Source organism: Motacilla alba, chromosome 1, assembly GCF_015832195.1.
Source record: "Motacilla alba alba isolate MOTALB_02 chromosome 1, Motacilla_alba_V1.0_pri, whole genome shotgun sequence".
Lineage (NCBI taxonomy): Eukaryota > Metazoa > Chordata > Aves > Passeriformes > Motacillidae > Motacilla > Motacilla alba.
In genome coordinates, this window is record NC_052016.1 from 28213274 (window position 1) to 28356192 (window position 142919).

The following is a 142919-nucleotide window of genomic DNA, read 5'->3' on the forward strand; positions in this document are numbered from 1 at the left end:
TCATTCCAGTGCTATCTTCTTCCTTGCTGGCTTTTCTCTGCAAATCAGAAATCCCTTCTGCATGACAGAGACATACTCCTCCACCTACTGATGACTCTTCCCATGTTGCAGCCTTACCATTTCCTTTTTGGGGTTATTTTTCCTGCATGGGCATGTCCAACTGTTTCTTTGTGTTCCTCAGCTTTTGTCTTCCAAGTCTGTAATCCATGGGAATGGTCACTTCTACCATGTCCTTAACTCTGCCTTTCTTCCCTCTGCATGCTGGTAGTGTTGTAGAGTCTCAGTTCCATTTTCAGCTGTCTTCAAGGCAGAGGGTGTACTGTCTGCAAGTCAGGCTGGCCACTGAAAGCAAGCCCTTTCTTTGCCTGAAACAACTTTTTGTAGAAGTCCAGAGTCACTTCCTTCTGATAAAGTGATATGTATGCCTGGGAAAATGATTTCTGGGTAAGAGCAAGGTGTGGCTCAGTGATATAACTGCCCTGGCTGGTCATGTGCTAGGAACCCCGAGCAGCAGGAAAGCTTAAACGCTGCTGTTTCCTGCAGGGCCTGGTAAGTCTAATGCAAAACAGTCACTCAAAATAGCAATTGTCACTTGAAAAATATGACTCATTTTATCACTCTTGGATGTTTTAACTGTTATACCATTTGTAGAGCTCTAATGACTCAGTGTGAAGATTTGCCTGAACAGCTTGTGAAAGGCAGGTCAGTGCTAGAATTAGCCTGAATCCACAGCAGCTCTTCTAGGGAGGTAGCCCTCAGTGAAAGGGGCCCCTGAGCACTGACAGCTGTATTCCAACATAGGGTGAAAAGCACCAAGAAGAGACTTTCAGTACTAACCTGACCAGCCACTGAAAACAGAAGCCTTTTTGTCTGGCTTTTGTTTTGAAATGGCCAATAAGAACAGATCAGCACTGGTACCATTGTCTATAATAAATGTGTCTTCACATGCAGTGGAAAACTGTGGTGTGTTGTAAACAATCACAACACTAAGTAAAGCATAATTGATCACACAAGTGCCACAAAGGATACATTTGCCAAAGCATGGTTTAAAGATTGGGATCTGTATAATAGAGCTAGCACACTTAAGATGCAGTGAAAAGGAGCTATGAGCATTTTCTGGGATGAAATATAGGATGGATTGTCATAAATGGATTGTCATAAAAAGACTTAATAACTCTCTACTGTTATTGCATTTTCTTCCTCACAGTAAAACCTTATCTGCTGCTTGTCAGAAAGTCCCTCACACTGATAAACTGGTATTTTGTATTCTGAGTCTCTAAAAAATAAATTACATGCTTCATCTCAAATGCTGACTTAGTTGTTGTTGAGCACTGAAAGATCTTGCTATATGCCATGGGTCTTACTCATTGCTATATTCTTCAAGCTTTATGTTGGGGCCACTCTGCTAAAATTAGGAACAGCAAATTCAGGTGTTTAGAGACATAGTATGTTGGCAAAGCACAAAAATCTGGGTGCTGCAGGAAATATTATAGCTTTCTAGAAGATACATTGTCTGGTCATATTTTTTCCATTTCTTTTTTTCTTCCACCACTGAACAGAACAACTTTTTCTCACAAATGAAAGCGTTGCTCCTCCTAGCCAAACCTTATGCTGGTAAAGGTCAAGTTAAACTGCTTTGAAACTCTGGGTATTAGTACAACTCTTTGTGGTGCAGATAAAAAGGAAGCTTTTTTCCAGACTTAGATGGTTTTAAAAGGTACAACACAAAAATGTCTGTCCACCAGACAGAGAGAAATGATCCAGCCTAAATTCTGAGGCTTCAGGCATAAAGGTTATTGCATATATAAAAGAGAGAGGTGGTGAACATCTGAAAAAACACAGGTGAGGTAGGAAAGCCCATCCTTACTCAGAATGTTTAGCCTGACCCCAAAAACTAGTTAAGAGATCAATATAAGAAGAATACTTGTATTTGTGAGCAGGTTCTGTGTTTTATTTTCTGCTGTTTGTTTGAGTCATTCTAGGCACAAAAGTTACTACTTGGCTTCTTCACCACTTCCTCCTCCCCCTGATTAGAGCAATCAGTGGGACACTGAGTTTTGATTAGCGGCTTTTAGCAGAAGGGTGACAAGCACCATGGTGTTCACCTTCCCTCTATATGTAGCCGTACTAGCAAATTCAGTCTGTCCAGCCTTCTGCAGTCTCCTACAGGAGACAAGCACCCTAGAGGCTGCCATTTCTCTGACAGGAAGTGGGACCAGCTTCCTGCTTCTCATCTCCTGACACCCACACTGAATCAGTGTCAGTGGTGGCTGCTCACAGGTGGCACTCTACAGAGACACACCAAGTCAGCTCCACCCAGCTTAGCAGATGCTCAGATGGACTGACCACATCCGTTATGTTCCAGTCATGTTGTCAAACTTCCAATTATTTGGAGGGAAACGTCATCAGAGAGGACTACACTGTGCACTTCAGAGATGAGGATTAACTAGTAGCAACAAATGGAATAAAACTAAGCGAAGGCATGTTTTGTATATTTAAGCCAAGATAGTATGGAAGAGCTTTTTAAAGGAAGCTCTTCCATTCTATCCACATGAATTTGTTACCTATTTATCAATCCTGTTCACAACTGAGAGGAAACTGAACTGGTTTTCAGTTGTTTATTTTCTCTAACACAGTTACCTGAAATTCCTTTTTTTGATAAGAGTTCTCACAAACCCAAACATATTAACAGGTATGTCCTTATTCAAACAAAAGTCAGCAGACTGGACTTCTTATAGAAAAAACCCTCCAAACCTGCCACACCTTGCCATACCTAGAGTATAATTGTCTGTCCCAGGAAAAGTCTTTTCAGAACAGTAGTTTTTACTCTTTGTTGTCAATATTATATAGCTGAAGATGATGAAAATCTTCAAAAATGTTTTACTTGAGTTTACAGGCACTCTACAGAAGGCTGTGGTAAAATGGCTGCTGGACAACTTACTACAAAATTAACGAGCGATACTTTTAAGATCAGTTTTCATTGTTTTTCCTGTTGTTAGACAGCATTTGATAAACTCAGCAGAAATCCTTCCTGCCATCATACCAGGAACTTGAGCACCTCCTGTAACAAAGGAAATGATGTTCAACAGATGCTGTCAGACCTTTTGAAACCTTCTGCACCATTTTTTGGCACTAGTTTCCAGGAAAATTTCACAAACAGCCTGTCCCTTTTGGTCTGACTACTGGCTTGTATTCTTTCCCATATGGATTCTATAAAAGGAGGCAAAATCCTCATGGACAAGCCATGCTGAAGAAGGATAGGGAGAACTCTCTAAAACCTTAGAAGAGCCCCCCTACCAAGATACAAGAAGAAACTTCTGCCCTAGTTTTAGGGGGAAGGGATGGGAAGGGATGGGAAACTTTTTGTCTAGGGGATGGCTACACTTCACAGTTTAATTCTTTGTGTTATTATTGAATAACACTAAGGTGTCATTTGAAGGTGTCATTGTCATCCTTTGAAAACCACAGAAACAGAAAAATATTTTTGAATTAACAATTGCAATTAGTGCATTATCCAGACAAATATTATTAGAAATAATTATTCTGTTCTTCTGACCTTAAAATATTCACCTCTGTTGATTTTTACAACAGGATGCATGTATCTCAGCTACTTCTGGGATGGAGTACTGAAATACAGCCAATCCTTACTACTAAGACCAGGAATAAAAAAGAACAGAGTAAAACTAGGCAGTTAGTGAAAGACTAGCATTATTCAAATCATTACTTACTCTCAACCCTGTTCATTCCAGTCTTGCGTGGGAATAATTGTGAAATGGTAGGGCTGTTACTAGGAGGCTGAAAGACAGACATATCCAGCAACACCAAGCCCTGGAGCAATAGCTAAGTATTAGCCTGTACATGAGAAAGCCCTGCTAATGGCATTTGCTCAATAAAAAAATACATCAAAAGGAGGAAATGGCAGATGAAAATAACATTTGCTATCTCCAAGCCTTCTGTGGAAAGTCCCTACGTATGAGCAATATTCATGCAGAAAAGCCAGTGCTCATATCCTCTGTTTACTTTAATCTCATGGGTACTGATTAACTTTTCCTGAGCTTTTTTTCATGCCTTTGCCAGGTATCATCCAACCATTTCCTAAAACATGAATCCACCCACAAGCAAAGGGAAAGCAATGAGGCTCTAAGAAGTAGGCCAGGGTTTTCACAGGCATGTTGTTCTGCTGCTGGTGCCAGCCCCGGGAGAGGCCAGCGTGCGCACAGGCCTGTGCGCATGCACATGCAGCTGCCTTGTGAGGGTACACTGCAGCATTGACATCCCCACATGGGCACGCGGCCAGTGTGGCAGCACAGCATCAACCAACTCCTTCTTTTTCTAATTAACATTTGTCAGACTTGGAGAGAAGCCCAGGATGCAAAATTTGGATGCAAAATTCAAAGAGCACAGAAGCTGGAAATGTTCACACACAGCTCTTCATTTATGCCTAGGTTTTTTTATAGGTCATGCATAGATGACTTACTTGCTCTTACTGTAACTTACAATTGGCAATACTAATCATTTTTTTGTATGCCACAGTGAAGAGTAGAGCTGTACTCAAAAGAAGTGGCAAAGTTTAATAGTAGGTGGACATAAAGGTTTTCCCTTTCAAGAAAAAAATTTCCCTGAAGTTCCCCCTTTGGGTGGGCAAAGAGGGAAGGCCTTTAATGCCATCAGCAGACAGGAGTGAGAATATTTTGACCAGATCTGGGAGTTGTTTATGACAGTGGTTTCTCAAACTCACGTGAGCTCATCCAGCTTCCTGCACAGCATTTAGCAATGCAAGTTCAAACAATTAACCTGACTCAGTGCTGAAACAATGATTTCTCAGCATATGCTTGAAAGCCACTTTTAAACTCATGTGATTTCAGTGTTAAGTCCCCAACTCTACAGAAGGTTCTCTGTGAGAAAAATGGATTACAAGGTAAAAAAATAGCCCTTTGCACTTTTTATCAGCACAGCAATTCATGCTATCTGCTGACATTAGAAGAGAATGGGGAGTGAGGTATTATATTTATTAAAGTAAAAAGATAATGCATATAATCACTCTGAGGTATCCTAAATGGCCTATAAACAGCACCTCTAATAGAGTACCTAGCACTAAGACTATTTCTAGTTCCCAGCAGGGCACTTACATCCTAGCCTAGAGAAAAGAAAGGGAAATAAGACATTGGGTCATGTTATGTGGTTCAGAGGTATCTCAGAGCTGAAGAAACTCTAAAAAGTAATTTGCTGCAAGAGTTCCTTTCCTGGAACTTTAAGGAGTACATGCAAGAGAGTGAGCTGGCTACTGATGAGCCCTCCTCCACAACATGGTTCCAAACCCCAAGTGGTCAGCCCATACCAGGGCCACATACAAAATTGAACTACTGCAGTCCTCATGTCAAGGACAAAACCCATGACCTCTCTAACCAAAGTGAACAAATGAAGCTCCTTCTTTCTCTCCCTGCACGATTTCTGGGTCTGTCTACAACCACCTTCTACTTGGCTTCTAGGTAAAATCTGAAAATGCCTCCATACTGATGTTCCAGAGAACTGAAAATTTTAAGAGACCTTGGAAGAGGACAAAAGTTAACTCTTGCAAACAGTCCTTTCCTAAATCCTCTCCAGATGAAGATAGACTCTTTTTATAGAACAGCTTTGTGTGCATCCTACTAACTTAGGGATATCTTTGTTTTATTCCATTCTGACACTGCATTAGATAATGAGTAGTGCAGGACGTAATGTGAACCAGGTGATTTAATTTTAATGTGGCTTCCACTTCCTGCACTGATTCAGCTGTGGACTAATTACACAGATCTTTGCTTCTTTAGAAGGGCCTTTCAGGCTGCTTGTGACAGGCCTCACAAGCAGCTTGTGACAAGCAGCTCTCCTCTGCTTTTAAGGAAGATGGTGTGGCCACTTGCGGATCAGTAAGGCTGCTTTCAAAGCAGGGTCAAGTGCTTTTACTATCTCAAGGGGCAAATGCCACTGTTTGCCAGATGACAATTAAAGGTCATGTATCACTGATACCAGTGACAACAATAGAAGTGTTCTACTTAAATGACAGCAATTTCAGACAGTACCATTAAAAATAATGTAGACCAATTCCAGATAATTAGCACACTATTTTAGAATTAATTTGGCACAAAGGAGGCTTTTCTTCCAAAGATTTTTGTCACATTAGAGGGTTTTTTGTCATGCTTGTCTTAACAGATTCATTTCTGCTAGAATAAGAGGCTTAGTTCATATGGAAAGGTTTTTGATTAATCATGTTTGTTGTATTAGCATGAAGGAGGAGTTTTTTTGAGGAAAGCGTTTACATAAACAACATTTATACAACACAACATTGCAATCCAAAAGCGTCAGTGAGCTGCACTGGAGGCAATGCAAAAGGGAGTTGCTTAATCTTAAGTTGAAGTAAAGCCACTGTTAAAGTAAATATGCAGTAGCAACAGCACCTAACAAAGGGAACATGAATAATAACTTTTCTAATTTCAGCTGAATGTGGGAGGATATAGGTAGGCAGCAAAAGGAGCTGGAAACCAATTTCCAGTGTGATTCATAGAGATTTTCAGCAGTGGTTTGCACAGGTAAATTGTAATAGTCGACATTTACAGATATCTTTTCACTTATTAAAATCCAGTCAGTTTAGGGCTTTTTCTTTTTTGGCAAATGAAATATTGAAGCACAACAAACTTATACTGGCTCATAGTACTGACTGTGTCATATATCTTGACTTTTAGACACAGAACTAGTCCACCGATTCTGCAAGATACTGCTCACATTTAAGTGAGAGAAATTATTTGTCAGATGAATGGAATAGCCTGCAGAAGTTCGGTGGATTTTAATGTCACTGGAATTGTACTAATATCGTTTATGGCTCATGAACAACCAGAACCAAAAGGATGTACTAGTACATTAATAAGGTTATTTCTTTTCTCCATACTCCTTCATTACCACTAACATCTAGAATCACTCTCTACCTACACATTTACTAAGACAAAGCAAGCTCCCTGTTGCCATTACATTCCCAACCCCTTCCTCCTACATTTTTCTTCTTGTTCTATATTACTCAACTAGATTTGGCAACATTTTTCCTTCACAGAAATCAAAAGTGGGTGTTCTGACACAAGAACAGAAAACAAGAATAATCCAAATCTGGTCCACAGAGCTCTTCTAAATACTACAAATGAAAGCACAATTTGACCCAATGCTAATATAACATGATTCTGAAAGGGTGATGGCACATGGAAAAAAATTAGAAAGCCAAGAGTAATTTCCAAACAATACTTTTCACCTTCTTTGGTCTTATACAGATTTTGATATTAATGCTAATGTTAGAGGAGTCTTGCAGCTGATACCAGTTTTAACCTAGCCGATTAGAAAGGGTAATACTGTATTATTTCAGTATCATTGAAATAATTAAATACTTAATTAATTAAATACTTTCTCTATATGTATGTAAGTGGCAATGACAGACATTTGACCTTCCTTTCAAGTCCTTTGCAAGCAGCTCCTTTCAGCACTGCAGAGTATCAAGATTACAGGCTGTCAGCATCATTCTATAGACTTTCACACTACATAACATTCTACAAAGAAATAGACACATCTCACTATCAAGACTTTATTAATATATTTGGAAGAGATATGCAGTAAATCTTCACAGCACAAAACTAAACATGGCTCCCTCTTGAGTCTAAAGTGTGCACGTTACTTCTTAAAAAAGTGCATCTTTTAACAAGCATCAAAAGGAACAGGAAAAAAGAACATTCTACTACCGCAACATAAACAAAACCTCCGAACTCAGAAAAAAGCAAATGTAGAAAACTACATTTTGGGCAAACCAAGTCAGCTCCAACCAATTTTAATAGGCACCTACTATGGATTCTGGAATCACTGTTGCATGCATATCTCTAGTCATACTGGATTTCTCTTTCAGCTTTGACTGCAGCAATGTGTGTTCCATCACACCAATCTGTATGTCCATCTGAATGGTTTCTTGCCTCAATTTTGTTAAGGCCTGTTTAATTTTCACTAGAGGAGCTGTCCAAAAAAAGATAAAACAGTACAACTCTGTCAGCCACGTAACACAAAAGCATTGTTTGTTGTAATTTACTCCTTAAAATGGAAGAGCTGAATGAACAAAAGGGTGTTCTACTCTAAAGACATGATTGCACTGATACATCATTTTTAATATGAAAAACACTTTAAAGACAGAAATAGGCAATGACAATTTTGCTGTCTTCTTGACATCTAAGAGCTTCATAAAAATGTGCATCAACATTAAGACTGGTTTTTCAATGATGTGTTTTGTACAGCTGAAAGCCTTATCCCCCATAGCTGACTTGAGGTTTGGTAGAGAACTGAAGATACTTTCAGCAGGGTGTGAAAATCTTACCTGTGAAGAGCTATTAAAATGTTTTTGTGCCTTACATTTTGTTTCTAGCCCCTCCCTTCCCATTAATATGATGCTGCTGCATCATCTCACTCCTTGCAATTGCTCTTATTCTTATTTTAAGGAAGTACATATCATGAAACTCTCACCAAGAAAAAGGATGTGTTGTCTGAAGCAAAAATGTACTTACCACCATCAGTCATACTGCTTCCTTTCTCTTCTGTTTCCTGTTTTACTTTCTCTAATGCTTCTGTAATCTTAAGAGATTTTTTTCTTAATTAAACCAGATGACTATCAAATTTTAAAAAGTCTCTGCTGAATAACTGCTTTTTTAAAAAAATTAACTAATCCATCTTACTTGTTACATAAAGAGGAACGATTTTTCAAACATTCAGAAATTTTTAATTTAATTAAATTAATGTTGTGAAAAATTACAGAAAAAGGGTAACAGTTTGACCAAACACCATGGTGATACTGAAAATCTGTGCATTCCCAATAAAAAATAAGTGTGTCAGTGCGACGCTGGATGGATGAACAAAGGAAGCAGTATCCCTACAGATCAAGAATAATCAAATAACCATGTCCACTGCCCTTCTGGAAGCATCAGGACTTTGGCATGTTACACTGGAAACCTGAGAAACAGCACTGCAGCATAAGAAGGTGCAGCAGTCCAGCCTAATGGCACTGGCACAGGTACAGGCATTTGAAGAACAAAAGTGCATTTCAGCACTGTCTAGCAACTAGTTTGTCTTTGCAGACAATGAAAAAAAGCAAATATATGATTCTAAAGTATAGCCAAGGTAATAATTCAGAATTCTTGTCGATAATGTGAAAATAGCCCTTCACTAAGGCTTCAATAAGCCTTTTCAGCAACAAAAAGGAATAATTGCTGCACTGCTACTGCATGCATGCAGTGGTAATGGTGTTGCCAGGTGGGCTGAGGTCTTGATTGCATGCCCGAAAACAGATCAGTACTAACATCCAATGTGTCTGGTTTACCTCAGACATGTGCCACTGCACCTATGTAGTTTGAAGGATGCCAGGAATAACATATTCACCATTACTTATCAGTCAATCAGCTCCCAAAGCACATGCTGTATATCTGAAGTCATCACAAAATACTTTCTCAAACTTACTTCCTTGAGAGTGAAATAGAAAGCAGATCTAATTCTGCAGAATTTATACACTCAGAAATCTTTGCTAGAAAACTCACATTAAACTGCTGTATTACCTACTGCAGCTGCACTTGCTGTCAATGTAGGTCCCTTCCAACTCAACTGTTCTATCTGTTCTGAAACATCGCAAATTTGTTGTACAATTTCTAACACATTCTTATTGTATGACCTATTTTATGCAACTATTCCTGAGGCTTCATTGTCTAATAAGTAAAGCTGGTTTCTAAAACCCAAACTGAGCCATTTAAAAAATTTGTGAATTGGATAAAGAGTTGAAGTATTTGGAAATTAGACTGTAATTCTAAATGAAATGCCATGAAACACTCAACATGGTGAGGCAGTTAGGAGACAGATATTTATTTAAATTTGTCAGAGCACCAATATAAAGGAAAAAAGAAAATCCACAACAGAAAACCAGATTTAGGTAATAAGATAATTTGATGTAAGGAAAAAAATTACTACTTAGTCAAATATTGTTTTCAAATGCCTGGAAGATAAAAATTTCAAACTGTTAATTTTAACTAAAAAGAGTTAAGCTTTCCTTCTTCCAAAGAATGTATGGGCATGATTTATTAATCCCCCATAATTCTAGGACACAGGCTATAAAATACAGAACATATACCTTCATTTACAAACTGAGCTCACATTTCATGAGTTAAAAATCAATGGCAGCCTGGATTTAAAATTTAGGGACTGGACTAGATCACCTCCCCCAAACAAAAAATTAACATGAGAACAAATCAGAGAGAACTGGTTTCATTAAACTGCAACCACTAAATGCTAACTCTCTGAAGACTGTTTTAAAGTAAGATGTGTTTTACCTCAGAAAGCACTCTAATCCTTTCAGTTACTCCTCCACTTCCCTCTTGGTACTTCTCTTTAGCCTGGAAAAAAACATGTCTTGGTTGTAATGACAGAGTTGAAGAGATGTATGCAGATAGTTCAGAGAAAACTTCAGTACTTGCTCTCCTATGTTTCAATTCCAGAAACTCTCCCACAAAGCCCCAGTGAGGTTTACAAAGGAGCACAGTCTTGAAACAACAGCCCCTGCAATGACTATCATTCAAAAATGTAAAGCAGTAAATAGTCCAAATACACACTTGATAGGAACTATGCTTTCTAATAATTTACATGAGGAAATAAACATTAAGAAAATCTGCCATAATGCAGAAAGGATTGAATACTGAAATCCAGAATAAAACTTCATCAACAGTAAATTACTATCTTGAAGATACTTTAACAACAAGGCAAACAGAAGGTGCAGAAGTCAAATTCTGTTAGCATTACTGTCAGCATGGCCACAACCAGGAGGGCTTGCCAAAAGGCAGACTATACCGCCTCCTAAATAGGGGATCAAAAAGCTTCTCAGACAGCACTCTATTGGCATAAAAACTAAATGAAGCAAAGAAGTAATCAGAGTGCTTTGTGCATGTGAGCAGCAGCACCCAATCTACGGGATGAATGTTGGACTGAGACTGTAGTTATTCCACTCCTGACAGATGTGTGAACTTCACAGGGAAAGCAGAACTAGCAATTTACTAGCTGCTCAAGCTGCTATACATAATACTCAGGCAAAACCATCTATTTTCCCCTGCAGAACAGTTGAATAAAAATTGCTGGTTTAGCTTAGGAAGAATATAATTTGACAGCCAATCAATATTTCCCCTGCTTTATATCCAACAGCAGAATTCATAGATAGCTCACTCCATGTCATCTTTGCCTCACTTAACAGCAAGTTAATACAGGACAAGGCAACAACAGAAGATAAGCAATACCTCACTCAGCAAGGCTTGTGCTGAACGGTATTCTTGAACCAAGTGCTCCAACTGATTGTTGATGTACTTTTCCCTGCTATTGATCTTTTCCAGTGTTCTGCTGATTTCATTATGGAGTTTGTCAAGGTAACCCTAGAAAATCACATTCTGTGGGTTGACAGTATACAGACAGTATGCAAAGCGTATCAAAATGATGCTGTAGTTAAGAAAGGCTTTGGAAGCCTACAGACAGAGAGAAAAATAGTACAGAAATACTGTGTTTAGCCAACAAAAAATTATTCCTAATGTGTTCTGGTTAGCCAACTTCCAAAACACATATTTCAGTCTTTACTACTTCATCACTCTCCCCATCTCAGTTAAATACAAATGTCAATGTCAGTAAGTTACTCTAGCAACAGTATTTGAGAGTATTTGGGGGGTTTTAACAGCACCTTCAGATTGTATTATTCTATTTTGTCCTTTGTAGTCAGGAAATGCACTTACGGTAGGTAATGCATTCATTACTGGACCCTGATAGCCCTGTTAATCCTCACACATACAACTCTTTCCCAGAAGGTATTTTGCCACCAGCACTGTCCTTAATGATCTTTGTCATATCTTTCCCTGTTTAATTTTACAGCAATAGCACAAATAAAATGAAGGAAAAAAAGGTCAATTTAGTCCTTAATGCATATCAAATAGAAAATAAAAATGCTGACAGATTAGTAAAATATTCTGTACATACAAGACATACCTTAGTTTCTTTCAAAGAAGAATCAATTCCATCCTTATTCTGATGCATTTGATCTACATGAATCCTCCAATCCTAAAAAAGGCATCACAAATTAAAACACAGGTAAGTACAATTTTTATCCTTCCCTGGTTACTAAACAACAGTGCATATGCGAAGCAGGGTCAGTTCTCTTTTACACTATTGCCATGTATCATCCTGCCAGTGTCATGTTCATAGCCAGGGGCACTGGCTCAATGTGACACAATTTATAAATCTCCTAAATGTCACATGTGACACTCAGATCCATAAACAAACACTGACATCTTTACCAACACCATAGTAGCTATGCTTTTTAGAGTCTGATCTTCATGGAACTGTTTCTGCTAGAAACCACTCTGGGCACAAATACTAAAAATATTGATTGTAGCTGCACTAGTTCAGCTTATTCTTAGACAAAATGACTGCTTTTGATGCCCAACACCTACCAATTCTGGACTACCTGTACTTTCCTTTCTATTTCAGTCATTACCAGGAGAAGAATGGGAAGAAAAAGAGGCAGAAATACCAAAACTTGGTTATGGTAACAGGATACAATTAGAAGGGGGAAAATTATTTCCCGCTTCAATATCATAGGAAACATACATGGACTCCGGGGTGGGGGCTGAGAAAAGGTGCTGTGAATTGGCCCTGCACACCAGGTAATGAGTCACTAGAGAAAATGTGCTTACGTTGTGTTTCATGTTTGCAGGAGACTCGTGATCTCTTGTTGTTCTGGTGACAGTTGCTCACAATTTGCCAAACTTTGGAGTTTAAATAAAAATAACAGGCACACAACCCACCCCCACCTCTGTCCAGGACTATACAGTAAGTTCTAGTTTCTAGAGCCATTGATTAAACCATTAATACTCTCCTGGTACTACGTTTACATGCACAGCTTAGGAAACAAAATATGTTTTCTGGCACAATGGAAAAAGGCCAAACACTTCTCTCTAATTATTTCTGTAAGAAGCTAGAAGAAGAAGAATCCTCTTTTTATGTTCATTTTGACATATTCCTTAAGGCAAAGAGATGGCATATTAAGCGGGAAGCTAGTAAACCTCAGATTCTACAGTAGCTTTAATTTTTTCATCTATGTCTTTATTAAGTTTTAATTCCTCACTGTGAGACTCAAGCATTATGTTTTCTGCAACAGATGGGCTTGCTGAGGACCACAGCAGAGTGGTTCAAGCCAGGCAATTCTTCACACAGAAAAATGCAGTATGGTGTAAGATAAACAAGCAGCTCAGCAGACAGTTGAAGGTTTCTCCTATTTTTGGCAAGGTAGTTATCTTCCATTGTATTCATGTATATGTATTGTATTGCTGTATCAGTGCTGCAGATTGCTCCAACACTCCAACTACCTGGGTCACTGCAAATGAACAATTTCAATACTGCACTGATCTATGTGTGCTACACAAGCTCCTGGAAAGAATGCTTATGGCAATGCCAGGAGCAGGCCCTAGGTTTGAACCTGCCAAAGATGGATACCTACTTCTAAGCTGCTCATTCTACAGTCCTTGAAACAGACTATGGAGAGAAGTACACAGTTCTAAGACATGATGAATTTTACCCTAAGACAGTTACCAGGATATGGTGAGCAAAAGCAGTTGAAAAAGTGATCACTTCTTTTCACTAAACATTAGGAGAGTTCAGGGTGACTAGACCAGGATACAGATCTACTTGAATGTCATGTAAAGTTCACCAAGAGGAATTCCAAACAATCAGCCTTTCATGTGGTTAAAAAATGGAAGAGTTGAAAGGTAAAATCATCAGCTGTCCTCCAAGAAGATGTTTTAATAGTTGTTAAACTGAGGATAAAATTTTTTAGAAGTGTGAATACATTGGAAGTGTCAGAGGACTGGAAAAAAATCCCCACTGAATAATTATATAGAAATAAGATGCCTTGTAAGCAGCAGGAAAAAAAATAATATTGAAAAAACACCTTACTGAAAATTATTGCTTCTAGGGCCAAAGCAAGTGACAAAGGTTCAAAGTAGCACTGGAGAGCCCATTACTCACAGGTTTTTGCAGGACAGAAGACAACAACTGCAAACAGAAAGTAAACAGCATCGACTGAAATAACATTTTAATCACAATGTGTACACAAGCAAATCCATTCTTCCGTACCTTATTGTCAGTCCTGACTGTGACTTTCAGCTGTGGAAGCACACGTTCCACTTCCAGATTCCACTCTGCTGCATCTGTTGTGGACTGCAAAATCTCTTCTTGCTTTGCAGTGTCATTCATGTTCTGTGTAGAAATCCCAGTTTATACACAAAATATCATTGTTATGCAATGAAATCTCTATAATGGTTTGCAGTGCTAATATCAGAAAAATATTTATATCCAGAATGATCTAGACTACAGATGAAACAGATTTCTTTAATGGCTTTCTTTGAGTTCATAAAGATTTGGAAGTAAAGTATATCTTCTCATAATACTTAAAACTGAAGACAATTAAATGTATATATTAAGAAATTATAATATATCTCAGAAATGGTGTATGTATGTGGGATTAAATATATTCATGAAACCAATACCATGTTTCTCTAGATGTCTCTGCAAAAACTTTCTTGCAAATGTTCCCAGCAGCCCTTCAGTGATATCAGTTTAGAAACTGGCTGCACATTGTTCTTTCAAAATAATATTAATATATAATATCTGACTCATTTCAGATGGTTTTTATTTTTTTCAAGTAAAGACTATACAAGGATTTTTAGATTTAAATCCAACAGACACAAATTGCTGCTACAGATGTAAAAATCTCTCATGAGAGGACTAATGGATAACAACTTACTGATCTGTACGTTTGTGCCTTTAAAACATTCAGGTCAATATAATTTTCTTCATGGTCTGACTCTTCTTCCTTAAGACAAGTTTCAAAGCAAGACTTCAGTAACTATTGCACAATCTTTCTCCATAATTTTATTTTGCAGGAGAACAAACCAAGGAGTATTAAGTTCCATATTTCTGAACAAAACAAGACATGGAGAATTTATGATATGGAGCTTATGAAGAGATATAATACCTTGGACAAGCTGGAAGATCAAAGCTACCCCACATTTCCTTCACAGCACCACAGTATTACAAAAATAAACCAACTAACCAACAAAACCCAAACCCTAAACCTAAAGCCTCTGATATCAAATGGCCCATTATCAATAGTTGTATGGTAATTGTATTTTTTTATGTATTTCTTAAAGCTCTACCTTAAAAATAAAGCTCCATCAAAACAAAAGCCAAACCGCAACCAGACCTCAACACAGTTTTCAAGATGTTGTTTGCACTAAGTATTTGAAGTTACAGAATGATGCCACATCTTAAGTGGCATCATTGTGTGCAGAATAACACAACTGAAATTGAGGCAATTGCTTTTTTCTTGCCCATGAGACCACACGCTCTATTCACCTACTCTATAATATAGTCTCAAAATCCCCTTTTTCTGTGACTATGATCAGCTGAGAGCCCATCACCCGTAAGTAACTATACTTTTTCTGTGCATTAAACTTCATTTATCTATACTGTATTTCATCTGCCATTTTATCACCCAGACACTTCACCCCTATACACGTTGTCCCCCTCCTGTCTTTTCCACCAAAGTGAAATTTGATCATCCACCTCCTTTCTACACAAATGACAAAAGCTGCAATAACACAGGTCTTAGACTCACTGAAAACCTTGGAGCTTATTTCTCTTTCCTCTACTTTACCCAGTTTTTAACTAACAAGGACCACTATTTTCTTCTGGCACATCTGACCCCGAGTCCCCTGAATACCTGCAAGAAATTAAGACTAATTAAGACTACCTTTTGCTAAATGGACAATACATATTTGTGCAGCATTTAGAAGAACACACCACCAGAACAAGAAGACTGGTTATCAGAAGTGAAAAACCAAACTGTGCAGATTTTCTTGCACACCCAACCTCACTGACTACTGCTGGCCACCTAATACAGGCTATCCCTGATTTACAGAACTAGGCTTGTCTCTTCTGTCAGCCTCATCATTTTTATTCAGAAGAATCAAAACCAAAGAACAATCAGTGAACCTCATCATTAACATTTAATTACTGGAAATACTGCTAAATTCAATTATGGATAGAGATAATATCAATATACTGGCAGCAATAATGAACCGGGGAAAAAATTACCTTGGCATGTCATTAATCCCTGTAGAACTACTAGGGGCTCTAAAAAGTGAGTATCCTTTTGGTATAAACTGCCTGGTAATGTAATACCTAGTAAAGGAATAACACCTCAATGGTTTTATTAACACACATACATTCCAAAGGGCTAAAAGAACACATTAGTTAGGAAAATCATGGCCTAGGACAATACCTGGGAACAAATCCAGAGGTTTTTTGAAGCATTTCAACTGTGCTTTAGTCAACTGTTTCATCCCCACTTCCCAATTTAAGCCACTGAGGCCTCAACAAGATACAGAAAAGAGCAGACAGCTGACTGTTTTCCTATTTTAACTCTTTAGTTTAACATCAAGAGTAGATTTATCAGTAGAAAAGAAACAATTCTGAATCCCTGTGTTTTTAATGCATAGTTAGATTCCACTGCACATAAGAACATACACTCTGTCTTGAAGAGTTAATCTTATCTGAAAAGCAACAAAAAGGCCTACAGAGAATCTGACAATGCAGGAATAGAGCTGCAGGAAAAAAAAAAACTTGAACAGCTAATTGAAAAGACTTCTTAAAGAAAGCCAAACAAAATGAACAGTGAATAAAAATTTCCTCATAGTTGACCAATACTAATATAATCAAAACCAAACAAATAAACCTACTGCAACATCCTCTTCCAATTTACTAAGTGTTAATTCTGCATCATCTTCTGTTATTTCTTCTTCTTCTGGCTCTTCTGCTAGGTATGCTGGCCTGAAATTAATTCAAAGAACAGCAGAGCTTTCAAATGCAATAAATTGTAAATGCCTCTGCAAACAAAACATTTCATGAGAAAAATGGATAATATGGAACATACCTAGACAGTGATTAGTGTTTCACAACTTAAATAAATATATACTCTGCCTTGAAAGTCTAGTTTATCTTGGACCATCTAAAAGTAAAGGCAGTACAGTACAGTCAACTACAAAGTCATCTAGGAGGTAAATTTTGGTGTTTTTCTCTATTGGTCTAAGCTCTTAAAATTCAAGGGCAAGTCACCATAGGCTTGTTTGCAGCCTACAGTAGAATTTGTGTACTAAAGAGAAGTAACAGTAAAATATTTCCAAGGTAGAAATTACTTTGCTATATCCATTTCAAAACCCATTGGAAGAAAAGAATAAAATAAAGAACACTTTTAAAGACATTTTCATATATTTGAGATTATCTGTCATCTAATTTGTCCTAAGATTTCCTTTAGATTAAATAAAATTACTCTAGTCTACATGTAACATGATTATACTGTGCGTAACTCCAGGAATTTACTACTGATTGATAGAACCTAAAAGGACATTACATGTTTCAACTCAAATATCAGATTAACAAGGAGTTATGTGTAGGGAAATAACAACAACAACAAAAAAAGTAATCGGTTAAACCTTAATTAGCTAAGTCTATAATGGTCCAAACTCAGCCTTGCAGGTAACAGGTCAGTTGTGTGAAATTGCATTAGGAATTAATTGGTCATCCTGCTTCAAGTTGAATTTTCCATCTCATAAAACGTCAAGTAAAATGGTTTTAGTCAATCCTATCTTTTATCTTACCACTACAACTTACATCTGTTTGCTGGAAAACAATGCATAAGGGAGGATGCTTAGAAGTGTACTGCACCTTTTCCAGCTAAACCCAGTGTGTTTCAAGGCTTCTTCAGCTAAACAATCAAGAACATAGCACACTTGTTCTCCGCAGCCTGCCTTTAATTTTGAGGGAGGGAAATCCACAGGCCTTCCCTAAAATAAAGAGACAAGCTGTTTACTAATGGCCTAACAACCCGAATTTCCTGAAAGGGAGATAAGTTTTGTACACTAAAACCAAAGTGTCCCTTGTGTATGAGATTTTATTAATGACAATTTACATTCTTCTCCTGTGCAGCTCCACTGAGGCAGCAGAAGGAAAAGCAGACGAAGCCAAGGAACAGATGCAATGTAGAAATCTTTAAGCATATGGTAAGAGCATACTCCCAGGTAGCAGAAGAGGCAGAAGCCACAAGGGATCTGGATGGTCAAGTCACACAAGTGACAAGGCAAGGTAAGAACAGCTACAGAGAAACTCAAGTATTGAGACTTAACTAGCAACTTTTCAACAGAGTCCTGTTTAGTTCAGATTTTACTTATAAAATATTTTAATTTATTACTGTCATCCAGGATAAACATAGTAGTTTGATATAGTTTAATAGTTTAGTCCTTTAGAGAACAGTGTCCTTAACATCATTCACAGCTACACCAGAGTATAAACTTCCATAAGATAATACTTCTTGCCAGTTGATATAGACTCCTGACCTTTGGAGTTTGGCTTTTTTCCTTCCTTTTTTTTTTAATTTAAAAAAATCTCAGTAGTTCCTGGCAGTTTGTACAACCTTTTACTCCTAAAAAAATAAATAAAAGTAAATAAGAATAAAAAAAAGAAGAAACACAAACACTAATCTAAACCACTCCGTACACTATAAATTAAGTCATTGACTTTGGCTGGAGCAGGATCACAAACTTTGTAAACCTTCCAGATGAAATCTCTGAAAATTATGCTACTACAAATGAGCAACATAAGCAGCACTACAAAAAGTAAGCCTGGTTTAATCAATTTACAGACTGCAGAACAAAACTAACTGGAATAATTTATAAGACCATTTCTGTAGTGCTAAAAAAAATAGCAAGTAGGTACAGCCTATGTAAACTTCCTATTAACTAAGTAACATAGTACAAACTTACAGCTAGAAAAAGTCTGTCCAGTCCTAAGGACCAGACCCAGCAGGAGAACAGTGTGTGACTGCTGTTATTTCTGAATGGAATGCAGGCATCTGCAACACACTTGGGAAGAGAGCCCGAGTGACACTCACAAAGGACCGCAGCTCTGAGAGCACATTTGAAATCACTGCATTGGGGTCATCGTACTCCTGCGGCTGCTCGAAGGGATGTCCCGCTTTGCTGATCAGCCAAGCGGCAAGCGTGCAGAACATGAAGAACTGCTCACCGGGATTGGTGGGCAGCGCAAAGTAGTGCCTGTTTAAAAAGGGGCAAACGGTACATATTGTGAGTTTCTGGAGCTCTTACAACACTATAGGTAAGCACAGGCTACAGAGCAGTTTCTCTACCTAGTTTTCTCAATGAGCAATCCATCTGACCAAAAATGGGGATGCCTAATTTCACACATAACCACAGCAGACCAAGTTTTCTACATCCAGCTTGCTTATTTGCAGCTTTGAGTAAGTTATTAGTCAACACCAGACTTGGCTGCCAAGTTCCCCAAACCACCTCCCCTTCACACTTTCCTCAAGAAATGCAAGAGGATGGTATTCCTACATCTGCAAATTCAGCTCAGATCAGGAGCACGTTTTGAAGTGATCCTTTCACATGTCCTTACCTACTGTGCTTTGGGTTGCTTTGGAGAGCAATGAAAACTGGATCTGACTTGGATCACACCAAATTCAAATATGTGGTCCTAACAAGAATTCAGTCCATAAAACCAGACCACCCCCCAAAGTATAAATTACATGCACACTGGATACTGGGAACTTCTGGAAATGCTTCCCTTTACCAACATAGCTACTCACTAAGGTAACAAAGGTCTGCTGTCCTGCTCCAAACATTCCAGTGGTTCAACAGCAGGATAGAACTAATTTACAGCCACTGTGCTCATACTTGAGCCTCCTTCCCAAAAAGGAGATAACTTGGACTCCCTTACCAAACTGTTGCTTATAAGAAGCTTAATTCTGTGACACTCTGCAGTGGAGCCTGGCTGAAAGTGACAGATGGTTTTAAAAGTTATTTGGGGAGGTGGATATTGGGAGCACATTGGCCCTGTTTCCCAGGCTTCCTGTCTCCACAATAATTTTAAAGAAAGACATAAAAAACCACTACATATGAAACAAAAATGTCCTGGATACGGAACCCTAGCTTTACCAAAAATGGGTCCAAGACCCTCTTTGTAAAGGGTTAAAGGGTAAAAAATATACACACGCCATGAATAGATATCCTGAATTCAAGATATTTAGAGTTATTTTGAACAATCTGGAATTTAGGCAGAGCTATTTTCTGCGGAAGAGGTAGAATTTAGGATAATTACTTTTTGCACAGGTAGCCTGGCATGCAGATACCTAGTACTTGCCGGGAGCAGGGAAGGTCAAGGGACTATTTACTTATCGCATCTCAGCCTTTCGCGGGGCCTCGCGTTCTGAAAGCTTCTAGCTCACACGGGAAGCTTTGCTACCGGCTGGTTTTCCCAGGCATCCTGCCATGCAGACCCCTCGCTAGGCTCTGACGGCCCGGAGGGATTCCTTTCCACCGCCCCCGCCCGCGGCCACGCCAGCGCCCTCAGGCCGAGAAGGAGGAGCGGGTCAGAAGCACCTGGATAGAGGCCGCATGTTGTGGCGCCGCAGCGCTTCCTCCTCGTAGTTCAGCAGTTTCAGCTTGTCCAGCAGGTCCTCCATGAGCACGAACATGTGAAAAGCCGCGCCGGGGCCGCGCTCCGCCGGCGCCTCCTCGCTCCGCTCCCGCTCACCGCGCCGGCCCGGAGCGCCCTCTTCCGCCATCTTGACTCGTAACCACAGCGACAGGGGCGGGCTCGGGGCGGTGCCGGCGAGGCCCCACAGCCAACCCGCGCGGAGCGGAGTTTCCACCTTTCAGCTCTTGAGGTACTTGACGGAGTTGTTCGGCTTTTAAACTTTTCTCCCTTCCCAGAGACAAACTTCGGAACGCCTCGCTCCGGACAGGTGCGGAGCGGGCAGCGGCGGTAGCTCACGGGCTGAGGTGCGGTGCTCTGCAGCCGGTGGTGCGGAAAAGTGAGTCTGGGCAGCCAAGAGCTGTAGCATTAGCCGCGGGTGCCGGCTGGACGTCCCCTGGGGCAGGGAGGGGAAGGCAGCCGGTGGGAAAGCTCCGTCTCCCGGGAATGTGCTTGGCACTGGTGAAGCACCTCGAGTGCTGTGTCCAGCTCTGGACACCTCACTACCGACAGACTTTGAGGCGCTGGAGCGTGTCCAGAGAAGGGCGACGGAGCCCGTGAAGGGTGTGCAGTTCCCATGAGGAGCCGCTCCCGAAAGACCTTACCAGTCTTTACAACTTTCTAAAAGGAAGTTGTAACCAGGTGGGGATCGGTCTATTCTCCCAGTTAACTAGTAACAGGATAAGAGAACATACCCTCAAGCTGTGCCAGGAGACGTTTATATTGGATATTGGAAGGAATTTCCCCACTGAAAGGGTTTTCAAGCATTGCAGTGTGCTGCCCAGGTACATCACCGTCTCTGAAAGTGTTCAAGAAACGGCTGGATGTGTCACTTAATGCCATAATCTAGTTGAGAAGTTCATCAGTCAGAGGTTGGACTCGATGATCTCAGAGGTCTTTTCCAACCGAATTGACTCTGTTGAATGCAAGACGCACCTCTCCTGTCTACTCCTAGCACCACCAAAGTCTTTGAGGGGACACACCCCTTCTTGACACTTCTTCCTTCATGTTGTTTGGGGTTTTTTGTAAGCCCTCTTCCCGAAAATACTTGAGTCGTTTTGTTCTGCTGGAAACCAGATGGCACAGACAAGTCTTGAATTGTCCAGGGAGAATAAGTCACAGTTAAAATATTCTTAGAAAATAATTGCCCAACCCTGCAGGCAGCCCTAGGCACCTACCTGTTGTTCCAGGTGACCAGCTTTTTGAGAAGAGTGTCATGATTACTTTTATCTTACGTTCTTTTTCTCCTGAGCCCGCAGGGATCTGACCTCGCTCCCGGTGCCAGGTTCCTGCCCTCTGCCCCTAAGAGAATTGGTGCTGTCGCTGCCTCCCCAGGCGCGTTAGGAGAGGCATCGTGACTGCTGTAAGCCTCTTACTGCTCACTCATTTCCTCTGTTACAGCTTGCAGGAACTTTGGGTTTGCCAGGCAAAAGAAATGGTTAAGAGAAAAAGATTTTAAGCCCGAAGGTGGGAAAATCTTCGCGTGTGTCGAATTGTAGAGCTCACTGTAAAAACAGCTGCTTCCCTTAAAGGGACAGCACGAACTTGTAGGTTAGTTACTTGAGCCCTGAGCCATGCGGGTGGGTCAGAGTGCAAGTGGAGAGAAGCAAAGATCAACAGGGAGAGAGATTGTGGACATTTTCTTCCGTTCACAATATTTCTCAACAACTGAAGTATGGAGTTAGCATTTAAGTTGTAAGAGTTTCATTGTGGGGAGGCCAAGAATGACCTCTCTGTTTTACTGTGGGAAATTCTCTGAAGTGTGAGGACATTCTAGAAAGCTGGTATCATCGTGGCAGGAGATTTTAGCAGTATGTGATTAACATGTCTTTTTGAGAATTTTACATGTTTGATTTTCTTGTTTGCTTGTAGATAAAAATTAAAATCTTCTGGTATTTCCCAGTCCTCGTGTGTGTATGCTTGAAATACGTTGTTGTTAAGTTGCATTGAAAAGGAATAAATCAGATTCATTTGTACTAAGAATTTTTTTTTTTGAAAGGAGGATATTTCAATATGCATACCTGCTCTCAAAGAGGTCGCAAAGTACACTGAGCAGCCACCAATCCTGAAGGCTGTTTGCTGCAGGAGTGCTCTCATAAGGTTTCAGCTTGACTGCAGAGCTCAAAAATGGGGAAATATTTGGCTACAGTTTGGTCACTGATTAACAGAAGAAAGAGAAAGCATGTGTTCTTTTCCTGTAGTGGCCAAAGCAAATGCAGCATTCCCCCTACCATTGTTTGAGCTGTTCAGTATATCTTTGGAGATGCATTTTAGTACCTTGCCTTGCTCTCAGTAACCTTAGCTGAGCTGCTTTCCAGTTGAGCCTGTGGTGATTCTGTATCACAGGCTCAAATAATTCTGAAAACTAGAATTTGTAACTAACATGACTACAGTGAACTTAATTCTACTTGTGCACTGTCTGTATACAGTATTTCATATTGATATTTCACTACAAAGCCTTAGGGCATGACTTCTTGGTTGTGCTGCTTACAGCTGTTACAAACAGATGTTGTTTGTTTGTTGCATGTTTGTTCAGTACTTTGCAGTGTGACTCTAATTGTCAGCATACGCACACTTTATTCCTGTAAGACCCCAGAACTTCCTGAAAAGACTGGCCAGAACCTACACTCCTCAGATTTTTCTACAGACCAGCATACATTTTTCTCTAGTGAGAAGATCCAAAGCTATGGTTTGTGCTGAACGTGAAAATTTTCAGCTAAGTAGTTGTAGCTGTTGTATTTTGGAGCAGGATTATGGGGCACAGCTAGAAGGTGGGAGGCAGTGTGCACTGTCCATGCAGGCCCCAAAGGCATCACAGAGGTATCACTGGAACCATGTTACTCTCAGAGCATCACTGCCAGTGAAAGGTGACATGCCAATTAAACATGGCAGATCCCTCACTAAGGGAAATACAGCATTGATTGCAGTTTCTGAAATTCAAACATCAAGCACAATGTATTTTGTTGATCAAGTTGAAAGTGATAGGTAAATAAGCAAAAAATCCAATAAACCATGATGTGCCCCACTTGTCAGTGCAAGGGGTAACGAAGGTAGATACTGGTAATTGTTGCTGGCATAGAACAAAATTATATATCAAACGTTTATTTTACCATTGCATCTAGTTCTGCCTCAGATTTAATGTTGTGGTGCCTCTGTTCTTTTTTTTTTTTTGTTTTGTTCTGTTTTTTTTCTCATAAAAGAATAGTGAGAATACATAAAACAAGCACACTACCTTTTCAAAAGAAATAATACTCAAATACTCAAAAATCTTTAGGATTTAAGATTAGATTTTAAGGTTCTTTAAGATTTAAGTTTCAGATTTTTCCACCACAAATATAGTCTCAGACACCAGTCAAAATTATTCATAATACTAAAAGGTCTGGCTAGCAAGCCTGGCTAAACCAGTTAGAAATGGTACCTATAGCTGCCTTTTGGGGAGAAAAAAAAAAGGACTAGGGAAAATCCATTAAAGTGTTTTCAAGTTACTTGATTCATGAGGTAATTTCTCAACTGGGGTATGCTGTATTTTAGGATAAGACTGCATTCTTCCTTCACTCAGGTAATAGTTACAGTAAGGTTATTCTTTTTCTGTTATGCATGAGAGGTTCCAGTTCATTGCTGTCTGACAAAACAGAAGATATGATGAGTCTCCTCCTCCTTTGCATTCCTACCCTAGATTTCCATGCACATGTTTTTGAAAGTGTAAAAAGTGTGAGAAGTTCTATATATCTGCAGTATTTGCAAATGCAATCAGATTTCCCACCCCAGAAAGTCAAATGTTGCAGTAATCAGAAAAATATTTTAAAAAGTAAAGAAAATCAGGCTTGACAAGGGACATCTTACATACTTTTGCAAATTTGACTTGACCAGTTTTCCTTGGTGTCCTGTTCAGGAATGAGGAAGATTAATATTCCCTAGCCCTGCAACAACACTGATAGTAAACACTTTCTCTTTATTTAAAATAAAGCATCAATCTGCAAGGGGCTACAAGGTAATGAGTGGGCCTCCACTATTATGTATAGGATCACATAATGAATTACTTTAATGTCAAAGATCTGGACCAAGTCTGTTGCAAACAAAAAACATGATACAAAGGCCTATAGTCCTTAGCAAGCTGTAGAAACGAAATTATATATGGACATGTCTTTTATATGCATTTAAACAGGTTTTATCCTCTGCTTTTATTTTGCCAGTTTGACCTGAGTCTACGAACCAATGAGGAAATGAAAGGACAGAACATACCAGCTGCCATGATCTGTTTATTTCACATCTGTGCTACACTTTGGGGTAGGTTGCAGCTGAAAAATAATAAAGAAGACTATTATTTTTAATTTTTATTAAGAAGAGTTACTGAATTCAAACACTGTTTATTAATGGTAAAGAATCAATTTTGGGTAATGTAAAACACTTCTGAAGCTGAGACTGCTTGTCAGGTGGCTGCATGGATGGCTGTGGCCATTGAGCCCCCAGACTGTTACCTGCCAATGTTTTGCCCCACTGGCTCAGCAGGCAGTGCTTTGCAGTTCAGACTGAAAATGCTTTGCAACAAATTGGCTGACTTTGCATTGAAAAGACTAAGGAAAAGTCATTTGGATTGTTCTGCCAGATGAGCTGGAGATGGCATCAGAATGTCTGAGAAGGCAGCTGCCCCTGGGCACTTACTGCCAGCCTAACAGGTTGTCTGACCTTGGCCAAGAAGTCAACGTGATGATGCTAAGTCAATGCAGTCAGTTTTTTAAAAGATTAATTTTAAATTGCTCTTGTATGCTAGCAAGGCCTAATTTAAATGTTGACAGAGATGAGATGCTACCACTTGTGTCATTTTGTGGAATGCACACCTTAATTATCTCAAGGGGCTGAAACAGAGCTTCCTCATCCTGTCTGTGGTGGCAAAGCTGTTTCAAGAAGTTCTGTCCTTCCTATCAGTTGCAGAGCCATGTCTTTTTTCCCTGTGATAGTACAACTGCTTGGTACTGTGTGAGGGTGGTTGGTAACATGGGGCATTGCAGCGTGGCACTGTGAATGTTTGAACATGTAAGAAGCTGCAGCTCAAAAGGCTTTTAAAGTCTAAAGTGGAAAAAATGTGGTTCAAGGTGTGGAAACACATTTGAAGCTCAGGTGGTAAGGTGGCAGGGTGCTGATTTGAGTATGTAGGTGCTTACTTGGGATTCCTACGTAAACTGATTAGAAGTTCAAAGAGCAGAGCTCTGTGTTATAATCCTGATTAAACTGGACGGACACCCTTGCTGTCCCAAGAGACTTATGTGACAGAAAAATCATGCAAGAGACGTTGGCACACCTGCAAGAGGGATAAAGAGGTGCAGAAATATACTTGTAGACTGGATTAAACTAACTTACTCATTTGTACTTCTGGGCTTTAGGTTTTACAGAACAGGAAGAAGTAACAGGGCTGTTTTCCAAGGATTGTATCCTCCCTTGTCGTTTCCCACCTGGGCATGATGAAGTAATTCACTGGAGCAAAGAGAACAGAAATGTGCACAGTTACTACCAGCAGAAGGATCAACTGGAAAAACAAGATCCATATTACAGATTCAGAACACACCTTTTCCATGAGAACATCCCTAGTGGTAATGCCTCCTTGAAACTTAGTAGCCTGACCATGACTGACGAGGGCTCTTATACCTGCTATGTGGGAACAGCACAACATGGAACAGAAGTGGAAGTGCAGCTACACGTTAAAGGTCAGTAAGGCTCCAAAAACCCTTGGATCACACCACTGCAAATGGAATGGCACCAATAGATTTCCTTGTGTTGTTTCTCCCATGGAATCAAAACCCTCCAACCCATCAGAGCACCTTTTGGGCCTGATGGTGTTACGCAGCAGTTTTTTTCCTCTGGTGAAATATTGCAACATGGATTGGGAAAATTTTAGTGCAGTACTTGTTTTCATAACCTACTGCACTCTGATTTCTAAGGGCTAATTACGTGGTACACATAATGTGGCTTCTCAGAGCAGTACAAATCTTGGCCTTGTAAGTAGCTGTGCTTTCTTCTGAAATCAAACACAGATGAAGTTTTGTTCTCAGCTATATTTATTCTCCCCAATGGTATTTCAAAAGAGTAATCACTTCAAGTTAAAAACCATTTTGTAAGTAGTAAGATTTATTTTTTAAATTATTTTTCATCTACAGCTCCTTCTTCTTATGCACTGGAATACCAAAAGACAAACACAGAAAGGAGACTGAAGTGCTATGCTTTTCTCACTTATCCAGCACCGACTATATCTTGGGTACAGGGTAATATATCCATCCAAGAGACAGATCGGGAGGAAACTAGGAATGGAGTTCTTTATTCTTTGAGAAGTGACAAGGACATTGTAAATGTGACAGATACTTACTACTGTCATATTCATTTGGATCATGAGGTGTGGTCCGCTGAATGGAAGATGCAAGGTAGGAATGAAATCTCTATCAGCATTGTTACTGAATTTCACAGCTGGCTTAAAAGTCAAACTAAAGACAGTCTTTCTGCAGTGGGGCAACATGGTTATGGGACAGTGCAAAAGGATATACCTTTCTCGTTGAAATTGCATTTGTTAGGATTACAAGGCAGCATTACGAGTTGCTTCCAAGAAGTACGAATGAGAGAAGCTAGCTCACCCTTCTGTAAGTTACCTTTACTCTTAACATTTTCTATAACAGTTTCACAATTTAAGAGGTGCCTAATAAACAAACTTTTCCCTCTATCAATAAAAGAATTCTGCCCATAGGACAAAATACATGGAAACCTTAGAGAATATGTGGGTTCTGTGAGGGAGGTGAAAGTTTGCCTGCTGCTCTAGCTGCATATGATGTGTTTGATCCTTTCATTGTACTTCTCTTCACATTGCATCTTTAAGTACGATCTGAGTGCTGGGGTGCATGGGAATGGAGAGCAGCAGTTTGCATTTTAGTGAACAGCAGCTCATTTTTTTAGTTAAGGAAAAGCAGGACTATGAAATTTCAACTCTGCTTTGTCTTCCTCCTGAATTTCATTGGAAATTCAGTTCAAGTAGATAACTGGTGGTATTCAGCCTTTCCTGTTTCTCAGGAAATATTTTTAATTGAAGGAAGAGCAATGCAAGAGCAGTTCTCTTGTGAGATGTGCGTGGATGCTTCCATCATCCTGATTACCCCCTAAAGTGTATCCAGACACTCTCAGTTCCTAACCAACTGCATGAGCTCTAGAACAAGAGTGCAGTTTTAAATTTACATGGAATAGCTTACAATATGGAAGGTTTCAAGTATGGCATCGTAGTAGCTTCCAAATGCACTGTGTCTCTTTTGTTATCTGTGCCTGATCCACAAGAGAAAAAGGTACATTCCATTACACACATACTTACATTTCCCTGCATCCATCTAACCCCTCAGTAGAATATTTTGAGAACAAAATGCTCTCCTTTTGTTTCTATAATAGCAGTGTGGGGTACAATTCTGTTTTTTTTGTCTTCATGATTTTTCAGTCCCACACCTTTGTTCATTAAACTCCTGCCACCCCCCCCACCCCTCCCCCCCAGAAATCAACTGTAACTATACCATGTAAAAATAATCTATTATCTTCCTTTCCAGCTGACTGCCAGCCACCACTGCTGTCAAATCCCTGCTGTCAGATCTATAGTTGCGCCATGATGTTAATTTGTCTTGTATTAGTATTTTATATATTAGGTGTTAATTCCACTTACCTGCCTTCTCCTTCCCTTTCCTGTTTTTTTAAAGCTATTTATTAATTGCTAAATGTTCAACACGGACAAGTAAAGTACTTGAGTTCACCATAACTGAAAGTTATTTCTAACTGGATACAATCTTTTTATTCTTTTAGTTAAATCGTGTTGTGTTTTATCCTTTTGCTTCAGATGTGCAGGTATCTGATCAGTTCTGTTTTCTCTCTGCTCCCAGCATGTGGAATTTCCTGCTATTTTACACAGTAACCTAGACTAGACTAAATTACTTCTATTCATGAGCCCCTCAATTAGAGGAAAAAAAGTAATATTTTTTAAAAAAGGATATTCATAAATATTGTCAATACCAATTAGATTTTTTTAGTGTGAGATACATGTATTTTTAAAATCTTCAGATGCTTCTAGAAACATATTGTGATATTTGAATGCAATATCAAAGTAGTGAAATATGTTTTTGTATTTGTTCATGGTAGTATCAAACCTAAGAAAAAAATCACAATATGTCTAAATAACCTTCACAGTATTTTCCAAAAAAAATGCAGAGAGCTCTTTATCTGTTTCAGACTACCTGCCTAAGGTGGAAGGAGAGAGCACCGTAATTCCTTGTGAACACGGCCATGACTCTGCAAGCACTGACAGTTTCACCGTTGTCTGGACATTACACAGAAATGCAGTGACCTCAGTCCTGGCCTCCTTCAATGGCACATCTCACTCTCACCAGCCTCGAGTCCAGGTTAACGAAAGTGACTTTTCACTGAGGTTGGATCATCTTACTGCAGGTGACAGTGGAGAATATCTGTGTAATATATCAACACCTCTCTACACAAAACTTGCCGTGACAACTTTGCACATTGGTAAGTTGCCACTCCTTCCATTTCAGAGGATGAGGACCAGTTAGGACAACGCACAGCCAAAGAGTCAACCAGAAATCTCAAAAATAATCATTACATAAAAAGAATCAATATGACAAGAATGGCTTAAAAACTAGTCATGGAAACAGCTCTAGAGTTCAGAATATACCCCTAGAGGAGGGACGTTGCCTCCACTGGAAGATGCTTTTTTCTGTGAATGTCTTCAGCCTTCACTACATGAATTGGGTGAGAATGTAATGGGACGGCTGTTTGCCAGCTCTCAGTACATTGATGCAACATGCACTTACTTTTGTGTAATTTGATGTGATTGGTACACATCAAATTGGTTGGGTTAAAGAGAGACATATTTTATTTTTGTTGGCTCAGTGGAAAAAAAAAGTTACCAAAGATGTGTTTATTTAAAGACTGGAAGTTTAATTTTTTCATTCAGCAGCTTATTGTGGCAAAGGTTACAAAATCAGTGTCTGCCTTCAGTTGCCACCAACTGCTCTCATAGCTGAGGACACAGCAGGCTCTCAGAATTCTGTCCTAAATGTTCTGCTGACAGCAAACATAGTTTTAAATGCAGCAGAAAGATAATGGGAAGCTCAGAGCTTGTGGTATAAGTTCAGCCTGCAGAAGAAAGCTTGTTGAGAACACACAGTTGTTATTTTCAAAGCTTTAATTCTATGCAGCAGGTCTTTTTTGGGCCTGGGGATATATATGTTTAAATGCATGCCTGTGTTTTTATGAGCTATAGTAAATTCCCAGCTGTGAAATCTTACTTACAGTTATTTCATTGTCAGTAGCACATACAATGGTAGCGCACAAACATTTCACACAATTACATACACTCACCAAAAACATTGAGAACTAATAGAGGGCACCTCTTCTAAACAAAGAAGAAAACTTGAAACAAACCAGTAAGACATGAAAAATAGAGACAACATAATAGAAAAGGGGGTAGAATAAGTGATATAACTACAGATGAGCACCTTTGTGGCTTTCAGCACAGCCTGAAAGCAGGTAAGTGGCTGGAGACAGTAGGGAATAAGCTATCCATGTTGGATAGCAGCCATAGCACAGCAGCTGCTGAGCCATCAGAAGGGTTTCAAAGAGCCACTGGAAAGAAGGCTTTTGAGGGAAAAAAATAGATTTACAATCATCTCTCCTGCATAAGGAAGGGTTGTAGCTTAAAGCTGGTCTTCCGAAGGAATTTACAAGATGTAAACTTAAGTCTGCCGGTGGTTACAGAGTCAAGCTAAAGGCAATGACTAGATTAAATGCTCTGTTTTAGCAGTTCTTATTTTTAAGCTGTTTTCCAGACATCCATAGGAAGTTTCCAGAGGAATGTAGATTTTTTCAAGTTCTTTGGACAAGACACAGCAGGGGGAAGACAACCCGAGGTAGAAGAGCCATACAGTTCTTCTGTCAGTTTGGTGCTGTGCAGAGGTTTCTTCTAGGTGGACTTTGATCTTCTGTGGAATCCATGGTTATCATTCGTCGCAGGATTTCTTGTGTCCACCTGGATTGCATGGTTGCACTATGAAGCTGGGCAATGTTTCAAATTAAAGTTGCAAAGATTTTGCAGCAGGAATCATGAAATTTATGATCCAGGTTGGGTAACATTTACAGAGCTGCTCAGGTGTAAATCAGTAGTGCTAATGGCACTGAACACTGTACCTGGAGACAGTGCCCAGTGCGCTGGGTAGTTGATTTGTTTTAAATGTGACTCGTATTAAGAAGTTTTCAAATCCTATCCCATGAGCACACATGGAATTTGCTATCAGCACAATTAAGTGAAATAATCTGCTTTCAGCTATTCACACTTAAATCAGTAAAGTATCACTTCAAAGTCTTACAGTATGAGTCAAGTAACTTGAACATTGTTGTCCTTGTCTCAGTTTCCGTTTAATGTTTCTTTCTCCCTAAATCATATGCTTTAGATTATAAATAAGAAAAAATCATAGCTTTGATATATTTATTGAACAATAAGTGCTTCTTTTTTGTACTTGTGTTTTTAAAGAAAATTCTGGTAACACTGGGAAAATTGTGCTAGGAGTGCTTGGTGCAGTCATGATAGCAGTGGCAATAGCAGCGGTACTTTGCTATCTCAAGGTATGTACAATTACAGTACTTATTTTTTAAGATACTGTTGATACCAAGCCCCTCAAGATTTGCATAAGGGTTTGAGCCAAACTTTGGAACTTTAAAAAAATTGGTAATCAGTAGCTGTAGCTAGACAGTTGTGATTAAACAACTGCAATGTTAGCATTGTTTGCTAGGCTGATCTTCTGTTTTAAGAAAAAGGGAAGACAATCCCAATGTAAATGGGCTGTCTGGACAAGGGGCCCCAGGAGTGAAGTCCAAAGAGCTGAGCAGTAAGTGGGGAAAGGTAATTCTGACAGTGGGAGATTGAAACCCCCAACTCAACTTGAAAGGAAGTACCTAAATCCAGACCTTGAATGTTTGTCTGAAGATTTTGTCACAGTCTGAATTTGGTAAACTTCAGGAGACATTTTATGGGTACCATGAGGTACAGCAAAAACACATGAGAAAGAAAACTCTGAAATTATTATGCCTCAGTCTTTCTTCATTTTTCTCTCTACATAGAGATTCAGTTGCATGCTGCTTCTTAAACAGTTGTAACATGCTTTAGAGATGATAATATACTTTGAGATGAAGTTGTCTAAACAATTTAAGTAAGATTAAGTTATCTTGGGACCTGTTGGGCTGTCAAACATATCATAATCAGAAGTGGAACAGTTGACAGGTTAATTCAGCTCTGGTTACATTGATCGAGGACTAGATGGAAAAACTAGGCATGTTTCTGCACTGTTGTGTGGATGCTTATTTTACTCAGATAAAACTAAAATGGAAAATGCTGACTTATCTTTATGGCGAGTGTGTCTTGTTCTTGTTCCCCCACTAGGGGATTAATTTTACAAATCAGTAGTTCTTATAAGTATTTTTATTTTGTCTAGAAAAAAAGGAAGAGAGGAATCATATGGACACCTTGACATACAGGAAGAATATAGCTCTCTGCACACAGATACTACTGACACTGGTGATGAAAAGAACAAAGAGTTCCTCCATCTTCCCCTTTGAGTTACAGTAAGAGCCACATGGAAATGTGATTTTCTGAGCAATGGTAATGGACAAATGGGGAGGAAAAAAAGTCAATGGACACTTGTATGTGAAAAGTCATGGAGCAGGGCACCTCACCCCCCACATGAGCTTATCTGTTGCTTTTTAACTGGTAAGTTAACTCAAACCAGAGTTTGACAGAGCTGTCATGTAGTGAGTTATTTTGGCACCACAGGATTACTATCTGGAAAGACAAACTAGAATTCTAACTGACAGGCACCTGCCTTTACAAACTATATAAGCTACATCAAACTTTCACAAAGCAGAAATATTCTACACATTTTCCTGGAAATTTCTGGAGTTTCTCCTCAGAGCAGGGATGCCTGCTTTGCAGTTATTCCTCTGGAGGCTGAGTATTTCTTTTGCTAGTTTTAATATAGGTACCTTGATGTCATGCACTGTTTTATGTAATCTACTGGTAGTTCTTTTGTTTTATACTGTGTCAGAATTAACTTGGGTTAAGACCTTTCATGTGTTGCCTCCTGTCTGTTCAATAAATCACTCATTTTATAAATAGACCTGATCTGCCATCCTTAGAATTTGCAGGCCAGAGTGATTTCTTAAATTTAAGCTGTTGCCAAAAATCTGAGGCTAAGGCAGGGCTTGTGTGAAGCTCCCACTTGTCCTGTGACAAGTCAGCATGCAAAATTGGATTTCCTAAAGGGACAAAGAAGTTTCCAGAGAAGAAATCCCTAAATTTTGAGGTTTGTTTTGTTTTTTTTTTCTTTCAGGGTGAGGGAAAGAGAGCTTACTGGTTTTCATTTAATTTAGTATTTTATTTTAAAGTAAAGACCATGTCTGCTGTCGACAGCAGAAAGTCCGAACCCAGCAGAGTGCACTGGGCTGGCAGTGGTGGAGGGAGTGGAGAAGTGCCTGAGTGGGAACAGCTGTGGGGAACAAAACAGTGGCACACTGAGGTGTGAGAAGCTGAATGCTGCCAAACACAGCCTAGCACAGCGGTCTGGGAAATGGGCCGTGTGACATGGACGATCCAGCTTTTGGGGGTTTATCCATCATTGTTCTCCACTGTCTTGGACTCAGGGATAGGAAATGTTAGCTGTGGGAACCTCCCCCACCTGCTTTTGTCCTGGGGCCACATGTTGTGGGGGAATGCTTGCCACCTTGTCTTAGTCTGGAAAAACACGTGGGGCCAGCAGCACTGGAATGGCTGTCATCTTGTCCTTGTCCCAGGGGACCACATGGACATGACCTATGGGTAGTGTCTGCCATCTTGTCTTTGTCCCAGTAGCCACATGGAACTAAGCTAAGGTGGTGAACACCTTTGTGTGGGTAAGGCATCTCTTCTTGTATACTTTTGTTATTAACATTATTGCTCTTTGCTTTCAGTAAATTATCTCAACCCACAGTCTCTGCTTTTGTCTCTCTCTTACCAGAAGCAGGGGGTGGTGGGGAAGGAAGGAAGAGTGGCTTATTTGGAGTTTAATTTTCTGGCTGGTGTTAAACCACTATGGATCAGTTCCCTGTTTAAAGGCAAGAAAGACTGAAGAGACTTCTTTATTTCTGAGCCACAGGGAGGTGTCCCTTGACACCATCTTCTGTGCCCGTCCTGCAGCTGGCAAAGAGAAGTCCCTTGACTGGTGGTAGTAGAAGCTTATAAATTGACTGTTCATATGGAAATCTTTACTTTCTCTTCTCCAAAACTCAGGGTCCTACAGGCAGGACAAATGGAAGCTGGATTTTCCCAGCTTTAAGGGCTGTCCTTTCCACAGGTTTAATCTGTGCTGCTGTCCTAGTTCCAGCCAGGACAGAGTTATTTTTTTGCAATAGCCATGAAGGGACATGACCAGAACCCTAATGTTATTTGATGCCACCCCACTTCATTGGGGGTGGGGGTGGGGAGAGGGACTGTCTGTGCGGTAAAAGGGGTTCCTTCAAGGAGGAGTCCACAGTAAGCATTTCTGCATGTGCATCGCCCTCTCTTTTGTATACTTTTTTTTTTATTAATGTTGTTGCTGTTACTATTAATTTTCTTAGCTCATTGCTGTTACCATGAAATTTTTCTTAGCCAGTGGTTTTTTACCTTTTGGGCTTTCAACTCCCAACTCCATTCCAGGAGTGGGAAGGGAAGGGGGAGCAAGAGAGTGGCAGTGTAGTTTGAGAGAGTGAAGGGAGAAGTACTGTTGATAAACCAGGACAGCTGCTTTAACAATCTGCATATGAAATACATGAGGCTGTGCAGCATGACTGGATTGCCCTTAGTTTTGATTTTGTCAGAGATCTGCCAATTAGGATTTGTTCCAACATAATGAAGTCGGCTGTTGGCGAGATGTAATTTTCTATTGATCACTAAGGCTTGGCAAAATAAAGGCAAAATAAAAACACAAATAAATGAATGAAATATGCTATACAGTCTATTTGGATTTTCGCTTGATGTTTATTTCTGTAAGTGCTTATTTTTTCCTACATCTGCTTTCAGTTGTGCCTGATTATGTCAAGTATTTTCTCATATTTGTCAGCTTGAACTTTTTTATTCCTCTTCATGAACCTGAAAGGCAATTGAGATAGAATGCAACTGTTAAAAATAGAAATGTCAAGAGGTTTTAGTGTAAGTTCACAAATAAGTGACAAAAGCTGCCCTAATGCTTCTGTTCCCTGCTATTACCAGTTTGTATCTGAAATAGACTAGCAGCATTCTAGCCAACATTTGCCATCTTATTCCAGCTAACAGTGCAGGTATCCTGTCCTTGTTCTAGATTATATAGATCCTTTTGATGGTAGAGGACTTCTACAACCCTTTTTTAATTGACGGTAGTGCTCTGAATGACACACACTCCCCAGAGTATCCAGGAAATGGGTACTGGTAGCAGTAGACAAGGTATTTCTAATGCTGCAGGATTAAAGTAGTCTTTACAGTGCCCTTCTCTCCCCAAAGGAGATGTTGTGATTTTTGGGACAGCAGTCTCCACCTGAATGTGTTTCCTGGCAGCTCCTGCAGTTGCTGCGTGCACCACTGAGCTCATCTTTTGACAACACTCTGCTCCATTGCCAGAGCTGCAGTTGGTGTTGGCAAACAGCATCTGACTAGTAAAAACAGGCATCCACTTTTCTGTGACTTCTAGATTTTTGAAGCAGAAAGAGGGTACCAATAAGGTACAGGAAATAAACAGCAACCTTAACAGTATTTAAAAAAAAATAAATTATTCTCATGGTGTACCTGTTTCAGTGTTTGTGTGATGCCATGGCTTTGTGAATCTTTAAATGAGTTTATATTGGTTTTGATTTTTTTGTAGGGGTAGAGTAATTTAGAAAAATCTGTGGAAATTTTTTATTCTTAAAAGCTGCAAATCTTTTGAGGTTCCATTGCAGTACTGATTCCATTGTACATAAATGTGTGATAAACCAGATATTCAGGTAGTTTTAATGTGTCTTTGCTCTGGATGGTGGAGCAGCAGTCATTTATATCAGTCAAGGTGATTTCATTAGGCCAATACAAGAGCAGAAATTAAGAGTGTAAAGAGGCTTTCTCCCTTTCTTAGCTTGGGAGCTATCAACTCCATGAAACATACATAATGTTAAGCATGGAAGTTTGTTAAACTTGCAAATGAAGTAGATTTAGCAATGATCTAGCTCCTCTTTCTATCATTCCTTAAAATAACAACCTCACAGTTTTTTGCTCTGTTTGCCACAAGGCTACCATAGATAAATATGCTTTCAGTTCCAGACTAAGTTCTTAAGTGCCTTCTAGTTTCATCAACATTATTCTGCTACCATTCAGTTCAAGTGCAAAACACCACAAATATATTTCTAATCACTAATCACTAATATTTTCTTATCATCCAGGTCTTCCAATCAATACAAATTCATTTAAAGAGCAAGGTTAAAACATCTGCTAATGTGGTAATATCCAGGCTCTACTGCATACATAGAAATCTACGTCAATAGGGAGAGAAAAAGGTGGAGTCTTTTAATATCCCTTGCAAAAAGAAACCCCAAAACACAAGACAAACCGACCAAATCACCAGTTCTGCTTCTGCTGCTGAGAACAGAGGTCAAATGACAACAAAAATACAGAGAATATATTTTGTCTAAGGGTCAGATTGCTGTCCTACAGGGTTACCTTAATATTAAAATAAAGGGCAGAGTCAAACAAAACAAATGTAGAAACCCAAGAATTTATCCTAGTCTACACTACTTTCAGAGATGTAACAGATACAGAGGACCCACTATTGTGTGTTAAACGCTCACGTCTACCCATACAGTATGACCATACCTTTTTCATGCCAATGTCTCTTGACTTGCTCCTCAGCTTATTAACTTGAGATTCAGCTATTTCAGCCCTTTCTTCAGCATCATCCAGATCATGTTGCTGTTTTCTGTACTTTGAGAGGTACAGATTGGCTTGAGCTTCCTGTTGAGAAAAAAAGAGTGCAGCTGATTTCCTCCTGTCCACATGAAGCAAAGCTTTTAATTTCAAGTGGGATGGAAAGTGCTCAGCATGAGCAGGTAACAGCTGTTTGGGCACCACTTGCCTCCTGCAGAACTGAGATTGTTGTTCTACATGGTTGATATTTCTAGTGGCATTTTCCATGTTAAGTGAACTGAGAGGCTCTCAACGTGTCTTCCGAGGGGCTAGGAGGGGCTGAGGGGCTGTTTTTTCCCTTCCTTCCCTTCTCTTGCAAATTATACTGCAGTCTTAGGATGAAATGGAATACTTTTTCTTAAATATAATCAACACATATGCTATATATTTTACTTTATATATAACACAAATACAGTTTTATATGCAGGGCTTATATAGATATGAAAATAACTATTTATGGACACAAAATGTGTATTTGTACCAGAAGTTTCTATGGATAAAACATTGTAGGTTTAGAACAATACATCTCTCAAAGGTAAAAAGGCCCAGATTGTTACTTACAGCCTCCTCTGCTTGGTGCTTGTAACTCTTTACTTTTAATTGTAGCTTGTCAATCAGATCCTGCATCCTGGCAAGATTCTTTTTATCTTCTTCTGACTGTATCAAAACACCATGAAATGGGTTGATAGAGTAAAAAGGCTTAAAGCATCTGCCACAATACAATAATAATGGATGCCATACATATTTTAGAAACTTATAGCTCAAAGCACAAACTAGCCATGTCCTGTGTACACATGAGAAAAATTTTTACACCATCATTGAAGATGTGTGTGTGGAGGGTGAAAACTGAGACTACCCTTCCCATGTATAGATGTGTAAATATACATGTATATAAAGATAGCTATATATGTGCACACACTTTTAGAGGTGTGCAGATACACACAGGCAGAGTTCCTTGCTCGGGGGTGAGTAGCATGCTTGTCATTATAAAGCGTGTCATTATGTATTGAAGCAGATACAGGTGAGTCTAGAACTGTGTAATTTGCATAATTTGAGGTTTGATTCACAGGCATTTCTGGTAAAAAAAGCCAAGTTTAAGCTGTCATGCTCCATAAGCAGAGAGACCAGCTAATTCTGCCCACAATCTGTATTCAAAAAAAACAACCTTCAGCTTCTCATACAAAAGTCAAACAACAGGTAGGAGGTTAAATAATCTCCTAAGGCAGATGGATGGGTTTATCTTCTTAATGCTGTTCAAAGAAAAAGGATAAGTGCTCTGTGCTGCAGGCATTTTTTGAAGGCCAAGCAGCATGAGCAGCTGTTAGCAAACCTGCAGGAGGCTCAAGACTAGACCTGCTGCTCAATAATAGAGCCCTGGGACTCAGCAACCCTACGCTGAGCAGGGCATTAGAATCACCTGAGTCCTTCTGGCTCCTTTTAGCAACAGTAGCACAGCTGAGAGGGAGCTGGGCTCTTTCTTCCCTTGCATTGTAAACAATCTACATCGAAGCCTGTTCCATATTAATACTGTGCTAAAAATGTCCAAATCCCAGCAACAGAAGCTTTCTAACATAAGTTACAGCAAATCAGGCAAGAGGATGATGATCACTTGCACAGGTTGCCCAGAGAAGCTGTGGATGCTCCATGCCTGGAAGTGTTCAAGGCCAGGTTGGATGGGGCTCTGAGCAGCCTGGTCTAGTGGAAGGTGTCCCTGCACATGGCAGGAGTGTTGGAATGAGATGATCTCCAAAGTCCCTTCCAACCCAAAGCATTCTGTGATGGAAGCTGTAGGGAGATGTTCCTTCTGTGCCTAAAGCTTCCAGCAATCAGAAAGCTGTGATTAAGGCCATCCATCCTCCTTCACTGTAACCCTGAGGCTATTTATGATGTGTCTTGCTAGCTGCCTGGTGGTTACTGCATACCTGGTAAGTCAGCTCCTTTATGCGTCTCTCAAACTTGCGGGCTCCTTTTTGGGCATCCGAATTGCGACGGAGTTCAGTCTCAAGTTCATTCTCCAACTCACGAACCTGCAAAAAAGGAAAAACCCTTGTCATTATGCTACATATATGTAAAGCAGTACATAATTTGGTTCACAGTTCTATCTCCATAGAATCAAATTTCAGGAAGAGATCGAAATGTCACCTTTCCACTCTGTTTTTTCATAAAAGTATTCCAGCTGCACCATCAGTTAGAGGTGCAGACATGTGCAAAGGCCAAAAAAGTTTAACCAAACCAAACATTGGGAGACGCTTTTGCTGGTTTTAGGTGCTGGGGCTTTCAATTATTTTTTAATCAAGGGCCTTGTTCATCTGCTGGTCAGCAGCTCATAGCTGGATAATGAAGGGGAAACATGCCTCCAAGAACTGCTCACCTGCATTTTGTGAAACAGAGGAAAGTGTCCATACTACCCCTTCTTGGCCTCTGTGAACTCAGCAGGCAGCACTAGGCTACCAATCTGGTGCCAATTCTATAAGCAGAAGGCAGTGGTCTGAAGTTAGATCACAAACTTACCCTGGATTCCAGTTTTTGGATCTGCTTCTTGCCACCTTTCAGAGCTATTTGTTCTGCTTCATCCAGTCGCTTCTGGAGGTCTTTAATGGTTTGCTCCATGTTCTTCTTCATTCTCTCTAAATGAGCACTAGTATCCTGCTCCTTTTTGAGCTCCTCAGCCATCATTGCTGCCTGAAAAACAACCACATTTTACAGGAAATCCTGTGTGCTGTCGGATTATGATTTAGAATAAATGGTGGAAGATCAGTCCTGAACTATTCTTTATTTGGATTATTCACTGTAGCCAAAGCTCCACAGAATACCTTCTGTGTGCATACCTTGCCTGGACAGAGAAAATGGAAGGACAGAAAAACCTTGGAGGCCCTTTTCCCCCTCTCTGTTTTAATGCCTTTATTTAAGATTCCACCTCTCCCTTTTTCTTGTTTTCTTTATCCCTGTGCTTTACCATTAGGGTTCTCATTTACAATGCCCACAAGTAAGCCTGTGACATTCACTACACTACAGTGTCCTTAGATGCTGTGGTATGAAAAGAAGTGAGCAAGGAACCAGCCTACTTACATCTGTGATTGCTTTCTTGGCTTTTTCTTCTGCATTCCGGCACTCCTGGAGTGATTCTTCCACTTCATTTTGCATCTGGGAAATGTCACCCTCCAGCTTCTTCTTTTGATTGATCAGACTTGTGTTCTTTTGTTAAGTTTTCCCCAAATGGAAGAAAAGTGATGATTAGAGACAATTTCTCTAAATACCATAGCATACCAAAGCTTCCTGATTTTTGCCACTTCTGGATTACTCAGAGCAATATTTGGGAATGGAGACACAGTTATGTGGTAAGGGCTGCCTTGACTAGCATAGGTAGCTTCAAACTGAAGATTTTGATTCAGATAAAATAATAAGCAATAGGCTGAAATAGAAGAATTAATAAGGCCGTTCATTTTGGTAAATTAATAATCCTTAATCAGCCAGTGAGGTGAATAAAACAATGTCACCAATGGGCTTGGAGAAAAAACACTGCAAAATATTGCCAGCCTGTAGCACATTTTCATTTCTTTGTGACCATTATTTGGTGATGAGAAGTTTTGGGTTTTAGTAAAAAGGCTGTCAAGTCAGGGCATGCCCCTCCATGGCATCCTAGAAACAGCAGTGTCCACCTGTACAACACCAAAGGCTGATCTCTCTCTCAAAGGAGACCTGCAGGCACAGAGGGCACTTTGCTGCAGGTGAGTTCCTGTGGTTTCCTGCCCTGCATCATCGCCCTATTGTGAGAGCCCAGCCCTGGGATTTTCACTGCTGAGTAACATCACAAAAGCACTCCCTGCACTGTTCTCCACAGAAATGCCTCCTGTCCAGGATATGGCTTAACTAAAGCTGGAAACTGGTTTTACTGCAGGGAAGAATGAAAGAAATCAAATTTACTCTTTTTATCAGTGTTTTTTCTGGAAGCTGTTTAAAGCAGTTGGATGAATCATCTGTTCCAGCTAACTCGGAGTCAGGTGGCACATCCCCAGAGTGACTTAACTCCTCTGCCCCATTTTCTCTCTGGAGAGATGCCAGAGGGTGTGTCTGATTTGTGGTGGCCATGGACAAACAGTGTCAGTGATCAACAGAGAAGGCTCAGGTTAACCAGTGAGGAAGAGGGCACAGAAAAAGCCAACCTGACTGTGAAGCAGGTTCACACGTTCAGTGGCTTCCAGCAGTTCATGCTCTGCCAGCTTCCTTGCCCGTTCAGTCTGGTCCAGCAAAGCCCTCAGCTCATCCAGCTCTGACTGAAGAAGATTATTTCTCCTGTCAGAGACCGCCAGCTGCTCCTTCAGATCTTCGTTCACGTGTCCTGAGTCATCCAGCTGCACCTGAAGCTCCTAAAATAAAGCAACACAACCCCATTTTAAGCCTCTGTCCTTATATCAGAGAAATGCAGATTGCAGCAGCTACCTGGGATCAACCTCAAGAATTTCAGTCCTTTAAAATTTATTATATTTTTATTTTATTTCCAAACTGTAAGCAGAATAGCTTTTGTGGTATGTGGTGCAATGGAGGAAAAAAATCTGTGTTCTGAAATCTCTAAAAGCTGGTGGTTTTGGAAGAGATTACAAGAGAAGAGGTGCCTTGGCAAGAAACACTTTTTTTTTTTAAGCTATTACAAATGTTGACACAACAAAAGTTGAATATGCACACAGTCCCTGTACTCCAAACAACCCACTTGCTCTCTGCTTCTTTTAAAAGCCTTGCAAGCTCACAAGAAAATCACAGGTTTTCAGTTCCTCATGCTGTAGTTATCTGCCCCTGCAAGAGGCTGCAGCCAGCAAGGGTTTTATGACTGGATCTTGTCTAGCTTGTATGCATGTCTGAGAAGAAATCCACCTTTCATTATTCTCTTACACCAGACATGATCACCAAGGCTTTCCCTTCACATTGTTGAGAGTTGCTCCTCTCTTAATCACCACTACTGGTTTGGTCTGTGTTAAGGGAACCCAGCCCATCAGTACTGCTGGGTGCTTGGGGGGCAGCAGTACCTTTATTTGTGTCTGCAAGACTCGTGCTGACTTGGTTGCTTCTGCGGCATGCCTGTTAGCATGGCTGAGCTGGATTTCCATCTCATTGAGGTCCCCTTCCATCTTCTTCTTAAGCCGGATGGCCTCGTTTCTGCTGCGGGCTTCAGAATCCAGGGTGGACTGCAGTGAGTCTATGGCACGTTGCTGGTTTCTCCTGAAAAGGACATAAAGGATGAATGGAATGATTTTCCTCTCTGTTCAGAGACACAGAAGTACTTGCAGCAATACTTCACTTTTTGAAGTGTCTCCCCTCCAGAAACAGTGTATTTCTGACTAGTGACATAGGTAGTAGCAATCATACGTAGCATGCATGGTTTGCAGTGCCTCACTGCTGGTGTGCTTCACACCCTCAGCTAATTCCTGATCTGTAAGCACCTCTAACATCCTTCTTCTGCTTCCTTTGGCAGTACTGGAGCAAGGAGTGCTCTCAGAGCTCTTGCAAACACAAGCAAGTATGGATTTGAACCTGACAAGAAGCACTTCCAGCCCAACAGTCACTTAGTGAAATATTTACTGAATAATTTCCTGGAATGATTTACATCTCAGCCTTTTGCTGAAGGCATTAGAGGAGGGGATTATTCAAACTGAAGGTAGGTTGCTATGTTCTAAGCTCTAGGTGCTCTTTATAGTAAATGGCATGTGTAAGCTACAATTTAATGTGTCTTAAAATAGATGTAGAAAAACTTTTCTTGTGCTAATTATAAGGGGAATGATTTATTCATACAAATCTGTGTTACGGACATCCACATTTAGAAATTATTAAACCCACTCAGTTGACAGCCTGGTCCCCCTGGGAAATGCAGTTTAATGTCAATTTAAAGACAAAGCAGATACGAACAGCCTAATTTTCTTGATTCTGTACCAGAGAAATCCTACAATGAAAGTTTTGCTCTCTTACAACCAGAAAGTTACTCAAAGCACAGAATATGACACACATGGAAACATTTATTTCACTGCTGGCCAAGTTCTGCCAAAAGTGTAGGAGTTCTGGGAAATCACCAAGTCAACAAGATAAAACTTGAGAGCTTTATTGCTTCAGCAAGATATTGAACTGTGCCCAAGACTCCCAGGAATCAACACAGAATGTCTGCTGAAGACTCATTGTGAAGCTGAAGTAAAATGCACTGATTATCACAGCTTGTCCTGAGATCTCTAACAGACATCTGCAAGACACCAGAAGATGAAAGGGCCAAAATATTCTTGGTTTTGAAGCAACTAACATATCAATCCCTCTGGGTATGCTGGCCAGGGTGGGCCTTGGACTTCCCATTCCCTACCCTTTAGCCTATCAATAACCAATAATATGATTCTTGAGTTAATGACATTACAACACTGACTAATTCAAGGCTGAAGTTTGCTGAATAACTGCATAGACACATAGGCTAGCATGACCTCCTTTTAAGGGTATAACTCTTTAGACTTGCTTTTCTGCTGAGTGGGAGGGGAGAGACAAAAGACACCATCCTCCTCTCACCTAATTGCTTTTCACTTTTTCCTATTTATCCATCTTACCTGCAAGTTCCTCTCCTGTTCCATTCACACTTTCTGCATGTCTGCAATTCTCACTGCTTACCCAAATGGTGGACACATAACAGCCAGCTTCTCACGTCCTCCCACACTCAGTGTAGCTGTAATTGCATAAATTAACTAAATGCCTTCAGATGACATGGGTCTGAGCACCACTGAGGCAAGTACTGCTGATTTTGCCCGGGGGTCCCCTTGGGAGGCAGCCATCCCACACAGGATTAGGAGATGGCAGCTCTCTAAACTTACTTACCTCCATACTGTCAACATACAGAGTTAGTGGCCCTGGTCTGCTGTGAATTGATTATGCCAGCCAGTTTTTTTACAGCTGCAGTGTGTTATGCATGATGGGTTTAATGGTACACTGTCAGAGACTGATCTGACAGGAATATTTGAACTGAGCAGGGGAAATATGGCAGGTCTAGCCTCTGGCAGATAGTCAGGGCTGTCTTGGTTTCTGGTACGGACAGTATCTGCCTATGCTGGCATAACTACCTGTGGCGCGTTTAACTGGCTTGGGTCCTGAGAGTAGTTCCAGTCTTTTCAGACTTTTCCCTTAAGAAACATGCTGCTTCCTGCACAGTACCTTATATTTTCCATTTCTTCCTCCTTTTCTGTCAGTTTCCTTTCAAACTCTGCTTTAACCTGAGAAAGTTCAAGCTGAAAACGAAGAGTCTTACTTTCTTCATGTTCCAAAGCTCCCTGAAATAGAAAACACCAAGAGCTTGCAAACCACGAATTGATTTTTTTTTTTCTCCCAAACTACAAACAGCTGCACAAACACGATGCCTTCACATTTCTCTTCCTGTTTCCTCCTCCTCTCTCTAGGCAAGGGCACAAGTAGCTTACATGGCAAAACAATGCATTTATTTGCCTTCTAATGCAACCTGACAGCTGGAAAACTGAGCAGCAAGCTCCTCAGAGAATAAATTTAAACAGTCCACAGCTCACAAAAAAACACCTAAACAACACCCCAACAGCTTCAGCCCTGCCTGCATGGTTTTGACATCAACAGATGTTCCCTGGTCCACACCTCTGTGCAGATACCCTCTGGAAATTCACAGGCTTGTAAGGGACAGGGATAAGCTAAAACAAGATTGTTGTTGGGAGAGTGAAGGTGTCTACACATCCATCCCCTCCCGCTCACAAAAATCTGTCCAAATCAAAGTGTTGGAAACTTCCCAGTTACATAATCTTATTAGGCAAGACGACTTCAAGGAAAAAATAACAGACATCAGCTCTGTATGACAAAATGCAAAAACTCTCTGTTTGTTCTTTCTAATTAACATGAAGACAAGTCTGTGAAACAGGAGTGATTTGTTCCTGTCTTTATTCCCACATTTCTCTCATATATAGAAGTGAAGAACTAAGCAGTCATTAGCAGCCCATAAGGAAATAACAAGGCTTCTGACTTCAGGTCTCACATAAGCCAGTCTCAGTGTCATTCTGTCTCCCTGCTGCTCTCACTGAACAGGAATGAAAGCACAGAGCTGAACATTATATTTTGGGAGGTGTTCTCTGAAGGGTGGAACTGCACAAGCTTAGCTCATCTTCCATCAAGAGAATGAGGAAAGAGAATGAGGATTGTGAAAACAAAGCTGTACAAAATCCCCGCTGATCTCCAGCCAACATGCAGCAGGTCAGTCAAATACACACATCATGACCACAGGAGCCACAACATATTAGTGGGAAAGGCATGTGGAAATTATTTGTCATCAGCAGTGACTGCCAAGGGCTCAAATTCACAAGAAAGGGAGAAAATCTGCATTAACCCATTTCTTTCACATTTAGAGTAAGATACATCATCACTTTTGTTAGTTCTTAGTACCACTGAGTTTTAGAAAGCCATTCCACACAGTCCAGGAAAGTAAACTGTGCCCCTTAGATCCCTCAAGAACCGATATATTCTTCCCAGCAAGGGAAGCTTTTTGACAGAGTAAATTATCATTCTCCACATCTCAGAGCTGTGGAAGGAAGACATGCTCTGGGAAAGTAGGGCAGAGGAAAATGATGGAAAGTCCTGCTAAAGACACCCTCTTCCTTTTCCCTTGAGCTTTATTTCCTTACCTCTGCTTCTTCCAGAGCCAGCTGAACTTCTGACTTCTCTTGCTCAACCTGCTTCTTGATTTTTTCTATTTCATGGAGGCTCTTGTTTCCTTCACTAATCTGATTGGTCAGATCAGAAATCTCCTCTGAAACAAAAGAGAAGGATGGATGGATTTAGCAAACAGAGAGTTTGGACCATCCTGCAATTTATGGAGTGTGAATAGAGGACCTATGCCTCAAACTGCTACCTCAAGGGGTCCTCTGTACAAGAGCCCTGCCTTACTTTCACTTACAGCAAGATTTTTTACCTGAACAACTTGAAGGCACAGCTTTTCTTGTGAATGCTTTTTGAAGTGGCTATAGCGATTTCATCTTTATCTGTGATCTGTAGGTTAGGAACACCATGCTCTGCTGTTTAGGCTTCACCCACTGCATCTCTGTCATCTTTCTTGTTCCTCCCTTGAGACTGCCCCCTCTGTCAGTGAGTTTCATTGACAGGGGGGCAAAGGGAAGCCTTCTCTGCTCTGGCCATACCAGTCTTCATGTGCAAAACATTCACTGTCAGCATCAGTTTCTCAAATGACATTGGAAAGCTCATCTCAGAATGAGATAAACATCTTTCCCCACAACTGCTGCAGGGCACATGCATCCCTCCAGCCATCTGCTGATGTGGTTCTTGCACTGGCTGCAGGACCTGAATGAAGCCTACCTTGGAGGTTCTTGTTTTCCCTTTTCAAAGTCTCCAGGTGGTCCAGTGTCTCCTCATAGGCATTCTTCAGCTTGAAGAGCTCAGTGCTGAGGCCACGGGCCTCCTTCTGGGAAGCCTCCAGCTCTGCCTGTGACTCCTCGTACTTCTGCTTCCAGTCACTGATGATCTTGTCAAAACCACGCTGCTTCTTGTCCAGCGAGGCAGCTGCTGAGTTGGCCTTCTCCAGGTCTATCATCATGTCTTCCAGCTCATTCTGCAGCCTGTGCTTTGTCTTTTCCAGAGAGGAGCACTTGGCATTGGCTGCCTCAATTGCTTCCTCAGCTTCTTGCAGGCGAGCAGCGAGCTTCTTCCTACCAGGTGGAAAGACACAGTGAAATGACACAGTGTCACTGCGGCCGTGTTATCCAGAAAAACTGACACCAAAGCAGTAACTCAGTAAATCAGTTCTGAAAAGGAAAACAGGGAGGGGGTGAGGATGAGGATGGGGTGAGAGGAAGAGGGACAGAGAGGGAAGTTTAACCTCTAGAGAGAAGGGGCTGTGATGGAAAAAAATGGCTTAAATTATGAATGCTGGTATGTGGCAAAACATTTTGTTGTGTGTCTGTGAATATTTGAAATTGAACTTCTGAACTCTCAGGCACCAGCTAGCTACTTACTAGCTGTAACCAGTATGGGCTGGTTGTAAATTTTTTATAAGACCTGCTCTAAATGACAGTGTCATTTTCCTCCAATTAAGAAATATGAGACAATCACCAGTTAGGAGGCTGGTCATGCCCTGGGCTTTTGTTTGTAGACTATTTAGACTGGGAAAACAGGCAAGAAGAGGTGCTGGAAAGAAAGGATGGCCTAGAAAGAGGATCATGGAGATACTATGTTAAGAAAATATGCTGAAAGTGTGGTAAGATCCTGCAGATCAGAGATGTGCAGAGGTAGAAGTTGGAGATGTTCAGAGACCTTGCCCAGCAACCTGAGTCTGGTAACTGGGAGCAGCTGTACAGTGTGAACCAACATGACTTTCTGCCCTACTTTCCCAGGGCAGCCGCCATCTCCCAGTGGGAAAGGGAAGTCAAGACCAAGGAAACATAGTACTGGGCTGGGGCAAAGTAAGAGAGTGTGACGTAACTAAGTAGGACTATCTAATTTTGTTGGCTCTCAAATAAACCCCTGTATCCACAGCCACTGCTCCAGAGACAAGCACTCCGCAGAAACATTGACCTGTCCAAGCAATAAGAAGAACAAAAGGACAGCCGCAAATTACAGCATTGAGTCAGAGGGACTTTCTAACCAGGAAATTTTCCAACCCTATTTCCTTAGCACACAATAAGACCCGGTGAGCACAGTTCTGCCAGTCAAGGGCATGCTGAAGCCCACGTAACTCACTTGGCATCTTCCAGCTCCTCAGTTCTCTGAATGGCATCAGTCTCATACTTTGTTCTCCACTGTGCCACTTCTGCATTTCCCTTGGAGAGAGCCCGCTGCAGCTCTGCCTTGGCTTCCTGCTCCTCCTCATACTGCTCCCGCAAGAGATCACAGTCATGCCTGGCTGCTTGCAGGGCATGAGCCAGGGCATTTTTGGACTGCAGGGATAGAAAGGCCACAACATTGCAAGGTTACCTACAGCAAAACCAAAACAAACAGCCCCTAGAAATTCAAATGGAAGCTTAAGCTTCTTTTTTCCTTTTCGATTCTCTCTTTGACAGTCCAGATCAAGTGAGATGAAAATTGTTTGAAGTCATCCCTAACTGGTGACATGAGGAGGAAGCTATCAAGACTGAGGATAATTTAACAACTTTGGAGAAACAACCCAAACTTTTAAGATGTAAGATCTGAGATTTTGGCTGTCCTGCTGGGTAAGTTTTATTTAGCATTTATGTATGCCAATGATTTTTCCAAACTCTTCTCTTGTGACTTGCCTCAGTCAGGGACAGGAACTTAGATCAGTACAATTAGTAGGAATCATTGTCACGCCTATGCCTCATTTCAGCTTTTATCTAGGCTACATGAATATGAACACTTTTTGCCATTCCATTTCAAGGAATGGGACACAGATCAAGTATTACCTTGGTTTCCTCTTCTAGCTGTCTCTTAAGTTCTTCAATCTGTTGCGTAAAGGATGTTTTTCCCCGGGACAGCTGACTTATCAGTGACTCCTTCTCTTCAAGTTGTCTAGTAAACTCACCTGTCACAAGATTTGACAAATAAACAAACAAACAAACAAACAAACAAAAAGACCAAGATGATGAAATGACAAAGTTGCAGTCAAAAATCGTAATTCCACCTGTCCAATTCTGCTGAGGAAAAGAACTCACAATGATTGTGATTGACCTGTTGTGAAGCTTCTTCCAAAGTTGTAATCATCCGATACTTCACCAGGATAGTTTTTCTCAGATTTTCTTCTTTTTTCCCCCCTTTTTTTTGGGTGGATTTAATGACTTGAGTTTTCTTGTTTGGTCAGTTGGGGTTTTTTGTACTGTCAATAGCTTGATTAATTAATTTTACTTCAGTTTGTAGATCAGACTAGACTGATGCTTACTTTCATGGGCGGTTGAAGCTGGTTTTACTTTTTTCCAGTGTTTTATATTGCTTTTCCACAGACTTCTTTTCAGAGGGCTGCAAAGCACCCTGAGACCCTCACAAAGAGCAGTATACAGGACAGATGAATATATAAGGAAAACTTCATTGGGTACAGGAAGTGTGTCACTGCAGGGTGAAAACCACAATCTTACAGGAGACACAGAAGTTACAACTAACAGTAAATGAAAAATGTCTTTTTCAGAACAGTGGTATCTGATGAGAATGCAGAAATTAAATAATACTGCTCTGGCCAGAAAGGTAGCAAAAAGTTAGAGGATATGTGGTATTTAGAAGATATGTGAACATCTTCTAGGGTGCAATTCTCAAGGTCAGGCTGAGATGGGATTCACACAGGCCCAACTCCTTTTTCCCTCCAGTATTTCTAGATGCACATATCCTTGTTCCTGAAACAATAGGTACCTAGGCAGCCTGGCACATCCTGGGTTCCAAGCTGGCACATCCATTTTGGCTCATGAGATGGTATCACTGTATGCTGATAAACGTGGGTATAGGTTTGGTTTAAAAGCCAGTCCAAGGCAAGGTGTCCCCACCAAAGTTATAAGAATACTGAGGATAGAAATGTCAAAAGACACAAAGCTAATGCTCCACTCGGAAATCCCAGCCTTGCCACCTTCAGAGCAGATGCCATTGCAGAACACATCTCACTGATGCAGTGCAGAGGTGCCCTGATAAATTCCTGGGAAACACTCTATCTGGGCAGAACATGCACATACCATTCTCACTCTGGAGTTTAGTCTTCTGAGTAGTGAGGTCATTCATGAGGCGAGTCATTTCCTCCAGTTTTGTTTTTGTCTCGTTCAGATGGTCTTCATAAGTGCGACAAAGCTTCTCTGCATTGGCCTAATGGGAATCAGGAGAAAAGACAAAGAAAGTTGTAGCCTCCAGGCAACCATTTGGAAGCTCTAGCCTTCAAAATGTATCATTTTTTCTGTGTCATTTTTCTGTTTGTCTTTCAGAGGAATGGCAGATAGCAAAGACACAAATATCACAGCAGTAAAGCAGGGAGGAGCAGACCCATGTCTATGACCCCAGGACATGGGACTCCCCATCAGATCACCTTCCCCATTTGTTTTCCCTGAACTGTGTTCTGGATGTAAGCAACAGTGGAAAAAGGCTCTGCAAGAACTTCAGCAGCAGTCACGTGCCTCTGAAGTTCAGGCATAGCCACTTCATAATTGCTTGATGGGAAAATCACCTCCAATGAAAATTGCTCTACTGATTCTGCTTTAATTGCCATTTATCATAAATTGGGTTTGATGACAGTTTTCCAACTCTGAAAATACTGACATTTCTTTTCCTCACTTGCACTGAAAGAAATCTATTTCGAGTGCTCTGAAAGCTACTGAGATTATCTACTCAGGAAACAAAATCTGCAATTCTGCTGTAGGAAGTGAAAATGCATTGTGAGATCATGCAAGCCTTTGCTTTGCACTCCATGCTAACATGGATCAAAAATGTGAACCAAGGGCAGGATCTGAAAGGACTCTGCTTAGGGTGAGAGATATCCTGACTTGGATGGCATCACTCCAAGTTGACACCAGCCTGGAGGAGCCTAATTTAGCATGTTTTTGTGCCCTGAGATGCATGGATAAACAATATGCCTGGGACAAAGTATGCACTGTGTGTTTCAGACAGGCCATCTTAATTACTGTCCCATCTCTAGGGAAGAAGGGTTGTACCACCAGCTGGGTAAGGGAGACATGATGCAAGACACCACCTTCTAAAGAACTTCAGCCATAGCAGGTGTCCTGGGAAACCTTCTGACCAGCCTTAGCTACCCATGACTTTGGGGGCTTTGGGAAGCCTCAGGACCCTTACTTTTCCCTTGACCATCTGCTCCATGTTGGATGACAGATCATCCACTTCCATCTTCAACTCGCTCTTCTCCTTCTCCAGTTTCTGCTTGACCCTCTGCAGGTTGTCCAGCTGCTCCCCCATCTCAGCCACACTGTCTGCGTGCTTCTTTCTCAGTGTGGCGGCTGTGGCCTCATAGTGCAGCGTGGCCTCCTCCAGGTCCCGCCGCAGCTTCAGGAACTCTGCCTCACGCTTCTTGTTCATCTCCAGCTGGGCAGCTGTGGCTCCCCCAGCCTCCTCAAGCCGCTCACTCAGTTCCTCCAGCTCTCGGGCCAAATCTGATCTCTGCTTTTCCACCTTGGCTCGAGCAGCTCTTTCTGCTTCCAGCTCCTCTTCTAGTTCTTCTATACGAGCCTGCCAGAGAAACATGAACACCTTGGGGTCAGTGCTATTCCCATCAGAAGACCATGAGGCACCTTAAAAACTGTTAAACCCTCTGCCAGCCCACATTTTACCTCACTGCAGAAGCTCGGCAGTTAATGGACTTGCCCATTTGTGCCAGTAAATCAGATCCTGAGCTACAGTAATGATAGTGAGTCACATCTTACTTGCAGTAGATTGTGCTGCAAGTTCTAATTCAAGACATATAGTTCCACTGCATTGTTTTTATGTTCACAGGTTTGACAATCAGCTGAAATACATGTGAGGAGTCATATGCTAGTAGGAGCAACAAATTCTCCCTTTAAGACTTCCATGACTGGAGTAATTTCTCTCTAGGAGTGTTAAGATAGGGTTTCAATACAGCAGTGTGTAGAACTGCCTGGATAATGAATATTTATTGGAAGCAGTCTTTTTTATTATAAGATTATTTTCACCAATCTGCACTTTACATCCAAGTTATACAAATATTCTTTATTAACAAAAAAGGTGGAGCTGTTGTTTTTTGGTCCAGACATTGTGTTTGGGCTGTGCTGAATTTCCTTGGCCTTTTAATTTCTGTAGAAAATTTCCTGTGTGTTTTAACCTTTTCTCTAAATTTCAAATCCATGCTTATCACTGCTGAACTCCTCTCCAGTAACTACCCTCACCTCCATGGTTTGGAACAATATTACTTGCTTAAAACAAAACACCAGAGCCTTTCTGCCTTGCCTGAAACCCCTACCATTCTGTGCTCATGTGTCCTGCTACTGGGAGGAAACATTATAAAGCAACCATCCTGAGGAAAAAAGGGGGTCTGTCTGGGAGGCTATGGAGATGTACCACTTTGTGTCTCAAAGTGGAGCTGCAACTAGCTGTGAAAAGTTTCTGCAAGGTCTTTCAGTGAGGCACAAAGAGAAATTCATCCTAAGATATACAATAAAAAAGCAAGCTGACCTGAAGCTCCTTGATCTTCTTCTGCAGCTGCATCACTATAGCTTGTTCATCTTCTATCTTGGAGTTCAGCTGGCTCATTTCAAATTCTTTCCTGGCACAGAAGGGAAAATCCTACTGTGAGAATTTGTCTTGAAGCTTGAAGTTAGGATTTTTAAATTTTGAAAGAGTTATTCAATAAAACTTCTAACGTATCTAAAAATAAAAACAATTTTCATGTATTGCAATTTGCATGAAAACACATTTTCCTCTGAGCAGCAGTTTCCAAGCCCAGCCTCTGCATGCATTTGTGCAATTATATTTCTGGTTCTTTGTGTCATACAAAGAACACTATTTTCAGACTCAATGGAAAAACATATTTAACAGTCAGGTCTCCTGACAAAACTACCACAGTTGGTTAGGATGAACAACTTTATAGAATTCCTTCAGCTTTCTCCTCTAAGCAATGAAAAACATTAATAAGTTTCTGGGTAGCTTTTTTTAGTGTAGGAAAGTTTAATGAATTCTAATGTTTCAGGTGTCATGTACACAAGAGTTATTTTGCCTCCCTCCTTGGCTACACATTTTCATAATGGAATTATCTTTCAGCCACCATCAGAGCAGGATGACACACCTGAAGGCTCTTAAATTACTTTGTAATTGTGCTGCTTTATTTGGTACAACATAATCAACTTCTTACTTTTTCAGCTTTTCTTCCATCTGCAGTTTATCATTTTCCAAGTCCATGACACTCTCTTGGGTCAGCTTCAAATCCCCTTCCAGTTTGCGTTTTGCCCTTTCTAGATCCATCCTCACTTTCTTCTCTTGTTCCAGTGATCCCTCGAGCTTTAGGAGCAAAGTCACTTAATAAATATATTGAACACAGATGGTTTACAACAGTCAGATATAGGCTGTGCCCAGTTCTAGTGAGATAGTGCTGAGTTCTAGAGAGCTGTGAAGCAGAAGCACTTAAGCACAAGCATCCTAGTTTACAGGTATTGTTTTCTAGCAGCCAGTGGACATATGGGGCTAAAGAAATAGAACAAAAGGGTAATTCCATGCTTTACATTTGTGCAAGCATTACAGTTTTGTTAGAGGCAAAGTTCTGTTTGACTTCATGCCAGTTACACTGCAAGTGCAAGTTGGGAGGATTTTCCCTTGTTATTGCAATCCTTTGAAAGGCTGAACACAGATCAATTTTTGTGGTGTTCCTTTTTGTGGTGTTTTGTAGTTGTACCTTTTACAGACAGTGCAAAGAGTACATTTCTAAAAGGAGAGGAATATATTTCAAAATTTTGCAACCTTTTAGACTCATGAAAGGTCCACTGTAAGTGGTGGTCAAACAAGCCTCGTGAAACATAAAGGAAGAGCCAGCTTACATCATCCACTTGCTGTTCCAGTTTAACTTTAGCTTTGCTCAGTGTGTTGACCTTGTCCTCTTCTGCTTGTAGGTCATCTAGAACTTGCTGATGAGATTCCTGCAAGGACTTTTTCTCCTTGGTAAGTTTGCTGATATTCTCATCAAGTGTTGCCATTTCTTCTGTCAGATTTTTGACCTGGGTGAGAAAGGAAGATGTGTTTATAAGAATTTGAAGGAAGGGATTAAATGTCCATCTGGTCTGAATAGTCTCAAATGACTATCTGGTCTGAACTTGTAAGCAGGAAAACAAGAGAAAGAAAGGGATCTCTCCCCTCCCAGCACCTCATGGCTTTTTGAGTTAATATGCCATCAAGGGAGTTAATGTCTGCCAGTTTTTGGTGTAGGGGTACATTATTTCAAACATACTAAATTCTTTTCAGAGTCACTCCTGTTGAGGGACTCCAGCTTCTGAATCTCTCTGGGAGGAGTAGGAGATGAGCTTTTTACATTAACAGGCTTTAAGGACAACATCTGGAGGAGTTCATAGTTACAGGAGAAGATTGTTTGCTTAAAAATGCCACAAATAGGTATAATTCTTTAGCTGAAGTGCAGTAAGACTCACTTCAATAAAAAAAAGGAAGCTTTGGCTCAGAGGTAACAGTTTTCACCTCATAAAGTCAAATAACTGTATTTACTGATCCTTCAGTGTGGCCTGTGTAACAAACAGTGCAAAACGATCAAAAGACCCGTAGCACTTCTCGCAAAGGTAATCCATACCCAGCCTCTTTTGAATACATGGTGAAGGTCTGAACGTACCTTGTTTTCAGTAGCATGTTTCTCTTTCTCTACTTTTGCAAGTGTTATTTCGAGATCATCAATATCCTTCTTGAGCTCAGAGCATTCATCTTCCAGTTTTCTCTTCTTAGAAGTCAGCTCAGAATTCATCTCTTCCTCATCCTCAACCCTCTCTGTCAGTTCTTTGACTTTGGCTTCCAGCTGAATCTTGGATTTAATCAACAAGTCACAACGTTCCTCAGCATCTGCCAAAGTGTCTTGCTCCTGGTGTGGCACAAAGAAGGGGACAGCAATGACTGACCTTTTTTCTCCCTCACTTGTCCCCTAGCCTGTAACTGGTCAGGGAGCCTGATACAAAGCAACAAAGTAGTGCAAGGAAAATTTTCTACTCTTGATTTCAGAAGACAAGTAATTAACGGAGCAGGATGAGATAGTGGTGAGCATGACTAGATAGTGGTGAGCATGAGTTACTGCCGTGGACAGTGCCTTGAAGAGAATTTGTTAAGATTTGCATTGTCAGCCCACCTGGTTATATGCTAAAACAGAAGAACTTCTATCCACTCTGAATTTTGGAAAGGCTTGGACAATATCAACAACTTATTTTTATTAAATTCCACTAACACTCTAGTCTGTAAACCTTTGAGTTTCAAAGAACGTCTAATGAGTATATAAATCTATATGTCTACTCACAGCTTGGAGCTGGAGAAGCAAATCATTTTTTTCCTGAACTAAAGAGACTTGCTTTTCCTCAAGTTCCTTTCTCCGGGCTTCAGATTTTTCCAGGGCCTCCTTCAGTTTCAAGAATTCTTCCTTCATATTGGCCATCTCCTTTTCAGTTTCTGCAGTCTTCAGGAGAGGCTTGATCTTAAAGAAAAGCTTCATCCAAGGCCAGTTCTTGACAGCCATAAAAGCACGGATGTTCCACTGAATTACAAGAAGGGCATCCCTGGTTTAAGAGAAAACAAACAAGCTCCCTAAATCGTAGCCTGAATTGAAAAAGTGAGGGGTTTTGTTTTCATTCTCAGTCAGTTTCATAGTTTTTTTCTGAGCAATATTAGGAATGTTTACTAATTTCCGAGAGATACAAGAAACTTTCTCCAGATCTCTTTATTTTCAGAGGCACAAAAAATTTCCAAATCTCATTTTCACCAAAGCTGCAGGCAATTAATATACAGTTGCTATTATTTTTATCACACATACACTTAAAGGTTTTAATTTACGGTTATCTATAGCCTTAGGGACTGTAATTAACGCTCTATTCAACTTATAATTAAATGGTAATTTCTATTATCTGCTAAGATTTAAGAGGGTGCCTTCATACCTTCGCTCCACTATCTTCTGAAACTCAATCCGCATCAATCTGCCACGTGCTCTTGCCTGGATCATTGTTAAGATTTTCGCAAGTCTCTCATCCCTCATTTCTTCCAGATGGCCCAAGAGACCAGCCTTGAAGAACACCTGGTGCATGCACAGATGTCAGTTCACCACAAAGAAGGATTTATATCAGAGCTACATTTCAGCTACCTTGCTGAAATGATTCACCCTCTATTCTTATTGACACATTATAACCTAGGTGAGTATAGAGGGCCAAATACTACTTGTGTAAGGGACTTCACTGTACAGTTCCAGAGTTGTTTTAAAACTGGGTTTTTTCTCCCCAGTTTTGAATTGGCCGAACTACTTTATCACCATAATACCTTTGTAGGTCAGCTGAACCACAGCTCTTGACTCCCAGAAATCCCTGCTAATGGGATCATGTGAGAATTCCACATGGCCTCATTTCAAAAGATGCAGCTGATCTTGTGGTCCATCTATGTTTGAATGTACCTATATTATACTAAATAAGCCAGTGTTTAACTGGGGGGCATGGAGCATCAGCTGGTGCTGTGTCTGCTTGTAGAGTTGCTCTTATAAAATCTCTGTGGGAGCCAGAGAGTTGTATTTCCTCTAGCACAGCTTAGAACCTACTATCACTTTGCATCTATTTTGCTGATATTTTGCTGGTTTCTTCTATTATTAAATGTCCATTAAACACCACCACTAAAAGTTGCAGTGTCCTATTCTGCAAATTAAATGTCAGATCTATCACTTTTCTCTTTACATAAGCGATGACAGTCTTTTCCAGTTACCTTGGTGTGCCCAAATCGATATTGGGTATGGTCAACATCTAAAGATGCCATCAGTTTTTCAGCAGCTTTTCTGCTATCCACAAACTTATCCTCTGGGATTGCTCCTGGATTCAGGATGCGGTACCTGTTAATAACAAATGAAAAATGTGGAAAATCGGCTTAGATTATGCTTTAGGTTTTTTTACCCTCTTCCCCCAAAAATTTAAAAAACCCAAACCAAAACATCCAGGGTAATCTCCTGCTTTGTATCTACACAGACACAAGGAAGAGCAGAATTCTGCAATCCACATCAGGTAAACTGAATGGAAGGTAAACTTGAATGGAACAGGAGACAATCATAGCTCTGCATTACCTTTGTTTGAAGTCAGCATAAAGCACCCTGTTTGGGAAACCCTTCCGGCAAATGCGGATGCCTTCCAGGACACCATTACAGCGGAGCTGATGCAAAACAAGGAATGCATCCATTTCGCCTGCAGGGGGAAAACAAGGCTAAATTAAAAGGAGTTTCTCCACAGGTCTTCATCTTCATTTCCCCATGGAAATTGGAAAATGTGAGGTGTCATCTCCTGAGAGAGCAACATGATTGGATAAGGTAAAAAGCACAGACAATATTTAAGTACAATCTGGTGACTCAGAAGTAAGTAACAAAATGACAGAGTGAAATATTCTAACATTTTAAGACTATTGTCTTTTTCATACCTGGAGTTTTTGATTCATTTGGGATAATGCATCGTACAAAGTGAGGGGCTGTAGATTTTAGGTTAGTCATCAGCTTGTTTAAATTTTCCTAGAACAGACACATTAAAAACATGATTAGCTTTAGTGGTTTAGTGGAATTCCAATCACTATTTCTTTGGTTTTCTGGTTGTTAATTTAAGAAGCTAATTTTTCTAAAAATTGCCCAACAAAATTTAAAGCTTACCAAAATTATTAGAGAGAAATGTGTTCAAATAAACCAAAGAATGATTTAACATTATTATAGGATTCCACATCAGTTTTAGCAAAGAAGATATGTGTTTTACTTACAACCTCAGAAATTCAAAACTCCAGATGAACAGCAAGCAAGACTCAGCATAAACTGGTGGAGCATTTTGGTAAAGCCAACTGCATCTTTGCCTAGTCACTTCCCCACTCAGTGGGAAGAGCTCACATTTTCCACCTGTTCCTCATAAAGGCTGGGTTTTTGTCTTCTGGCCAAACATTTTCCTTTTATTGGTCTTAATCAGACCAGGCAGACAGCAAGCTAACTCAGAAGAAGCCAACCATTCAGTGATCACCAGGCTCTAGGGAAAGTGTTTTGTTCAGTAAGTAGAAAATGGAGACCATGGGAGGTGAAATGCAATGCCATCAGCACAAATGTGCAAACTGCAGATTCCTCATACACCAGTCCGGACAACAAACAATATGAGCTGGGTACTAACAGTTGCTTGTGTGCTGGAAAGTGGGCTTCTATCTGTGGCTTATTAATTATTGTCTGAGCGCCCCTTCAGCTGCCTTTATACCGCTTCAGCTGGTAAGATACAGATCTCTGTTTCCTGTGATTTCCCTTCATGGGGAGTATCTCCAAATGAGATAAAATGGCATGATTAGTGGGTAACTACATCCTTCCCAACTGAGGTTTATGTGCATTACCACTTCCTCAATGTTACCCATAGAAATGGTAGTGATGGTAAAAAGGTAAATAGTCCCATTTTCTCCTCAGCCATGATCCTAATGACAGATTGCACCAGGAGCCCATACCAGTCCCAGAAGAAGGGAATAACTGAGCAAACAAAAGGCTTTATGACACTTCATTCAACAACTTTTGTTTTCCATGTCTGCTCTAACCCTAGGATCCAATTACAAGCAGTAATCAGATAGGGACTAGCAAATTACTTGTAATCAATTCCCATTCCAGAGACAAGCATGAATGTGTAAGCAACAAAATAAGTGAAATAGGTTGTTGGCTCCATTTTGTGAAACTTTCTCAAACACAGTAAAAAGAACAATGTCCTGATTGCTCCAAGATGATGAAATGGAGCAGCCCATGGCATGCAGTTTTAATAGCAGTGTATTTCCTTAGCCAAGGTCAAAAACCCTGTCCACAAGTTGAATTTCAATCTTGAATTTCAATTTTTTCCTATCCATTACAGCCCTCAACATTCTTCTTTAACGCATTGTCTTCACTCAAACCACCAGGTGTGGAGAGGTAGCAAACCTTGTGCAGTGAGGACACTGTTTGGAACGAAGCACCTTTCTTGCGTTTCTTTTCTCCACCCTGGTCACCTAAGGAGGAAAAAATAAGCATAAACCAATCCATATCTCAGTAAGAGGTGCAGGCAGAGTGTGGAAAACAGACCATTTTAATAGTGCTGCTCTATTTGTCTAAAAGGCTCTGATTGCTCAAATTTTATACAAGACATTCTGAACATCATGTGTGATACATCACATATTTGCATCTCTCTGTCCATAGTTAGGAATTTTGTCAAAGACCACTGTAAACTTTCTGGATTGCATTTGCATTTCAGATCTATGCTGTATCATTTCTTATGCAGAAAAGCCCATAAATATGAATATGGCAGGAAAAAACCTTTTAACAAAAGTAATTTGTAGTTCATTAAAAGCTCCATAGGGTGAGATGATGTAGAAAAAGAAAAACTTAAAGAAAAATTATGCTTACAGAAAATTTGTACTGCGCATTGTATTGTATAGAAACCTGCTATGCAGACACTGAACTTGTGCAAGTAAGATTTGTCTAGAATAGAGGTAAATAAATATTTATCATTTTAGATATAGTAACTTTGCATCCGCTGTGGAGTCAAAATCATCAGATCCTCCTAAGGAATGCTAGTTTCTGACAAGCCCTTTACAAAGTTTCACAGGTTCATGACAGGACCCAAAAATGTACAGCAGCTGCTGCAGCTTTCTTAAGCAGTGGGTCATTAGAACATTCCCAGGAGATCTGTCATTGTCCAACAATGTCTTTTATGTCCAACATAAAAGGAAAAGTGAAGAGTGAAATGCGCTTGATGCAATTATCCACAGCCTTTTCCCCTTCAGAAGGTGATCCTGCTGAGAGTGGAAAAGGCTGATCTGGACAGGCTGTTCCTTTCTCAAAGAAAAGCAAGGTAGTATTCAGACAGACCAGATTATCCACAGGCAAATAGGCAGTTAGTAACTTGCAAGCAAACATCCTAGGCAGGATGTTTGTTATTAACATTCAGCTTCATCTTATTCCCATTACAAAGTCTTCAGCCTGCTTGCTGCCTAGGAAAGTGTCATGTGATAAATGACAAGAGCATCTCTTGAAATGAGGTTTCTGATAAACAGGCGGTAAATGATTGCAACTTCAGGGTATAAGAGCTACATCTTTGTAATGAATACCAGTTATTTACTTAAGATCAATTTCTGAATGTTTGCTACTTGTCTTCTCACAAATAACAGTTCTGTGTAAAGGATGGAGATGAAATATGTTCTCAGATATACATTATTACATTGTACATTAGTACAATGAACATTGTCAAATAAAAGAAAAACAGCAGCAAGCAAAAAGGAAGACATATTGGCAAAGCCTTCTACTATGGCCAAGGTAGGATGGTGTTCTGGTACCTTCAGTGTGTACTTGCCACTAATCCAATAAAATACTCCAAAACTCCCTCTTAAACTTGGTATTTCTTATTTTTTCAGGGGGGCTAGCAAGGAGTACTACAGCATGCAAAGCAAGAGATGTTCTTTTTTGTTGGCATTTATGTACACAATCTTTTGTGCAATACTTTGCTGCATATCTGAACACTTGCATACTCAGATTCCCACTGGATTATTCACAACACAGCTTTCCTTGCCACAGTTGCTCAGTGGTACTATGCATTCAACCTAGCTGAGTTAAAGGTCTCCTTCCTATACCTGGCAAATTCCTTCAGCTGCTGTGCACATCTAAATAATTAGTCACTGCCCCATCTAGCATTGAGGCAATTGCAGTTGAGAGAATTGCTTAGTTTCTGAAATTCATTCCCAAGCGCACATCCCAAAACCCAAAGGAAGCCAAATGTGAGCTGGTTCTGCTTACCACTGTCAGCACCAATGTAGCTCTCAAACAAGCTTGCCAGGAGCTTGTTGGACGATTTCTGGAAAATGCCTACTACGGTTTCATTAAGTGGGTCCTTGTTCTTCTCAAGCCACCCAATGATGTTGTAGGGAACCTACAGCAAGGCATTGAAAAGAAACCAGAGATTGCCAATGTTCCCCTTCAGAGCAGCCAGCAGTTCTTTGCAGTTCGGCTTGAAGCCAATGATTTTTGTGAAGAGCTGTGCTCAAAGCAGTACCAGCTGCCCTGGTTTTCATCACTTCCCCTCCAGTTCTTTGCTTCCTAATTCCCTCTCTTACTAATAATTAGCATGTGAATCCCACAGACCCCTTCCAAACTATCTGGTCCCTACATCTCACAGACTCCATGTGGTTATCTGTGAAGATACCATGGGGCATTGGTGTCCCAGGAATGTTATTAAAAAGTGCTGAAGTACAAATCACACAAGTAATAATTTAACTTCAAAATAGCATGCTACACTGGAATAATTAGGGTTTTCTAATAGAATCTTAATGATTACAAACACACTCCTGGACTTTGCCACAGCTCTGTTTAGTGGAAAAATATGTTCCATTATCAGTACCACAAGGGAATCAAAATTCTAATTTTCTCTGCTGAATGCATTAACAACTGCAGATAAGTAGCAAGATCAGCATTATTTCTTTTAATAATTACAAAATTAGCTTAATGCTCAATTATAGTTTGAAATTAACAGCATCAGGTAAATTCCTGCTCTGCTATACAGGCTTCTTATCAATTGTAGTTTGATTAAAAAATTCCTGTGACACTCTCAAATTATTTCTGCCCATCTGGTCTGAAAACAGAACTTCGAAACTGGACAAGTTTTGGCTCGGGTATCACAGTACTGGATTATGTTCTCATTCACCTCATCACCAGTGAAACTGCAAACTGAACCACCACATCAAAGCTAACCATACTTCCTTTTGCTATTTTGACACACTGGTCCTAAAATGAGTAAAAAGTGATATAATTTTTTTTTAACCGTCCCTTGAGTTAAAGCAGAAATTAGTTCATTTTTCCAGGAAACCGAGGTGAAAAGTTAGATGCTGCTGCTGTTTAATTACTAGTCTTACTCAGATTGGAGGAAAAGTGATAAAGGCAAAACAAGGCATACTTCCTGCAAAAGTACTATTAGCCCTCCTCAGTTTATTTCATTCTATTTGTGCATCTAAGGAGCAGATGTCCTGGAGTCTGGTGGCATTTTACTCTGCTGCAACACTTGTGCAGAGTAGATATTTGTTTTTACTCCTCACCTTTCCTTTCTTCCCCTCTTCATGCTTCCCACCCTCAAAGTGTGCTACAGCCAAACCCCACCTGGAAGACCTCTGATACAAAGTCTGCCTGCCAGCAGAGGAACTTACTGCACCAGCATAATGAAGGAGTTCAAAGTGAGCTTCATATTTCCTTTTCTTATCAGGCCTGGGCTTCTGTAAATTGGGTGACTTGCCAAGATGGTTGTCGTAGAGTTTGGATTTGAATGTCATATCTGTAGCTTTTGGGAACATACACTCCTCTTCAAGGATAGACAGGATTCCCAGTGGCTGTGGATTTAAGAGCACTTTCGTTGGGAAACGTTTAGGTTACCTGCTTTCAGTGGCTATGCAGCCTGTAAGTTACATCTGATGGAATGTTAAGCCTGCAAAATTTCTTCTTAACCTGAGGAGGAAGTTTTTGACTATTCTCTTGAAACAGTCACCACCCCATTGACTATTCTGTATGTCACCTTTGACTGTTCAGTATGTCACTTCTGCCTTAGGAGGCTTTATGATGGCTTCCACTAAGAGTTTGATTTATCTTCCAGAGCAGCTGAACCAACTAGTGTTTTATCATTCATGTCTCAGGAAGAGATGAACAAACCTTGTAGCAATGGGCAGACTGGTTTTGAGGGATTAGGATCATGTACACACATATGCTGGCGTTGGACAAGAAAGTGATCAAATAGAAGACCACTTAATAATCAGACTTTCTATTTCTGCTGTTACTAATTTCCTGCTAACGCAAGATGCAAAATTTCATGTTTCCTCACAGATCAGCAGGGTTAGATGCTGTGCCATAAAACATGGCAGGAAGAGATACAAAGACAGGTTATACAGCAGAGGACAGCTGTCCCTGCCAGGACCACATTATACTCCCAAAAAAGGGAAAAGGAAAGGCATATCCCATGCTGTGGAAGTGGTGAGAGGTTTCTTTCCTTTTCAGGGTTGAAAGAGCACAAAGGACTTTGCACATCAGCATGTAATGTGAGAAAGAGGAGCCTCACAGGAGATGTACAGGGCACAAGACTGAAACATTGCATTTGCCCTAAAAAGCTGACAAGTTTGATGTTAAGCATATGTGGTAACAACTAAATGGAGGAACAGCAGGGTCAGAGAAAGAGAAAAGTGCAGACCAGGGAAGATGATACAGCCATACAAATTACCAGTTACAGCTTGTTGGTTGCTGTTGGCTCTTTAAGGCAGAATTCCAAAGGTAAAGCTGAGTGGCCACAAATACTGATTTTCCTTTGATTCTGTATTGCAGGTAGAAAGGCAAGAAACTTGTCATGCTGTTTATCCTACTCTGTTCACTGAGCCATGAGGTCACATCCAAGGGAGCATCGGGAATCAAACCAATTCAGTGAATACTCCTTGGCATGTACATACCTTCTCGATTAGATCAATGCAGGCCTGCAGGTCCATGCCAAAGTCAATGAATACCCACTCAATGCCTTCCTTCTTATACTCTTCTTGCTCCAGGACAAACATGTGATGATTGAAAAACTGTTGCAGTTTCTCATTAGTGTAATTGATGCACAGCTGCTCAAAGCTGTTAAACTGCAGAAAGAGAGAAAAAATAAGCCTTTGCATTGCAGTTAACTTGGTAGAACAGCAAGAAGGAAACTGTTTACAGCCCAAAGCATATTAGATGTTGTTCCCAGGAGCTATTGGCATGTCCAGCCACATGGTTTTTATATCTACTCATGAGAAAAAAAACCAAACATGTAAAATCATACACATTGTTTGCCTTATGGCTTTTTCAGCACTCTGCCTTCTGTTCATTTAGAAAGAGAAACATCCAACCAAGAGCTATCTCTTGGCATCTTTTATGTCATTCCAACCTGTCCTCACACATTAATACTCACATCAAAGATTTCAAATCCAGCAATATCCAGGACTCCAATGAAGAACTGTCTTGGCAGCTTAGTGTCCAAGGTCTTGTTGATACGGACCACCAGCCATTTGAACATTCGATCATACACTGCCTTAGATAAGGCCCCAACAGCATACAGAACCTAAAACACATGTTTTAGAACACCACAGTGTGAAATAAAATTCACTGGGGAACACAAAGATTTTGATGCAATAGACTATTTCAATGTCTGTTTACAGTTTAAATGAAATTTCCCAATGCTTTGTATAATCACCAAGGTATAATTAATACAATGCCGTTTCTTCTATTATCTCTGCTGAACTTCCTTCAAATCACTGCTAAATATATGGATGTCTACTAACACGTATGATAAAGTGCTTATGAAGTACATCTTGGGAAACAGCTGGATGGCAAGTTCTATATGTTTTAATCCATTATATTTCTGTGGAAGTAAGGTAGCAGAAACTCACAGGCCAGAAGCCACTACAATGTCAAGAGCTACTGCCAGAGAAGGGTGGAGCTTTATGCTCATGTTGTTGATTGACATTTGCTTCTAATTTTTGAGGGATGATATGGGATGAGCAGGCAATAGGAAAAGTCTGTCCAAAGTATCTTCTTTAGCCTGTGCACATCTGCATCATGAGGATACACCTCTCTGTAGTGGTTTTCTACTTTCTGAGCCTGTACCACAGGGTGTCTTCAGACAACAACTTTTATTGTAACCAAAATGCTGCACCATCTTCTACAATATTGCTACAGCCGCAGTATAGCAACCCAAGGACTCCTATTCCCTTAAATTAGGAGATAACTTTAAGTGGATGTTGCCTTTAGCTGATTGAGGTCACACAGAGATTAAAAATTACATGAATAATGAATGAACGATGAGTGAATAAATAATCCATGGCTCAAATCTTCTAGGTAACTATTCTCATCCAGAATTAGCTATCAATCCCCATGTGGTTTTACTGCACCTGGTTTCCTGGAGTGCTGCTAACACATCACAAAAACAATTCTATCAAAAGTTGCACTGGACAGTATTCCTTTGTCAGTCTCTTCCCCAGTTTCCCTCAGTTTCACCATGTATTTCCCCAAGTTTAGGCATATAAAATGAGAAAATGTACTAGAGTCTCATGTTAATATTTCTAGCAGCTGTCTGTCGCTCTGAGATGTTACAGGCAAATCCTCTAGGCTTACAGGACACGTATCCAAATATCATTAAAGTGTCTCCTTACTTGTTCAACACTTTGACCTTTGGTCACATACTCATTGCCGACTTTCACTCTAGGGTGCAACAAACCCTTAATCAAATCAGAGGAGTTGATTCCCATCAGGTAGGCAGCTTTGTCAGCACCTGGTCAGGAGATACAAGGTTTCAATTGGCTTTAAACATCTACATGGAAACATGCCCAGCTAAAAAAAAACATATTAAGTACATTCACTTCAAAAGACAAATTGGATAAAGGCCTAATTTGTGTTAGGTATGCCTGTACTCTCCCTTATGGTAGGTCATCTGACTACTTTATACCCCAGTTGATGCAAGAATCTCACTTAAGAAGCCCTTCAGGCATAGGGAAAAGAACATATCTCCACACAGGTTATAGACAGTTTCAGGTGTAAGAGAAAATAAAGAAGCAGGACCTGTAATCATGAAAGAGAAAGTTAAGGCAGCAGGATTTCACAACCATTTTGTGCAAATGGTCTCAAACATGGAATTTGATCCTGTTAGTCTGGCTGTGTTCAACTCCTGCTGAGTAAGGTCATCCACCGCTGAATAAGCCTGTTACAAGTACAGCACTCTGGGCTGATCAGGAGTGCTACAAGCGTGCAAGAACAAAGCAAACAGGCAGCTGTTTCCTCAGCACAGTGCCTGGTACATGCCAGACTTTTGAAGCTGAGGAGCAATATTAGATGTTATTCTTACTTTCAGTGCCATCAGCCTCTGCCTGCTCTTCTCGGGGTCTTTGCTTGAATTTCATATTCCCAAAGTGCATGATGGCACCTGTGAGCTTGTAGGAACCAGCCTTCTCATCAGGCACAAATCCCAAGATGTCCATGGCTTGCTATGAAAAGGAAACACAGACATATTGTCACCTCCCTGCTCAAAAGCAGTGGTGGCTGCAGCCCCACGATCCGCCTTTGCATGGCAGATATTACTATCCTGCCAAGGGGTGTTATCACCCAAAGCAGCCACTGGAACACCCTGAAGACCCAGCAGTGGTAGGGGACCCAGGGGAGAGCTGTCTTCATCTAACATTTTATATACAAATAATTATAAAGGGTGGACATTACATGGAGCAGGGCCATATTCAAAAGTGTAACAGTTTACCAGACCTTGTGCTTCACAGTCTGAATGCAGTTAAGACCCAACCCTGCTTTTGCTTTAGTCCAACAGTTTCAGGGACAGAAGTCAGGCTCCTCCCAGTAGTCTTCCTCCCCTGATTTAGGAAACCCAAAGTCATATCCATACAGACTTACATCCGTTGCCAACAGTTCTTCTCCATCGTCCAAGTTGTCCACTGTAACCACTCCTTGTGAGCAGAAGTGGTAGTCATATGGGTTGGTAGAGATCAGGAGCATGTCTGTAAAACAACTGCCAAGGTCAAAACTGCCATCCATTCAGGTTATCCTCAGAAATGGAGATGGAAAAATCAACTGTAACCTGCATTTGTTTCTGCACTACTGCACTGTTTTGTTGGTTTTATTTTAATAACTGCAGGGCAGAAACCAGCTCTCCTATTCTACTATGTTAGTGTGAAGATGTAGAGAAAGTGAATAAAAAGAATATGGAAATACTGCATATTAGCATCTACAGTGCATACACATCTATTGAGCATGTATTGCAGCATATTGAGTCCATAATTTCCTGTATAGTCCTACTTTTTGCCTCACATGTTTTTAGGAGTAAAAAATCCCATCTAAATAGAGACTAGAAAAAGATTTTAGTATGATCCAAGACAGGGAGCATGGGCATGGCTCTTCCTTTTTATAACAGACCCAGAGAAGAGTGATAGAACACTTTGCAGAAGACACTTGGCTTTTGATAAATAAAAGACAGAATATGGCTTTCTCCATTGTCATTCCTTCATATCACAACCCAAAAATGCAGAGTTGTTATCTACAAAGCTAGCTGCCTCTAAAAGTTCAGGCAGAGTCCTGCTTCCTTAAATCAACTGAAAGTTTCACGCACATTCCCCAGACCGAGTTTGATCTAGATTTCAATCTTTTTTTTTATGCAGGCACACATCTCTACAGATCTAAATATGTGGTTATCAATAAATATATATATCATAAATAAATGGCTATCAATATATGTTTATATGAAATCTTATTCTCTATAAGCTTGTCTTACTTTGCTATGTAGTCACTCTGATATCAATTACTTTATCTACTGATATGTTCATCCATAGTTATTGATATTGATACTTATCCATATTTAGGTATGGATGTGTTTATATACAGTTGTGTTTAGACATTTCTTGTCTACAAAACACACATCCCTGTTGGTTTCAGCCTCTTCAAGAGCCTGCAGACATGTTCCTGATGGCCCGAAAGGTGTGTGCTGCTGTGGAGCACACAGAGAGTTTATGAGAGACAGAGGATTTTCCCAGCACAGGGATTCTCACAGGAATCTCAGTGCAAAGCTTCCTTGAAATCTTTCCTGTAATTGCCATTAATTAGGCCACATAAAGCTTAGAGTATTAGGGATTTGACCATGCACTGTCAGGATAGTAAGACTTCAAAAGAGATTATGATTGCTATGGCTTAGTGGGAGCGTGGAAGAGTAATGAAGTGACCCTACAACATATTTTACAAATTGTGTTCCTTCAGAGCACAAATTGAAGTCAGCAAACCACTCACTTAAATAACTAGTGAAGGTTTCATTCAAAGCCGCTCGGCCCCTCTCTGCCCTTCTCCAGCGGGTCTGTGGGACCACGCTGAGCCAGGGGAAGCTTGAGAGGGGTAATCACCACATAATCAGCAGCAGGCAGCTTTGAATATTCTCTCCTGCTACACAACATGCTGTAATGTCAGTTTTGTCACTTGGCGCAGAATGAGGAGACTAGCTTTTCTTTGTGGACCTATAAGCAAATCTTCTCATATGTGAAAATCTGGATAATTAAAATTTTATCACCACAAATGCTTTGGAGGCATAGCATTTTCTAGATGTTTTGAGACCTTGGATTACACAAATTCAGTGTGACACTTTTTGCCTCTATAGTGCTATGTTTTAAAAGTCCTGCCTGAGTCTTATTCCCATTAGATTAATCTGTAATATAAGAAAAATGGTCTCTGCTGCTGCCACTGGAACAACATCTCTAAAAGATTGTATTTGACAGTGGAAGTTCAGATTCATCAAGTAGAAGCATAAGGGCCTTTCTGCACATGGGTTTGCCTCCTAACCCCTTATCCACTGTCTCTTCAGTTTTAGGCTCTTAAAAGCTGTGGATGCACATAATGCTTACCTAGTAACTCTGGTTTCTTTCCTGACAGGATCTGGTAGAAGATGTGATAGTCTCTTTCTCCAGGTTGCTGAAAAATCACTCGGGATTTCTCCAATAAATCTAGTTGCACAAAGAAAAATTCAGTGAGAAAGGGTCTTGCAGCTTTCAGATGAGCAATTGTATTTTTTAAAAGGAGAGAGTTTGCTGCTTACAAATCTCAATATCAGCAGATGACAGCTTGCCTGTAGTTCCAAAATGGATTCGGATAAATTTACCCTAATTTACACAGAAGAATATTCTAATTAGTGCATATAGTATACACAGAGGGAAACAAAGAATGCAGTTTGAAGGCAATCATTTGGCCCAAAGAATTAATTTATGTAAACTCCTTGGCTTTCCACAGGCATATTTTCAATGAAAAATATCAAACAATGATATTACTGCCTTCCAAGCCTAGATCTGCACATAGAGCTATGTAATCTGCTTGTGGAGAAAGGATAACAGTGTACTTATCTGACAGGTTAAGATATGGCAAAGCACATGGCTTCCAGTTGCATGATGCAGGTTTACTGTAATGCAGGACTCAAAGCATTAAGCCTGGGCTTAAGACACACAGGCTCCTTTTTTTGGCTTCTCCTCATTTGCAGTCCTAACTTACATGCACCTACTTATGTCAGAGGAGTGCTGTGATTTTACACAGTTTTGCCCATTAAATTTACATATCCCTCTCTCCCAATTCATAAAAAAAATGAGTACTTTTCATTTAGTTTCTCATATTCAAACACACAAAAATAATAATTTCCCTTCCAGCTGACAAACTCCTTATACAACTGTGTACCTTTACAGACGCTTACAACGTCTGGTCCTCTCCACCTCTTCCAAATTAATTTTTAACAGGATTTGTTAGGGAAGCATGGGCTCCAAACTCAGGCCTGTCATCCTCATGCCATTCCTTTCGGACCTCTCAGACAATGTCAACCAAGTGTGGCAGAGGCAGAGCTCCCAAGAGGATTGCTCTCCTGCTAACCTAATGGAGAGGATGATAGCCCCAAGGTGATGGCTGCATGGAGGGACAAGAAGGGACAGCTTACTGAGCCAAAAAGGGAAAGCTAATGGCTCAAGGATAGGAGTACTGCTGCAGGGCAGGTCGGCACAGGGGAGGATGTGGGAGGGAGCAGAGGCTGTACTGTATTTCTGACACTTAGTGGCAAAAAATACAGCTACGATAGGAAGGGGGCAAGACAGGCTAGTGGAAAAAGGGGTAGGAAAATAATGCAGAGGCAGTTCTGAGGAAGATCTACAACTGCTGTTCAAAGGGCTTCCTAAAGTTGGGTTTTGCTTTTCTTCTGTTCATTTTAAACAATTGAAACTGTTTAAACAATTATTCCAGCTTGATCTTTCTTTATTTCTCTTCAGGCTTTTGTTAGATCCAACTGTGTTATTTTTCCACTCTGGAAATCCAGTAATTTTAATGGGCAAAATGCAATCTAGGAAGGGATTATGACATAGGAGTTATTAACTGGCTACTGTTGAATAAGACGTCAGTGGATTATGCTGCAGACTTACAAAACGTGAGGAATTGTCATTTCTCAGGGTTTTGGCATTTCCAAAAGCTTCTAGGGCTGGGTTTGCTTGAATGATTTGATCCTCCAAAGTTCCCTAGAAATCAAGGTTGAAATTGAGAAACCTACAAGCCACAGACTCAGCCGTCAGCTCTAGGTCAGCCATGCATTCACTTACAGAGCTGAGCCTCTGTAGGAAAATGATTTATTTAGCTTCCCCCCAGGGGCGACACAGTGTGAATGGCAGAACAGTGAGACCATCAGTCAGTTATGAGTGCTTTAAAAGGCCTCGAACCGTTCTGCTGCTCTCAACCGTTTGGCTTTGAAGATTTATATCTTGTGCCATCTGCATGCGAAAGAAATCACCTAGTGTACTGCGGAGCATGTGCGGACATCCCAGGAATAAGGAACTGTGTAGGAGATGGGCTACTGAAGACAGTGACAAGCGCTAGAATGCATTTGATTTAAAAGCACTCGGAGCTTGTAACATTTGGGATTCCTGAAGATGAGAAAAGCTTTAACTGTTGCTCGCACAGAGTTCAGTTTGGGAAGTGGATGATTTTTCCTGCCGAGGCTCCTGGGGTCATTCACCATTCACCCGGGAGCCACACAAAGTGAGATGCTGAGGCTCATGGCACATCTGACAGAGCACAACACCAATTCTGCAAGGCAAAAATAAAACAGCAAAGCTGATGACTTACCCCAGTTTTTGTAGCTGGCTGTTGACAAAATAGGAACACAATGGAGAGAAAAAAGAGAGAGAATGTGAATACTAACACAGAGAACAATACAAAATATAACAATTAGGAAGTTTAGCTGTCTCGTGGTCACCAACACACCAGCAGCGCTTTTTGAAGCCTTCAAAAAGCATGTGTGGCTATTACTTTGCATTCACCATACATCACAATGGTGCAAAAACAGATATTGCAGCTGGAAGATGTTTCATGTAATTTATCAGGTCAGGTTGCATTTTCATCACGCTTTTTTACCCCAAAATTATCCAAAAGTTCAAGTGGGGCACAATCTTATTGCCTAGAACTTGTCCGTCTGCATTTATGCTCTTTTATTCTTGCTACCTAGCAGCAGTCTCTTTTCTCTGTTCACTTAGTTGGTGTTTTGGTCTATCATAGGACATTTCCAGAGCAAAACCAGGTAGATTTCCGCAGTGGAAGTTCAAGCAATAAGTTTGGGATTGGAGCACCATTGTTGCATGAACACAGCAGGTTTTAGACACCATGATGAGCACCAGACCCATTGCATGCAGGAAGCTGGCTCTGGACAACTCAACAATTTCTTAAGAAAGCCTTGCAGGCCTCAGGAGAACATATATTAGAGTTTGATGACGTGAGTTCTGCGCACAGACTTGAAGTGTGGCTGAAATTTTGGCCTTATAAATATGGTTCACAGGAATCAGTTAATTCACCACAAAAGAGCACTGAACTCTTCAAGTGCAATGAAGCTTATAGCAAATAACCGAATAGCAACACAAGATAAAAAGCAGCATGAATACAGTATTCATTGTAACCTTAGAGAGCACTTATAAGCAGAACAGCACTTATCCAAACAGAAATACAGAAAAGCTGATTGAAAAAATATCTTTTGTCAAAGCAATCCTTTTTTGTGGACAAAAAAACGTTCAATGAAACAGGTATTTTGATGAGAAGTTATAATCCTAGTCTTTTTGAAGACTATTTTCCATTTGAAAAAAAAAATCTTATTCTTTACAGTCTCCCCATCTTTTGACCAGTTTTAACACAATCAGAAGGATATTTAGCACACACAAAAACTGAAACTCCTGAGGAAAAAAAAAAAAAAAGTGGCATCAACAAGCATCTGTCCAGAACCAGGGGTGGTGTTTCTGCTTCATCTGGAGCGTGGTAAGTTCATGTGTGCCTTTCTCCCTTCAGAACAGCATGCTCTCAGTACTGCAGTCTCGTGAGGTTAGTCATATGCAAGAAAGAGGGGAACCCTGGGAGTCTGAAATGAGTCAGTCAGCAGCAGACTTACATTCTTTTTACCAGTTTCACCCAGGGCTGCCACTGTGGCAAAGTACTGGATGACTCGTTTTGTGTTGACAGTCTTGCCAGCGCCAGATTCTCCGCTAGAGGAAAAGGGAAGAAAACAAAACCATTGCTCAAACAGCTGCAACTCATCCTTTTAAATCCTGTCCAGCCAGCTCCTCCCATCAAGGCTATTCTCAGACTCACTGACTCTGGTACCTGCAGCCTGTTGCTCAGCCATTTCTGTGGAAATATCTCAAACTGACTGAATGAAGAGGTGCAGTCCTATGACAGCAGTAACTTGTTCTTCACACAGCTGAGCTCAGAAGTCCTGTACAAACCCACCCTACACCGAGCTTCTTTTAGGGGCATGAAGTTTAATTACAAACATCCAGACTAACTCTCTGGGGTACACATACCTACAGTTAATGAGCTAGAAAAAGCAGAGGAAAGCTGTTATTTGCCAGCATTACCCAAGAGCACTTGTGACTTTGTAGGGACACCCAAGTCTCCATCCTTTCATGCTTGCCAGTAAACATGACACCTGCTCTTTTGTACCTTGGTCAACTCTCCCTCTTTAGGTGTATCCACACAACACTCTGAAACATAACTTTCAGCAAGAGTAAGCACACTGAACAGAAGGAATCCTCTGCGTCCAAACACAGCAGCCACAGAAAGGCTAATCCTGCAAGGATCAGTTTTAATTGCCTGCTGAGCTGTTTTCATGCCTACATGGAATGTTCACCAGATGGGAATCAGAAATGGGCCAGACTCCATCAAACCTTTAGCTACTCCTTTCTCATGGAGGTCAAGTTAACCATCAGATGGCCAAATTGACAGTTACTCGGTTCCAGGCAATTTAGCTGAGATTTTAAGAGTATTGTCAACTTCTATTTCATCAGGATTTTTTCCTTCAAAGTTTTTCATAACAACAAAGTCTCAAATCAGTCAAAAAAGAAGAACTTACGTGATCAGCATAGACTGATTCTCCCGATCTGTGAAGGGGAAAAAAAAGAAAAAAGAAAGAGAAACTTAGTAGAGTGTATAAATCACTTATCATAATTGCAAATGGGCACCAGAATCAGTCATGCAAGGACAGGAGAGAATTACATGAAGCAAAGACAGAAAGATGAAAACTGTCTAGAATGATTTCCAGAATTGCGAGTTCCAGCCCTGCCCTGAATCCTTCTCTTGTGTTTTGCTCAAATTGGTACTAAATACCTGTCAGTTGTACACATTCATCTGTGTCTGGGAAACTATAATAAAGAAAGTAATTTCCTATTCTGATAACATTTATTCTCTTACTCCCGAGTGTGTCTTTGGTCATGTCTGACCTTTCTGCTCCTGCAATACTAGATCAACCCAAGTAATTTTGCTCTTTTTTTTCACAGGCTGTTCCTTAAAATGCATGCAAATTCGTCTTCAACTGGCCATGCTACTGGAACTAAGCAGCCTATTGTCCACGCCTAATTGCCTGATCAGAAACAAGCACTTATTAGACCACTCTGCAAGCCTAATACATTATTAATCAAGTTCAGAAAACGCTAAATCATGGCAGCTTCCCAAGTCATTAAGCCTAAATTACTCTTTTCTTTTTATAATTCCAGTCGTCTTAGCAGGCTACATGTTGAGGAGCCTTATCTGATAAAAGAGCATCTCTGCAGCCAGACACACATTCCCTCTGTCCGATGCTTTTTGTCCCCTCACAAAAAGGCGCTTTTTCATTTTTTTAAAAGCAAGTGTCAGCACCATGTGCTCTGGTCAAGTCTCTTTTGGATTCATCCTGCTGCCTGGCAGGCCCTGGTGTGAGCACATCGCTGCTGCCCTCTGCTGATAAACTCCCTTTTCCCCAGTAACACCAGGGTCAGGGCAAGGAAATTTCCCAGGGAAATCTGGAGTTCGCTGCCACGGGATCGGTGCCCGGAGCCGCGGCAGCCGCCGCGACACTCGCGCAGGTCAGGGTCGCGGCAGCCATGTGACAGGGCAGCAATGTGACAGCCACAGGGCTGGCCTTCACCGACCTGTGAACACACACATCTCACCAGCGTCGTGACACGGAGCGGAAACTGACTGGAGGGCTGTTTTCGAGTTTGGGAAAGCACTAACAGACCTTTGGGACCTGGCCCCATTTCTGGATTCACTCAGCTCAGACAGCTAAACATGTGCACCTGACAGATGGTTACCAGAAGTGCCACAGGGACAGGCAGGGCAGTTTAGAAACGAAATAAGTACGGATACATACATGTATATAAAATCATCACAGACTGCCAAGCCCCTGTTGCTTGTGGACTATTTTCGTGTTTGTTCCATGCTGCAGAAGCTCTCACCCACTTCCCTGCAGCACAATCACATCAGCCGGACTGATGAGGTGCAAGCTGGTGTGGAGGCAGGCAGTGGCACTTACTCCGCAGCATGTCGTGGTACGCGTTGTCAGCGATGGAGAAGATGTGCGGAGGAGCCTCTGAGCGCCGCTTGCCTTTGTAGGCAGCAACTACCTCCGATTTGTAGACAGGCAACCACTTGTAGGGGTTTATGGTCACACAGAATAAACCAGAGTATGTCTAGAAAGTAACACAAAGCCAGAATGAAAAATTCACTCAAGCAATAAGGCAAAAAGTCGTGGTTAACCAAGCAGGATGTAGCATTACCAGCTGCTGATTTAGGCTTGAGTTCTGAATTGAATTTTAGACTTTCTAAATTTCAGAAGTTGTTGATCTGCTAAGTGGTTTCCTAATTGCAATTCATACCAAAACTACAGATATTGAACAGTTTTCAAATGGGGAAAAGGGGTTTTGATGTGTCAACCTGAAATGAAAACATCCCCTTCAGTAAAATAAAGGAGCAGCAAATAGACTTGGGTCTGATTTTGTCCCTTGCTGCTCCATGGGAGTTGTTTCCTCTTGAAAACCAACATTGCAATGGAAAGTTACAGCTTCCCTGTTTGAACTCCATTTTTAGGAGGAGAAACAACCTCCCATTATTTGTTGCATGCAAGAACCTCGAGACAATTTCTGATTCAAAGAGAAAAACCACATGATAATGTTGTACCCCAAAGCTGTGGAACCTTTTTCAGCATTGGAGATGTGAGGTTGGTAAAAATCTTTTTATCATTGCTCTTTCGATGATATATATCAGTTCTCTGGGGCCTGGTCACTCCAAGGAAGAAGAGCTCAGAGTTGTAACCCCAGGCAATTGGTGTCAGCTGGTAAGTTTTCAAGTACTTAGCCCAGCTTGGAGCAATATCTTCAAAGAAACCCAGTTATCATATGGGCACAATCACTATATGCACATAGATTACTGAGTTCAATTAATCTCTAAAAGTTTCAGGTGAAATCCAGGTCTCTTTCCCTAAAAATAGCATTAGGACATGCTCCTGAAGGGTCTTTGCAAGAATCTTCTGTCCTGTTTTCTAGAAAGAAAAATAATCCACTCCTACCAGTAAACAGATTAAGGCAAGATGCCAGTTTAATTTTCCACCTATACTGATCTGCAAACAAAGCTATGCTTTAAGCCCTACACGTTCATACAGGGGTTATTAGAGAAACACAGAAAATGTCTGACAATCAGAATTTAAATAGGTAATGTTGGATTTGCTCTTCTGATGAGTACCAAAAACCAGAGCAAGGGTTGGCTGGAAAAACCAGTGGACTCCTTTGACTGATTTAAAACACAAGCAAGTGCAGCTAACTGGGAGCAAAAGAAATCCCCATGACTGGCATTGACATGGATTAATATTTGAAGATGAAAAATAAACTGGGTCTCCCCAGCACCTTGACTTAAGAAAAATGTCCCTCAGCACCCCTTTCCTAGGCAAGCAAGCAAAACTAAGGAGCTAGGCACCATCTTACTCCTTCAGTTTTATGTTTATATTCAGCCAGCTCCAAGTATCATCTTTCTTGAGGTGAAGAGCAAGACCCTCACTTTTGTGACTTATCAGAGTTGTAAAATGAACATGAACACAACATGTTCACACACGATGTTAGCACTTGAAATGCAGGTCACTAAATCCACCCCTGCAGTGGCCCTTACATAGATCATCCAGTTGCTGTAGCGCTTCCTCAGGTTGTACAGCACAGACGCCTCGTTCAGGTGGGTCAGCATAGACATGTCCTCAATCATGTCGAATTTGGGGGGGTTCATGGTCTGCACGTCATCTTCTTTTATAGTCATGGTCTGCAAAGACAAACAATTACAGTAACACTGAAAGACACTGGGATTCTCTGTTGCTTTATACACCTTATGGAAGAAAACATATTTTTCCCCCAGCAGAGGGAAGTTCTTCAGGTCAATCTCTGCCTATGTGCGCAATACCGTGTGTTTCCACAGGTATCAGAAGAATGGGGGAAGGCTGAGATGATAAAAGTAAGAAGCATGGTGCTATGGCTGCAAAAGAAGCCAAGAAATTTGGCTAGAGCCTGGGTTTTTAGCTCTGGGCACCAAACCAGGACTGGCTGGTTGCAAACCTCCAGTCACAGCCCTCCCCCGGCTGCGCGGTGGCTGATGCTCACCCACCCATGACTGCATTGCTGGCTTTCCCTTGGTGGTTTTTCATGTGTTATCCTATCCTGAGCTGGCATGAGTTACTGAGGCTTCCCATTCACAGCCCATTTCATGAAACAGGCAACTGAACTGAAACAATGACAATTCTGTAGCTTGCAGTTCTGGTCTTGTTAGTCACAGAGCAGACAAAACCAGTTTTGTACCCTTCCATCCGTTGTCTGCACAGTCACTTTGCCTTCACTGGTTTCTGTAATTTCAGCTTCAACGTAAGCTTTCTTTTCATCAGGAACCCAACATTTCTTCTTCCCTGTGAAATTAAGAAGACTGAGAGTTTACAGCCTTGCATCAAACAGCAACACCATGCCTAGCTAAGTGAGATTGCTGGATTACTTTTTCTGCAGAAGCGACACAAAACCTCTGGGATTGCAGCTGATTGGCAGTGCTGGGAAGCTGTGTGTTGAAGCAGAAGGGCTCCCAAATGTTGTCTTCCTTTGAAACTACTGCTCGGCTTCCTCTAGATCCTTCTAGCACAAGGTGTCAAAATATTTCACAAATGCTGGCTAAGCCTCAGCCTCCATGGGAAATCCATAATCATTATCACCAGTGTGCAGATGGTGGAACTGAGATTCAAGCCCAAATTAAGGCATTTGCTAAAAAGTCACACAGAGACTTTCAAAATGTTCAAGGAATCTGACCCACATTATTCAACTGCCATCTATCAGATTTAACCTTGTTCCTTCACATTCTTCTGAGTATTGTGTTGAAAACCAGCAATATTAATAACTCACATTTAGTTATGTATGTGCCTTTTTAGAGTTTGGAGCAGCTGCACAAGATTTTAGGTCTTTAGTTACAGCCACTGTTGTGAATTGTGAAAGGCCACAGTTGTCGATGCATTCACACTTACTACTAAACCTCAGGGCTCATAAAAACCCATTTAAGGAAAAATAAATTATGGGAAACTAAAAGCTAACATCACATTATTATACAAGCTGCAGAGCAAGTTAGACATCTAGTCAGGCCACAGAAAGATCAATGTCTGTTGCTTTTCTCTAAAGCTGACAGAGAGGTTATTCCCCTTTTAGCAGAGCAGTACTCATACACCTTTCTTCTAAATCTAGATAAACACTTACTTGCCATAGATTATTTTTAACTTTTACTGTCTGGGAGTTTTTAATAGCTTTGCAGAATAAAGGAACCCAAACTTGGTTGAACCAGCTACCTCCAACAGCAGCAGCACAGCAGTGTCAAGGGAGGCTTTGCATCCTGCTTTGCTCTGCATTTCTTTGATTCCATTCATATGTAACCCTTACCTCTCTGAACCAGCCCCTGGCAGCACAAAGGGCTGTGAGTCTGCAACTCACCATCGAAGGCCACGGTCTGAGCCTTCATCAGCTCCTTCTCGCTCTTTCGGAGGTAGGGAGCGGCCTCCCCAAACTCTGACATATCGACCATCATCTTGGCAAGGGTTCAAGGTGGCACAGCTCACAGAGGAAAAAGAAAGGCACTCAGTCTACCAAAGAAAGAGGGAGAAAAAACAAACCAATTGTCTATTCTGTGAACAATGTCAGGCAATATAAAAATCTCAGCATAACATGGCAGGTGGCTGATCAAAGGGATGATTAATGTTAAACACAAATGCCTAACACAGATTTGGGACTAGACTGCACTTTTAGTTAAACCCTTCCTTGTGTCAGTTTGTTAAAAGTCAGACAGGTCTTGAAGGCTTCTAAACCTCAACACTGGTGACAGTTATCTCCACAGGAAGATTTTGTCTCTTTTTTGTGGCACATATGGTGCTTAAGAGCGGGAGGAACCATTTGAAGCTGTGATTTTAAAGACCACTTAGTAGGGGTCTCTTCTGGCCCCTTTCAAAATCGCCTGGAGCAAAGGTATGCTCTCCCACAGGTCTCCCTGGGGCTGTGCCACTCAGCCGATTAAAGCACCATCTCAGGCAGGCTGTTTTTGGGGAGACAAGGAGCAAGACTTCACTGCTGCAAAGCTGCAGGGATGGATGCCCACGCTCTCACGGCAGAAAGTCAGCATTGGAGCTGGAAACAGCTCTGCTCCCTGCACTTCTCCGATTCAGGAATTAGCATGCCAATAAAAACAGGACTAACAGGGCTCTGGGAGGTCCTGTGCTGGTGCTGCTCCCTCTGAATTCACCAGGCTGGGCATCCCCCTGCAGCAGGGCATGGCTGAGGGCAAGTGTATCTGCTGAATTGGTGCAAGGGCTTCATATGTTTTCAGATTGCTCTGAGTTCATCAGTCCAGCTTAATACCCACACTTGTTTTCTCAAATGACAAGGAGCCTTTCTCAAAAGACTTTAGGAGTCTTTTTAATGAAAGAGAGGGCAGGGGACACAGGTCTCAGTGAGACTAATTTGCTGTGTTTGTACAGCCAAGTAATTAATTTGTTTTGTACTCTCCAAAATCATCAAACAGATATAATGGGGGGGGGGGGGGGGGGGGGGGGGGGGGAGGGTGTTGTTTATTTTTGAGATTTTTTTACAGACATAGACATAAATACTTACACACACATAAACTACTCAGCATGTTTCCCAGCCCTTGTCTAAAAGAAGTTCCACTGCTACAAGGTGTACACACACAGTTTTAGAATTGCAGGGTTTTGGGGTTTTTTGTTTGTTTGTTTGGGGTTTTTTAAGTCAGGACACCATTTGACTACTATTTAAAGCTGCATAAGTGATCCTCAGGTTAATCTCTTCCCTTATTTTATTTACTGCGCAATATCCAGGCCAGCTGGATAAATTTTCCAGACCCCTATCAAGACAGACACTGTAGTCTTTCAAAATTTAATTCCATTTATTTCTAACAAAATCCTGGTAGAGATAAAAACTCCTCATCAACCAAGGCAGCTTTTTTTTCAACAGGTTCCTCCTAGGGAACATTAAGCCCTAAGACAGCAGAGTTGCCGAAGCATTACATCCACTCCTCTCCTGCTGCTGCAGTAAAAGCTGGATATCTTCTGTCTTGTTGCTGTAGAGTTGCTGTAGTTCTTTCTCAGAACTAGCCTTAATTTTTTCTAGATTTTAAAGTAATGTTTTAAACCTTAATCTTTTTAAAGATTGAACATATACATAAGCACGACAATTGCCAATTATTTTAACATCATCTGAACTAGCTGAAATTCCCAGCTGGAGGCACAAGTCAATGGCAGAGTCTCTCTCCCTCTCTGTGTCTCATCTCTAGTGGAGCAATGAAATCACATCAGTTCAGACATTTAAACAGAACAGCATTAGAGCACATAAGTGTTATTTCTCATTAAATGTGCAAATGCCAGAGGGACCCCTCCAGTGTTAATCTCTAGGACCCGAGGCAGGTTCCCACAAGTCCAAGTATACACTAAAGTGCTCTCAATCACTTTTGTGCAACCTGGCTCCATTTGCAGACCTCCTAGGGACAGTTCCTCAGCTATCACCTCCTTATCTCTTCCTTTTTCCCCCCTCGTGTTCAGGGTGGATGACTACAGCGAGTATGTTATGGTGTAAAGCAGCATTCTGGCAGCTTGGAGAGAATCCTTTTCTTTCAGCAGCCTGGGTATTTGGAGTTATAGCAGAGGCTGGAGCCCAGGCCATGCACACCTTGGGGTGCAGAGAATTAAGTGAGGCAAATCCATCAGCAGATACAAGAAGTGGGTAATTTTGTTTTGTTATGGATGCAAGATTATTTTTAAAATGCAGACTAGTTGGGAAAGACAAAGCTTAAGCTAAAGTTGTTCCCTTTCAACCTGTTGTAGCCAACAACAGAAAGAGCCAGCCCTTATATATCAGCTGTGGGAGATCCTTGAAAACGCCTGCTCCCTGTGGAAAACCTATACTGTTACATAAGTGAAGTGGCATGCCCAGGACCAACAATTTGATGGTGCATCTAGGCTTGGAAAAAAGGGACTTTGTCTGTCTTTACTAGGGTTGTTGAAAGTGACTGTAGCACTAAGGGCAGGTAGGGATAATGCAATAGCAACTGCGGTGACACTGCCTGGCCTGGAGAGGGAGCCCAGTAATGCTCCAAGGGTTGTAGCTCAGGCTGGATTAAAGAATGCCTCGAACCAACAAGCTGCTTAAAATTGTAAATTGCGAATAAACCATCATCTCTCGCAGATGACAGAGAAGGCAAAAAGATGACTTGCAGGCACTGGCTAATCATTTCACTCAGATGCATAATTACAGGGGACCTGACCCTTCCCTAAGTGGTTATTCCAGCTGGTTAAATGAATGTATTGATGTTAGAGAAGAAACATGTATTTGTTATTCTACCATTTGAGCAGCATCCTACAGTGACTATCACAGTCTAGATATTTACTGATACTACTGCTAAAACTTTAAGCCACATGATAACCTTAATCATATCAAACCCACGGTACAGTGTTAGAGCACAGCACCCACACTTAAAAGTGAGAGAGGTTGGTACTCACCCTGGAGAGCACACAGAAAGTGTCACGACTCTGCCTGGTCCAGGCTTTATATGCCCCTATCTCAAGGTCAGTGCTGATAACTGTTTAAAGGCATCAGCAGTTTTCCCCCATGCCTATATTTGTCCGCTGGATCCCAGCTGAGGAGACAATGCCCAGGAAGGGGACACATATGGCTGTGCCCTGATGAAGGGGGGCAGGAATGCCAGTGGGGAATGGCACTCTTGGTCCCAGCCACACCTCGCCACACTTTCATTCTTGTTCCATGACTTCATGGAAGAAGCCTTTCCTGCTTCTGTGTTTTCACTAGGGCAAGTATTGCTTTTCCAATTGCTTAGTGCTTCAAAACTTAATTACTGTGGGCTCGCTAGTGTGTGTGTGTGTGTGTGTGTGTGTGTGTGTGTAAATTAAGACTATTCAGACATAACTCCTTTGGAATATGAAAATCAAAACATTTTGCGCCAGGAATAAGTGATTATTAAGGGAATTTGGTTACATGAGCCAAATTTCCATCAAGCAAAGTGCTAGGAAGTGGATTCTCACATCTCAGCTAAGGGCTTTAAAAGCCCTTTTTGGGCCCCAGGAGTTTTAAAGCCAAGACTTCTGCCTGGAAAGTGAATCACAGATAAAGAACAAAGTAAGCATCAATTTTAGCAAGTCCTTTTCTTCAGGAAACTAATTTATGAGTCCAAATTTATGCAATGTCTGGCCCTTTTATTGTAAACTCATTTTTTCCTGTGAAACAAGCACCACGAGTAACTCAGGTCTCATTTCATTGCAACCCACAAATAACAAAACAACTGACACTGCCAGACTGATTTGCTTTTACCAGCAGAGGTATATATATATGTTTCCTTTAGTTCTAGCATAAGCTGAATATAAAAGCAGAAAAGAAAATAAATACTGTGGATAATGCTCGTTGGCCACAAGGGAAGACAATATATTTGTGTTCTACAAAACTCAATTCCAAGGAAGCAAGGAAGGAGCTTATCCACAACTTCATTGAATTCCTAGATACCCACAGGAACAAGTGGCTTGGTTTGTGACCAGGCAAGAAGGAAAATGTATGCATAGTGAGTCTGCTATTTTTAAAGCTGTTATGCTGATGACTGGACAGGGACAGGTTGTACAGACAAAGTTAGTTTGTAAGAAACAGGAATTTCTGGAAGTGATAGGCTCAAAGACAGGAGACTGATGTGGAAGCTCTGAGGATTTGAGCACTTTGGTAACTTGGTATTTTTAGCATTTGTGGAATGCAACCAAGAGATAGAGAATCACTACTCCTGTGCTAGAGATATGCTCTGGCTTTTGGCTGCTGAGGTGAACAGTGAGTGGTTGTATAAACTCAAGCAGATGCTCCTGATCACATAATTTGGAAACAAGGTAAATCACAAGCATCACCAAGCTTTATGGACATTGTTAATCTGCTGAGAAGACTGAGAATGTGATTATTTCAAGCCATGAGGATATAAAATTCTGATACTCTCTCCCTCTTGCTCCTCTCTCACATAGCCAGGACCTTTACTTCTAAACACAATATTCTCATTTACCACCTACATTGCTTAGAAGAAGCCATCTTCTTACAAATACACTGTTATCATTTACATATTTTCTGTTCTTCAAATATTCAGCTTTCATCAGTCCTGCATGAACACTACAGTCTTGCTCCTACGCCTCCCTTTTCTTTTTTGGGGTTGCAAACAACTGTTTCCATAGCTAATTCTAAAGCAATTTCAAAGCTTGTGTCACTTAGAAAGGGACACATAACTGGTTCAAACATAATCAATTTCTTTTCTTTGCTAGCCTGATGTGAATGGATGCTGCACATTAATCCTGCCTTTCTGGAGTTTATTTGCTTTCTTTTAATATGAAACAGAAATTGCAGCACATTTTCCCTAGATTAAATTTGTAACAGGGACAACCAAAGACATTTGTCTTTTGCAGGGGCTACTTTTAGAAGGGCTAATGCTGGTCACTGTTTCTAGGGAAACAAGGGTCTTTGATAAGGAGCTCTTGTGACTAAACTATTTTTAATAACATTACATATTGGAAAGGAATGCAATAACATTTATCAGCTCTAGACAGAAGATAATGTCAGTATTGTGGTCTAATATAGAAAAGTTGACATATTGGATCTGTAAAAAGCTCAGTTATGAACCTTCTCTATTTTCTTAGACAAAAAGATCAACCAGCCAGCTGGGTTTTGACAGAAACTGGCCCTTAGACTACTCTTAATAAAATGTTTACTGTAATAACCTGGTGCTCATGAAAAGCAAGATCAATGAGAGAGAAGGACATCAGTTTAAGAGACAGCTGCTTGGAGAAAACATCTTTGCAGTCAGGATCCTCTGGGTTGCTCTACAAAAGAAGCAGAAAGACCATCCCTCTACAAGATGCATCTAAAAAGGATGAGAACCTATTGTTTACCTCAGGGGATTTTTTTGGTCACTGGTCCACGCTGCTGTTGCAGCCTCTATTTAAAAAACAAATGAGAAAGAACCAAAATTACTTAGTTGAATGAGAAAGTTCATCCATCTGGGAATAGTTTCAGGAGAAGAAAGGTGCTAATATCTCGGAGCAAAGCCAGGCCCACTCTGTACAAGTGACTTATTTTGTCTTGTGAAGAATTATGTTTTAATTCCTCAAGCCATTGATGGCCCAAAGCAAAACTGGAGGGGGAGAGAAACTTAGATTTAAAAATAGTGGCACTCTGCTACATCTCTTAAGGATGAGAAAATTGGCACTGAACAGTACATTGAAAATATCTTTATGACAGTTAGATTCCCATTACTAGACCGGAGATTTTCAGGTCTCTGCCAGTCTTTGTGCTCCACCTGCTGCAGTACCTATGCTATCAGGAACATCTCTTCACCTTCCTTTCAGCATCATAATTTAAAATATTTTCCCTCAATTAATTCTTTGCTGACAGCTACTGTGTGGTGTGACAGTAGAACGGAAATTTAAATCTTTCTATGGAAAGCATCTGCTTTCATACAAATATGCCGGGTGAAATAATTCCTAAACCACCAAAAATGTTTTAAGCGGCTTTTAAGCCACTGTAATCTGTGATCTGTTGCTATCAACATGCAAACCCCTGACACCTCTTCCCGTTTTGAGCAGCACGGAGTCAGCAGGGACTTCAGAGCATTAACCCTCTAAACCACAAGAGCGTTGCAGATCTTCCCAGCTTGGCAGCGCCCGTCCTTCAGCCTCTGATCCCATGCCAAGCGCAGTGCTCCGGGCTGCGGCGGCACGCTCCCCTCCTAGTCCGGCCCGGGACAATAAACATTTCAGAGCTGTCACTGCTGCCTCTCCCCTGCTGACATTCAATCATTACGGTATCTTAAGAACGTTTAAATAGGTCAGGTTTTTAATGGGAGAGCTTGGCTTCTGGGAGTGAGGCTGACAGCCTTTTGAGAGCAGATTAACAGCGCTGATAAATCAATCTCAGACTGACTCACAGCCATAAGAAAAATAAGAAGATGAAAATGGAGCCTAGTTAAATAAATGGTCTCAGTTCTTCGGCTCTGGAGATGTACCAGAGGAGGGAAAGAAGGCTTTTGTCATGTGCCTCGTCACTCTTCTTTCTCCAATTTGACCACATCCCCCACTCCACCAATGCCCTCTGTTGGACGTTTTCTGTCTCCAATGATCTTGAGCATCTCACCCTGCCCATCAGGTCAGAGATTAATGGCATGTTTTGAGAATTGCAATGCCTCCTTTTCCCAACTATCATATAGCCTAATTGCCATTAGTGAGTTTTGGGTTTCCCTCGCCACCTCACCTTAAACTACTCTGCATTATCCATAACCACCGGGGGAAGGCAGGGAGTTAAAAGCACTAATAATGCATGTGGGCAGTTCAGGTTAATCTTTTGCGTATTCATTAAGGAAGCATTTGTTTGCATAGCACGTCATTGGACTTACCGTAGTCCCACCACCAATTCCATTAAACCTTTCTGAAGCTAATAGCAGAAGTATTTTAGTCTTGATCAATGCAAGGCAAAAAAAGAAATCTAAGCGTTCCTCTGGGGTTTGTATTATGCAATCTGACTTCAAAGACAGGGTACTTCATTAGCCTACTTCAGCCTCTGACTATGATGCACTCTGTCTGCTCAAGCAGCCTGAAAACCACATTTCCATTTCAATAGGCAGCGCTGTCCTAAAATACTCCTAGGTCTTCAGACACAACATATTCTAGCTCTTGGTGCCAAGCTCCTGCAAGACAACTTGCCTTTTTTGGCTTTTTTATATTTCAGCTTCAAGGATTCAGAGCCTGCCCTTCAGGTATGGGTAGGGGTGGGTACAGTCCTTGCTGATTGTCTGGTTTTGTTGCTGTGGAAGCTTATTTTTCAGAGGAGCTGAGGGGGAAAGAAGTAAAATATTCATGCACAGGAGGTTTTGTGATTTTTCAATTTTTCACTGCTGTAACTGTATGAGTCATAACTTGACTTTCAACCAAGGATTGTTTGCTATCTTTTGTTTACCTTATGCCAGCTGCAAGCTCCACTAAAACACGCAGAGACAGTTCAATTGGTGAAACAATTGTCATGGGGATACTTTATCAACTTTGCAAGTGCTGACGGAATAAAACCAATGTGATTGGCATGATGTTAATTTAGCAGGAAAACACTGCAGGAAGGAGACTGTGTGAGTTTTTCAGCATTTACATTCTGTAAGCAACAACAAAACATTATTTCTTTCCAAATACAGATACACTGGGCTGGACACCTCTGCTGAAAATTCAGTCAGCAAAGCTTCTTGAAATATTAAGGCCAGTTTTTTAAAAAAAAAAATATTTCCAGGAATATTATGTTCTGCCTGAAAAAGCACAAGTCTGTGCTTTTCACATGGCATAATGATCTGACACTTTTTGTCAGTTGAATTTAAGCACCTCCAAAAATGGACACGACATCCTTCTCTCCAACAGCAATATTCTGGAGTGATTGGCTAGTGTGTGCATGTAAGTATATCTAGGAGAGACACACATATATATTTATACATCTATGTGTATATCTATATCTATCTATATCTATATCTAGAGAGAGAGAGATAGATATATATAGACTAATAAATGTGAAAATAAGTTTATTTTCTAAACCTCTCCCCTCCCAGCTGTGATGTTCCACACTTAGAGCTCAGTACCAGACAAAACAGCCTCTTCTTTGGCCCAGCTGTGGCAGACTCCCCCTGCTGTGCTCCCACGACGCTGGAGCTGAAATCCTGCCTCCCCAGCAAACCCCCCCTGAAGCATGTCGGGCTCGGCCTCTCTTCTGCACAGGGCACTCCCATTCTGTGTGACGAGCACATCGTGTCTAACTCCGGGGTAATTTCTGGAGAGGCACAGCAAGGCAAGATGGGAAAGGAGGGAGCTGTTCGGGGAGGGCAGAGCCAGGAGTGATGAGATGACAGAAGTTACAGGAGAGAGGGATGGTGAGAAAAGGCTATGCTGGACCACCCAGAGGAACCTATGGATGCCACTGGAGAAAGGTGGCACTACCTACCCAGACCAAAACACATGGAGACGACATCACCGAGACCAGCCAGGCATTGCTTTTGGAGAGGACAAACAATTTTATCACAACATACTTGAGGCTTCTTGCACAAAGCCAAAGTATCTTCTACGTATGTAGTTATATGCATTTCAGTCTCACCCAATGGTCTAGAAAAGAAAAGAGAAAGAAAATATTAACAGATCCAGTATGATGATGCAAAGCTAGATTGCTGTAAAAATGCTGAACAGGAATGGAACACATGCCCTGCCTCACTGGGCCCCTCTGAAGCTTCACTTAAAGTACCATAGCTCAGCAGCATGAAAGCACTAAAGAACTCATTTGACAAGATCACCAGCCCAGCTGAGAGACTCATTTTCATCAAAACTCACTCAACAGCAAACCTTGGATTTGGATCTATGCAGCATGTCCCACAGCAACTTCTTACCAGCAGGTTCATCTATTCAAATCTCTTCACCAACAGAGCATTTGGGAACAATCTTGGTTGAAAGTTTGTTTACCACTCTATGGGTGTACACTGCTATTCATTTCACCTTTCCAGATGCCCTTCTGCAGGTCTGGTGGATGTGCCTTGCTTCTGCTAGAGAAGAGTGTGAGATCCAAGCAATAACTCCTGCAACAAGGGCAACAAAATAACACTTTTGTTTATATAGCTATTTAAAAAAAAAGTATGTAATGTTTTAAAAATCAATCTGATGTTTTTCTGAGGACCCAAAGTTACAGCAGGAGGCTAACTAAAAAATTTAACACAGAACTTTGAGAAAAATATAGGCTATTTTTGGGTGTGAAAATATGCTATATAAAAAAAAAAAAAAAAAAAAAAGAGAAAAGAAAAGGAAGTTGTATTTTTTGAGTTGGATCATTCTGCCTCTTGCCTGTCAAGCAATATGGTCCTGGTAGACTCTCTGGCTCTTCTTGTACTGCAGTTGATGAATAGGGATTTTCTAGAGCAAAAAAATCTCCCCTGTTGTCACCACCCAAATGTGCACCAGAGCCACAGAGAAGGAGCTGCAGATCTAAAGTCCAGGTGATTTCCATTGGATTGCCAGCATGGCCTGGAGGCCTACCTTTATCCATTACTGACACATCTTCATACTTCAAGGTATGCAAGGTATGCAAGACATCATGATCAGAAGGAAAATCATGTGTGATGCCAGAATTGCTGTCTCCTTTCTAGGAAAAGGAAACTGAGGCAAAGGTAGGGGCTACATCCATATAAATAATGAGGCATTCAATTCTCACTGCTTTCTCTGTGTGGAGTTACAAGCAGATTACCTTCAAAGAAGGACTAGGCAGTGTGTTCATGGTCATGCTGTTGGACCAGGAGAAGAGTCCAGACAATAGGGCTGTAAGAATCTGAGCAAGTCCCACTCTTCTCCATGGGCAGACAGGCTTCTCACCACATGGGTCATCTTTGTCACACTTACTTGGTTATAAAAGTAGGAATTTTACCTGTGTAAAAATGAATGGCAAGTTGTTTCTTACCCAAGCAGTTTATTCTGAATGAAGAATGAGAGGAGCAGATTTTAGGTGCTGCACATGTAAGGAGCAAGGCACTAATTTGCACTGTTGTTCACAACAGAATAGGTAGATACATTCAAAGGCAATAGCAATGCCCTTTATATTTCCAGTTACACTGAAGGAAGATTTGGCTCACTCTTCACTGGATACACAGACGTGGGTTTTAGCTACTTGCAACAAGTGGAAAACTATCCTGAATGCACCTGAACTGCTTACAGTTTTCTAGTGCCATGCAGGATGTCTGTACTTTGTCAGGTAAAAAAGTATGCCCATTAAAGTATGACACCAATGAGCAGAATTTATTTTAACAAGACCATTAATCAGAAAGCAGATACATAGATCCATTCCCAAGAAATAATAAACAAAATGACATTTAAGTAGGAGGCACCATTCTGTCCCATACTTATGCGATGCAGACAGGTCTTACTGGTTTTTTCCTAGCATATGCATCAAGTTCAAAGTTCAAACCCAAGTATTTCCCTAACCAGAAAGGACACAGTCTTTCAGACTACTGATTTGAGATGTGTTTTTATGACAGTTTAAAAAAGTATGACGCTTATAGGAGGATGTCCAGAAGGACAAATGAAAAAGAACCTTCCACACTCTCCCTATTCCCAATACCACAGCCTGTTTGTTAGCAGTAACAACGTGTGACATATCACATGGGGCTCTGCTGAGATGAACTCCACACCCCTGACCCTGAATCACTGATAAAGTCATGACATGGAAAAAAGGGCAGCCTGAGTGCCTTCACAGCAGTCAAGCTCTGGGACTCAGCAATGCCTGCCATAATCCTGTTATCTCCTGTAAGTGTCTCCTACCACTGTTATCAGAACCAGAAGTGCAGAGGTATTAGCAATAGAAAGGTATTTTGGCTCTGTGCTCCCTCACTGGATGGGGTTCCTGTCTGTGTCCCACTGCCCAGTCCAGCAGCAAGGAGTCGACCACAGGGAGCATGTGTGTGTGGGGGAACAGAAGGCCAGCCACCACGGATGCTTGGAGTGGGGGCATTCCAAGGGAATCCAAACCAGTCATTCAGCTATACCTGAGCAAATTCAGAGCATTTGGTTTTCCTTAGTGTCACCTCCTTTCCCTCCCTGCCCTATGATCTCCTTTCACACCTTTCTCTTCTTGGACTTGGGGAAGGCACATGGGAGAAGGAGAACACCAACAGACCTCATTGCTTGTGGCTCCACTTTTACAAATGAAGACAACCAGAAACAGGCAAAAAAGAATAGTTAGCAGAGATTTGTTTCAATCTTATTCCTCCTCTATTCATTAATGTCTTCAAAGACATGCCCTTCCTCCCCCAAAAAAACCCTCAATGAAACAAGTGTGGACACTTCACCTTGGTTGCTGCTGCAACCTGAAAAAAGATATTAAGCATGGACATAATTGACAAGATTCAGCACTTGCCATGTTTATCAGAGTTTCTTTGGAGATCTCAAATATCAAAAAAAGGGAATTCAGTACTTGCTAAGAGAATATCTTCCCATCCATAAAGGATTAGAGTCCCTAAATAAAAGAAAAGCTGAAAATTCTGTGTGAACTGATGATAAGAACAGATCATTAATATTAAAAATGCAAATACAGAGAGGATATATACCATCCTCCCACACCAATGGTACTTCTGATCAGCCAGTCTAAGTAAATCCAGCCCAGCATTTATGTACTCAGCTTGAAGTAAAATATTAAGGACAGAATAACAGTTAGGAATATGACAATGATGTTGCCTCCAATAGCCTCCAACCAAGCATCACTAATCCAGGAAATTAAGAGATGAGATCAAAAGGAACCCAACTGAATTGAAATAAGAAACATGCAGCTACAATCTTCAAAAAGTCTTAGTGTTGTGGCACAGTGAGGACATATTGTGACTAAGGGATCTGTTCGTATTCCTATGAGCCTTTTTGGAGCTGATTCCACCTTTCTGGATTTATTAAATGAGTAATCACTAGCATTCATTCATTTCATCTGGCTTTTTTTTCCCCTCTCCTTCAGGAAGTTCCTATTTCAAAATGTCTGTGTGGAGACTGAATGAGAGGCACCAGATGGGGTTTCTGTACAAGATTTCTTCCTTCTGGAGGAGCAGAGTACTATTTTAAGGGCAGAGCCACTGGAGAAACATAAGACAACCAGCAGCCACCAAACTCTAAAGAGGCTGCCACCTGGTTTGCCTGACTGAAGCCTTGCACAAAGCAGCCCATTCCACACAGATTTGGCCTTCAATATGGGTCAGGGCATTTTTTTCACTAAAGGGAGAGCATGCAAAGAAATGCTGGAGGGATCCTACCAGCAACAAATGTTCTCTGGGGTTCTCCCTCGTTCCCAGCAGCAGGCAAGGTCTCAGTGGCATGGGGACATTTCAAGCAGATACATGCAAGCCATTCAACCATTAAGCCATTTAACCATTCCAGACGAAAGCTAAGTGACACAGCTTATCCACCAGTGAAAGTCTGTGTGTTCTCTGTCTCTCCCATAAGAGTGACATCCCAGCCGCTGCAGAAGAATGATGGTAAATTGCATTGTTTCCAGTTTCATGGTGAAACAAGTCAACATTTTTAGGCTATTCTCTAGATGTAACTGATTAAATACAGCCACTGCTAATAACTTAGCTTAATTATTAGCTGATTTATTAATATACATGCAGGCAGAAGATTTCAATTATTTTTAATGATATGGAAAGTTACAAGTGTTTTTTTTATTACATTAAGATCGTTCAAAATTCTGTAAAACCTGCAAGTGCTTAATTCTTTAAATGACAGTTTTTAATTAATTTGAACTCAGGCTAATTAAAATATTTGTAGATTGCAACAACCTAATTAATTTAAAAAAGGCATGCTTTTACATCTGCAGCAAATATGCTCTATTTTCCACTGGGATTAAAGGTCCAGCCCCTGTTTGAAGTGCAAAACCCTCTTCAGCCTTAACAGTGGAATTACAAGTGACAGCAGGTAATACAAGTGGTCCATTAGCTTGGGCTGGGTGCTAAGCATTCCCAGGTCCACTGCTCCCTCCTGAGCATTCCCAAGTCCACTGCTCCCACTTGCATGAAAATCTGTGCACTGGAGACAGGAACAAGAGTTTCAGGAAGCCTTTTGGTGGTAACAGCCTTGGCTTAACTCCTCACTTATCAAATACTTACCTTTTTATGCAGCACTGCATAAAGGGAAAAACCAATGGCCCCCTCTGACAACCACCCTGCTATAAAATTTGCTAGATACCCCACAGAAACTCCAGCTTCAGTGGGTAGTTTCAAAAAGGAAAGGCAAAGGACTTTAAATTTGTAAACAACAAAAAACAAGGCTGTGGTTGTGCTACAGGTGTCTCACCACCCACAGCTACTTTTGTCTTCACTGATGATTTCTAATGTCATTTGCCAAAGAGGAAGTGGCTCCAATGACAGCCCAACAAGTCAGTAGTTGGCTGCAGGCTAGACTATGAAGCCAACACAGTTAGGACTTGTTTTTGTCATATTCTGTATCCCAGAGCCCAGGCTTGCTAGCATCTCCATAATTTCCAAGCCAGAATCATGACTTGCCATTTCCACCCCAGGGACAGAGGAGAGACCCCATTGCTGGAAAGTTGTAGGATGTGATCGGACCAGGTGCTGTACAATCCCACCTGGGCTCCCTTTCCCATGAAAGGGTGGACCAGAGGGTCTTCCCAGGTCCCTTCCTACCTGGGCTGTTCTAGGATCACTAGAGGCACAGAAAATAAGAAACTTTTCTGTTGAGCAAAACAAAAGCTTAAGGAGGACAAATGACCTGATCCCATGGTGCATAGATTTTGCTGCTTTCAGTCTGCACTGCTTTAAAGCATGAAAGTCACCAAGTCCTTGACTGGCATGAGCCAAGTTGGAATTTCATCACGACATCTTCACACAGCTGCTGGCTATAAGCTTCCTTCATATACAAATATAGTTAATGTATACAGTGACTGTTGGCTTGATTCCTCCATTTAGAGTGAGCAATGCATATAGCCATAGTAACCAGCTCCTGCCACCGAGTCCTCCTCTTCTGAAGACAATCCATTTATGCATGGCTCTGTGAAGAGGAGTTCACATTTCTCCTGTCTGGAAGAGCAGGAGAGGGAGTTCTGGCTCTGCAGTTCTGCCACACGCTGCAGACATGACAAGGAGTGACCTTGGCTGTTGTTGTGTAAGTGGTTTTCAAACATGTCACATGCATCTGTTACACACTTATCAACCCACTTGAGTCTGTATAAACCAGCCAATATTCTCTTTCCTAGGCAGAGTTATTAAAAATGCATCATCAATGTGCAGTAATACCTCCAAACAAATTTCTTAGTCAAGGTATTGATAGTTTTAAGATGTTGGAAAAACATTTTCAACGAGTTCATGGAGTTTCACAGCAAAATAGGCTTGTAGCTAACATTCACATTAGCATTTCTCCTGCCTAAAGGATATTGAATCTGAGGACATTTAGCTTTTAATGCTTGAAAGATATGAGCATGCCAGAGCCTTTAACACAAGATAACAAAATCCAATTTCACTTGTCTCGATCAGCCTTTGTAAGTGTTGCTGCTCAAGTGCTGAACTCAACTCCCAAATCTGATTGAAGCTTTATCCCTTTCTATATGGGTAAAAATAAACATCCTTTCTTGCCCTTTATGGACACAAAAACATTGCAAAGAAGGAAGAACACTTGTACTCTAAAGAACTGAGCCAAGCAGCAAAGATTACCTCAAAAGGGCATGCAGCAAGTACTACTTCAGTTGTTGAGCTCCTTATGGTAAATAGTGGTGTTTATATTTAGACTAAAAGATTCATATGGAAGTTTAGAGTACAGACCTTTAAAAAAAATCTTACCTCCTTCCCCAGAAAGCCCTAAAGAGGTTACAGAGACCTTTGCATAGAAGAATAATATGTAGTGACCAAGAAAAAGCCTAAAGCTATTGTGATATTTTTAATTGCTACACAGTACTTTACTGAATGAAAGGGAAGCTGGCCATATGCATGAACTGTGGAGAGCAACTATTTTAGACAGCAGTAAAACAGGTTTGACCTAAATGCCCGAGCCCAGAACTTACCAAAGCCCAGCTGGCATCAGTAGCCTATGGAATCCCTGAGCTGTGAAGCACGAGTGTAACTATCCAACAAAAATTTGCCAGTTTCTATCAGTGCTATGAATGGTCATAGTTTAATATTTCAGTCCAGCAGAGCTCTCATCCACGCACTTGTCCTTGCTAGACAAGTCCTTCTGGAGGACTGATGACTGAGGACTGATGACAAGTCCCTTCCTGGGACTGATGATGTTTAATGAGTCTGGGAGAAAACCAGGAAAATGTTATCACAGAACAACAGACAGATATTAAGGCCAGACTTCAGCTACCCAATCTAAAATTGTTATCACACTTCAGTGAATGGAAAATAGTTCCCAAAGATTAGGACCATTCCTTCTATCTCTCTTCTAATTACTTTCAACCTTAAGTTCTGAGAAATGGAAGAACTCAGGGGAGGTGATGGTGTAGGGGACATTCTAGTTTTTGTAAGACAAGCCCTGTGCTTCTTAGGTTGTGAGGCAACCCCACTCTTACATCCATCTATCCATGGCTGTAGTGTAATAGTTTCTTAAATTACATGCATCACACACAGTGGTAAAATTCTTACAGATTTAAACTCTAGGACATTACTTTTAAACCCTTTCCCTCTTAGATTTATTCATAAAAAACCTCAGCTTTATCTCAACAGGATAATAAGGAAGGATAGAGGGGACTTAACAATTACCTTCCAACAAATGGCAAAGTTATCACCACCTGGAGAGCGGCAGCTCAGGACTTACACTCACTTGGGCTTGGCCAAAAGGCTTTTCACCCTCTAGCAATGGTCACTTGCAATCCTCCCTTGTAAGCAGAGTTGGTAAGCTAATAAAATCCTGACTGTAGCTTAGGTCTAGATTCTCTCTTTTCTTTCACCACCTTATGAATAAAGATGACAGAATCATAAGCCTTGAGTAGTTAGATATATAATAAACAAGGTTTGGGAACAGGAGGGAAAGAGGGAAGGAAAAATGTCATTTGAGTACTCCAGGCTTCAGAAATAGAACGCAAATTGAAGGCTGTGTGACCTCGCACCAGTGCCTGCGTGCATAAGTGCTCTGCTTCCAGTACTGTGATTAGATGCTATTTTTCCCCTGGGGGCTCTGCCTCATTCTGCATATGAGATAAGTCTTCGTGGGGAGGAAGGCAGAGTCAGGTGGCAAAGGAGACTCTGCTGTCTGGTTGTCCCTTTCCACTGTGTTGCAGAAACTGCCTTCTGTATGAGTCAGAAGTGGGAAAAGAAAGATGATTTTAAGATTCAAGTAATTGCTTGCTGCATTTGTATGCCAGGAGGCTTCACTACAAAGTACCTGTGTGATGGCAAGCAAGCCATTTACACCAACTTTCAGACAGACAACTACCATAACTGGTTGTATTTCCTAGTGGCTAGAGGTTGAAACCCCTGATTTGCATGGAAATGCTGAGAGGAAGCACATAAAAGTACAGCATGCCAGGGCTGCAGCCAAAGCCACCAGGACCAGCCTCTGGAGTGATGAAAAACACACTTGTGCATGAAGCTGTGAAGTGCTATGGACTAACACATGGAGGTTTTCAGCTTTTCACATAAGGAGCCCCAAAACAGCAGTTTACCCCAATGCATCTTGGTACCATGAAGGCAATTGTATGTGGATACTCTAACAGTAAGTACCCCACAGAAATGAGTGACTGAGAAAGGCTACATATTACATATTCTATCTTAGGGTTTTATAGCTACAGGCAGACATATCTTTGCACATACATAACCACTGAACTCAGCTGGAATGGACCCTCAAGGATCACTGAGTCCAGCTCCTAGCCCTGCACAGGACATCCCAGGAATCACACCATGTGCCTGACAGCATTTTCCAAAAGCTTCTTGAGCTCTGTCAGGCTGGTGCTGCAACCACTGCCCTGGGGACCCTGTTCCAGTGCCCAGCCACCCTCTGGGGGAAGAACCTTTTTCTAATATCCAACCTAAACCTCCCCTGACACAGTCTCATGCCATTCCTGCGGGAGAGTTTCAGCACTGTCTAAGCAGCAGCAGCCTTTGAGCAGCTGTTCAGAACAGCATGCTGTTCTGCTGATGCAGGGAGAGGCAGGAGTAGCCTCTGTCACGGCACTCCGGAGCAGAGCAGCCTGTTAACCTCTCTGAGGGAACAACAGTCATCTGGGAGGGTAGTACATATCAGCCAGCCCAGAGACTGTGCAATCTAAGCACACCTTGCCTAAAACTACAGAGCACTTTGGCCAGACACTAACCAGAAAGGATGCTGTTTCACAGCATATTCATACACACTCCTCCCCCAAAAAACAACTTCTGCCCTGGATAGTGAAAGGCATGAGGACATGTGCTTGGTCTTTGCAGAACACAACTAAAGCAATAGCACAGTGCCTCAAAGCACATTCTGAGTTTCTTGGTGTTGAAGCAAACCACTCAACTGATACTGAAATGAACACTGCCTTAGAAAGCCACAACAAAATTCACAGTTTCACCTCATCCCAAATATACACAAGAAAATTAAATGCTTCTTTCAAAACTAGATTAACTTCCAATTACTAGATACATGACAAAATTAAACCATTTTCCTAAGCTTTAGCATAAAAGGATAAAAAGAGGAACAATTAAGGCAATCACCATGACACATGAGCAAGCAGAGATGGTTCCCACACTCCAACCAAGATTAGACAAAATATATTGTAACTGATCACTACTGGATTTTTTCTCCTTTTAATATCAGGCTTATCAGTAGCCTCTGGCTTTTTAAATTACAATAGCCTTATATTTCCTTATAGGACATCCTGGCTATGGTGTATAACACAGGTGAAATTCAGTATCTGAGTGTCAATATAAGCAAAGAATACACCCAGATAGATTATTCTGAAGTAAAACTGAGTCAAAACAAGAGCTGTTTGCTTACAAAATTAGTTTTTAATAACTTAACACATGGTAAAAACCTAAGCCAGATTGTTGGTTCAGTTACTCTAAAGAAACATTTAACCAGCACAGTATTTGTTCTCTCATGTAAAGGCTTAGCTACATATGGGTAAATCAAGGGCTGGCCATCCCTATTATGAGCGGAATCCCAGCAGTATGAGGAGCTTGTTCTGCGTGCAGAGATAACCTTTTCAAACATCTACAAGATCCTTTGGAAATTAATCAGTGCCTATTCAGTGAAAACTCACAACCTGGACTAGAGTCTCTGTAACATGAGCCAACCACTTTCAAAGAAAACTGCAGTCAACTATGATACAGCCAAAGAAATCTGGGAGTTTTTCACTCCTGTCTTAGGATCTGGTGACACAATCTCCCCTTTCTGTGTACTCTCTTCTTCCCTTATCCCAGAATACAAGCAATGCTGGAAATGTCTCAGAAAAACAAACAAAACTGTGCTGTCTCTCTAGGCTTGCCATGTTGCAAGGAGGAATGTGCAAGCCACCTCCATCACATTTCTCAAACACTGATCATTTATGATGCAGAGCTTTAGAAGGAAAAGATGTTTTAATGCCCTACAAGCAACCAATGCTTTCAAAGTCCATCTAAGCAACAAGAGTACAATGCCCACTCCCAAGCTGTCCTTGGCTTGTTACTTCTTTACTGTCCCTTGTACAGTATGCTGTGTTGAGGACTGAGATTGGGTACTGGCTGAAAAGATACTTCAGATAACACCCAAATATACTTCAAGATCCTCTGGACCTTCTTCCTTCCTGCCCCCATACACCAAACAAAGAGTTTCACTACCTGCTTTCCTCAAGGTCATGCAAAGGCTCAGCCATTGTCCCAGCAGCTTTGGATTCATGTTACAATGATGCACAGTTGATACAAAGAGGTTGAATACTTCCTATTGCTATTAAGACTTCTTGCCTTGCCTGTGGTGCCTTTTGTCCCTGCAGTCCATTTTTCAAGCTAGGCCAGAACGTGCACTGCCATGCTTCAGTTCTGTGGCAGGTGAACCCACAGACCTTTCCTCACAGCCAGGTGCCTTACCCCCAACACCTTCTTTTTTGTTTCTTTGTCTCTTATGTATGGAAAATACATAAGGCTACCTAAATGAGAAAGTTGTACCCCAATAGTTTTGTTATATTCCTTTCCCTTTTTTCTCCACAACCCTTCTGCTCAGAAGGGAAGATACTGGCAGGGGAATGCAGCATGCAGTGATGTGCTTACACATTTCTCCTGGAACAGTGGGGCAAACACCACAAAAGCTTTAATAGTTAAGCACCAAGAGTTTGCATATTTCCAAAGACATTTTGGCTCTGTAACCAAGCCAAATCTATTGTTGGCAAAATGCAAAGTGGCTGCAATGTTTGCTTGACACCCAACACAGCCCAAAAATAACGGGTCAGGAAGACTAACTGTACACTGGGAGCAAAATATCACATAAGGGATCCCATAACTTAGTTCCCATTTTTAGACAAAAAGCTAATGGCCATAAAAAATCCCAACCCAAACCCAACTCCACCTTCTGCACTCAAACTTGCACTGAAAGTTCAGTTAAAAAGTCATGGGGTCAAAGTCATGCAGACATAAGAGGAAACACAGAGAGGTTTCAACTGTAATGCTGGGTGTGAAACACATACATGGACCCAGCTGGCTCTTAGTAACTGCCCTTTACAGGAATCATTCACAACAAGACCAAATCTTCCAGCTAACCAGCAGCTCTGCAGCCAAGAGCATCAAGCAATCTCAGGTCAAAGAGCAACATGTCAGAAGGGACACAAGGTTGTGCCTTAGGAAAGAAAGGTTTAATATACTGCAACCATGAGAACCTCAGGCACAGCAGATTCAAACAGAGGCTGGGCATAAAAAAGAGACTCGCATTACCTCGTTACATCTGCTCTGACATGGATGCCCTCTTGGATACAGTTGAGCAGAACAACCCAGACTGCCATTCAGGAGGCAGGGAAGCACCTGGCCCTTGTTGTCAGGTGTGGTCTGGGACTCCCAGGATATTTACAGCAACAGCTATACAGCTTCCAGTATGGCATCACTCAGCCTATTTACCCCTCATTTCTCTGTACTCCTAGGAAAGGATCCAATTTAGATTGGACTGGGGTAGAGAGAAAAGGATGTGTCACCGGGGACATAAAGCTAGCAGACTGTTCCAAATTTCAGTGCTCTGCAGCAGGGAAATTGGTGAGGGACATGGAAAGGAAGCATGCTTCAGTGAACAAATCTGAAGATTTCAAAAGTTACCAGATGGGAACACATGGAGGACTTTATTTATATATAAACCAACTTTGCAAGGTTGAAAGCATTTTTTGAGAAATAAGTACTGGCCTAAAAATACCTCATCTTTGGCTGCTAACAATAAACTCTAAGAAAAAGGAGCAGAGAACCTCTTCTTACATCGTCACAAGAATGTTGAACCAAACCTATAAAGCTGGGTGTCATAATTTCAGTGGAGTCTGTCCCATTTTTGGCCTCCACTTTTTCCAGAAAAGTGCACTGCTAGATAATTCTAGACATGTCAGGACATGTTTGAATCAGGAAAACTGTAAACCTAAAAGAGAGCTGGCATAAATCCTGACCAGCAGCTATCACTTTCAGCACTGCTGAATCTGTAGCATAAGTGGTTTCTAGATTTCTTTATTCAGAATTTTATGTTTTGTTTACACCACCACTAAATAAATCCTACTGGTTACCATGAGCACTACGTACTTCCTGGAAAATCTGTCCAAGATCACAGCAGCTGTTCATTAGATTGCTTGTTTTAAACAGGCCTACTTACCAGCCCTTACATTTAGGGTCACTTTCTACTTCCAACAGCAAGGTCATGCTTTCAGTTTGTAAAGCTCTGAATTCCGACTGTTAGTGCAGGATATTAACTTCATCCTGAAGTTAAGAAAATTCCAGCTAAAGTTTCACGAGGGTGGGAGGAAAACGTTTTTTGTCTACATGAAGTTGCATGTGCCAGCACAAATAGCACAGATATTTTGACCACACTACTACCACTACTAATAAAAAGCTCTGCTTTGTTTAGAAGAGAGATAAAGACGTAAGTATAGGGTGAGGAGGACAATGAAAGCAGGGAATTGGTTCAGGTAAAGCTTCCCATTCCATCTTCCATTTAGGGTGAGGATGATCAATTTGACTTAATTCAAAAGTAAGAGTACCATTCCACAGACTGTTTTTTCCCAGGGGTGGAAAAGACTCTACTAACAGATCCAAACAACACACAAGGAAAGCTTCCTAATTTCAATAAAAGAGATTTCACCAGGGAAAAACAAATGGTAGGCACTGTCAGTTGGAATGTGTGGTGAAAAAGAGGTGAAGAGATGTAGAATAAGGGGAAAGTGAAAGCCTAAAATAAACCCCTAGCAGGGAAATAGAAAAAGATCAAAGGATGCAGAATCTAGACTAAAGAGGAGTGCTAAAATGAAGACAACACACAACAGGTGATGAATTGAAGAGCATCAACTCCAAAACCTTTATTGTGTCATTATTCCCAGTAAGTACACCAATAGTGAAATAGACAGCACAGAAAACACATAGTACAGAAAAATAAATACACATTTAAGGTTTTTTTTAGGCATGAATGAAATAACATACAGAGCGATATAGAACCACATGTTAAATGGAAAACTTTCTCCAGGTTATGTAGAATAAAAGGCAGCTACTTTCAGATAAGAAGTCCCAGAGTCCCCTCTATTGAGACGTGAAGGTACGCAGAACTAAGACAGCACAAAAGTCTCTGCTTGTAGAACATGCAATCAACAACCTGACATGACTCTACTCAGATAATTAGAAACTGACTATTGCAGAGCTATTTTTTTACGCTGGTGCCAGCTACTCCTTGCACTAATTAAGAGAGCCTGAGGAAAGGGAAAAAAAGTCAGACAGTGCGGTGGATAAGGCACATAACATGAATATGAAAACAGCACTGGGAACTTTATTACAGAACTATTTTGCTTACAGAACTGGTAATATCACGATGCCTAACAGAAAAACCCCTTATACAGGTATTTTTTTGCATGAATTAAGTACAAAAATCTCCGTTTTTTTTTTTACAGTAAAGAGTAACATTATCTTTTTAAAATAAAATTTTAAACAGACATCAATTTATTTTCCATTAGCCACTATTCATTACCATTTGGAAAAACGCTGCCACAAAAGAACACAAAAATGCTGTCAAAATATCTTGATGTGTTCATGCATTTATTTTCTATGCAACCCAGAGCTCAGCTACACTTGGCTTGGAACAGCATATTGAAACAGTACATTTTTCTGGTGGGGAAAAAAAAATCAATATTTATATACTCTGGATTCTGTCACATAAATGCTAAAGATTAATTTACCATTTTCTGCAGACATGTACCTTATTGCCACCTTACTCTGGTGAGCAACTTGAAGTCTTCTCCCTCCCATTCCACCATTTGACAAAGTCAAACTGGCATTTATCAATTCAGTTTTTAACATGCTTGGCATTTCCTACTAGAATTTGTTTACTCAAGCTCTTTCTGGTAGAAAAGGAGGAAAAAACCCCAAACAACAAAACCCCTCCCAACATTTATTTACCCCTTCCCCATGACCAAGACATTTCAAGAGAAAGCACCCACGTCTGCAAATTTACTTTGGCGCTAAAAGTTTTTAACCCATTACACTGACAGTTTCTTTCCCAACTGAGTTTGCAAAACTCCAACAAAACCCATTAATTCAGCAGCTCTGATAACATTTTATTTTGTTGCTGACCTTTCTAAGCAATAACTGCATTATGCAAAAAGGCAACTGAACTGCATGTGCTGTGTACAAAGCTGGCAGTCACCCCTATAATTTAGCTCACTTAACAGAATACATAAAGCGCAGGAAACAGAGCCCTACAAACTGAGGTTCACTGTTTCTGCACTTTGCTTGCTATCACTTAGTTTGTGAATTGCTGCAATCACACTGGCGTGTATGTCTAATTTTTCCTTCTGCAGATTTATGAGCGCTTCTTTTTCTGCCAAGCATCCTTCTAACTGGGATTTTTGAACTTCCAGAGAAGATGCCTGCAGAAACAAACAAAATGTTATAGTTTCCTCTTTTACCAACTGAAAAACACATAATACAGTGAAAGCTGAATGGCCTGGTGGTGAACTTTAGCAAGTATTCAAAAAGCAGTTTTAAAATGACAAGCTTGTTTCAGAAATCTCCCTCAGCTGCACAGTTGGTGCACGAGTGATTACAGCTACTGCCACACTGCAACATGTTGGATACCATGGGAAAGCACCAACTCCTTTGTTATCATTGTGCTAACCATCTACATTTCATTTCAAGCACCACAACAGTAAATATTTACTGAGAACAAAAGAAATATGTGCTATATAGTGGATAACATTGCCTGAAGAGATTAGGCTTTTGCTTCCAGAAAATGGAAATACAGTAAACGTAGTTGTCAGACTGCACACTTTGCATTTGCTTATCAGTTTGCATGTAAAATGAATCTTTGCTTTGTGATTTTAGATGGAGTCTTATTTGCAGTCAAGGACACGTAGGCTGCACTGAATCTTGGGGGATTTGTTGGTTTTTTTTCTGTTGACTTGGCACAGCCAAAGTGATCTCTCTTTTTAAAAAAGACACCTTTACTTGGAAATAAAAGTGCTTTTTGGTTAGAATTTCAATGATCAAAAGAACCCCAGGTGCATTTTGGTGCATACCTATGTACCTTGATTCAATGTGAGAAAGGGAGGGAGAGCAAGCTGACTGACATTTTCAGTAGTCAAAACTACTGGAGAGGAATTTGTTACATGTTATTATTTAACATTATACCACAGGTTTGGTGGGCTTTTTTCCCTTTCCAACATTATGAACTCAACACACCACACCATACCGAGTCTCATTAGAACTTGATCCTAACTTAAAACTCAAGAGGCACACAATTGAAGTTGAGAGAATTTTTCTTGTCCACTACTACATCAGCTACTCTAGGGTCTTTAAGTACTTAGCCACCAAAGTATGGATTTACCAACTCTATCAATTAAACAGATACCTAAAACTCCAGTCTCAGGAATGCAGGCACAAGTAATTCCTTACCTTGACACTCAGTTCTTCCCTTGCTTGCTGTGTTTCACTTAATTCCTTTCTAAGAATATCGATAGTTTGTTCCATATTTGTTTTTTCTTTCTGTTGAGTTTTTATTTTTTCTTCCAGAACATTTATATTCTGTTGCAAGGCTTAAGAAAATGAACACATTAAAAGATCAGACACCAAACTCAGAAAACAAATACTGCATTGGCCTGGGAAACAAGGGGCTTTTAAAATTAATTTTTTGTTTTGGACTCAACATGGCTGCTAATTGAATTACTGACTAGTGCCACCTACTGCTAAATTTTAGTGGTTGATACTAGTCATTTGCAGAGAGTTAAATTAAGCTCTTCTAATTTGCATTTCATACAGAAAATAGTTCTAATGGACATGTTGCAAGAAGATCCTGAAGGGACATAATATGCAGGGATTCAGTCAAGTCTGGGAAATCAACTTCATGCATCCTTTCTAAAAGATTAAAATTTGTATTTGTTTCATTCAACTATTAAATTATGTATCTGCGCCCATCTTTTAAGGTTTACAAGTTCCTCATTAAGATATAGCAGCTTATGTAGAGCCTATAATAACAACATCTAGTTAATACAGTTAGTTCTCTAGCTTCAGTGACCTTTAGGTAGGTGACTTACTTGCTATTGTGCCATCTCTCTCCTGCAGCTGTTGCTGTAATTCATTTCTGTGATGTTCACTTTCTACTAACTGTGCAGCATTCCTAAAAGTGCAGAGAAATAAATTTTTATGCTTAAAATGAGATATGCCACCATTTCCCTGTCCTAGGAAACTAAAATGATTTTTGTATTATTTCCTGTTGCTATCAAGAGCTTCAAATCATCAAACCTTTGAATGTGCATAGTGTGAGCAGAGATGTATGTTAATTCCTTCCTGCCACCATGACCCAGTCACTGCCCTTCTCTGATCATGGTAGGAACTACTGAAAAGGCTGATACCTGGAGTAAAAAGGCCAGAAGCTGGTGCCTTTGATCACAGCCACAAATAATTCAAACTACTGTGGCAGAACTAAAATTGGCATTCAATGCTGGTAAAAATTCCCTGCCATTAGTGATTTAGGATGCAGGGGTTTTAGCTCTTACTATGCTCCCGAAGAGACAATGCAATTAGTAAAACCTGTTTCAGGTATTATCCCTGTATCTGTACACAAAAAATATCATTCTGAACATCTCCTGGATTGTCACACAACACTCAAAAGTGACCATACCATAAGACCGTGACAAAGCTTTTGTGCAGGCCTGCCTCAGTTCTCACTAGTTTGGGTAATGCTCAGTTTCCACACTCATTTAATACAGAGGTACTGGCATCTACCAGCAGTACAGCTCTAACATGAGCACTTGACACACTCTGAAGCTAATCTAATTTTTCTATTACCAGTCAGACTAATTTCTAAAGCATATTCTACTTGCCATTTGCCTTGCCTAGATGGCATCTGCTGTCACTTCTGTTTACTTGTTTATCCACTTCCTATCTAGCAGTTGCTAAGCTGCAGCCTCTAGCAAGAGGGAGGGATGTATATTTCCAGTGTCTCCATTTCTGTGGCAGTTCAAGAGTATCTCTATAATAAACTGCTCCTCCTGGCATTAAAAAGGGTCAGCTTTCATCAGAATATCTCCCCAATTACCCTGAGCTGCATATTGCACCATTCCATGTAAGCAGCCAAATTTGTTCAGTAGCAAACTAACATATCAGTATGAAAATTTTCCATTTAATTAGAACTCAAGGATTTGGACTGCTCTGATTACTGACAAAGCAAGAGCCTGGAAGGGTGAAGTGAACTTTCCAAGTAACACCAAGAACAGCATTTTATTTCTCAACTGAATACAAGGCCTGCCTATGAGCATATTTTAAAGACATCTTCTGAAAATTATGCACTAAATAAAATCTGTCAAGAACCTATATTCCCTTAGTTACATTGGTGAAAGGTACACCAGACCTCTATTTTAAGCCATCATAAATGAAAAATTACAATTACTCCGGAAGAAGACATAGTTAATACTGGTTTTATAGTTGAGAAAGATGTTTTATACCACAGGCAGAATACCACCCATCATGACTTCTAATGTAACTTTCAAATGTGTTCATTGAATAGGGTTGGTTGTTTTGGTTTTTTATTCCAACTTGACAACATTAAGAGAAAACATGCAGCCTAAAAGAAAATACAAGGAAATTTTTGCATGATAAAAGCATTTAAGAATTCAACGTCAACCAAAATAACACCTCCACACTCTCCCAAGTGTATTAAGAATTAGGTCATCATCTTTCTCTTCATACTATTGCTGAAGTCTGTCGATATTCCCTCACCAATTGCTCCAACAATTAAGGAACAAATAAAATAAACCAAAGTCAGTACTACAGATTCTCATCAAAAATAAATGTATAAGCCAACTCTGAAGCATCTTTGGCTAACTTCACTTCTCAGATGTTACTTAAAGCCCAGTTGAAAAACTGAGACTAAAGTGCTATTTAGTTTTACTGTATCACTTGCTTTAAAAAGACTAAACTGATCTGCTGCTTGAGTGATTAATGTAGTTTCATCATTGCTTCCACTTGTTTATTTAGTGAATTGCATGTAATCTGTAGATCTTTATATTGTCTTTCAATTGTTTCATCCCTACAAATAAAATGTAATTGCTTTTGAAGAGAGCTTTTACTTCAATAGTTTGCCAAATGAAAATATTTGGTATGACCACTGCAATCATCCCACTCAAGTGACAAGCAAGGTGTTTTTTGGAAGGGGGGGTGTTCAGCTGAGTGGTTTCTGGTGACAGCTGGCTGTTAGTGTGTTAGATGTTTTGGATTTGTTCTTTTTCAATCAACATACTTAAAATCATAGAATCATTTAGGTTAGAAAAGACCCTTTAGCTCATTGAGTCAAACCATTAATCCAGCACTGCTAAGTCCACCACTATACCATGTCCCTAAATGCCCCATCTACACATCTTTTAGATACCCCAGGGATGATGACTCAGCCACTTCCCTGGGCAGCCTGTTTCAATGCTTGACTTGGAAGAAGAAAACAGACAAACAAACAAACCAGCCAATCGTCAGAGGATCCCTTACATATCCTGAAGTATTAATGATCAGGAAGCAACCTCCTTCTAGCAGAAAACTTTTAGGAATTGACAAAACTATAAATACCTTTAGAAATTTGCAAAGAGCTAATCTATAACAGTTTGTGTATGTCAGTCATCTTTTAAGGGACCCTTTAAGTTAGTCTATGAGCTTCTATGATCTTGTCTTGTGATAATAAAAACTGAACATACTGAAGACAACGCAGTGTGTAATTCATACAGGCTTATGAGGCAGATTTCACGCTCTAAGCAAACATTTTCCTACTTTCCTACCAAAAGGCAAATTCTATCCCCTGGTGTCAGTGAATTTATTGTTTTCAAGAAACAGCATATTTAAAGTATGAAGGTTGTTTTATTAAAAAGTAAGTTTTTGCTTTAGAAACACATTGTAAGGATTAGAAAGTTTTCTTCCTAGTTTGGATACTTAAAAACTGTTAGATAATAGACAGCGGCTAATTTATTTCCCATGAATTAGACAATACATGTTCACAAAGGGTATGACTGCCTATAATTCAAGCAAAAATGGAGGCACCTCCACAGTGACCATACTAGACACTTATTCAAGAAATCTAGTAATGGAAAAAAGTTTTATACATTTTCCTCCCTCAATGACTCCTTTATTGGCAGCAATATGCATTCAAAATTGCCTAATAATGCTTGCTCCCATTATTAAACAAGAAACTTGATCTCAGGGTCGTCAGTTTCTTTGCCTTGCTGATACCTAGCGTCAGCTCGTGAGTTGAGAAGTCAAAGCTCTCCTAAGCCTTTATTTTTCCAAAGCACATTCTAATTTCAAATATTTTCTATCTTTATGTATTTTGTGTGTCTCACATATTCTATTTGGCTTAAGATCCCAAAGAAATAATGCTTATAAGTAATTCAGAACATACAATGTGTCTCCTTCCTCCATACCTCACTTTTCCCTAATTTAAGTCAAATTTGGTAGAGACTTGACCAACAATGCCAAGTCCTACCTTATGCAAATACAATGATATTGGCTGTTTCTCCAGAACTCTTGCAAGCATGTCATCAAGACAGCATGTAAGATCAAAGAGAGACACTGAGAGCATGGTATAATGCTAACAGAAACTAAGCATTGTTAGTTCTGTGTCTTAGAGAACAATGCTCTCCTTGTATAAAAAGCTTGTACTATTTCCTGAACTGGACCTTCAGCACCTACAATTCAGTTCTCATTCCACTGAAAACTGAATGTTAATACAGATAAATTAATAAATTTAAGTATGTTAAATGTAACATAAATTTGAGCTCCTGAAAGACCTTATTGACAAGCATACAGAAGAAAAAAGAATGAACTTTTCATTTAAAAACATGACATGGAATGAAATGTTGCTCTTCTAATGTGCCTAGCATAGTAAAGGACATCAGAACTCTTTTCATATGAAATACTTGTTTAGAGATCCTATATGTCTTACCTCTGAAGGAGATCAAGAGTGGATTTTTTTAGTATTTCATGTTCTTCAGCAACTGCCTGCAATTTCCTATTGTGCTGAAAGAGTTGTTCAATATCAGTCTGTGCTCTTTCAGATTCTACCTGTTGAGCCTTCAGCAAATCATTAAGCTCTTCATTTTTTCGTTCTGCATCCTTCAGCATTGCAGCAAGAGCTCTTGCCTTTGAGTGGAAAGACACCCATAAATAAAAAGAAAAAAAAAGCCACATACATTAAAGGGAATTTTGTTTCTCAGGTTGTATTAGGCATGTTTGAGGCCATAGATCTAACACCAAAATGTCACTATCTACATTAAGAGAATAAATTCTCTCACCTAATATTAACTACAAATTAGCTTAATTTATAGACAATGTGAGGGAAGAGGGAAGAACAGAGTAAAAGATGATACATTTTAGCTGTGGATCTCGTAACCAGTAGCAGAATTTTTAATATAACCTTTAAAGAATAGAAATTATTCTCACTTTTCAATGTGCAGCCCAAATACAGACCCCACAAAAGCAAGCTTTATTTGAAAGTTCATCTCTGACTAGTGAATCAAAAGGCACAAACAGGAAACAGTTCTTTATATACCAGCAAATTCGAGAGAGAATTCTAGTAAGTGGGTTTATTACTTTTTAATATTGCTGAAATATCACTAATGGTTAACAAATTATAATGAGCAGAGTATGCTGGTTTTGTTGACTTCCTGTAAGGAAAATTACATTAAAGAAAACAAAGAATAGTTTGAGGAAAACAGGATGTTCATGGTGAAAATTAGGACTGCCCCAACTTGCAAGCACAGCTTACAGATAAGCAGTATAGTTTTCACATATGATCACAGTTAAAGCTACCCAGATAATCATTACCCAGTCTCACCTTGAAGCTCCTCTACTTACCTCAGACTCAGCCTGGGCTCTCTGACACCGGTACTGAGCCATCAGCCTCTCAGCCTGAGCCAGAGCTACTGCCTTTACTTCTAGTAGATCCTGCAGCCTCGTTTCTTTAGACTGCATATAGGGAGAACATTTGTCATTAACATTTTCTGGAAGTACCGACTGCAGCATCTGCATGCACATTAGACTGTACTTACTGCTAATGCAAACAGCTTCTGCTCATAGACATCCATTATGTCAGATATCCTCACATCAGCCAAGGGCTCCTTCATCTGTGGAAATGTTCTCCAATTACTGTTACTGGAAATTTCAATTTACTTACACAGGTAATGTGCCACTAAAGAGCTCTGTAGTTTTGTGAGAAAAGTTTGTGAGCAGTTGAACTAGTTAGGCTTAATAGAGGTAAAATCATCATTCTAAAATCATTCCCCTTGGTCCAATCTTTGCTGGAGAATTAGCAGGCCCCTTGTAGGACACCTAAAAAAATCTGCCCTAAGATTAACAGCACAAAATGCATATGGTTAAAACTCCTTGTTCACACTCTGTTGCTTTCTCAATATACATATTAGGAAAAAAGGCCCAGGAAAGTTTTTCTAGGATACTGGAAAGGATGCTATTGAGGACCTACAGAGCCACTTCCCATGACTTACTAAAGGAAATGCACCATGTATGGCACAATAAGACCTAAGTGTTTATTAAAGTATATGCCTGAGTCAAGTGAAAATGCTACTTAGTGATTTCAGGGTATTTCTTAGGCAGTGCTGCTACAACACCAGTTCTGAGCAGCTGTTCACAGATGCTGATGCACAACCAAGTGCAAACTATGCCAGCTGTTCATACATTGAACACCTACAGAAAAGCCTGCACCATCCTGAACCACTATGTAAGAACACTTTTTGCAAATTAACAGGATTAATTAACCCTGTGTATCTCCAGTTCTCAGCTCATTTTTCTGTCCCTAAAGTATGAAACAAGTAGTTTATTTTCCTACTTGCAAACTTAAAATATCTAAAGGATATAGAAATGACTCCAAGAAAAGCTCTAAGAATGAAATTCCCTTCATTCTCTCTGAACAGTGATACTATGAGAAGTGTTTTCTCAATTATGTTTTTACAAGCATTTGAGCTTCACACAATACACAGACAGAGCTCAAGTACTGGATATTTTAAGTGAATGTGTATATTGCTTTTGAATTACTAATTAGAAGGTCTAAGAAAAGAATCACTCAACAATTCATTAACTTTCTCCTCTAAAAAAAAAATTGAAGCAGGTTTATATCTGTCACATTACTGTGAAGCTTCTGTGTAGGCACTTGTGCTTGCTTTGATTTACATTAATATAAACACAGCAATGCACCCACACGCTGTCATGCAGTCCTGAAAAGAATGATCAATGGGAGCATCCAGAGGAAGAGTAAAAAGTAAGCCAAGGAAGACTCACCTGACCTTTTTCACTGTTACTCAGGCATCTCTCTGAAATGGTAGCTCTCTGCTAGCTAACTGGTAATTCTCTGAGTTTCACTTTTATCAGTTACAATAAAAAGATAAGAGTTGCAAAGCTAAGGCTGGAGGCAATACCACTCATACAGATATCAAGCTGTTACCAAGAAACTTTCTATTTCTTTTCCCAATTTGCATACTGTTCTTTTAAGCCAAAAGAAAATAGAATCAACAATCCATCTCTCGGTCTAAAGCAGCTACAAAGAAGCTAACTTGCTTTGAACAGAAAAGGGAAAGAGGAGATATATTCAGTATCTGCCAGGATGGCCCACAAAGCAGCACATGGTATGCGGTTCCTGGTTGGGTGTTTCATTCACAATGCAAGTTGCTGCAGAGGGAAGTAAAAACTGCCTTCTGAAATAATAACAGCACCTTTCCAAGAAGGCCACAAAAGATGAACTGTAAATGCTAAAGTCAGCTACAGCCAACAAAAGGAGAATGTCAGTATGCATGTTTAGGCACACAAGAGATGCACCACACTTTTCTAAAGTAGCACAGTGTCTCTACTCTATTACAGGCTATTTCTTAGGAAGCAGAGGGAGGAGGTTCCTTGTATGTATCCCTGGAAGTCTAAGCAGTTGGACTGTACCTGGCTCCTGCCTCTGCATCTGACAGCTAAGATGACTGTGGGTGAACCCATTGGAGAGGGCCCTCAGTAAGGAGCCTTGCCTTCAGGTGTAGCTCAACATAGCATCTTTGAATTCTGCTCAGGAGCTCAGCAAAAAGAGCACATTCCAAACAGACAGGAATCTAAACCAAACTTAACTGCTCCACACATGGTAGTCTGACACTTGGCTTTTAATTTCCATCCCTCCCAGTAAAAAAAAGTGTCAAACGTTTCACAAGGGTATATAAATTCTACTAACCTCTAGTCCAGAATGAAGTTTTTGTATTAATTCCTCAATATTTGAAGCTTTGGAGTCATTACTTGAAGGAGAGGATGAAGAACATCTCACTGAAGTAGTGCTGGTCACAGGTGCCTGCATTTGGATTCTCTTTGCTCTGTGCTGCATTTCTTGTTGTCTGTAGGCATTATTTGCTACAATGCTTTCACCCAGCCTGTATAAACATGAGGCTATTAATGACACAATCTGCTACAAACAGCATTGCAAGGATTGAAGATGAGATGGATTTCATAGCAAAATGTACAGCCACATTTGCATTACCACACCTTATGAAAATGTGTGTGGAGCATGTGCTCAAACTGGCCAGAGATACAGAAAAAGGGGCAAAAAAATTTATCATGGCTAACCTTTAGAGACAAATACAGAATCTCATCAGAAAGGGAACAGTGCCCAGCTTTTTTTGAGCAACATATCATATCTCTCATGCACCTGAGAAACAGATTATTTCACCTGTTATTATTCAAATTAACTAGGCCACTGTTTGCATCAAAGAAGATGGAGAAAGCATTAGTAAAAATTTTTATTTGGCATAAAAATAAGATTGAATCAAGAAAAGGCAGAATGCAACCAATAAACATCAGTTCTTTGTTGTCTGCAATTCTATTTTACAACACTGTATCGCGTACAACTCATTTGATTTTTTAAGTTTTAACCAAAATTTAAGTATGCAGAGAAAAGTGCAATCTGTTTAAATTTGTATAGGGAAGAGAACTCAAGAGCTTAGAAAAAAGTAATTTCAGCATCTATATTCAAGTGTCTATATGTAATTTGTGGCTGGTATTTTCAAGGCAAGTACCAATAACATGTTTCCAACAAGAATGATAAATCAAGAGCCACTTTTAGAGGCACCAGTTATAAATTTTTTGCTCTTGATAAATTCCTTAATTACTAAGCTATCCCAGCCACTTCACTGAAGTCTGTCTCAATTGCTTCCTAAGCAAGCATAGCTTATTTTTAACTTGCATTTATAGACATGTTATTTGGCTGTTCCATTGTACAATTCTAGACATATTTTATAGGTCCTTCATTCTTTCAGCCAGACTATTCTTTACTATTCATTACTATGGCTACTATAAAAATATTTCTTATATCCACAAACCCATATAATTAAGATTGAATGGGACCTATCTACACACCACCTAGTTCAACTGTTCTGCTCGTAGCAGAACAACCTCTTTGCAGGTTGCTGAGGACTATGCCTTGTAATTGACTCCCTCAAAGGATGAAGACTCCACAATGTCTTTGGGAAACATTTTCTAGTTTGACCTCACCTTACAGTAAATGGATTTCTTTTCTGATATTTAAAGAACTCGAAAAGGTTTTTTCTTGTATTTCAGTTTGTGCCTACATCTATCTAGTGGATACCACTAAGAAGCCTGCCTGTCTCTTTTGCTCCTTCCTATCAGACATTTCAACACTAATAAGAGCCCTGCAAGTCTTCCCAAAAGTAAGCAAGCTCAGCTCTTGCAGTCTCACCTTGTGTAATACATGCTCATCCCTCAAACTCTTCACTAGACTCACTCTAGGATGTTCGTATCTCTCTTGCACTGGAGAGCCCAGGCCTGGACACAACACTACAGGTGTCGTCTCACCACAGCTGAGCAGAGGGGAATGACCACCTCCTTTGCCCTGTCATCAGGACTCTTCCAAGTGCAGTTCAGGGTGCTACTGATCATCTTTGCCATTCTTGAAGACAGAAATTACATTTGTTTTCTTCTAGTCTTCAGGAACCTGTCCCAATCAGCACAAATTTTCCAAGGCACTCCGGAGTGGCCTTGGAATGACAACAGGCAACTCCCCAAGCACTCAAGGGCATATCATGTCAGGTCTTCTGGACTTCTGCACACCCAGTTAAGTTTAGATGTTCAATGATCTGACCCTCTGCCACCCAGAGTATGTCTTGCCTCCTCTAGGCTTTCCCACTGCTCTCAGGGACATTGCTCTGCCTTTAGGAATCCTTACCAGTGAAGACCAAACAAGGCATTCAGTATGTCAACGTTTTCCATGTCCTTTGTCAACAGGTCCCCTGCTCCACTCAACAGAAAGGCATACATTTTCATGTCTGGCTTTTGCTGCTGATGTAATGGTCTTTCTTGCTGCCTTGACATCTGTCAGGTTCAACTCCAAGTTGGGATACAATTTAAAACCTTTTTTTTTCTTGTATTTTATTACATCTACAGAAATAAGGACTCCATCAGAGTTTCTCAATACTTTTCCATTGTTTAAACCACCCTAAATACTACCTGAGTGCAATCTGCCTGTGTCTTACCCTAATCTGTTCTTTCCTGGAAGATACTGCAAAAGGGTGAACAAAGCTTTAGGAACTGAAGAATGACACATCTGACAGAGTTCATTAGAGAGAAATCAGACAGATGCACCCTAAGTTCCAAGCACAGATTTCAGACAAATGAGCACAGGGACAGGAGTCAATTGCTCCTCTGCTCTCTAGGATCTGACATAAAATGAACACCATCAGCATTGCAATTTGCTTCCTCTGGCCTCCAGGATCACTGCGATCTTGTAAGTGCACATAAAGCGGAAACAAGACAATTTTTCTAAGGTTTCTGTGTCTGACGAGCTGAAAATAGTACTCCAAAAAACATGAATATCACTAAGCCCATGAAAATGTCAAATCTAACCAGAGTATCACAAAAGTACTTACACTACAGTGGGAAAATCTGGTAAGGGTGCAACCTCAAACAGTATTTTAAGCCCCACTTGGACCCGCTCTCCATGGTCTGATGTTAAAGCAAATGTCAAAGGCGTAATCAAACGCTGATCCTAAAAATAAATTAGTTTGGTCAAAACAAGACACAGCAGACAACAACAACAGAAAACCCCACAAAACACAAACTACCAAAACATCGCACAGAAATGTTTTACTCAAAACTTAAGTTACCTTCTTAAAGTTTGCCCCTCTAAGTTTCTGAGCCTGAAGTCCATGGAAGACATGATTTTAAAAGTAGTCTATACTTCTGAGTATTTGAAATCACATTTTACATTAAAGGCAACTCAACAAGTAAAGAAGCTAGTCAATTCCTGCAAGTTTTCAAGTGCTTGATATTCTACATAAAAGGTCACTAGCCGAAGTTATAAAGATTAATTGTGGACTGTAAAACTCATTGTTACTCATTAAATTACACAATTCCCATTCTAGAATGAAAAATCTCCAAAACAGCAAGAAGTGTTTGACTCTCTGGACTGCTTTTCCATCTACAAAATAATTTATTAAGGTATCATCTGACCAGAAACTGTTTTGGCCATGCAAAGCTCCAGATTAGATGTACATATTTAATAGTAACCAACCCCAAAAATTATTGTATTGCTGTGGAAATTGTTTTCTAGTTTGCTACTTTTAAACTGCAGTCATATTGCAGTCTTAAAAGGATCATTCTTACTAAGCAGCTAAAATATTATTTCATATGCAATACCAAAACAAATAACTAGAGTAAAAGCAAACTACCATCATTTTAGAAGAACAGTGAAACAACCTTTAGGAATTGTGCATAAGGGACTGTACTCTCCTAGAAGCTTTACCACTTCAGAGATAATCATGCAAAACATTTATAACTAAAACTACTGTAGTGCAGTGACACTTTATTTCACAGATACATTTCATAAAACATTTTAAAATCATACCTGTAACATTTTGTAGAAGCTGACCTTCATACCAGATACATCTTGCTGCAATCTGCTCATAAGATCAAGTGTTTTCAAAATAATATCAGTAGCAAGTTTGCTTCAAAACATCCAAGTAGAAAAGCAAATTGGATGAAAAAAAAAAAAGGTGAGATATGTCAAATCAGCACTGACAAATCCAGTCAATTAAAAAAAAAAAACTAATAAACACATTCACAAAGAAAATAAATATATCTAGCAAGGCAATGATGCTAGAACCAAAGAGATCATACTGAGTTCCCTGGATGTGTGCCTGAGCTCGTCCATCCAAGGATGGCAACAATGAAGAACAAAACCACCAATTCCAGTTGAAAGTGAGGACGGTTTAACTGTAGGTCCAATTGTATTTCACAGGGTTTTGGCCAGAGAAACTGGCTATAAGTTATAGCTATAGCTAAGCTGTAAGTTATAGCTAACTTGTAACTAAATTGACTTTTAGCTATAATGACACTGAGCTGAAAGAAACGTGCATTTAATTTTCAGTGCAACAACTGCCCCCCATAGTGATGTGTGATATTTTGGAACTCTGATTGCATAAAATCAAAATGAGAAATCAATGTTATGAGCAGTTCTAGTAAGCTTAAACTTGGATCAGCCTGAACTACTGCACAAGGTTTAAGGTCATTATTCCACACAAGTGGATCTCCAGCTTATGCCAAAAACATTATCTGAATGAGCTGACGAGCAAGACTTATTCCACAAAATACCAAGTTTAATTTAATACCAATATTAATTTAAATGGTACTTTCAACTACCATATTCTTTCCATTGCAACAATATTACAACTCTCACACTAGTCATGCCTAATTAGATTTTAGATAAATATGTGTGCTCACCACATTTCAGAGTCCACCAATTTTGTCCCAAAGCCACCATCAATCCCACAATAAGGAAACTGATGTTCTATCAGACATGTGCATTGGCTGGCAGTCAGCACCTTCGAGACATACATTTTCAGTGTGTCATCTATGCAGAGCGGTAGGCAGAGTTAAGAATAAATTCAATATACCTATGCCTAGGTATTGGCACCAAAAGGCAACATTTTATAATAATAAGGCTAGGGCACAAAAGCTATGGCATCAAAGCACAAGAGCCTCTAAAAATGCTTGTAATACCCAACGACATAAAGCACTTAAATCATGCCTAACAAATCAAATAAGCTTCAGTTTTCAGTTAATACATACACTTATTGGAAACAGACAGTGAAGGCAAACCTTAATAAAATGGGTGGCATAGAGAAGCATTGCCAACAAAAGCCAGTCCCTAATACAAGACCCAGTTACCTAGAAGTGAGCCAGCAGAGACTTCTCCACAGAACTTAGCTTAAATGCAGGACTACAGCCTGCAGTCATGTCCCCCTTACTAAACTTACTGTGGACACTAAGGGCTCAATAAGGAGTGCAAAACTGTATAATTCCATGCTATTTTTCCTTGTTTCTCTTATCTAAATTTGCATCGTATTTGGCTGGGAGCTGCACTTGTCTTAGCTAGGCAACATTACTACATGGATCAAGAAGACGGCCGCCCCAAATTCCCCACACAATTTAAACGGAAAACACTAATCTTTTTTTTGATCTGCAAAGGGCTTCTATTCTGTTGAATAGCCACAACATTATATCCTGCACCACTGTATTACAAAACAATTTCACAGCAATTAGAAAGTTACTTTAGATCTTGCAAGATGACACTCCTAAGTAAAATTAGGGCACTTATTGTCATTAGAAGCTATTAAAGTGACCCAAGGTGAACATGCCTTTAATATCTTAGAGCAGATCATGGTGGAGGAATAATAAATCAGTTGCCAAGAAGCACATTAAAAGGATATTTGTGAGGACATTAATAGCCTTGACCATTCTTTCACACTTTTTCTTCACTAATAGCTCATCCACAATCTGTTCTGGCATCTGAAGATGATCAAGAAGAACAGGCAGCAAAAGATCCATAAAGTGTTCCGCTGATTTACCATTCTTATTGTTAATAACATCCTGTAGTAAAGACATTTTATGTCAATATTGAAAAGTAACAGCACAAGGAAGCCAAGCTTACTCTACCCCTTCCTGCACCAGTCTGTGCTCCTCCTTTCCCAGACTCTTGCTATTTCAGGTTTAAGATGGCTGACCAGTCTCATACTGGAGGAGGAAGTTTACAGGGAACAGAAACAGCAGGAACGTCCTCACTTCTGTAAAAGAACTCTGATAGTGTTCTGCCTACCTCATGACTTCATAAACTGCCTTGTCTTTCACTTGCAACACAGACATATTTCTAAAATACTGCATGTCTTTAATAGAACAGTTGTTTTACGAAATATGTTTATTCCAACATAACTATTTTACAATGAACTTTATTATAAGTATTTTTGTATCTGCTATTTTTCAAGTCAAACTATAACAGTTGTTTAAAAATAATTTAAAAATAAGAGCTACTAAGAAGCTCTTCAAACTCAGTTATCAGTCTTGGTACCTCAAAAATCTCTTTGAGTAGTTGCAATGCTAGCCCTGAACAGTCTTCAGAGCCTTCCAATGGTTGGTTTGACAAGTGCACCAATGCAACAGATGGTTCAAAACTCTTTGAGCTAGTCACAAGTCTGGTGCTTGCAGAGACTGGCAAGCCAGCTGGTTCCAGTATCGCCTGCCGCAGAGTGTGACGCAGTTCTAGCACAGAGCAGAAGGCAAGCAGCAGCTCTAAGATCTGTGTGAAGTGAAGAAGAGTTCAAATGCTTTTAAATCAAGGACTTATACAGAAACTGCAACTCCCATAACAGAAGTCTACGCAAGTTCTATGCAACTCCTTTTAGCACTTGCAAGTTTTCTGAGGAATAATTTTCTTTCTTTAAAGCCAAGTCAGCAGCAGAAACAGTTCACTGGACTCGTGAAGGCTTGTGACAGTATTCAGTGTATTCTTTTCTTCTGACATGAGTGCTGGCTAGTGATACAGTAAAAGTACTAACATGTACTCTCAGCATGAAGAAAGTCGTCAAAGAGAAAACATTCTGAGACAGGAATGGATGCACATCCATTCTCTGAGCATGCACAAAGAGGAAACCACCCTGGAAAGCTCCATGTCAACATGCCTCTCTAAACCAAATAAACAACAGCAAAACCACACAGAGAGAAATAGTAGCATCTATCATTAACTAGGATGTGTAACACATTCATAGAAAAAAGCTCCAGATCTGTTTCACAGATATATTTAGCCCCAACATTTTCACATTTCATATTTTAGCCTTTAGTGACAGCCAGTGTTTCATTTACGTAAGGTGGTAGCGACACAAAGCTTAATGAAACAGTTCGCTGCTTAAACAGAAGTGGCATCTATTAGTTCAGCTAAGGTAAGAACACTTATTCCTACACATTTGAGATTAGCATCAGGGTTCCCTGATCACCAGCTGAAGTCTGAGTAGTATTAATTCCAGGTTTAGAGAGCAAAGTGGGATACACTGCATTCCCGGTAGATGCTAAAATTTTTTAATAGCCACAGCACAAAAGGTATTTATTGGCTTTTTGCCTTTACATCTGTTGCCTGAAAGCAGACACAGAATCTGGCAAAACCCCAACTTTACAAATTCAATCTGACAGCCTTTTGAACAACTAGAAAATATAAACTTGGTTAATTCTCTAGGTCATTTAAGAGTCCTGAAGACAGTGTATTTCATGACTAACCCTTGTACACAAGGAACCTATCTATAACAACAGAAGAGAAACTAGATTAGGAATGCAGTCTCTTAGCCTTTAACTGTAAAAATATAAATACCTTAGATGATGAATCAGGATCCCTTCCATGAAGAAGGTCTAATACTTGACCAAGGCAAGAGGTGAAGTGCTTGTATCTACAGCATGCATAGAGAAGAAGAAAAAATTATAAAACTAAAATTTCAGTACATCTAAACATTTACACGACATGATGATGAATTAAAGTGCCCTATTCTCCTTCTTACCCCCAAACACTTCAAGTACAGTGATGGTTTTGGTAATTTAATATCTATTTAAATTTTTGATAATTTAAAACCACAAGCATTAAAATATTTAAAGTTATTTATCACTAAGAATGAAAGCAAATTCCTTAAAATAAGCTATGATTTTTCAGCTATGTTTACTGTTTGATTTAGATTGAAAATCAGCACCTAAATTCTCCTAATGGAATTTGCAGAACTACTAGTCACGCTTTCCACAGAACCACTCTAACACCCCCCCCAATAAAATTATTACTTCTTGCAACTTCAACCATACTATTCCACTTCAAGATTATATAACACTGTAAAAGGCAGGATAGCTACTCATCTTGTTGTCTGACTATCAACACTGTCCAGACAAAACATTACAGAACAGGGTATTCAATATTCCTTCAGTGGCAATGAAAAAAACAGGTTTTAAGTCACGCTTCTGTGTCAAACTAGTAACCCAGCAAACCTTCAGGTTCAGATATAGCAGTTATAATCAACAAGCAACATTCAAAAAGTATCTTGGGATTTTTTTTCCCTAGTGCTTGGTTTGAACTTCAAATAGCATACAGCAAAGAAACTGAACTAGAGCTTAGGAAAAATATTTTTGGGAAATGGAGCCATACCTGGTAAGATAATCTGCAATTTTGGGGTTCTTCATAAGATCCATGAGTAAATCAACAGAATATTTTCTTGTTAGAGTATCTCCATTCACAATAATATTGAATATTAACTGAAATGTCTGATGGATATTTCGAGCGTGAAAGAGCTGAAAGGAAGAAGAAAGTTATGTACAGGCGCATACTTTGCTGGGTCTTGCTTATTAAAACTAGCTGGAATCAGGATTTTATTTGGCCAGTGTGACAATTGGTTTTATCTACAACTTAAGAATAGAAACAACTTCAAAGGTACACTTACTTTTTCTCCCACCTCTTCATTTAGAGTAAGGCTTGATAACACCGACAGTGCAAACACAACCATAGTCAAACTGCTGTGGGCCAAGAAACTTATTAAGGTACGATAGAAACTCTTCACATTATTCTACAGCAAAAAGGAGAAACAAAGGTATTACAAACCCACCAAATGTACAGGTTTGACATATTAATACACAAGCCACACAAATAATGAATAATACATAAAAAGTTAGTATGGTAACAGTTCTCTGGGAAAGCTATTTCATTGTTCTGCTGCACAATACTGGCACTGATGTTAATGTTGTCTTTTCAACCTGCATAAGGAAAAATGAGAAAAAACACCCCAAAACAACAGAGAACCAGCAAAGGAAGAAATTCCATCATTATTTTAAAGAAAGATGATAAAGTCATTTTGCTAAAGCCCATAAGAGACAATAATCACTGAAAATTGACTCCTATCTGTTCTCTGATTAATCATCAGATCTGACAATAGTTTTTCCCATTTTTTTGCCCCCTGCCTCTCTTCCAAGGTGAACAGAACAACATTAGCTTTTATGTGGATTAATTTCTCTTTCTGAATTAAAAAATAAAGTGTTTGCAATGATTTATGAAGACACAGGAACCAAGCAGTTCAGATATGTATATGTATTTGAGGGTTCAAGGACCCTGACATGAAGATCAGTGCTATATTATTGATTTATCTTTTGAAAGGCAAATCTCCTTTTTGCTTACCAAAAATCCTCCTATAATCTTTATGTTTTAATGACATTTAGTTTTTTCTATGGAAGAATGATCAAATTTTAAATTTACTTTTCAGCTGCAGACAACAGTTGCAAAAACCAAACACATAACACAAGCCAGTGCAACAATACAGCAGTGTACCAAGGGGAAGAGGATACCCAACTTCCTGTTCTACTGGTTATCTTCTCCAGCACGGGAGAAACAACTGCCCTACAGCAGAACAAGCAGGTCACTGCTAAAAGTGTTAAAGAAGTACTAAGGTAATTATCTAGTAGAGTAAATTAACTCTTACCCTTAAGCTGGAGAATCATGACACAAAAGCAAAGCTCTTACCGAAGATTTTATCTGACTTTGAATAGACAAGTTGTGTCGACAGAGGTTTGCCAGGAGTCCTAAACACGGTATTGTTAACTCATCTTCAGTGGATTGACTTAAAAGAAAAGCCCAAAAGATGTTTTCATTGAAGCATCCTGAATTTAATTACAAGAAATTGTAGGGTGGGGGGCTGGGAGACCTGGGTGGTTGGGGGACTTATATTTTGTTTTGTGTCTTGGCAAGAACTTGCTTTTTAATGAGACACCATTTCACCATGCAAAACAAAATTCAGACTGTAATCCATGCACTGTGGGCAGCTTTTAACTGAGTACATCTGAAAAAACCCCACAGTATCAGAGATCACTGCTATCAGAGGTTGCTTATTACAAGTTTCATTAGATTTCTTACAAGAGCACTTGAATCAAATTTTTATTAATCTAACAAGTCTGCTCCTAGTGACAAGCATGAATTTCCTCCTGACCTTTCTCTTTGTTAGCTCCCTGCTCCCAGAGGTGTAGAGGTAGGCTGGGGCCAATTAATATTCCATCACTCAAAGTCCCATAATCACTGCATTTGACAATCTGCAACAAGTACATGGTTTTCAAAGGAAAGTCGGTTAATTTCAGAGCACAGCTCACTCTGGAGACCAGGTTAGAACAGTACTCTAACAGCCTTCAGAAAGTTTAGAAACTTAGCCTGCTGTTTCCTGTAAGAAAAGACACTGAGTACACACTTACACATGATGCATTAGAAACAAAATTAATCCATCGATGTTGGCACCAGCACAAAAGATGGGAACATTGTAGGTTAGTCTTTGCAGCAGCTGAATACCCTGAGGAAACAGAAAGCTGTTCACATGCTTGTCCTACACCATCTCAGTAGAGGAATGTTACAAAAGATGAAACTGAAAGGACAAATATCAAGACACCACAACTGAATTAATTTTCAGACTCTAACATTAACTTAACAATTACACAAGCTGCTGCAAGCACATTGCAATGTCCTAACACACTGATGTACTTAGTAAAAGCCCAAAAAGATTATTAAGATTTTATTTTGATAGAGGAGTTACCTTTTCAGCCCATTTGATGCCTTAAGTTTTAGCTTTCATATTTTTCAGATTCTGTACTGCCTTGGGTGTGTAACTCTGAGCTTTATACTAAGTGTTAGTAAGTTCTCTTCACAGAGCAGATAGACAAAACAATCCTTTTTCACCTTGGGAACCAAGGACAACTGTAACCAGCTTCAGGCCCAAAGAGCATAAACAACAGTGAACTGAAGAGAGCAAACATGGAGGATGGGACTTCATAACCTGAAGCTGTAATTGGACAATTAACCCCAATATGCAAATAGACCAAAACGTATGTAAGTGTGAAAGCTTTTGGGTCCATCTTGGGTGTGGCCTTGGCCAGGCTCTTGTACTGCCCAAGGTGTATTCTTTTAAGGCCTTTTAATAAATACCTTCTTTATTTTTTAGCTCTGTCTAGTCTCTGTTCCAGGTCAGCCTCTCAAGGCATCACAAACAATTCTCCACCTTGGCCTCACCAGCAAGTTCTCCATTCTGTCAGTGACAAACAGGCTTTGTCTTATTGAAAGGTCTAAGAAGTCTCATCAAAATCCAAAAAAACACTTTGCAAGCTCTTGTAGAAAGGATGCCTACAGGAAAACAGGTTTGCTCTAAACACTGCGCACAGATCTAAGGGTGGCAAAGTCCTTCATACAGCACTCTGCTGGCACATAGCTGAAGTCAATGCACTCAAACATGACAGTTAAAACAAAACCTCACCATTTAGATATCCAAGAGCTTCAAGGTCTTAAGATTGGATCTATCTGGTGACTACAAAATCTCTCCTATTGACTGGTGAGTCACTTGGATCCCTGCATCTTGTGGTACTCCTAGTGCTTTGAGAAATACACAAACCACAGGAAAAGAGATCTTTACTGGATGCCTGACTTATTTTTCACACAACAAGAGCCACCAGACTACTAGTAAATCAATTTTCTGCTTTTCAGAAAGAGACATGTGACAACAGGCAACCAGCAAGTACTTACTGAAAGCTTAGAGGAAAACCTGTGCATATTTGAAAAAAATAAAGAAAACTTTAAGGACAGGTTAAAATTGGTGAGTTCAAACTGATAGACATTCACTGTAAACTTTCATTAGTACAGTGCCTAGCATTCACTGGCAGACAGCACTGACCAGAAAAAAGGAGGCCACACATGCCCTGCAAACTTCCCATGAAAACAGGCAGCCACAGCTTTCCTTTCACTCCTTCACAGTTACCTGTCAAGGTACTGATTAGACAAAATGGTCTCTAGGCTTGTGTTATGAAACGGCTTGTGTCAGGAGAAACAGCCAAATACCTCAACTGGAAATCAATCTCCTGAGCTCTCAAGCAATGACTTCTTGAAATAATTTTTTAAAAGTAGCATTTTTTTTGGTTGGTTGTTATTTTTGCTTTGTGTGTTTTTTTAGGGGCTCTTTGATTAGAGCAGGTGAGAAGCACAGTAAGATTAACGAGAGTACAAAGAATGCTATAAGTTGTTACATTCCTGTCATACCCACCTCATAGAGCAAATAAAGTACACAGCTAAAATCAACTTTCCCTTGACACATTATTTCCAATAGAGCTTTTGAAGGGTTATTATACTCTTACATATAATGTTCATTATGCAACAGTAGCCAAACATTATGAAGCATAAGTTCCTTTACCTGTAATAAGACTGGGTCACTCAGATTAGTGGAACTTCGATGAACCACTCCTGACAGCACACTAGTCAGATTGCAGGTGTCCTGGAGAGCTTCTCTAGCCTCTGTGTCTGAAGCTGGAATTTAGGAATTATTAGCAAAAGAAACTGTTGTATTAGCTACCAGTTGAAGCAGAAGCCAAAGTCTCTGAGCAGTTCTTCACTTATGTTTTAAACGTAACTACAAACATATGACAGCTCCTACGCTCTTGCCTCTCTACCTCACTTTTGGACATACAGTTAATTCTAACACTAATCCATTTCCTTAAGATGGTTGGACACTGAAAGAATAGTCTACTTCCTACCTACCATTCTGAGATCTTGAAACCTGCACTTCAAAGCCTTAGATCTTAATGAGCTCAGTTTTGTTTCTTGCCTCATGCTATGGTGGAAAGGTAGACTCAAACTGATAACCTGACAGGATTATCTAGCATTAGTTAAATAAATAAATAGAAACCAGTTCTGCTTAGGCAATCCTCAAAGAGTTGTAGCAAAACAAGTAGAGCAATAGATCATTTGGAAGAGGACTTAATTCTTAAAATTTTCCAGAACCCCATGACAAATATAATTTTACAGTAATTGTTCCAAAAACATAAAAGGAAGCTCAGAGAGGCTTAAACTCCATGAATCAGAGAAGATAAACAAGGGAGCATCATAAAGGACTCAAATCTTGAATAGCTACTCATACATGATGAGAAACTACGCAGTGATGGGATATTTTTTCCCTGTATATGTAGGTTGTGCTCTGAGCACAGAGTTCCCTGGACAATGAAGTCCCATTTCCATGAAATTGAGAGGGGGAAAAACCCCCCAAAAAAGGCATCTCAGTACACAAGCAAAAGGCAGTAGAACCTCTTTGCAGTTGGGAAACTTGATGCACATAGGCCAGGCTATTGGAGAGCCCATAGTGCCAGCAAACACTCCAGTGGGAGAGATAAACTGACATGCTGACAGTTGAGGATTGTTGGAGACAGGTGAAAGATGTTATAAAAGAAAGGTCTTATAAAGTATGGTTTAGGCCCTGCTACTCTAGCTAAAGGTAGCAATAGCTTTTAAGTTCCCATGTGAAGAAATCCTAAGAATGAGAATTTGTTTGCATAACAACCCATTCTTAGAGAGAAAAATAAGTAGCACCTGCATAAACAACAGATCTGTCCCATGAGAATCCACCAAAGAAATATGTAAACACCTGTAGACGGAGAGAGTCTTAACCCCTACATACACAAGCACTTTTTAACCAATCAATTAAGCAGCAAGAAAACTACTAGACAATCGGAGTTGAACATGAGGTCTGTGAAAACTGTGTAAAAACAGTTATGAGAATAAAGAATTGGCTTCTTCTGCATGAGGAAACTGAGTCCCGACTGACTGTTATTACAACAGAGGACGTGACACCACTTCTCCCTATCTTTGCACGCCCTAGCCAGGTTTCTCACTTAATTAGAAAGCAGTCTTTTCCAGCTCTAAAAATAAAGGACAAGAATAATTTCTCACCCTACCCAGTGGATAAATTCTGACAAGCACGGTCATTGTCATTCACAGGGATGACTTCAAATCTCCTTCTCACTGCAAAACTTAATAGGTACCTTAGCCAAGCACTCCATGACAATGAAAAATACTTCATCTTTCACACCTCATGCTTCTTCCAAGACATTAATCACCCCCAACACAGAATCAACATCTATCTTATCTTCCCTTGCCCAGACAAAAGATAAAAAGTTCAGATGCAAACCTTACCTAGCTGTGATAGCAAAGTAATCACAGACAAGACCAGAGAAGGGTTTATATTAGTGTCCTCCAGGAGCTCTACAAGGCAACTGAGACATTCACTTGGTAGAATCTGGTTTGAAGCCAAAAAATGGGTAAGCTTCAGTCCAGAGATAACCTGGAGATGAAAGGAGAAAAACAACCTTATTTACTCAACTGCAACAATGTAACTGACACAGAAGTCAAAGCACAGGGTTGCATCAAATAGATTTTGTCCTACTTGACAAATTGAGAATGTAAGTGTCATTCTACTGGAACATTTATATTCACATCTGCTGGGGGGGGAAAAAAAGCAGAAATGGAAAAAATCTGGTTTTCATTCCTTTATGCTTGGAAAGTACCAAGTTTATTTATTTTGAAAGAATAACCACGCTGCAATCAGACTGCTTTCCAAAGGCTGGACAGGGACCCAAAGGTGGCACTCCACAGGAAGGATCTGCAGCAGCAATCAGCACTGTTTTGGGAGGACTCTGTGAACAGGATGAAAAAATGGAACCTGAGCTAGGGGAAACCTACATAAGAAGAGGCCAAAATTTATATACCTTTACACCAACACGGGGAGACATGATTTATATTTTGCAAATGGGAGACACATAATGTTGGTTTTGTGTATTCCCTCTGTATCTATTTACAAGGGATATAGGGAAGAAAACAAAGGAAGATACCAACTCTCACATAAATGTTCCAGCAATTTAAATAAATCTGTGTTTGAAAAAGTAACTTGGAGATTAATTCAAAGGCCACCACATAAGTTGTACACAAAGCTCTACCTGAAGATCAGGGAAATGAACTGGTCCACCTCCTTAGTAAAAACACGTTTAAATACGTGTTGCACGGAACTCTCTCCAGACGCAAGATCAGTTCGTCATTCACACGCTATTTTTTAAGCTGCGAAACGATTCATGCGGGCCAGAATTTAGGGGATAAATAAAAAATTAAGTCCTCTGAAACCCACATTATCTGCTTGCCCTGGGTGCATATAGACTACAACACACCTCTTTAAACATAAAAACACACCATAAAACATTACAGTAACAGATACCACAGCACCCACCACGCCCCGCTCCCTCCGCGCCCCCAGCATGGGCGCTGTTCCCACCTCCAGGCTGCGCTGCAGAAACTCGGCATTGTGCGCTGTCTTGGCGGCGCGGTACTCCGTGGCTGCGAAAAGCAGGGCCTTCATGCAGCTCGGGGGGTCCATGGCGACCCGGCCCCTCAGACGCTCCACTCGGCCCTCACTCGCATTTCCCGCCGCCGCCATCGTGACGCAGCGACCACTGAGCGCGAGCAGCCGCCGCGCGGCAGCACGGGAGGCGACGCCGCCGCTGCCATCTTACTTAAGGGAGGCAGGGGCGGGCAGCAGCCACGGCTGAGAGGCGGTGGAGAGAGCCGGGGGAAGAGCCGCGCCATCCAGGGAATGCGGGCGCTTGGATGGGTGACAGCGGCTTTGGCGTGGCGATCCAGAGCGTCGTGGCGATCCAGAGGGATGCTTATCCTAAGCGGAGCTCTGTGTGCTTGGGGGGACCTGAGTCTTCTAGCCGCCCGGCCTCTGGGGTGCTGCCTCCGATTGGAGCTGCCGTCGCTTCCCACCTGGCGCCCGCAGCCCTGCCTCGCCTTCCTGCTGTCTTTCTAGTCCCCATTATCCTTTCCTCTCCTATTCGGGAGGGCTTAAGACCGGCCAGAAGCTAGCCTCCCCCTCCCGCCTGTGATTCCCTGGCCTCTCTCGCGGGAGGGGAAATTTTAGCAGTGTGGTGGCGATGGTGGGTACCGAACCCGGGGCACCGCGACCCAGCCGCTCGTCCGCCTCACACAGCGACCCCTGCAGGCCGCTGCGGGCACAGCGCCCGCTCAGGAATCCTTTCCTCGTACCCCTTGTAGCTGGAGCGCCCCGGGACATCGGGATCATGCCCTTCTTGGAACTTCCTTACACCATGTGCTCGAAGTTCGAGTGTACAAGAGGTACAAGAGGTTCCGCGCCCCCACTGCTCAACCCCCCGACAAGGACAAACACCCACTCACCTACCCACCCTTCAGATGTCGGCAGGTAGATGCTGCTGTATGAAGCTTTTGAAAGTATTTTCTCAACTCGTGCACAGATTGTTTTCTGTTATATTAGGCCTGCAAAGTGTAAGAACATCTGTATCGGCCTCTATATTTTCCTATGCTGTTAATAGGACAAACATTGCCATAAAGGACAGGTGAGCAATGTGAATGTAATGTAAATATCATCGTGTCTCTTTTTCCTCTTTTAAGTCCTTGATCCTTCCTGTGTCCCCTCTTTCACGTGACTGCTGCAAGGGAACGCTGGGGAAGTGACTGGAGTGTGGGTTTGGAGTCATCCTCAGTCCTGGATTCTGTACCAGGAGCTACAGCCACCACGACTGGTGGTGTAAGTCTGAGTCCAAAACACGCTGTCAAGTGCCACCTGAAAGGCACTACGGCCGGGCCCTTGTCCTCTGCTCAGTCATCAGAGTCACTTAATAGGCACGATGAGGCACAGCCTAGGATTCCTTGTCACTCGGCCTTTTCCCAAGGCTGAACATCAGTGTGATTGAGTAAGCACCTGGGGGACTGCTGAGACTGTCATTTCAGAAAAACTACAGTGTTGTGCTTTGTTGAGGACTGTGCTGCTGGAGGTGGAGTGTCTCAGCACTGCAGCTCCTCAGTCTGGTACCTGTGACAACCAGCTATCAGACAGGCTGCTAGATTCTTCAAGTGAAGAGACACATCAGTTATGTGCTTCTACAGAGCAAGGGCTGGGGTGTTTATGTCCCATAGTACCATTTTTCATGGATGACTACTTTTTTTTTTCAATTAATGAAGTTTTGGACATATATTTTAGTATTTCTTGGCATTTCTAGGGTTAGTTAAAAGTCTATTTTTTTGTGTGTCTCTCATGCTACAAATACTAGTTGAGCCTGGAGCCAAAAACTCTGCAGCACTGTTAAATTCATAATGAAGTCCAAAGCACTGAAAGGTCTAAAATTCCTTTGAGAAATAATGGTGTGAGAGAAACGTAATAGTAAAAAAATCTAACTAGTATTACCCATTAAAATACATAAATAATTTGTGAAGGATCTTAAAAATACAACAAATACAGATGTCTTCTTCACAGTCTCAAATGGTGAGCAAGTCTGTAGTAGTGACTGGAAGACTCAGGACATACATTCCAGTTTTGGCTGTGGCTGCTAGTTGCAGGCCCCCTTGAGAACTGAAGTATTTATTAAATATTTAAAATTGGGGTTAATATTAAAGCAAATTCTTGCATTAAAAACAAACAAACAACAAAAGACATATGCATAATACAGAACTAATAGCAGTAGAAAATGAAATGGAGTAAGTATTCCATATGTACAGGACCTATTAAAAGAAGTATGTGTTCATGCTGACATGTATGTACAACTTGTAGTCCTCTTGTAATCTGTGAGAACCATTCCTCAAAGTTAAAAGTATTTCAAACCATTTTCCTCTGTTTTTTTTTTTTTTTTATGGCTTGGATTTAACACAGCATTTTTGTTTTAATTTGCATTATTCAAGCTACAAACTACTAGTATTCCTTGACATTTCTGAACTACTATTCACTTCTCCATCCTCATTGGTAACATGAATCATGTGCAGAAGAACAGAGTTAGGGGGTTTTAAAGCATGTTAAAATGCTAAATAGTTTTGTCAGATATGGTTTTTATCAACACCTATCAATTCTGCCATAAATTACTGCTTTATGCCTATTCATTTAATGTATTTATATTGCTGCCTTCTAGCAGAATGTTCACTCTAGCAGTCAATATCTTGGACACTTTCCTGGCTGAAAACCACCAGAAGACACATACATGGACACCTTCCCCCATACCTATGTGTGTGTTTGTTTCTGTTAACAAAAAGTACTTCTTTTATTGCTGAGAAAACATGCATAATAGCTTGTACTGGATCTACTGGTTGAAGATAGAGCTACTCTGACAGTCTGCAAAAGGAGGAGGTAATTCCAGATCTAGAGCAGAGGACACCCAGCTGGAAGCTCTCTCTAGCTGAGGCCCTGCGCAGGGGGCATCCTGGAATGGCAGCTTCCAAAGCCATCAGGCACAGATCCTTCAGGGTAAGACATCGACGTAATCACCGCCATCATCAACTTCTGTGAAGTAATCAATACAAACAAAAAAAGACGTCATTGCAAGGCACTCTTCTGAAAGGCTGGGGGAAGCAGCACAGCCTGTGGCAGGGCAGGTATCAGTAACTCAGTTTGGTTTCTTAGTGTGCTGTTATTGCAGGGCCAACGTTTAGGTCCCCGTCCTCTGGACTGGATTCACCAGGAAAAGGCAAAGCCTGCCCTGCCTTTTCTGAGCCAGCAAGCACTGTTGTAAACAGTTGTATTCACGATACCCCCTCCTTCCTGAGGAACAGTCAAATGTCAGAAATCATCCATTCTTGCTACATCAAATCAGTAGCTGAGATATCTGTGACTCTCATAATGTGTCCCTTGTTCTGTAAATAAATACCCAAGAGAAAAGTTCTAATCCTGACTAAAGGAGGAGAGCCTGAAAGATCCTATTCTCTCTTACACTTCTTAAGATTGGTTACAGTTTTTGAGAAGCCAGGGAAAAGGAAGAAGTGCTTGGAACTCAAAGCTCCACTATGGAAACCTATTGCTCTTCGAGCAGCTGCCCCCAGAAAAGCAGTTCCGAGGCTAGAAAACAAAGCTCCAATGTCTCCAGCCCCCAGGATCGTGAACTCAGTCCCTTGAGGTGTTCCACTGGTCGTGCTGGAGCGCTCAGTCCCATGTCTGTAGCAAAGCCAGCTGCTGGTAGCATGTGAGGGACTGCTTGCTTTAGGGAGCACTGCTGTGCTTTGGGCAGTGCCTGTGTTTCGGAGAGCATGACATTTACATAAGCCCCTGCTGTGGGCATGTAATAATGCAGCCTGAGAGGGAAGTTTGGAATGCTGTATAAATGAAATTTAAATCAAAATTTAATAAAAGCAATTCCAAAGTAGCTTGATTATTTCTAAAAAAGCCTCCATATTTATGGAAGACTACCTATATTTTGACATTGAAATAAAAGGGTTTGTTTTCCTCCCTGTGATTCCAGATGAGGACACTGTTCATCTTCTAGATAAATTCCTACTGCAGGACCAAAAATTCCTAAAAACATATCCATGTTACTGCAATATTTTCTGTCTCACTGCAACAGCAATGATAAGAAACCATAACAACATTTTTAAGGCAAAATGTTTAGAGCAAAATGTGGCCTATTTGCTGTGTGATACAGGTGACAAGGTAATGCTGATGACATGGGAAATGTGTCTCTGTGGCTTCCCCTCAGCAAGGTTGCTGGGCCGCAGGCCCCAGAATTGCAGCAGAGCGGGCAGTGTCAGGGGAGCTTGGCCAGAGCAGTTGCACTGCTGTGGTGTGTGAAACACACAACTGCAGCACAGAGGCACTGACAGAGACTGAAATAGTTCATGCCTCAAACTTTGATATAAAGTTCTGCTCATTATAACAAAAACTGTATAAAGAAGCTACGAGCAAAGAAGCCTCCCTGAAGTTGCCTGACTGGAACTTGGGACTGAAAGTCGAAGGACTGAGATTAGATAAAGGAAAAATCATTCTTCAATCACCTGAAACAAGTAATCAAGGAAAAGAATGTGAGCCAAACGCAGCAGCTGTACTGAGAATCATGTCTGCTTTGCTTCAAGGTGGGGAGGCCATAGCCCTCAGACCCCTTTTCTGGGAGGAGGTTTGTACAGATTTCTCCCCCAGCTGAGGTGGGGGGAGGAAGTTTTGGTGTGTTGTAACCTCTGCTCAGGGGCAGTGAACCCATCCTCCTTACACAAACTGGCTATGGAACCCCCAACCTTTAGAAGGCCACATCCACGGGGCATTCATGTGAGAGGCAGCTGAAAGAGTGCCTTAATCCATCAAAGACTCCCTGAAGTGCCCCCCAGAATCGTTCCTGATGCCTTGGACGTTCCTTGCACGTAATGCAAAAAACCCAGAGTCTGCTGTAAGAGACAATGGCAAACTCCCCCCTGCCCCAGGGAGGTGCCTGGGTTTTCCTACCTAGCCTGAGTGTATATTAAGCCATCAGATTCTGTGCATTCTGGGGAGACCTTCACCACCAAGAAGACCAGCTGAGAGGATCAAAGGAACATTGCTGGGATTCGCGGAGTGGTGATATCGTTTGTCACTCTCTTTCTGTCCCCCCCACCTCTTTCTCCTTTCTCTTCTTTTTACACTCCTTTTTCTCTCTCTCCCTCTCATATTTACTATCAAACCCAAACTATTGTCATTTGCACCTTAATTTGGGCAGAGGCATTTCTAATAACTTTAATAGCTGGATCATAACACTGCCCCACACCACCGTGCTGAGCTGCTCTTGGGCATGAGATGCAAATCACAGGGTAGGGTGGAGACTCCAAAGTTTTGTTTCCTTTATGATATCTGTACTTAAGAAAAGGATTTCCCTTACTCACGTGTGTCCTGGCTGGGGCTCTAGGCACACTCTGCCAGAGGTCATGGAGCAGTCTCAGGGTTGTTTTGCAGCCCATGGCCTGATGGATGTTGCAGCTTAGTGTTGTACAGCAGGAACATGAAGAATGGTGTGAGGGATACTAGCAAGTTATCAACAGTATCTGCAGTCATGCTTCACAAAACAAGCATGTAAGGGTGACATGGGGCTATACAACATAGCGTAAAGCTTTATGAGAACCTCTGTCTTTATTGTGTCCATTTGCATAATTCTGTCAGGTAGACGCATCATATCATCATCCTACACCTGGGACTTGTGAGCATAAATTAGCAGAAGAAGAGCAATGAGAGGCTGAACTCTGGTTCCAAAGCTGTGATCCTGAGCACAAGGCTATACGCTTATCACTTAGTCATGTTTGAATGCAAATCACAAGCTGGCTTGTTTGCCTGCCCATCTTAGGACTAAGTAAGGTTTTGATATAAAAATATCTTAGAACCTGGACAATGAAGGTAAAGGACAGCCTCAACCCCCAAGTGCAAGGGCCTGGTACCTTGGCAGAAGCACATTGAGTAAAACTGGTTCTCAGTCTTCTCCAGCCTAGAAGCATCAACATCCATGAACAAGAGAGCTGGAGGCAGCTTTTTTCATCATTGTATATCTCTAGCGATTTTAATTTGTTCATTTGTAGTAGGTGAGGGTAAGTAACCTGTGAGCTAAGAATAACCATTTCAGTGAACCTAAGAGAGAAGGGAGGATGTAAAACTTCTGTCCATGCAAGACGTTTAGCAAGTATTCACCACAAACCTGTCAATGCTGTCATCTTAAAAAAACCCACAAAGGCAGAGCTAAGTTTCTCACCATCATAAACATTGTCCATTTCTGACTTGAACCTCTGGCTTCTTTGCAAAGCCTTCGGTTTCTTCACTGGGTAGCGGAGGTTTATTATCAGACCTTGATTTGGCTTTTCAAAAGCGTATATTAAGTCCTTTAATGTTTTGAAGGTCCTCTCTGGAACACCTTCAGAAGTCTGTAAGGAAAGGATAACAAAATGCGTTTGCAAGTTCCCTTCACATGGAGTACCCTAAATGAAAAGAATGCTAAGTTGTTTCTTATTTACCAAGAAGCTGTTTTGTAAACAGATTTGGTGACAGAATATTGCACTGTCCTTAAAACACTAGGGACATCTGTTTGTAGCCATAGTTATGGCATTAAAAGTAACCTCTCTCAACATCTTTTTTTTTTCCAAAAGCACACCAGTTAAATTGTTAGTGCAGATGTGTGCTGCAGCAATCCACTACAGCAGAGTGTTGAAGAGCCACAGCATTACACACTGCACTCTGGTCTGAGAACAAAAGTTTAGGGATAACATATTTAGTTCTCACTTAAAATGCTGCCTTTTAAATAACTACATGACAAACAGAACTCAAACTTCTGCAAAGTATCAGCACTGGGAAGCAAAGGTCATGTGCAAAAAACTGTTCTTTAACTGTGGGTTCATATGACAGGACTGAACTGCTCCTGCAGCTGAGCCCTGCAGGGATCTGTGCATGGACGTTACAGTGCTGTAACTTCAGGGCAGTGACAGACAGTGAGCAGCCTACCAGTAGTTATTAAAAGAGAACGGGGCTTTCTCTTAATCTGCTAGCTAACAAAGAAACATGTATTTACTTTCTTTGGTTTTCTGCATCCTTCATCTTCCATTCAGCCCTGGAAGGGACTGGGTGCCAATGCCTGTGTGTACTGGGTCTGGTTGGGATGAGTTTACTTCCTTCATAGCAGCCTACATAGTACTGTGCTCTGAATTTATGACTGAAACAGGGCTGGTAACACAGCCAAGTTTTGGCTGTTGTTGAACAGTGCTTGTGCAGCACTAAGGATGTCTTTATTGCACTTGATTCCACTGGGGAGTAGGCTGGGGGTGTACAAGATGCTGGCTGTCCAATCTCACCCCATCTGACACTGTACTCAGCAATAAAAGCGTAGGGAAAGGGAGAGGACATTTGTGGTTATGTGTTTGCTGAGGCCTCACTTTCCAGGTGGTCACTAAATATCTGCCTCCTGATGGGAAGGAGTTGCTAAACTTCTTCTTTGCTTTGCTTGTGTGCATGACTTTGCTTTACCTGTTTACCTATTACACTGTATTTTATCTGGTCCAGGAGCTTCCTCAGTTTTGCTCTTTGTGTTCTCTTCCCCCAGCCCTGTCCTACTAAGGAGGGAGTGAGCAGCTGTGGGGGTACTTAGCTGGTTGGGGCCAGCCTGCTGCCCTCTAGAAAGCTCATGTCTGAATCTGGCATTTAAAAAAACCCCAAACAACCTGTCCTCCACCATCAATACATTATTTCAGTCAATTATTTTAGTGAGCCAAAATAATCTGATTTAAAATTTCTAAGAACTGAATTCTTTTTTCACATTATTGGCAAAACTTTAAAAGGAAGAATGGGTTTGAAAAGTCTAAAAATATCTGAGTTACCTGCCAACAAGAATGACAACATAACCCTAGTAGAGTGGCTAAGGTCCAAAACAGAATATTTTTTGTCAGCAAACTATTCTTCTTCATGGGAAATTGTGTCTTTCATACACAGCCAAAACCACTAATAAGCAATAAATTACCACCATATGAGAGCTTGGAATGTTCTTTATGAAGTGATTTCCTCATTCCACTTAAATGCTGCTTAATTGGCCGTCCTCTTGGCTGTGCTAGTACAAGCAGGGGAGTGAGCCAGCTTTTAAGTGTCCTTTCACATTTCCTCGGGATTTGGTTGATGCATTAGTCTCTCTTACATTTGTTTTACTTGAATAAGCAGCATTATTTGGCATTGTCACTTCAGGTGACTCACAATCAAACAGAATTACAGGTTCTTTAAATCAAAAAGATCATTGTAATATCCCAGATTCCTATGAGATGCTGCATGCACTAGCATCGCATTCAAGTAGAAAAAAGTAATTAGGAACAGGAAAAAGTACAAAAAGTAATAGATATTTCATCAGTGTTATCAAAAAGAAATGGTCAAATGAGAAAAAAGCTGGATAATAAATAATAGAACCACTTAGATTATAAGGAAATTCTACAAAAACTACTTTTTCAGTTAATCCATAAGAATTGAGTAGAGAGCAAACTTGGAAACATTTTCTATAGTATTGTGTTTATGGATTTTTTAAAAATGTATGATCATAGACTAAAATTATAATAGATTATCATTGATCATAGATGAATCAAAGATATTTTAATTTATGATTTTTTAAAAATCTATGATCCTTAAAGCAATCGTTAGAGATGCAATGAGAGTTACTCACCTGTATTCTAAAATATCCTTGGTGTTCTCTGAAGATACGGTAAGTGTAGATGAGGTCCTCAAAGCTGTGAAAAAACACTGTATATATATATCACATCACATTAACAAAGTGGACACATCTGCAAACAGTATTAAAGACATAAGAAGTACAGTAAAATTGAATGAGGCAGAGACAGGAAAGCAAAAGAGAAGGGATCCTAGAGATGACAAAATGAGTGAAGGTTTTATATCTTGAAATACAAGATTACTCTGCCCAGGAGTTGCAAAGAACATACAAACTAAGCCTAACATAGGCCTTTAACAAGCATAATTTCATTCCACAGACATCACCTCTTCTCATCTCTCTCTTATCGTTCTCACTGCTCGAACCTTCATTTTGCATTTCTGTCACAAGAAGGCTCTTGAATTCTTGGAGAGATGTAGGCAGAAAATGGCCTCCAGTCACTAGCACCCAGAAAATGACTGTATGGCTCCTACTTCTAGAATAATGTTCTTCCTTTGCATTTCCCAAGGTTTTAGTCATTGTTATTTTTGATAATAAGCAGGTGTTTGAACACTGAGGCTACTGATGTCTTTGGATATATTTTGTCAACAGAAATAAAAGCTTTATCAGATACCACAGTATCAGCAATTCAGGAGGTGGACTGGAGATCGTGACTGTGATCAAAAAAGGTAGCAGAGTTGCAAGAAAATGTACATCACAAATAAGTGAGGAGGTTGGGGAGAGCGGGGAGCAGCATCTGAAAAGTTTTTTTAACTTGTGTGCCTGTTCATCAGGAGGACTTTAGCTGTGGCTATTGTCATGAGAAGGAGAATCTTGGAGCAGAAACCTGGCTCAGGGCACTTGCACAGAAGTGAAGGGTTACTGAAAATAAACTACTTTGTTCTGCAAAAAAAGTTACTATGAAATGAAATCAGAATAAGGCTTTCAGTCATAACAGGTTTAATTTAATTCAAAACATGGTATCATAGGGATGCCTATTTTGGTTTTTGTCTTCTTGAGATACCTGTGGAAATATACATGTTCCTTGCTGAAAAGTACTTTTACAAATGTGAGTGCTTACAGAGACAGAGAAATGAGAAAAAGAAACACCAGGAGCTGATAGTGTTTGAAACTTGTTCTTTTCTGATCAACTAAATATTAAAACCTTTCTGCCTGGATATTATTTAGGTACTGTAATTCTTGTTAAATGAACATGAAACTACCATTAAAATGGAAACATCTGTCTCCTCATTAACTACTAAATGCTTACCAAGCTAGTAAAGGGTACAAATAAACAAAATGTTTGGTCTGGAAGAAAAGCGAGGTGAGAGTGGAAATGGCATGTTGAGCAGTAAGGAGAACAGTAGCAAAACCAGTAGGTCTGAACTGAAGTGCTGTCAGAGACCTGGGATAATTCTAGATGAAAGAGACAATGTGCTGTGGAGGAAGAGCCGTGCACCTTGCCCGATTAGAGGACAGATGCGTTTGACTTGGTCACACCATTCTGCCTCCCAGGTCCTCCATGGGAATGCACTCCTCCCCATATCCCAGTAGAAAAGGACAAGAAATTCTGGTTGTTTGCTGTAGCAAGTGGATCAGTGTCTCTGCCCACAGATCAGTTAATTTGAGAAGGGTTTATCAGTTTGCACATAAACCATGTTAGGTGCTAAACAAGGTGTTGAGATGCAATGCTAATTCAAAAGTTGCCTTTGAACATTACTAAGTTTCAGTGTTGGTTGCGCCTAGTTTTAAAGCAGTTTGCCTAGTGAACCACTGCCAGGCAGCCCAGTTTCTGGGGCAATTCTCAGCCAGTGCACTAGTATTATTCCATGTGCTGTCTGAACACAAGCCATGCTCTGATCTGTGCAAGCCACCATTTGTGTACCACTGCTGCTGCTCTCACAGTTTAACTATGGCATTTGTTCATGTCAGGATTATAGGCAAATCCACTAAACACTTCAGGTTTTATCAGCTTTTAACACTAAAACCCACGAGGCAAACTGGAAGTCATGATTTTTCATGTGCCTACACAGAATATTGCGGCAGGTAGATGTGACAGGCCAAAGTATGTCTGCAAGACATCACAAGGCAAATCCGCTTTGCCCTTAAAAAAAAAAAAAAAAGCAACTGTGTTGGTGTGGCACAAAGCCTAACCCAGGTTCTAACTAACACTGTCATTCTTCCTCTGTGTCAGGTTCCCCATTTGAACCTTCTGATAATATATGTATGTGCCTTCCCTTCCACCTCCCTGCCCTCCCCTCAGCCCCTGCATTGTCTCATTTCACACCATACTGAAAGCAGGTTCCTGTAGCTGCCTTGCTGAGGGCTCTGTTTGTCCCTGACTTGCTATTTCTCTTCTACTCGTTCTGTTCTTTTGCAGCTCTCCTTTCTTCTACCTGCCAACCCAGTAGTACTCCACTTCTCTCTCTCCTTTTCTCCCCTTTCCATTGATTTATTTCATAACAAATTCATTTTTAGTGATTGATAAAAACATCTTCTCATATTTTTTCATTAATTAGATGTGTTAAAAGGTTCTCATGTCACACTCAAACATCTACAACAAGAGTGCAAAACTGCAGAGGTTCAAACAAAGACCTAGATTTTAGTTTTTAAACTTTGAATGCACTATTAACAGATATATATGAAAAGAGTAAAAAGGGAAATAAAAGTGCTACTCCCTACAGAAAAAGAAAATAATAAAATTTTAATTGTAGTAATTAAAGCTTTGGACTAGAAGTAGCAGTTTTCTATGCCCATCTTGTCTGTGGATTTGTCATATAAATTTAAACAGAACTTTGTAATGTTCAGCCTCAGCCTATGTTTTTATATCAGGTAAAATTCCTTTGAAACACAAGGCTGAGTGAGTTTTTATCAGACAGAAGGTCTACAAAGGAGGGTTTTGTAACTTGCCATGAGACTTTTCAGTGTCTCAACATTGCTAAAATGCCGTTTACTCATCATTACAGAAGCAGTTGCTTTGAGTAAGGATCTTAGTATCTTTCGGCAGGCTGAGGTATTTTCTCTGGGCTCCTCTTATTGTCTGCAGAGAGAGACCAGCATCACCGACTATAGTTCATTTATCATCTGTTACATAAAATTGCTTTTTGGAAATGCCACCCCCTCACTTGTCACTATAAAGGAAACCCAAAGCAACCAGCACACTTGAATACATAGACACACTCCCTTGGAGTCTGTTAATATCAGGGAAGAACTATTAATGTTAGAGAAGATGATTGTTGTCTTTGGATCCAACTGAAAGCTCATAAAAATCAGTGTCAGGGTACTTACAAAACACAGAGACACAAGGCTCCTTCCACACTCTCACTCTCCCGTATTAAATAGCTGCCATTCTTTTTCTTCTTGCTCAGCAGCTCTTCACACGTTTTTCTTGTTATCTTTCCATGAAAAAATGGGAATTCCATGGACCAAAGAAAACAAGGTATCTTGCCTTTCAAAGCAATTCTAGAGCAAATCAGAAGCCTGGCATGAGAAGAAACCTTATTCCAAAGGCAGCTTCCTGTGGATACCTGAAGTTGGAGGTGCCAAGGACACACAGGAGTTCATCTGTGCTGTTTACTGAACTGTCCCCAGTGAGGTGAGTTAGCTCTGCAGCTTGACAGCTCATGAGCTCCGTGGAGGCAGGAAAAGGTTGGTCTACACTGGTAACAGTCCACATCAAAAAGTAAGACACTTTTGTCACATTATACCAGCAGACTTTTGGGTAATGTATCACACCTCTAAGCTATGAAATCACTAAGTTGCCACTGAGGTATAGTTACATTTTTAAGTTAACTTTTATGTTTAAAGTGGCTCATAGCCCAGCAAACAGGGTCCTATGCTTCAGGAATAAGTCAGGACTGTGTAGACGAGGATAAAATTATGTAAAAGCACTCTTGTCTTTTTTGAGAAGAGAAAATAAGTATTCGTGATATTTTAATCAGTATCAGTCATGAAGCCATAGGATGTGCCAGAAAAAAAATTGGCAATTCTCTGTTCATGCAGAGGTTTGAACAAATTTCATCAAACTAAGCTGTAGAATGACACAAGGTGTTTAATGGAGGAACAGTGTGAGATGCAGGGACTGCTGTCATCTTGATCACAGTGAAAAAAAAATCTGTGAAAAAACCAAGGTAAATACTGATGGAACACTGTAAGTAAAACCAACCATGTTTTGCACGCAGTTGTTACATTCGTGTTTTTTCTCTGACAGCTTTGTACACAAAAAAATCTTACGTTAACATTTGTGTGTTTAACTGCAAGTTGATCATGCATCACACTAAGACCATTTCCAGATGATATCTTAGTTGGTTCAGGAATAAAGTACCTCCAAAAAGGTACTGTTTTGTCTCAAAGAAATGTAGAAACTTAAGAAAAAAAGACATCCCAAGAGAGAAACCGAGAAATGGCAAGTCCTAGGTGATGCTGTCGCTGAGGTCTGTCCTGCAGTGACCACAAGTTACTGAAAAAACAAGTCCTGATCATCAAGGGGATGAACTTGTTTATGTAGTTAGATCCTCCAGTTTCAGCTGGCTGCAGACAGCTGCATTTGGAATAAGTCTTATTTTATCCTCCAACAGGATGGGGATAGTAATATTGGGAGGGAAATATCCCAGTCTTGTAAGCATCCTTAAGAACAAACATCCTTATGTGACAAAGATTCTCCTTCTTATCAAATATACTTGTATTTTCCTCAGGTTAAAACTATTTGTGGCCTTTTTTCTACACATTGTATAAACATTTTCCATGAGGTATTGTGAGGTGAATGGCTTTTCTAGAAGCCCAGCTCTGAAAATGAAGAGCAGCAACTGCTTAGCACTGTCCTGCTTCAGGCAGGTTCTCTGCTTGCACTGAAAGGAAGGTAGCCTCTTTCAAGAAGGTAATAAATAGACGTTCTTCACAATTTTCCCTGAAGGTCTCATTACCTAGGTGCAGAAATGTAAGACTGTAGTTTTAGTAGATCTTGCAGATCTGAATGTAGAATTTACTTAAAGTGAAACAGCAACCACACGCTCTTTGCTGTCAGCTTAGCAGAGTGTCTGATTAAAAAAAAAAAATCTTAGGAAGGAGAAAGTGGTTGAGGAGAAATGGGGCTGGGGTCTCCTCCCAGCAGCAGTCACCATCCACTGGCCCAATCACCTTCCTCCTCAGTTGTCTCCACAGCTCCCTGAGAGCATTCTGGAATTAACATTGTCCTTTTACCTCACCTCGCCTGTCTGTAATGTTCAAATGGACCAGAAAATAGGATAGTATGCTTGATTTAAAAGCAGAAATAATTGAAATATACTAGAGAAAGGGGTGTGGGAGGGAGAAAGGAGAGAGGCTGTAAATATGATCTGGTCAGTCACTAAATATATGTGACTAAATATATGTCACTAAAATATATGTGTGTGTGTGTGTGTGTGTGTGTGTGTGTGTGTGTGTGTGTGTGTGTGTGTGTGTGTGTTTGAGGGCTAATCCAGAGAAAAACCACACAACTTCTGGCAAATATACAACAGGACTTGCAGATTCTAGCCTGGGATATCTGTTGATGGATGCTGTGTAACAACTGGCAGGTGGGGGATTGCCTTGTCAGTCACCACAGAGCTGTGCCATGAGCCTCACCACAACTTGTACACAGTACTGAATCTTTACAGTTCATATAGGGGTCACATAACAATGTATTTCCATGGGCCTAATGAAGTCTAATGTAAACTCTGAGCAAACATTTCCTAGCACAAACATTTCCAGCTTAACAAATCTCGCAAGTATTTTTGGCTTACTGTAGCCATGATATTTTATGAAAATCCTTTTGCCAGGATTTTCTTTTCTTGAGAAGCTGAGGGGCCTCAGGAACAAAATCTAAACAATAACTATCTGCTGCTGTGGAATGCAACAGGTGCTTCCTTGATTGGTCCAGGTTAGGTGTTTCTACTTAATTACCAATCAAGGATGCAGCTGGCTCAGACTCTCTGGGAGTCACAAGACTTTGTTATTCATTCCATTCTATTCTTGTCTCACCTTCTGATGAATCTCTCTGTTCTTTTAGCATAGTTTTAATATAGCATTTAAAATATAATATATATCATAATATAAAAAACCAGCCTTCTGAAACATGGAGTCAAGATTTCTGCGTCTCTCATCCTTGTCCTGGCTGCCCTGAAGACCATAGCTTACACAAACCTGCATACCCAGACTGCCTCCTCAGCCAAGTCTGAAGAGTGGTAAGAAATATGACCTGATGATCTTAAGTCTGATTAAATGTATGATGAGAGACTTGCGGAGCTGAAATGGCAGTGATGCCCCAAGTCAGTGGGGCTTGGGTGGTTGAGGCAGCTGCACCAGGCTGAGCCTCTGGGAATCTTAACTACACCAAACCAAGCAATACCTCTTGTTAATCTGTGCTTCAAGTTATTTTAGTCCATTCCAAAATGATTTTTTTTTTTTTTATATCTCATCCACTTAAGGAGATTTCACAGTTCCTAGGATAGCCTGCTGCAGTGACTATACTTTCAGATGGCAGCAAACAGGGGGAAAACAAAGTCCTTTTTCCTGAGAGACTGTCTCTTGGCCTGCTTCTACCATACCATGGGAAAGAAACAGAGTTTCACTTCCTAAAAATCTTCTGTACATCAAAACAATCACACCCTTCAGTCAATCTTACACTTTCTGAAGTTAATGCAATCACTTCTGAAGGAAGTCTTTTTCCATAAGCCGTCTTTTCTTGTATTTGTTCTCTTTACTTTTCTCTGGCACCACTTTGGCTACTACTTCTATAAAATCTGATGCCTACAAATAAGCAAGTCTTTTGATTAGAAGAGCAGGATAGTTAGCCACTCTTCCCTTCACATATAGGTGCTAGAGAAACAAGACCTGCAACATTTTGGCACCAGTGCCAAGCCCTTGTTGACCATATAGGTCATTGGTTTTCTGCCATTCAGCTGCCTGGACTAATTTTCTTTTTTTTTTCCCTCCTGTTACTGTAAAACTTAGCAAGGCTATTTCATAGTGACACCTCATGTTAAGAAGCACAGTTGAAGCTCTGGTTCTGCAATGTCTCTTGGCTACAGCTCTAGCACAGCAAAGGTCTTGACAGTGCCTTCTGTAAGAACAGGAAATCTGGAGAGAAGCTAGGCTGCGTGACGACACTGAGGCTCAGACATTCAGTGAATCATCAGGCACAGTGTGGGATATCGGGGCTAAATAAAAGCTGTGGTCAAAAACAAAACCAGTGTGCTTGAACTGCTGTGAGTAAAGCAAAGAGCTGAAGGTCATTTGTTATCTGGCCAGAAGAAAAAACCAGCCACAACATAAGAAAACAGAAAGTAAGTTGAGTTCTAGCTTAATCTCCTGAAATATGAGTTCTTGTTGAGTTATGCCTCTGGGCAGTCCCAGTCCTGTGGCTTACTCTAGCAGCAGAACCAATACTGTTTTTGCAAGAAGAACTGTTACAGCAAAAAATTACATTTAATTTCAATTTACAGCTTTAGCATGAGATCTACACCAGGCTGTACTTTTGCAATTTACTGTGCCTGGACACAAAGGGATTTTTTGGTAGTATTTGTTGATGGCAAGATTTACTTGACACTGAAAGAAAAATCATTATGATATTAATTTAAGAAGAAAATTGAACTAGATTGTCTGTTACTTAGAGATTGCTAATACAGCTGACTGTGGAGCCCCAAGGAATCAGAGCTTTCTCATTAGCTTTCTAATAAAATATAAACCTAGGAGGAAAAGCCTTTTTTATAACTCTTTTAACATACTGCCTGTTTCTTAAAATAAAATTAAGACAAAATGGTAGTTCAGAATTAAGGTGGTCATTCAAAATGAACTGAGAATGGTAGTTCAAATCTGTGTTAAAATTTGAATTAAAAAGTCACAGAGCCAAACAATTAAAAAAGGTTTATAAGACACATGGATATGTGTAAGTAGTGGGGTTTGGTCTTAAAATTATCTAGAATTTTCCCTAAACGTTTACTTACAGGATAAAGTCATAAACAATAATTTCTTTCTCACTGGCAACCACATTGTCAGGGTTCAGAGTGATCCATATTCAATTACTCCCTGAGCTTATAATAGCTGCAATGTTTGTATTTAAGTGTTATGATCTGCTTCTGAGGCAGGGTAACTGAGACTCTTGGAGATAGATAGTTTGGAGTGAATTAGAGTGAAACAATACTGAATGTCCAGTTTATGTATGAGGCATACTTATTTTAAAACAATTTAATTGCAGCAGAAAGAAGGAATGTAGCCATTGTAGTTATTTTCTACAAAAATAAAAATATACATCCTGAATATTCAGCTTCTTTCTAGGACATCATTCATTGGTCTCAAATATCACATAAATCAATTAATGAAATGCAGTAAGAAGTTAGCTCACATCATAATGCCCCCAAAGTACTGCCTTCCTGTTAAGAAATGTGCAAATAAAGCTGTAGGAAGTGACAAACCTCACTTACACTTAATCACATTTCTGTACTTCCGCTATATACTCCATCACATATAACTATAAAAGTTGGAGGTTTTGTATTAATATTTGACAAGACTCGGTCCAGGGTGTTTATCTGTCCTTCACATCTAGAGTCATATTAACAGTGTCATCATTTTTACCTTGTGAATTTTCTCTTATTAATAGCTCTTTTTACCATTACTAATATTTTCCCAGTCACTAACTTACAGTGTCCTGTCAGAATGCTGTGTACATGACAACTGCAGCTTGCCACACTGGAACAGTGCCATCTTTGCATAATATTGAAAACAACACTTATTACCCACCCCCACCCCCCATAGCAATTAGGCACTGAATAATGTTAAGAAAAGCAGGATGACGACATACAAACTTAAGAGGGCTGTTGCATAGTTTCCTAAACCACTGGGGTGCCAGCATTTAATTTTTATCCCACAGCTACCAAACTTCTTCACATAATCCTCTTCCTTTACTGATGGTCTGGGCAGCACTACAGAGAGGTGATCAGAGAACCAGGCTCTCCAAGAACGTGCAGTGCATACACAGGACAAAATGATAGTCCCAGCTCTCAAGAGTTTACAGGACAAGTTCACACAAGTCTTGGATTCATATCTTGGGCAAGATGGACATGAATACCCATACAGAAGCTTATGCTTGAAAGAATCAACTTTCTAAAGCTAAAGGCTAAAACACAAACGGGAGTTTAAGTCACAGACATAAAAAAATGGGGTCAAAAGAACAGGCCAGGAGAACTGATTAAAGCCGAATTTATGGAGCATGGTCAAAAGCAAAGAAAGCACTTAGGCTGCCCATCTGGTTTAAGCCAAAAGCCAACATCCCACCTCCAAAAATGGTTACTAGTGGATATGTAGAAAAAGAAACAGTAAGATACACTTTTTTTGTACAAAGGTGAGTATAGTTCTTGTACATAGGTGGATAAATACTGTGAAAGGACAGCCAGGATAAGAACCTTATCTGTAAAAATCAGTAGGAAAAACCTTGTCCTGCTAGACAGAAGCTGCAAAGTTCAGATGAAGTCTGAATATGGGAACCTACAGACACTCCAGCAAAGGTGACATTCAGCTTTGTGTCCCTTTAGTTGTGCCCTGTGGTAGAAAACATAATGGAAGAATGGATTTAGGGAAAACTGGCTTGGTGGCCCTAGATTCCAAGAGAATGCATCAATTAAATTAAAGGGTTCTGTTAGCCAGTTGTCTCAGTCAAAATCTTCTGTGATTCCTCAAAGGAAAGCCAGAAAGAAGAAAAGGGAATCCCTCAAGGAGAGTGGAAATCACAACACAGCAGATCATAGGATAGAAGAGAGGGAGGCAGACAAAAGTGGCACAGGATAAGCAGCAGGTAATAGGAAGCGTAAGTGAGATCCTGTAAGGAGTCCTTAAAGCGAGGGTCACTAAAACCATGGGAAGAGTGGCAGGTGTCTCAAGGCCAGTTACACTCATCCAGCAGGTCAGTGGCTGAGGTCAGCCACACGGGAAGGGAAAGGCAGAGGCAAGGCAACAGTGGAAGGAAAGGAAGTG

General features: G+C 40.6%; 5 protein-coding genes and 1 long non-coding RNA gene across 13 annotated transcripts; 2 read left to right on the top strand and 4 right to left on the bottom strand.

Moving 5' to 3' along the window:
- Nucleotides 1-375: 375 nt before the first annotated feature.
- On the top strand, nt 376-19074 carry LOC119710457. The gene is made up of 3 exons (XR_005259556.1): nt 376-549; nt 12556-12897; nt 15009-19074. It is a non-coding gene; the product is annotated as an uncharacterized LOC119710457 (long non-coding RNA).
- On the bottom strand, nt 6638-20795 carry IFT57 (intraflagellar transport 57). 2 transcript variants are annotated; one of them, XM_038159382.1, is made up of 11 exons: nt 20580-20795; nt 19073-19235; nt 17797-17969; nt 16866-16956; nt 14870-14938; nt 14200-14322; nt 12055-12126; nt 11322-11453; nt 10368-10430; nt 8562-8628; nt 6638-8019 (listed from the first exon to the last, which is right to left on the bottom strand). In XM_038159382.1, the coding sequence occupies exons 1-11, from the start codon at nt 20762-20764 to the stop codon at nt 7841-7843; spliced, it is 1317 nt and encodes a 438-aa protein (XP_038015310.1). In that variant the 5' UTR covers nt 20765-20795; the 3' UTR covers nt 6638-7840. The 2 variants fall into 2 exon arrangements, with proteins under 2 accessions (XP_038015310.1, XP_038015317.1); XM_038159389.1 differs by having other exon boundaries at nt 7841-8019; nt 17851-17969; nt 20580-20792.
- On the top strand, nt 20796-33715 carry HHLA2 (HERV-H LTR-associating 2). 5 transcript variants are annotated; one of them, XM_038159424.1, is made up of 9 exons: nt 20796-20866; nt 21926-22036; nt 24867-24960; nt 26055-26375; nt 26826-27086; nt 28915-29205; nt 30528-30608; nt 31229-31320; nt 32187-33715. In XM_038159424.1, exons 3-9 carry the CDS (start codon nt 24897-24899, stop codon nt 32220-32222), a joined length of 1146 nt encoding a protein of 381 aa, XP_038015352.1. In that variant the 5' UTR covers nt 20796-20866; nt 21926-22036; nt 24867-24896; the 3' UTR covers nt 32223-33715. The 5 variants fall into 5 exon arrangements, with proteins under 5 accessions (XP_038015352.1, XP_038015328.1, XP_038015362.1 ...); XM_038159400.1 differs by having other exon boundaries at nt 21933-22036; XM_038159408.1 differs by lacking the exon at nt 20796-20866 and adding an exon at nt 20882-21013 and having other exon boundaries at nt 21933-22036.
- Nucleotides 33716-34720: 1005 nt separating this feature from the next.
- Nucleotides 34721-80319, bottom strand: MYH15 (myosin heavy chain 15). Its single transcript, XM_038159373.1, has 43 exons — nt 80182-80319; nt 77114-77262; nt 75953-76056; nt 75279-75422; nt 73654-73810; nt 72217-72244; nt 71257-71350; nt 69951-69968; nt 69254-69346; nt 67900-67963; nt 67709-67807; nt 65721-65824; nt 65167-65305; nt 64478-64596; nt 63238-63387; nt 62759-62929; nt 61478-61657; nt 60078-60210; nt 58230-58297; nt 56732-56819; nt 56385-56502; nt 56033-56156; nt 55225-55361; nt 54594-54849; nt 53925-54167; nt 53128-53304; nt 52449-52594; nt 51773-51863; nt 50423-50812; nt 49318-49444; nt 48070-48188; nt 47390-47586; nt 46010-46359; nt 45322-45446; nt 43841-43956; nt 41692-41884; nt 40834-41037; nt 39740-39865; nt 39182-39352; nt 38593-38697; nt 37232-37327; nt 36581-36718; nt 34721-34855 (listed from the first exon to the last, which is right to left on the bottom strand). Exons 2-43 carry the CDS (start codon nt 77205-77207, stop codon nt 34838-34840), a joined length of 5814 nt encoding a protein of 1937 aa, XP_038015301.1. The 5' UTR covers nt 77208-77262; nt 80182-80319; the 3' UTR covers nt 34721-34837.
- An 18332-nt stretch (nt 80320-98651) lies between these two features.
- CIP2A (cellular inhibitor of PP2A) lies at nt 98652-126111 on the bottom strand. Of its 2 annotated transcripts, XM_038148462.1 has the most exons (20): nt 124298-126111; nt 123169-123316; nt 121397-121509; nt 119421-119515; nt 118702-118798; nt 117632-117754; nt 117340-117482; nt 116527-116602; nt 115237-115464; nt 114602-114761; nt 113613-113754; nt 112738-112837; nt 111761-111879; nt 109060-109252; nt 106892-106966; nt 106698-106808; nt 105787-105983; nt 101900-101982; nt 101262-101401; nt 98652-100237 (listed from the first exon to the last, which is right to left on the bottom strand). In XM_038148462.1, the coding sequence occupies exons 1-20, from the start codon at nt 124457-124459 to the stop codon at nt 100067-100069; spliced, it is 2676 nt and encodes an 891-aa protein (XP_038004390.1). In that variant the 5' UTR covers nt 124460-126111; the 3' UTR covers nt 98652-100066. The 2 variants fall into 2 exon arrangements, with proteins under 2 accessions (XP_038004390.1, XP_038004399.1); XM_038148471.1 differs by lacking the exons at nt 118702-118798; nt 119421-119515.
- Nucleotides 126112-126240: 129 nt separating this feature from the next.
- On the bottom strand, nt 126241-136602 carry SH2D1B (SH2 domain containing 1B). 2 transcript variants are annotated; one of them, XM_038148493.1, is made up of 4 exons: nt 136224-136599; nt 132954-133017; nt 130518-130686; nt 126241-127327 (listed from the first exon to the last, which is right to left on the bottom strand). In XM_038148493.1, exons 1-4 carry the CDS (start codon nt 136355-136357, stop codon nt 127287-127289), a joined length of 408 nt encoding a protein of 135 aa, XP_038004421.1. In that variant the 5' UTR covers nt 136358-136599; the 3' UTR covers nt 126241-127286. The 2 variants fall into 2 exon arrangements, with proteins under 2 accessions (XP_038004421.1, XP_038004413.1); XM_038148485.1 differs by lacking the exon at nt 126241-127327 and having other exon boundaries at nt 127339-130686; nt 136224-136602.
- Between the last annotated feature and the right edge of the window lie 6317 nt (nt 136603-142919).

Excerpts from the sequence above, each read along its gene's own strand:
- SH2D1B (XM_038148485.1), bottom strand. The coding sequence starts at position 136,357 with ATGGAATTCCCATTTTTTCATGGAAAGATAACAAGAAAAACGTGTGAA. Across the intron at positions 133,018-136,223 it reads GCCTTGTGTCTCTGTGTTTT|CTTTGAGGACCTCATCTACA; the intron begins GTAAGTACCCTG and ends GTTTTTTCACAG. Across the intron at positions 130,687-132,953 it reads AAGGATATTTTAGAATACAG|ACTTCTGAAGGTGTTCCAGA; the intron begins GTGAGTAACTCT and ends CTTTCCTTACAG.
- HHLA2 (XM_038159424.1), top strand. The coding sequence starts at position 24,897 with ATGAAAGGACAGAACATACCAGCTGCCATGATCTGTTTATTTCACATC. Across the intron at positions 27,087-28,914 it reads CGCTGAATGGAAGATGCAAG|ACTACCTGCCTAAGGTGGAA; the intron begins GTAGGAATGAAA and ends TATCTGTTTCAG. Across the intron at positions 30,609-31,228 it reads CAGGGGGAAGACAACCCGAG|AAAATTCTGGTAACACTGGG; the intron begins GTAGAAGAGCCA and ends GTGTTTTTAAAG.
- MYH15 (XM_038159373.1), bottom strand. The coding sequence starts at position 77,207 with ATGATGGTCGATATGTCAGAGTTTGGGGAGGCCGCTCCCTACCTCCGA. Across the intron at positions 76,057-77,113 it reads TCAGACCGTGGCCTTCGATG|GGAAGAAGAAATGTTGGGTT; the intron begins GTGAGTTGCAGA and ends TTAATTTCACAG. Across the intron at positions 67,808-67,899 it reads ATCTGCTGATATTGAGATTT|ATTTATTGGAGAAATCCCGA; the intron begins GTAAGCAGCAAA and ends TTGTGCAACTAG.
- IFT57 (XM_038159382.1), bottom strand. The coding sequence starts at position 20,764 with ATGGCGGAAGAGGGCGCTCCGGGCCGGCGCGGTGAGCGGGAGCGGAGC. Across the intron at positions 14,939-16,865 it reads AATTGGAAGAGGATGTTGCA|GAAGAAGAGTCAGACCATGA; the intron begins GTAGGTTTATTT and ends ACTTGTCTTAAG. Across the intron at positions 8,629-10,367 it reads GGATTAGAGTGCTTTCTGAG|ATTACAGAAGCATTAGAGAA; the intron begins GTAAAACACATC and ends AAATCTCTTAAG.
- CIP2A (XM_038148462.1), bottom strand. The coding sequence starts at position 124,459 with ATGGCGGCGGCGGGAAATGCGAGTGAGGGCCGAGTGGAGCGTCTGAGG. Across the intron at positions 121,510-123,168 it reads TACTTTGCTATCACAGCTAG|CTTCAGACACAGAGGCTAGA; the intron begins GTAAGGTTTGCA and ends CCTAAATTCCAG. Across the intron at positions 100,238-101,261 it reads GGGAAGAACTGAGTGTCAAG|GCATCTTCTCTGGAAGTTCA; the intron begins GTAAGGAATTAC and ends TTGTTTCTGCAG.